At 31.5% G+C, this 140905-nt stretch overlaps 19 protein-coding genes and 1 long non-coding RNA gene across 30 annotated transcripts in view; 3 read left to right on the top strand and 17 right to left on the bottom strand.

Moving 5' to 3' along the window:
* The window catches only part of LOC113866715 (beta-glucosidase 12-like), a 5613-nt gene extending 1692 nt beyond the window's left edge, over positions 1–3921 (top strand). Inside the window, exons 3-13 of the mRNA XM_027501525.1 lie at positions 1212–1270; positions 1391–1466; positions 1602–1679; positions 1797–1884; positions 1986–2241; positions 2322–2437; positions 2595–2812; positions 2999–3030; positions 3132–3234; positions 3418–3526; positions 3735–3921. Of these exons, the coding sequence (XP_027357326.1) occupies positions 1212–1270; positions 1391–1466; positions 1602–1679; positions 1797–1884; positions 1986–2241; positions 2322–2437; positions 2595–2812; positions 2999–3030; positions 3132–3234; positions 3418–3526; positions 3735–3921 (1322 nt within the window). The remainder of the gene's footprint in view (positions 1–1211; positions 1271–1390; positions 1467–1601; positions 1680–1796; positions 1885–1985; positions 2242–2321; positions 2438–2594; positions 2813–2998; positions 3031–3131; positions 3235–3417; positions 3527–3734) is intronic.
* An 850-nt stretch (positions 3922–4771) lies between these two features.
* Positions 4772–6040, bottom strand: LOC113866714 (pentatricopeptide repeat-containing protein At2g29760, chloroplastic-like). The gene has a single exon (XM_027501524.1). The coding sequence runs from the start codon at positions 6038–6040 to the stop codon at positions 4772–4774; it is 1269 nt and encodes a 422-aa protein (XP_027357325.1).
* Positions 6041–7902: 1862 nt separating this feature from the next.
* On the bottom strand, positions 7903–8541 carry LOC113866713 (miraculin-like). The gene has a single exon (XM_027501523.1). It carries the CDS (start codon positions 8536–8538, stop codon positions 7903–7905), a length of 636 nt encoding a protein of 211 aa, XP_027357324.1. The 5' UTR covers positions 8539–8541.
* A 633-nt stretch (positions 8542–9174) lies between these two features.
* LOC113867932 (miraculin-like) lies at positions 9175–9987 on the bottom strand. The gene has a single exon (XM_027503441.1). The coding sequence runs from the start codon at positions 9964–9966 to the stop codon at positions 9331–9333; it is 636 nt and encodes a 211-aa protein (XP_027359242.1). The 5' UTR covers positions 9967–9987; the 3' UTR covers positions 9175–9330.
* Positions 9988–13083: 3096 nt separating this feature from the next.
* LOC113866712 (TMV resistance protein N-like) lies at positions 13084–20022 on the bottom strand. The gene is made up of 9 exons (XM_027501522.1): positions 19532–20022; positions 17433–18531; positions 17025–17297; positions 16033–16941; positions 15112–15955; positions 14258–14397; positions 13749–14175; positions 13407–13580; positions 13084–13289 (listed from the first exon to the last, which is right to left on the bottom strand). The coding sequence occupies exons 1-9, from the start codon at positions 20020–20022 to the stop codon at positions 13084–13086; spliced, it is 4563 nt and encodes a 1520-aa protein (XP_027357323.1).
* Positions 20023–22194: 2172 nt separating this feature from the next.
* Positions 22195–25398, bottom strand: LOC113867733. 2 transcript variants are annotated; one of them, XM_027503180.1, is made up of 3 exons: positions 25282–25398; positions 23964–24261; positions 22195–23363 (listed from the first exon to the last, which is right to left on the bottom strand). In XM_027503180.1, exons 2-3 carry the CDS (start codon positions 24253–24255, stop codon positions 22357–22359), a joined length of 1299 nt encoding a protein of 432 aa, XP_027358981.1. In that variant the 5' UTR covers positions 24256–24261; positions 25282–25398; the 3' UTR covers positions 22195–22356. The 2 variants fall into 2 exon arrangements, with proteins under 2 accessions (XP_027358981.1, XP_027358983.1); XM_027503182.1 differs by lacking the exon at positions 25282–25398 and having other exon boundaries at positions 23964–24493.
* A 9781-nt stretch (positions 25399–35179) lies between these two features.
* On the bottom strand, positions 35180–41894 carry LOC113868052 (TMV resistance protein N-like). The gene is made up of 4 exons (XM_027503606.1): positions 41386–41894; positions 39814–40921; positions 39356–39655; positions 35180–39257 (listed from the first exon to the last, which is right to left on the bottom strand). The coding sequence occupies exons 1-4, from the start codon at positions 41892–41894 to the stop codon at positions 38550–38552; spliced, it is 2625 nt and encodes an 874-aa protein (XP_027359407.1). The 3' UTR covers positions 35180–38549.
* Positions 41895–42715: 821 nt separating this feature from the next.
* On the bottom strand, positions 42716–47330 carry LOC113868051 (TMV resistance protein N-like). Of its 2 annotated transcripts, XR_003505208.1 has the most exons (6): positions 46797–47330; positions 45411–46518; positions 44921–45226; positions 44025–44819; positions 43084–43756; positions 42738–42990 (listed from the first exon to the last, which is right to left on the bottom strand). XR_003505208.1 is itself a non-coding variant. In XM_027503605.1 (5 exons), exons 1-5 carry the CDS (start codon positions 47282–47284, stop codon positions 43238–43240), a joined length of 3216 nt encoding a protein of 1071 aa, XP_027359406.1. In that variant the 5' UTR covers positions 47285–47330; the 3' UTR covers positions 42716–43237. The 2 variants fall into 2 exon arrangements, 1 of the variants encoding a protein (XP_027359406.1); XM_027503605.1 differs by having other exon boundaries at positions 42716–43756.
* Positions 47331–52957: 5627 nt separating this feature from the next.
* Positions 52958–58722, bottom strand: LOC113866936 (TMV resistance protein N-like). Its single transcript, XM_027501738.1, has 4 exons — positions 58232–58722; positions 56921–58028; positions 56463–56744; positions 52958–55542 (listed from the first exon to the last, which is right to left on the bottom strand). Exons 1-4 carry the CDS (start codon positions 58720–58722, stop codon positions 54727–54729), a joined length of 2697 nt encoding a protein of 898 aa, XP_027357539.1. The 3' UTR covers positions 52958–54726.
* Positions 58723–60910: 2188 nt separating this feature from the next.
* LOC113866711 (TMV resistance protein N-like) lies at positions 60911–65088 on the bottom strand. Its single transcript, XM_027501520.1, has 5 exons — positions 64607–65088; positions 63163–64267; positions 62693–62980; positions 62556–62609; positions 60911–61768 (listed from the first exon to the last, which is right to left on the bottom strand). The coding sequence occupies exons 1-5, from the start codon at positions 65086–65088 to the stop codon at positions 60911–60913; spliced, it is 2787 nt and encodes a 928-aa protein (XP_027357321.1).
* A 5581-nt stretch (positions 65089–70669) lies between these two features.
* On the bottom strand, positions 70670–78943 carry LOC113866710 (TMV resistance protein N-like). The gene is made up of 7 exons (XM_027501519.1): positions 78447–78943; positions 74151–75246; positions 73739–74014; positions 72856–73653; positions 72028–72772; positions 71749–71877; positions 70670–71547 (listed from the first exon to the last, which is right to left on the bottom strand). The coding sequence occupies exons 1-7, from the start codon at positions 78941–78943 to the stop codon at positions 70670–70672; spliced, it is 4419 nt and encodes a 1472-aa protein (XP_027357320.1).
* Positions 78944–82539: 3596 nt separating this feature from the next.
* Positions 82540–86331, bottom strand: LOC113868059 (TMV resistance protein N-like). The gene is made up of 5 exons (XM_027503617.1): positions 85841–86331; positions 84414–85521; positions 83929–84219; positions 83046–83840; positions 82540–82956 (listed from the first exon to the last, which is right to left on the bottom strand). The coding sequence occupies exons 1-5, from the start codon at positions 86329–86331 to the stop codon at positions 82540–82542; spliced, it is 3102 nt and encodes a 1033-aa protein (XP_027359418.1).
* A 2095-nt stretch (positions 86332–88426) lies between these two features.
* LOC113866709 (CDT1-like protein a, chloroplastic) lies at positions 88427–91591 on the bottom strand. Its single transcript, XM_027501518.1, has 5 exons — positions 91394–91591; positions 90181–91056; positions 89118–89319; positions 88934–89024; positions 88427–88490 (listed from the first exon to the last, which is right to left on the bottom strand). Exons 1-5 carry the CDS (start codon positions 91589–91591, stop codon positions 88427–88429), a joined length of 1431 nt encoding a protein of 476 aa, XP_027357319.1.
* A 165-nt stretch (positions 91592–91756) lies between these two features.
* On the bottom strand, positions 91757–92330 carry LOC113868061. Its single transcript, XR_003505210.1, has 3 exons — positions 92293–92330; positions 91981–92191; positions 91757–91854 (listed from the first exon to the last, which is right to left on the bottom strand). It is a non-coding gene; the product is annotated as an uncharacterized LOC113868061 (long non-coding RNA).
* Positions 92331–99846: 7516 nt separating this feature from the next.
* On the top strand, positions 99847–107535 carry LOC113868060. Of its 5 annotated transcripts, XR_003505209.1 has the most exons (15): positions 99847–100105; positions 100848–100899; positions 100968–101022; positions 101363–101643; positions 101732–101806; positions 101893–101951; positions 102103–102238; positions 102583–102679; positions 102787–102853; positions 104358–104456; positions 104754–104843; positions 105845–105999; positions 106238–106334; positions 106865–106966; positions 107085–107120. XR_003505209.1 is itself a non-coding variant. In XM_027503618.1 (14 exons), the coding sequence occupies exons 4-14, from the start codon at positions 101391–101393 to the stop codon at positions 107230–107232; spliced, it is 1281 nt and encodes a 426-aa protein (XP_027359419.1). In that variant the 5' UTR covers positions 99847–100105; positions 100848–100899; positions 100968–101022; positions 101363–101390; the 3' UTR covers positions 107233–107535. The 5 variants fall into 5 exon arrangements, 4 of the variants coding, with proteins under 4 accessions (XP_027359419.1, XP_027359421.1, XP_027359423.1 ...); XM_027503618.1 differs by lacking the exon at positions 106238–106334 and having other exon boundaries at positions 107085–107535; XM_027503620.1 differs by lacking the exons at positions 100968–101022; positions 106238–106334 and having other exon boundaries at positions 107085–107535.
* Positions 107536–110758: 3223 nt separating this feature from the next.
* On the top strand, positions 110759–118892 carry LOC113867085. Of its 2 annotated transcripts, none has more exons than XR_003505131.1 (4): positions 110759–113039; positions 113975–114141; positions 114410–114674; positions 118211–118892. XR_003505131.1 is itself a non-coding variant. In XM_027502071.1 (4 exons), exons 1-4 carry the CDS (start codon positions 110936–110938, stop codon positions 114615–114617), a joined length of 1434 nt encoding a protein of 477 aa, XP_027357872.1. In that variant the 5' UTR covers positions 110759–110935; the 3' UTR covers positions 114618–114674. The 2 variants fall into 2 exon arrangements, 1 of the variants encoding a protein (XP_027357872.1); XM_027502071.1 differs by lacking the exon at positions 118211–118892 and having other exon boundaries at positions 110759–111120; positions 112166–113039.
* On the bottom strand, positions 115336–119724 carry LOC113867086 (alcohol dehydrogenase-like 6). Of its 2 annotated transcripts, none has more exons than XM_027502073.1 (10): positions 119640–119724; positions 119413–119549; positions 118851–118888; positions 118205–118527; positions 117065–117147; positions 116893–116968; positions 116739–116800; positions 116392–116487; positions 116144–116305; positions 115336–115462 (listed from the first exon to the last, which is right to left on the bottom strand). In XM_027502073.1, the coding sequence occupies exons 1-10, from the start codon at positions 119677–119679 to the stop codon at positions 115346–115348; spliced, it is 1134 nt and encodes a 377-aa protein (XP_027357874.1). In that variant the 5' UTR covers positions 119680–119724; the 3' UTR covers positions 115336–115345. The 2 variants fall into 2 exon arrangements, with proteins under 2 accessions (XP_027357874.1, XP_027357875.1); XM_027502074.1 differs by having other exon boundaries at positions 115342–115462; positions 116157–116305.
* A 1128-nt stretch (positions 119725–120852) lies between these two features.
* Positions 120853–123404, bottom strand: LOC113867720 (protein N-lysine methyltransferase METTL21A). The gene is made up of 5 exons (XM_027503157.1): positions 123141–123404; positions 122470–122612; positions 121908–122092; positions 121186–121299; positions 120853–121108 (listed from the first exon to the last, which is right to left on the bottom strand). The coding sequence occupies exons 1-5, from the start codon at positions 123384–123386 to the stop codon at positions 120981–120983; spliced, it is 816 nt and encodes a 271-aa protein (XP_027358958.1). The 5' UTR covers positions 123387–123404; the 3' UTR covers positions 120853–120980.
* Positions 123405–126469: 3065 nt separating this feature from the next.
* LOC113867489 (receptor-like protein kinase 5) lies at positions 126470–130360 on the bottom strand. The gene is made up of 2 exons (XM_027502853.1): positions 127575–130360; positions 126470–127189 (listed from the first exon to the last, which is right to left on the bottom strand). Exons 1-2 carry the CDS (start codon positions 130195–130197, stop codon positions 126783–126785), a joined length of 3030 nt encoding a protein of 1009 aa, XP_027358654.1. The 5' UTR covers positions 130198–130360; the 3' UTR covers positions 126470–126782.
* A 4771-nt stretch (positions 130361–135131) lies between these two features.
* LOC113867464 lies at positions 135132–138580 on the bottom strand. 3 transcript variants are annotated; one of them, XM_027502819.1, is made up of 6 exons: positions 138423–138572; positions 138242–138312; positions 137554–137640; positions 137313–137419; positions 135842–135924; positions 135132–135745 (listed from the first exon to the last, which is right to left on the bottom strand). In XM_027502819.1, exons 3-6 carry the CDS (start codon positions 137600–137602, stop codon positions 135469–135471), a joined length of 516 nt encoding a protein of 171 aa, XP_027358620.1. In that variant the 5' UTR covers positions 137603–137640; positions 138242–138312; positions 138423–138572; the 3' UTR covers positions 135132–135468. The 3 variants fall into 3 exon arrangements, with proteins under 3 accessions (XP_027358620.1, XP_027358618.1, XP_027358619.1); XM_027502817.1 differs by having other exon boundaries at positions 135192–135745; positions 137554–137602; positions 138423–138580; XM_027502818.1 differs by having other exon boundaries at positions 135192–135745; positions 137313–137409; positions 138423–138541.
* Between the last annotated feature and the right edge of the window lie 2325 nt (positions 138581–140905).

Genomic DNA, 140905 nt, shown 5'->3' with positions numbered 1-140905 from the left:
TTATTACAGTATTATAATTAAAATCACTTTCGTTGACACTAGATAAAATCTTTTGGCAGATTGCAGGAGATCTGCTCCATGTATATATATATATATATATACACACACACACAGAGAGAGAGAGAGAGAGAGAGAGGTTTAGATTACGAATTTATATTAAGTTCATAAAACTTTGCATAATTTAAGAACTTAATATTTTATCATCAAATTTTATTTTGGGAGGAAACATAGTATAAAATGAGGAAGTGGTCGTTTTCCGCTTATTTTTCACATGGGACATATAAAAAAGGTCTATAGCATCACTCTAATGTATAGAACTTTGACAAAATGAGGGCCCCGGACAGGACTGAACCAAACCCTATTTGGGGATGCAAGTTGAAATTATTCTAACAAAGGGTTAAGAGTTAAATTTTATCTTATAGATGTAAATATTAAAATATAATATAAGTTTCTAATGTTTTACAAAGTTTAGGATGTAATGCCCCATTAACTTGTACGTATGTCCCCAACGTCCTAGTGGATAAGCAAAATAGATTTCAAACATATTAAATAATAAATTAAAAATATTAAAATCAATTAGTATTTTTATAAATTAAAATAATTTCATTTTATAAAAAGGTCTTTTCCATATTATTTAATATGAAAAGAAGCAGTGCAAACATATGTTTTCATAAGTATGGAAACAGACAAAAAATTAAATAGAAAATTAAAAAATATACTTTTTTCTTATTGAATACCCCTATAAATATAAATATGAACTTTGGCTGGGATTGTGCTTTAGTAAAATATATCCCTTCCATAATATTGACTCCAAACAATTTGAACCTCTGACTTTGTAAGTAAAGTTCGTCTAAAGTTGCTGTTCACTTTAAGTGTGAGATCAACCACTCTAATATGATGAGAAACAAAATTAATAAAGAGAAATAAAATTTTAGAGAAAAATATAATCAGTAAGTAAAATAAAAACAATGGAAATAATATTTGTCAAATGGGAAACATAAAATAGATAAAAGTAGGTCACAAAAATTATTCAGAATTTATTAAATTTGAAAAGAGGAGCTGATATCACAGCTGCATGTAATAATATTGTATGGAAATAAATGCAGTTCTGAGTTAGTTTTATTGATTAATTTAGTTAATGTTAATAATTATTCTTTATTTTGAGATGTCCCCAGTTCTGAACATCATATATTCTGCTCAAAATATGACAGATAAAATAAAGGACAGAAGTAATGGAGATGTAGCCATCGATGAATACCATCGTTATAAGGTGCAATACTAAGGATTTCAGTACATGTAATCCAATATACAACTTGATACATAATGTAATAAATTATAATAAAGATAAAGAATAATTGAGAATTTTCTAAAAGTATAATGGTTAATGCAGGAAGATGTTGAGATCATGAAGGACATGAACTTGGACGCTTATAGATTCTCCATCTCTTGGTCCAGGATACTGCCAAGTAAGAAATAGGAAACTCAGAAACATTTTAAACTTTGCACATTACCATTCATTAATCTCAGTCCAATTTAAATTAATTCTTGCTTAAATCAATGCTTATTTTTCTTTGAATGCTAAATGTCTTGACCAACTTTAGAAGGAAAGCTTAGTGGAGGTGTGAACAAGGAAGGAATCAACTATTACAACAACCTCATCAATGAGCTACTAGCGAAAGGTCATCATATGTAGTTTAATGTGTTTCTCTTCTCTTTTTTTTTCATTACTTTTTCTTCCCCATTGATTTGGGTCTAAAAGGTAAATTTGTTACTCTAATTAATATCCACTAATGCAGGTCTTCAACCCTTTGTGACCATTTTTCATTGGGACCTTCCTCAAACCTTAGAAGACGAATATGGTGGCTTTTTAAGCCTTAATATAGTGTAATTCACGTATTTCATATCGCTAATAATCAATATATTTTAGTTAAATGTCCTATTAATTTACTATCTTCGATCTATTTCTTTCCTATCACAATATCTAGGAATGATTTTCGAGACTATGCTGAACTTTGCTTCAAGGAATTTGGAGATAGGGTGAAACATTGGATTACATTGAATGAGCCATGGAGCTTAAGCAAACAAGGGTATGCTGAAGGGAATTTAGCACCTGGACGATGTTCACCTTGGCAATACCCAAATTGCACTGGTGGGAATTCAGCAACTGAACCCTATATAGTGGCTCACAATCAGTTACTTGCTCATGCAGCTGCTGTCAACATCTACAGGACTAAGTATCAGGTTTTTCTACTTGCATTTGAAAAATTCAATTCATGAAGTGTATATTGAGACCTAAACTTATCTTTAATTTGTGTACATAGGCATCTCAAATGGGATGGATAGGGATAACACTAGTTTGTCATTGGATGATACCACTCTATGATACAGAATTGGATCACCAAGCTGCACAAAGAGCCATTGATTTCATGCTTGGATGGTAACTGCTTTATGAACCAAAAATCACGTGGAGCTATATATAGTGTCATTAACATTAACCTTTGTTGATAGGAGATGGCTAATCATAAACTAGAATAGCTTATTTTGTCATCTTTTAATCACTACAATGATATTTATAAAGGAAACATGTATTTCAGGTTTTTGGATCCATTGACAATAGGAGATTATCCAAATTCCATGAGGTCTCTAGTGGGTAGCCGATTACCAAAGTTCTCTAAAAATCAAGCCAGGCTTGTAAGAGGGTCTTTTGATTTTGTTGGATTAAACTACTACACTTCCAATTATGCCACCGATGCACCTGAATTAAGTGAAGCCATGCCTTGCTATCTCACGGATTCTCTTGCTATTCTTACAGGTAGGTGCATTTTTATGAGATTTCATTAATAGAATAGACTTCAATTCATGAAAAAGAGATTATCTTATCTATGTTGCTACTCTAATCAGTATAATGTATCAATTAATTCAATTCCATTTACCTATGATCAGATTGTTATTATTAATTTATATTAGTGTTAGAGCATGATGTATTTTATGTTGACAGATAATCGTAATGGAATACCTATTGGTCCAAAGGTATGTATGTGAATGATTTAGATGCAATAGAAACTACATATCAATGCTTCGTTTCAATCAATTGTTCTGCTTGATGAAGAAAAAGAGACCTATATTTGTAGGCTGCTTCAAGTTGGTTGTATGTTTATCCAAAAGGAATTAGAGAATTGTTGCTCTATATTAAAACAAAGTACAACAACCCTTTGATCTACATCACTGAAAATGGTAATACACCAATTATATTTACATTAATTCAATCTAGCTAATTGTCAAATGTTCATCTATCTGTAAACGATTATTCCTTGGTGCAAAATTAATTTTGATTTATACCAATAATGAGAGATAAAATTTATGCTAGGGTTTATTTCCTTCTAACATATATTTTTATGTGAAATAATTTATATGTAGGAATAGATGAGTTTAATGATCCAACACTCCCGCTTGAGATAGCCCTTGCAGATACACCTAGGATTGATTACTATCATGCTCATCTCTATTATCTTCAAACTGCAATCAAGTAAGTGTGCTATCATATATAATTGTAATTTTTTTTTTCTAGCTAGGGTGTGTTTGGACTTAAACAATGCATAAATTAACAGTGAAACTTAATTGAGAGTCAGTAACTATTTTTCATAAATCATTTGTAATTTTTTTTCCAAATAAGTTCTTAATCTGTTACATATGTTCTAATGTATCCCTATTTTTGTTGGTTTTGAATATATCAGGGATGGCGTGAATGTAAAAGGATATTTTGCATGGTCATTGCTTGATAACTTCGAATGGTCTACAGGATACACTGTGAGATTTGGAATTCATTTTGTAGATTACAAGAATGGCCTCAAAAGACATCCAAAAATGTCAGCCATCTGGTTTAGGAATTTCCTACAGCACAAAATTGTTACATATATATGATGTTTCATGCTAAGATGAACTTCATTGATCATGTGAGAAGTGCCTGAATATTATCATAACGAGCATATGGCTTAAGGGTCACACTTCTTTCTAGCTTTAAGTGTGATGAAATGTGTTAGGATCCACATATATGTATGAGTGGAGTTTGTAATGCTCAGCAGTGTACTGCTTGTTTAAAGAGTGCTGAATTATAAATACTTTAAAGAAAGAAACTTGTATCCAAAATCAAAAAAATGAAGATAACCAATCTGAAAATAAATTTAGTGCAAACAACTTTCAGGGGGCTTAACTATGACATCCCTATCCAATTGCAATGTGGATACTGTGTAGTCCACACAAATAAGGTAGCGTTGAGAGTGAGGTTATGGATGGAATGTGAACGGAGGATAAATTATTAAAATTATCATTTTATTCCATACTTTTAAAAAAATTATTAAATTAGAAATATTTATTACAAATGAAACTCTTCCTCTCCCTTTTCTCCATCAACATATAGGCATTCACTACAAAGAATTATCTCCACGAAATGAGTGCCCAAAACTGACAAACCAATTAGAAGGGTATAACTAAATAAACAATAAAAAAGGCCATGCGGAGTGAGTTACACAAGGAAAATATACAAAACCTTTTTCTAACAATTAATTGTCAAAAAGAATAAATATATTTTGGCTACGAATAAACACTATTAAATTTGAATTGCCACAAGTTTGAAGTGCTTGATTGGAAATACATCGTAGAGACTTTATTGAAATCGCCACATTTCTCCATGATCAAAGGAACGAAATGGATGCAGAAATTCTACTTTCCTGGACCGCTGCTTCAAATTCGAAGGCCTCAACTATAAGTGTTCTTAAAATTGACATATTTCTGAGTGCTCCTTGATTCCTTTTAGCAAGTGGCAAAGCTCTGCACTAACATGAAGAAATGTATCTTCAGCAAGGAATTCTTGAACAACACCATTCACATTAACCCAACTAAACCCTGGCCTTTTTCTGACCCTCCTTTCCCTCATCAACTTCCTTATATCTAAAGCTTCCTTCCACATATTAGCAACGCAATACATATTCCAAAGAAGCATATAAACGCCATCATCATTTGGTTCAAGTTCAATTACCTTCTTTCCTGCTATTTGAGCCATGCTTAAATTCCCATGGACTAGGCAAGCGGTAAGTAATGATCTCCATATAGTAGCATCAGGGCTAATTGGCATCATCTGAATCACTTCTTTTGCATCTTTCAGCAATCCTGCTCTACCAAGAAGATCCACTATGCATCCATAATGCTCAATCTTAGGTTTCAAATAATGGCACTGAATCATTCTATTGAACAACGCTTTTCCTTCCACAACTAACCCAGCATGGCGACAAGCACATAAAACTGACAACAAGGTTACCTCATTTGGGATAACCCCTGATTCCAGCATGCAAGAAAACCCCTCCAAAGCAAGGTTTCCTTCCCCATGACAAGCATACCCTGATATCATTGTAGTCCATGAAAACACATCCTTGTTCAACATTTCATCAAATATCCTCACAGCCAATTCAAGCCTCCCACTTTTGGAGTACATATCCATCATAGCATTGTTCACCGCGACATCCATCTCCAGGCTCGTTTTCTTAACACGACCATGTATGCACCGACCAAAATCAAGAGCACCAACATCAGCACATGCAGATAGCACCGCCACGATCAAATCTGCACAAAGACGAACTCCCCCATCATCACCTTCCATCTGCTTAAGCAGCTCCAAAGCCTGAATTGGAGCTCCTGCCTTGACACACCCAGCAATCATAGCCGTCCAAGAAACCACATTTCTTTCAGGCATGGCATCAAACACTTGACGAGCACAATTCAAATTTTTACACATTATATACCCATTAAACAAACAAGTCCAAGAAAGCACATCCTTGAACCCCATCTTCTCAAAAACCAATGAAGCCATTCCCATCATGCCATTTCTACAATACATGTCAATCAGAGCATTAGCAACAACTGGGTTTTCATCCAAACAATTCCTCAACACCATTCCATGAACAAGCCTCCCTCTATCCAAATCCTTGCAATTCCCACAAGAGGATAAAGCTGCAACAAGAAGGAAGCTATCAGGTCTAAGACCCATATGCAAACAATGGGAAAAGGCATAGAGGGACTTCGTAGGAAGACCAAAATGGAGGTAAAGCTGAAGGAGGCATGTCCATGATACTATAGACCCTCTGTGCTTGTTCTATTTTTCCAACATTCTTGTAATTTTGAAGTAACTTGCATGACAAAGGTTGTTGGAGATTTTTGGTGTGTAATAATCCTAGTGTCACACATAGCGCATGGATTCGCTTGAGTTGGTCAAGGCTTGCACAACTGTGCAGTGTTCTTTGCAAGGATGTGTAATTCATCAAAAATAAAATTGGATCATGGTCATACACTCACAGTTGATCTTGTTAGAAAATAGAACATTTTACATAGAAAAAAAAGGTACAATAATACTACTATATAAGAATTTAAAAGAATGTGCAATTTGTTGTTTAGACATCCTTGCAAAGAACAGAGGATAATCTATATAAATAATATATATATATATATATATATATATATATATATATATATTATTTATCAGTATCCTTCCAATTTTTATGTCTCCCTTTTCCTTCGAGAAATTCCCCGTGACATGTTAAAATGATAAGACGTAAATTCTTGTGTTATTTTAATCCCAAAACAAAATATACTAAATTTATATAATAATAAAAGTTTCTATATCTCTAGGGGTAACAATATAATAATAAAAGCACAATCAATGCAACTAAAATAATCTTCTAAACTTACCAGAATCTATAAAGAATAATAATAAAGAAAATAGATACCAAAATTTTTAATATAAAAGACTCTCGATGTAAAAAAAACAAAAAAAACAGGAGTCATTCAAATAACAAAAAATAACTCTAATGTAAGAGGGTGCAAGAGAGAGTTTTAATCAAATACATAGAACAGTGATAATCATCTTCCAAACATCAAAGGAATAAAACTTATAAATTTTAACTAAGAAGATAAAAAATTTCAAAAAACAGAATAATTGTAAAAAATTAATATTAATATCCCCTGATACACACTTTCAATCAATGATCCAATGAAAAGGAGTAACTACATGTCCTAAATCTTCTTATCAAATTTCAATCCGATCCCAACGGTTAACAAATTTTCAATCGCAATCTTGGGATAATTTCTCTAAGTTTGAGCATAAATAATTTGTCCTTTTCTTTCTGAATATCAGCTTCTCTTTCTTGATAAAATGATCTCAAACTTAACCTTTTTATGACTCCTCTTCTAAGTGAACATAAAATTTGCTTCTCATTTTAATTTTTGCTCCACGTAAGAAAGCATCCCAATAACCAATATTTTTATCATAACACCTGTCTAAGCACCTACTTCTCTCTCTCTCTCTCTCTCTCTCTCTCTCTGTTGTTTTTATCTCTTTTTAAGTCGTAAAAAAAAAGCATCTCTTCTTGTAGAAATTAATGATCTCTAAATTCTTTACTCTCTCTGGCTTTGTTTACTTTTTTATTTGAAGTTCAATTCAAAGAAGGCAATGATAGAATCTGGACAAGTGTTAAAAGATAAGGAAGTTCATGGATTTAATTTGTGTTCTGCAATTGCAATCACAACTTACAGCAATTGTATGATCGGCAATACAATTGCTACTCCAGCACTACAATTTGGGGAATCTTCGAAATTTGTCACAATTTCAAGCTCAGTTTAGAATGATGTTTAAAGTTAGAAACACAGAAAGTGAGTGGGAACAAGTTAATAAGTTAAAGGAAATTAAAATTTAAAAGAGAAACAAGGATTGTTAGACAAGGTATGCCATGTTAACGAAGAAAAGACAACCATGTAATTATATCTCACATAGACACACTACACACACACACAAAACAAATATAGCAATAGCCTTATTTATCACCCATCTTACTTCACACTAGGCACAAAAAATGCCTAATAAGCACTGCTAAAACCTTGGTTGTTCTCCCTAGGATAGGTGGAAACCTTTTGAAACCTCACATAGTAAGGTTCAATGGCATCACCTATAGCCATAACCTTGGTTCCACCAGCATCTACATAGGTCCCAATTGGAGCACAAAGACCTAGAGTACCAGGCACAGTGGGGCAGTACTTGAAGCTATAAATTTCACATGATTGTTCCCCTTCAAGCCTTTCAATTTTGAACTTGCTAGTGACATCTCCAGCTACCCCAAGAGTGCTCACAAACCAAAGCCCTGATCCTACCTTGTTGATCTTCCACACTGTTGGCTGAAAGCAAGGAGTGGACAAGAGAGAAAAATTAACTGTGAGATCAGTGAGTGTTGGAATGTAGTCAAGGCCTGGTACAGTGAACGTCACTGGCAAGCCAATTATGTAAGGGTTACGTGTGACATCAAGAGGGCATGTTTTGTTCATTGTTTCGCCTAGTGCTAGGCCTCCATTGTTAGCCCAAAGTGGCCACACATAGTACCCTACTCCTGGTTCCAAAGGGTTCCCTTGCCTATCAAGCACTGGCTCTGGTTCAGATGCTAGTAGTGGTTGTATGCTGAAGGCCAAGATAAGGAAGCATAATGGAAGGAGTTTAAGCATTGCAACCTTCGCTGTTTCTTTCTACGGTTGAGGCTTAGGATGTTTGTGTCTTTGTGATGGTTCCATGTGTCATATGCATTGACTTATAGTGCTGGATAAGGTTAAGTTTGGGCACGCTAAGTTTAACCAAGATACTACGTGATTTGTATTATTTTTGTTAAAATGGTTTTGTGGGGACTGTATTAGGAACTTTTTGTGTACGTTGCACCAGCTTATTGGCTTTTACATATTATTTGATTTAGAGCAGGTATCGAATGCAGCAGTGTTGATCACTACAACAGAAAAATTCTTTATTGGTATATCCAGTAGAATTGATAACTCAACGCAGAGATAGAGAAGAAACAGAGTAATAAAAGATTCTGTTAAAAAAGTACATTATTACTCAATTTATGCGCATGCTGCACAGGGTTACTAGTTTAAGCACAAAAATTAATTGATTTGGAAAGTTCCTGAATGCAGTACGAAGTTGATAGCTACATCAAAGGTTATGTCAAATTTTTTATATCTTTACATAAATATTTTTGTGGATGTCTTTTTCTAATATTAAATAATCCCCATTACGAAGAATTGCAAAATTCTAAGAAAACATACATATATTATTGTCAGAAATAAATAGTGGGAAAAAAAATTGGCAAAGCTTAGAACAAAGATAGAGACTTTCTAGCCATGTGAAACAGGAAAAGAAAACATCTCCTGATTCTTTCTCACATGGACACACCACACCACAAAAGAGTTGCAGTTTTCTGGCTTATTATGACCCATCTAACTACATTCGAAACAAAAACTACCGAACTACATATTGCTGAAAGCTTGTTTCTTCTCCGGAGAATAGGTGGAAACTTTCTGGAACCTCACATAGTATGTTTCAATATTATCACCAATAGCCATAACTTTGGTTCCATCAGCATCCACGAAGGTTCCCACAGGAGCACACAGAACACCAGGCACACTAGGACAGAACTTGAAGCTATAAATCTCAAAAGCATGGTCCCCTTCCAGCCTCTCAATCTTGAATTTGCTTATGATTTCTTGAGGGTCACCATTGGTACTCAAGAACCAAAACCCTGATCCAACCTTACTAAGCTTCCACACTGTTGGCTGGTTGCAAATGGTACTCACACGAAAATCAATGGTAAGATCAGTGAGAGTTGGAATAACATCAAATCCTGGTGCAAAAAATGCCACTGGCGAGCCAATGAATGAAGGGTCACGAATAACATCAAGAGGGCATGTCTTGTTCCTTGTTTGGCCAAGTGTAAGGCCACCATCATCAGCCCATAGTGGCCACACATAGTACCCTACTCCTGGTCGTAGTGGCTCACCTTGCTTGTCAACCACTGGTTCTGGTTCAGCTCCTAGTAGTGGTTGTGTGTTGAAGGCCAATAGAAGGAAACATATTGGGAGGAATTGAAACATAGCAACCTTCATTGTTTGTTTCTCTAATGTGTGTGTCTTCCTAGTGTGTTACAATTTATGTTTAATGCATTGATATATAGTGCTGAATTAGGTGAAATTTGAGCATTCGGATGCTACACCAAAGTTTCTTTCTGATTATTTTAATCTTTTTTTGGAGGGTATATATGCAGCACGAGCTTACTAGTTTTAAGTTGGCATAAAAAAAATTGATTTGATTTAGATAAGTTACATGAATGATAACTAGAAAAATATGTAATTGCTGTGTCGAATGTTTGTGCTTATATTATATTTGCCATGAGTAGCACGCGGGTTAGTTTAAAATAAAAATTTTAGCATTCGTGGAAAGCATTCATAATACAATTGTGTACGAAGACTGGGACCCTCGTCTATTTACACGGCAAACGAGGATTGTGTCAATCTATGACTGAACCATCACTTACACTGAAACTCCATGTGCCAAGCTCAGATTAAAAAGAAAATAAAAATAAAAGGTGAAAGACATTGGGTCAATTTTTTTATATGAAAAAAAATCAAAACAAAGTATTTTTAAAAAAATTACAAATATTTTATTTTTTTATTTTTTTAAAAAATAATCAGTGATGGAATTTTATTTTTTGTTATTAAATCAGTGCTTACATAAAAAATGTAGTGATGATTTTTAAATTTTAAATTTTTGTGATTTTTTAAAAAATATCATATTTTAGTATATATTTTTTAAAATTTTATATTAAAAAATATTCCGAAAGACATTCAGTAAAAGATATTTATTTAGTTTTATTTTTTTTTGAATATTTATAAGAGATAAAAAATTAAATAATAATATAAATTAAAAAGTTCTAAATTAAATTAATTTATATTTTTTTAGATGTTATTCTTATTCAAAATTCTTAAAATTTGAAAAGATAAATTATTTTTAACTTATAAAAGAAATTTTATTATTGTTTATATTATATTTGTTATATTATAAAGATTTCTCTAAAAATTTTAAAATAATTCTAGCATCAGTTTAACTTTAATTTTAAATATATTTTTAAAAATATATATAAACAAAAATTAAAACGTTTATAAAAAATTATTATATAATATTGTGTAAATAACAAAACTGTTTCTTCCCATTATATTAGTATCTCTTTGTATTCTTCATCGTTGCATTTGTGCCATAATCATCTTAAAGGGAGCGATTATAGGTTTGCCCAAAGGGTAATGATATTTTACACATTATTATTATTATTATTATTATTATTATTATTATTATATAAATAAGCGGGGCTAGAGCAAAATACATTTGTACCCAGTGAATGTTCAAAATATATAAAAATAATGTTGATTTTAAATTATTAATTTTAAATTTTTTAGTATCAAATTACTTCACAAGTCTATAAATATTGTATAAATTAAAAATTAATTAATAATTTTTTAAATTATTTTATCTTAATGTTTAATATATACTTTTAAAATATTAATAAATATTGATTACAAAATTATGTCTGATTTATTTAAAATTTGATATACATATCAATATAAATATATCATCTTATTCAATTTATAAAATTTAATATTTTAAAAATATTATTCAGTATTAGCAAAAAAAAAAAATATTATTCAGTAATTTAATCTTCACTAAATATAAACATATCTCATCTTAGTCTTTTCTTGTAAGAGTAATTTAATCTTCACTCAACATGTTTGGCTGTTTTCGTTATTTACACTAACAAGTTTTTTTTTTTTTTTTTTTCCATTGCACGAGTTCTTAAAATTTATAATGAGCACAACATTCACATCAATTATTTATATGTCGTTTTTTATGGAAAAAATATATTTTAAAATATTCATAAAAAAATAAAACTAATTTTACTATTATTTTAAAACTTAAATATAAGTTGGGCCAGATTTAAATTAAAATGGATGAAAAATAATTATAAAACGATGGCATTTTTGTGAAATGTTAAAAATAAAATGTTTTTTTATTGATAAAATTTATATTTTTATTCTTCAATTTAAAAGTTAAATTTGATTTTATCTTTTTAACTTTATTTTAATTTATTCTAGTTCATAACTTTTTAAAAATGATTTAAATAAGTTTTTTTTTTAAATATTAACTTGTTAATATTTTTTTTTCACTATTTTATATTGTTCATTGTCTCCTTCAATAAATTTGTAAGTTGTTATTTTTTTTAAAATATTTAATTTTGCTTTCTTCCTCAAATTTGTTCAATACTTTATTATATTTTTCCTAAATCACTTTTAAATCAAACCTCTTGACAAATACAGATATGAGAATTACTGAGACATGAATCTTCAATAGCTCTAAAAAATGCTCTTGAAATCTTCTCTCCATTCATGAGTTCTTTGTAGTCTATGAAAGTATCAACTCCCTTTTGGCAGACAGCATGAGCATGATAGAGATGGCCTGCAAAACTCATGGGTGAGAGTCTATTGGCACTCCTCTACAAATAAATTTTATGTAAATTACTCTTTTTCATTGGTTAATTAAATTATTAACAATAATATTTAAATAAAAAAATCAAAACTTTTGTCATTTCCTCTAAAATGTGTACCACATATTTTTCAGGGCATCGTGTTCACAGAGATCAGAATGTTGCTGGGCTGATTGAATAAGTTGGAGAGTGAAGTTATGCAGATGGAAAGAAAGGAATCAAATACAAGACAATGGAGTCATGGACTCCAGTATTCATTCCAAGTGTTCTATTATAGCCTTACCTGTGGCTATTGGAATATTTTCCATAAATACTATGCCCCCTCTTTTTTTGAGGGTACATGTGTTCTTAATCATTTTTCATATAAAATGGCATTTGAGATATTTAAAGTCTACTATGGAAATTAATTAACAGTTACCAAATAAGATATCAAAATTTACAAACATCAAAGCTATCATTACAGATGTTTCAAATTATTGAACATCTAGTCGTCTAATAAATAACAATTTGTAAGTACATACACATACAATTTTTATAACTACAAAAAATTATATAATTTTTAATACTATAATCAGTATCATAAGCCATAACAATTCTTTTGAGAAACTATAATTTAACTGTCTATTTTACAGAATAATACTTCAACAACGTATCAGTATTTCCCACGATACTTCAAATGGTAGTATACTGCTCAACTCCCAAGAATATGCAAGATTTTGTCAAACTTCTCTCTAATCTTTGACCACTCATCCTCAATGTTTGCTTTGGTAGATTTTGCTGATTCTTGCTCTGCTCTCAATCGCGGCCTCCGCTTCCTCAACTCATCTCTTTGAGCTTTCAACATTCTTCCTTCCTCAAAGGTTTCTCTTTTCTTTCTAAGAGCAGTGTCCCTAGCCACTGCAGAGATGGAGATGTTACCTTTAATTTCATTAATTTTCTCTTCTAGTTCTTTCTTTCTTTCTTCCAAATAAGCCAACTGATTGCATAGGTCATTTTCTATGGATACAAATTCACTGAACTGGTTCTTGTTCGCTATTAGACCCTCTTCTAGTGTATCTAGCTTTGATAGACCTGCTGTTGAGGACTTAAGTTTCATGGTTGCATCAATATAGTCCCAACTCCACTGGCTAAAGTCTGCTGAAAGTTGAATTATTAGAGACTTTAAATTCAGTGAGACATCATCATCATCTGCGAGCAAAGTACACAGATATTCTAAGGTAGTTTTGAGGGATGTTAATGATGCTGGGTCTAAAATTTGGAAAAATTGTTTGGAGAGGAATTCTTTTAGGATTTTCAAGGATTTCTTATTTTCTTCACTCATTTTAGGATAAGACAATTTTGAATAATTTCTGGTACCTCCTAATGCTAAAGAGAATGGAGTGGTTTCAGCATGGAGGGCAGCATAAAATGCTTCCATGTTGTCATCTCTCAGGTTTAGGTCAAACTGACATGTTTTGTATTCCAATGGAATCACTTTAATTTCATCCCTCTTAGTTTCATATTCCTTCACTGAAGGTCCTTCTAGCTCCGATTCTTGATCAACTAGTACAATATTCTCTGCAGGATGGATAGTAGGGGGCACTTTCTGAGTTGGCTCTGACTTACAAGTGGATGATATGGAAGCTTCAGCCTCATGCCATGAATTCTGTTTTCTGTTTCTCAAATAGAAAGAGTTTTCAGAGAGCTCAACATAGAATTGGGGGATGCTTGTTTGAGGGAAGCTGTTTCTATGATCATGTTGATCTCCCATGTCTTGTACACGATTTGTAGCAATAATTGGTGCCTGAATAGTAGAGGGGTCAATGCTATATTATAATTTGTGTATGTATTATCATAGTATACAAAAAATGAAAAACAAATTTTACCTCTGCTGTTCTCTGTGACTCCACATATTCTGTTCTTATTTTCATATGAGATTCTGAGTCCTCCTTAAGAACAACTGTTTTGGAAGCTTCTATTACAGCTTTGGTAGGAGCTAGATCCCTACCCTGTGTTGGCCTGACTTCTGTAACCACAAAATCACTTACCTTGAGTGGTCTACTTAAAATCTATTCGTGCCTAATAATTTATTTTTATCGCTTGACTCAAGAGATATGGCTTTTTTAAGTTTCTGTATACCTCTGCTTGACAACTGACATTTAAATAAATTATTTACACAAGATAAGGATTTAAATTTCTATAGAATTTATTTTATTTAAAGTAAATAGTATGATTAGTCGAATGAGTTGTATTCTAGTAACCTACAATTCTGCATATCCTGTACCTGCTCTCAATCAATGTCAAGTTCATTGTGTTAGGTAGAGAACAATCAATATTGTCAACTTGTTATTTTGTCTTAATTGCATAATAACTTCATGATTAGTTAAATTTTTCAAGATTTTTAGACAATTTAGCATTTTCATCAAGTATTTAAATATGAACAAGAAACTATTGAAAAGCAGTGAGAACTATCTTGTTTTCACACAGATGCCTGTTTCTTCCATCTTTTCCCTTCATTTAAAATTGATACTTGTTTATATCCACATTATATGATCTCGAATTTCTAATTAATAATTTAGGTTTAAAAATGGAATTCAAACACTAATAATGTAATGATGTTAGCTGATCAGAGAAGTATGCTAAAACAGTGCGGTTTAGAAAATCTGTACAGGGCAGTTAAACAAAAAAGTTTTCAAGCCAATTTCAAATTCTAATTTAGATATATATTTTTCACTGATACCTTTGTCTTGACAGTCAATAGGAAAAGGTTGATTCTCTGTCATGTGGTTTAACTGACATTCTAATAGCATCGGATCCCAGGTTATATCATTATATAGCTGAAGATGCAACAAAGACATCTCCTTGTTTTGATGCATTTCATCAGCCCACAGAACATCTCCATTTCTTCTCTTATTCTGGTCCATCAAATCGTTATCTTCGAGCATTCCTGGGTTGATTGAAGCTGAAATTTGTTGCATCTGCTCATCTGATATTTCATGAATCCTCAAATTTTCAGCCAGTGACCAGCAATCAATTCCCGGGTTACCATCATAATTATCGGTTTCCCTAGCAAATTGAGTGTTATCGAAGTACTCGTTATCAATATAAATCACTCCAGTGTCACTACTACTAGGATTAGAACTTGTGCACAACATCAAATTTCGTTTTTTCAATTCCTCATCTTCCTTATATTCATGAACACCACTACAGTATACCATCACTTTTGCAGCTTTACTAGTATCAACGATTTCACAAGAAACTTCCACATGATTCTGTTCATGCAATAAATATGTATTTAAATCCATCACATCTTCTTGATGATACATCCATGCAAGATCTCCACATACTGAAAGAAAGTGCTGTACTCTATTGGATGCTTTCTGTCCATTAATAAAAAGCTGAACTTCACAGGTGAAAAATCCAATAATTTTATTTCCTAGTCCAAAAATGAAACACAGAGCAATTCTAGGGAACTTCTGGCCTATCCAGAATGACAACGATCCTCCTTTGCTTTGACAGCTAAATTGCAATGGTATCACTGGCCTTGGTGCTATAACTTCGTATTTTCCAGTCTTGTAGAATCTCTGTAACAGGAAAGATATAACTTAGAACACCTTCGTAGTACACAGAAAGAGAATGAATTGTACAGAAGGAGACAAACCTGACTTAATAGTAGGCTCAATGACTGTAAATTCAGCAGTGTGCAACTAGTGGCATCTATATGTTCTAAATTTGGTGGAATCCCAGAAATGTATTGAACATTTCTGCAATTGGCCATGTAAAGCTCCTGCAAGCTACAAAGTCTGTTGAAGCATTTCGGTAAGGTTACAAAATGGTTTCTTGATATGTCTAAGGATGTAAGGTTGGAAAGGAAACTAAGGATATGTAGATCTTTGTCGGATAGATTGCAGCCGCAGAGATCAAGGCTGTCCAACAAAGGGAATCCATATGAGGAATGGATGCCAGGAGAGATTAAATCTAAACATGGTTCTGGACCTGCTGTTAGTAACTCTAAATTTGATGAACTTTCATTAGACTGAGGGTGCAGAGTTGAGCAATGTTGTGTGCAGCAACAACAGATCTTCTCTGGAAATAGTTGAAGATGTGGACAGCCAGAAATATCAAGTAACTGAAGATTTGGCAACATATCAATGGCTCTAGGAAGGTCCTTAAGATTTGAGCAGCATTTTAGAACTAAAATCTCAAGGCTGCTGAAATTGACTATATAAGAAGGCAGTTCTTGTATAGCTGTCTCCTCCATCTCAATAATTCTCAGATTTTCCATTTTTCCCAACAAAGCTGGGAACTTTTCAAGTTGAGAACACCCATTAAGAGCAATGCATGCTAAAGATGGCAACTGGAGGACACATGGTAATTTTTTTAGGTCGGTGCACCTTTCAACACCTAAATAAACTAGTTTATCAAGTGATCCAAGTGATTCATGAATCTCAACTAAACCTGTACAATCTTCAAGAATCAATTGCTCTAAATTTGGGATTCCAGAAATATCAGGTATTTTTGTCAGAAATTCACAGGAACTTAAATTCAGAGAAGTCAAATTTACATGTTTCTGTGAAATAGAAATTAAGATGGTTACTTTTATGAAGTTGTCAATAACAGAAAAAAAGGAGTATCGATAGATAATCTTCATACCTTAAATGGCCTATCCAATGTTAGGTGACTATGCTTCAACTCTAGCATTACAATTTTCTCTGGGAGGAAATCAGATGGTAAACATGTAGAAGGGTATTCCTCCCAGTCAAGCATCCTTAGATTGGTTGGTAGATGTACAAGTCCTCCAAAAAATTCAGCATTACGAACTATTAGCATTCTAAGGTTTTTCATCCTTTTGAGGTCTTGAGCTTTTAGCTGCACCTCTTGCTTTTCAGGCATGTTCAGCATTATACCTTGAATCTTGTCAGTTCCCTTAACAAATTATCATGTACAGCTTAATCAGTTTAAAAGCTAAGATATATTCCACATCTTTAAAGAACATTTCCCAAGTTAACAAGCATATGTTGCCAACCAAATGAAAAAAGACAATTTTGGAAAGGATCTTACCTTCCCTTCGGTCAGTACTTGAAGCACATCCTCATAATACCATAGCCTGCTGCGTTGTCCAGGATCTAATGGTGATTCCTGCCTAACAATTTCCTTACCCATGTCTTGTATAAGATCATGCATCGACAACGTTCCTCTTTCATCGACATTTATGAGAGACTTATCTACAAGTATTGCAATACCAATAGCAGGATGCAGATCACAAGCACGTAATGCTTTTACAGCATATTCCATTATCTCTCCTTTGAAGAAACATGCAATGTATAGGAAAATTTCCTTTTCATTTTCCTCTAACCCATCAAAGCTTATTTTAAGTATATCCTGAACTTTCCTATTTGGAGTTCTCTTATATTTATCCAATGCAGACTCCCATTGATGAATACTTCTACCACACAAATCAGAACCTAATATTTTCAAAGCCAATGGAAGACCCTCTGCATAACATACGGCACGATTTGAAATGTCGAAGTACCTTGCATCAGGCTCACCTTGTTTGAAGGCATTCCAACTAAATAGTTGAAGAGCTTCAAGATGATTTAACTTCTTTACCTCATAAGCCAAATCAATTTGATGAGCAGTTAGCAAATGTTTATCCCTTGTAGTTATAATAATCCTACTTCCAAGACCAAACCAATCTAATCCTCCAGCCAATGCTTGTAGTTGTTCCACATCATCCACATTATCAAGAACAAGTAGAACTCTTTTCCTACATAGCCTCTCTTTTATTATATTGATTCCTTTGTCAACATTGCCCAACTTTATTGTTTTCTCTCCAAGTATCTCAAATAGAAGTTTCTCTTGGAGTTTAACTAAGCCAGACCTATGGCTTGCATTTTCTCTAACATTTGCTAGAAAACTGGCATGTTGAAATTGATCAGATACTGTGTTATACACAGCTTTAGCAATTGTTGTTTTACCAATTCCACCAATGCCATAAATTCCTACCATTCTAACATCATCACATCCAAGTTCTAATAGTGAATTTACATCCGATACACGAGCTTGGAGTCCCACAGGGTGTCTAGCAACATTTAGTGGGATGCGATTCAACTTTCTTGATACCTCATCCACTATTTTCTGGATAAATTTAAATTCATACCTAACAAACAATGTTGAAAAATAAGCAACAGAAATAACTATTTCTCGTGCACTAAAATATATTTTTTGTGATGTATAATAAATTTTCACAGCAGGATAAAGTTTTCCTGCATTACTCCTTTGGAGGCAATCAATTCAATTAGGACAAACTGTCTCATTACAGGATTTTTCTAATCAGGTAGAATGGAAATGAAAATCTTGCTCAAATTTTAGAGTGCTCAATTGCTCTTATGTTTTTTATGACCAGCATTTTAAAACCAATGATTTAATAATGAATGAAATGAGTTGATAAATTGATAGGTTAATTTAGATAACTTAAAGATGTGGTGATTGGAACATCGTTTGATCACCAACTACTGTAGGACTGAGTGGCAGAAAACTCATATTCTGTTAAACAAGGTTTCGAATTTAAATCTTACAAAAGAATAAAACAAGGCTGGGAGATCCTTGCCTCCTAAGTTAGCCTACCCACCCAAAGTGGCTTCCAGATGCCGAGGCTTTCAGGTATATAATTTTATCATGTCACAAATGAAAAAGTAGATACATGAGAATTAAAAGAACAAATTTACTTACACTTTTTCAGTTACTGGTGCATCCCATAAAGAGCATACATTTTAATTTTGATCTTATTGTCAAATACAAAGTTCTTTTTTTTTTCCACAATCATCAAATCATAGTGATGCATACGGTTAACCTCATTTAGTGAGGTGGCAGTACAATATTAGAAAATAGTGTAAAAAACCATATAGAAAGGAGAAGAGGTGATTGAATATTTCTGGATCTGAATTTATATAAGTGTACAAGGATCTATATTAATTACAAAATATTATCTAATAAAAAATGTAATCCTAATATTATGTTCCTAATTACCATATTCACATATCAACAATAAAAAAAGTTTTATACTGAGGCAGAATCAAAACTAAAATCACATTTCAATGCTAAAGTTTTTAACAAAAGATGGTGACCAGAAGAAACAGAACTACTTAAAATTGATATACCCATTACTGAAATGCCAGCCAGACAAGTTTGCTGCTTCAGACAAAGCTGATCTCCATTTCTGCACCTTTTCCTTGTTCTCTTTGAATCTTTCTTCAAGCTTAACAAATGCTTCTTCATAACTTCCTTTCTGGTGCCGCACATTGGCAGGACTCACATTATAGAAAACTAAGAAAACCACTTGTCCCCTATACTTCTTACACTCAAGGATCTTCACTAGTTCATCAAGGCACCAAGTTGAAGAAGCATAGTTCTTGGAGAATATGATGATGGAAATCATGGACTCTTCTATTGCTCTAAGAAGAGATGGTGAAATCTCTTCTCCAATCCTCAATCCTTCATCATCTATGAAAGTGTTGATTCCCCTTTGATCAAGAGCATTGTAAAGGTTGCCAGCAAAAGTGTCACGGGTATCTTCACCTCTAAAGCTCAAGAAAACATGGTAAAACCATCCATGGCTAAAAGAAGAATTGGAGGAGGATGAGGCAGCCATATGGTGTAACATCATAGCTCAGATCATGAGTTATCTCTTAATGATATGTAAGTAAATGCAATGTTCATTGATTCTTGTATGCAAAAAATTTAAGCAATGGATCATTTTTTTGATTCTGTTTGTTGGTTCCATTTAGTCAATTATAATGTTCTTGTTTTCCAAGAAAAGAAAAAATAAAGAATCAAAATGTGTATGATGATGTTACAAAGTCAACAGTTTTACAAGCTTTTCTTCCTACTTTTTGGACCTTGAACTACGGCTAGAATAAGAATATAATAATAGCTTCTTACATAAAATTTGACTTTAAAAATAAGAATTTTAATAGTTTTTTTGTTAAAATATTCTGATCTACATTTTGTCAAAACTTTTTTGCCTTGCTTCAATGTTCCTGATCTTCAGTTTTTATTTTTTGGTTTTAAACAGTCATAATATTTAAATTATGATTTTAGTTTTGTCAAATTATTTGTAAGTTTCTCTTTGTAGAAAAAAAAATAATACATGGATGAATGAATCTTAAAATAAATAAATTGCATGTAATTAATATATACGTTTTTTCTCATTCACCCAAGGTCTGCCCTCTTAATATATCAAAGTATCATGTAATATAATTTATAAATACAACTATTAATGAAATATTTTGTAATTTAATTGGAAGACACTGATAATGTGAAGGTTTTTTACGTTGCCAATCAATCGATTGTCATTATTGAAATTCATTAGCTTTCATAACTATTTCAAAAGTCATATCTTGAGTGTTATCGAATTGATTAATAGTCTAAAATTTTGACGCGAACATTAGTAAAATAATAATATTTTTAAGTAATTAATATTTATACCTTTAATATAATGGTTGATGCATTATGTAAGGAAGGAAATACAACAGAAGCTAAAAATTGTTTACTTAGAATTCTTTAATGGATCAAGACTATGTGGCTCAAAGAGGAGTGGTTCCAAACGTTCAAAACGATGATCATGTAAGATTAAAATATAAAAAATGAATAAAACTACTTTTACAAGTTAAAATTAATTTATATTTTTCTATTTTTAAAAAATTACTCTCATTTAATTTCTTTAAAACCTGAAAAGATAAATTATTTTTAACTGAGAAACTATTATTAAGGGTTTATGTAAGATCTAAATGATATAGTAACTCGCAGTTTACATATTAATAGTTTGTATAAATCAGGGAAATCTTACATTGTTAGAAGCTTCTTAACGAGATACGTTATAAAGGTGAACCTGCTAATGTATCATTAAAAAGAGTTTTGTTAATCTGTGTTCTTAAAAGACTAAATTTAAATATTTATAAATTAAAAAAATTTATAAAAAATATTTATTATATTAAAATTAAAAATACAGAAAATGTTTCTCTTTTTGATAAAATTTACTGTTATTAATTATTTATTCTCAACTTAATAAAATTCAATCTTTTGAATAAAAGCATCCCTCTTTCTTTTTTCTCAATAGTAAAGCCGGCCTGTTTCATGAAGGGGGCTTTGTTCACAACCTCTTATTCTACGTATTATGTTATGAACATTGAGCCTTGTGAAGCGGGCCTGGTTGATGAAGACAAACTATCCCATTAATGAATCAATTATTTATTTATTATAAATAATAATATAATTCTCTTAATTTAAAAATAAAAAATTACCCTCTTTCCCTTTTCTCTTTAAAATTTCTCTCCTAAACAATTCCTCTAGATCCTTACAAGTTCAACCATGAACCAAGTGGAAGAACTTTGTAAAGTAGCAGCATAAAAGTCAAGGGTGCATCTCCTATGCAATAGTGGATCATTCTTTTGCTCGTAGGTTGATTCCATTTTGCCAAATATGAAGAGTGAAACAATGTAAACAGTAATTTTCATTGTAGAGAGCAATTACTCGTCTAGTAATATTAACTTTATAAAATAATGTTAGCATCCTACACCCAAAAAAATGTTAACATTCTCTTACCATTTTGAATCATGAGGCAAAAACACATTAAATTATCTCCCTCCCCCACAACCCTGCAAGTATACTCAAATCAAAGCTTTAAGTGCATGTTTGGAAAAACGTTGAAAATAAAAAAATTTATTCCATACAGGTGTAACAAACTTAATTTTTCTCATTTTGAATATTATTAAATCATAATTTAGTAGGACCAGAACAAATATTGTCATATGATATGAAATAAGAGCATTTTTATTTTATTTTTTTATAGATAAGATCATGAAATTAAAATCAAAAGTAAAATGTTCATTTTTTACCAGAGGTATAACAAATGTCAGAGCTCAGTTTAGCTCATCATGGAGTTGGTATAAGGTATTGACACTAACTAAAATCGAAATTTAGTTTGTTAATTTCCACTTTCTTGTTGACAAACCTGAATGGATTTACCATCCAAGGCCTCACAATTTATCTCATTTAAGATTTTGTTGAATTTTTCACCAAGCTTTGACCATTCAACTCGAATATTTGCTTGAATTTTCTTGGCTGCTTCCCAGTCAACTCTCAGGTGAGGCACTTGTTCCCTCAAATCATCTCTTTGTGCTTTGAGAGTCTTTGCTTCTTCAAAAACTTCCCTTTTTCTCTTAGTACTTGCGATCTTAGCTGATTGAAAAACAGAAATGTTAGCTTTAATTGCATTTATTTGCTCTTCTAGCTCTTTCTTTCTTTGCTCCAAACATGATAGCTGGTTGCTTAACTCATTTTCCAAGGATGAAACTTCCTTGAACTCGTTCTTGTTAGCTTCAAGACTCTCTTCTAGTTTATCTGCTCTCGAGATGTTGGTGCTCGCAGACTCTATTTTCCTACTCGCATCGTTGTAGTCACAACTCCGGCGAGTGAATTCTCTAGAAACTTCTAATATCAACAGCCTCATTTCTGCAGAGATTCCATCATCTGCAGACAACTTGGATAGGTACTCTATGGTGGATTTGATGGTACAAGATTGTCCACTCTGCAATAGAACAGAGAAGTCTTTGGAGAGAAGGTCTTCAAGGGTTTTCAATGCTTTCTTAGTCTCTTCACAAGGAGTGGTATTGGATGATAATTCAGTAATGACTGGGGTATCCTGGGAAGGAGACATAACTGAGGTTTCGGCGTCAAGAGAAGCATAAAATGCTTTCATTTCTACATCATCCAGAGTCAATTCCCCCCCTTGATTCTTGGGAGATTCAATGCTAGACAGCAAAATAGAGGAACTGGGTTTTGGATGTAGCTCTTCTACAGGACTAGGAGCACTTTCAATAGATGCAATAGCAGTAGAAGCTCGCATATTTGGAGATGGAGAAAAAATTGTGACTTGGGATTCAGGTTCAACCTTTAACGGGCGAACCATAAGGGCTGTGTTTAATCCAGATTCTACAAAAGAAGAAAAATATAATAGTTGTATTTGAAGGCGAAAAATATAATAGTTGTATTTGAAGGCAATCCGGAGGCATTTTCTATGAACAAATGGAAAAATCATGCACAGCCACATTCCAATTGGAAGAAATGCAAAATTTAATTACGAAACACAGGACAGGAAATCAAGTTGGTCAAGCTGCCACCATAGATATATTAAAGAAATTTTGCATACCAAATATCAAAATTTAGCATTAAAGCAAATAGTAAATGTTGTCAAAATAAAACTCTTACTCTATTTTCGGTTGTTATCTACCATATATTGCATTGGTTCATCAACTACTGAGTTTTATCAGCAACTTGAGGCAGACAACGATATAACAGACCCATGTGTAGGTGATCAACTATACTTACAAGAAAAGCTAAGAACCTATAAACATTTAGATGTTATGTCCTTCCTAAATTTTAAAACATTTTCAATCAATAACTAGTCATGATATTGTTTGGCTCCATCCACCAAAGAACATTATAATGGAGCTTGATCAATTATATGGAAGCTAAATGAGTAAAGAAAAATGGGAGATAACATCAATTCAGGGGAACAAAGATAATGCTTACCTTTGACACGACTGGGACCTCTGAAATACACTGAAGCCATTGAATCCCGAGTAACAATATCCATTGGTTTTGGACGCTTGGGGCATATGATCAAATGACGCTTCAAATGAGAAGTTCCACAGTTGTCTTGCAACCGTTTTCCACAGTGCTTGCACAAAACTTTACTACCATCACTTGTTTGAATTCGCTGCATTTCTTCCCATACTTTAGAAGTCATTTTTGGGCGCTTGGAACTATTGCAATCTTCATATTCATAATCTGTCTCAATGCTCGTCATATGCTCATTTGTCATTTTTTCCTGTTCAACAAATATCAATTAAACTTAGCAAAGCATTGCATAATTTCAACTTCAAAAGGTGTTGCTCACACAGTGAAATGGGTTTACAAAGACCTGAACACTGATATCTATTATACATCAACAACAACAACCAAGCCTTTAACAATTAAATCTTTAAACAAAAACACCTGCCCAGTATTTTAGTTACAGCCAAACCAAGAGATATTGTAGTTTACACCAATTAATGAAACGGAAAAAGAGAAAAGGAAGAAAGAGAGAGAGAGATCTTAATGATTTCAATTCTTAAGGAATTCGAACCATTGGCTATCCAGCTCATATAACTCCCAAAAAATTGCATGCTACTCTTGCATCAAATGCATCATCATAGTTAAAATCTGTCTCTAATCTTCAATACAAGATAAATTTGTACATTGCAATTCGACCTTAATGGCCTGCAAACAATACAAAGATAGTTTTGCCATTTTGGTTTATCATTCATATTATTTGTATTTTATTATTATATTATTTTTAAAAATATGACAACCAATTTCTTCATCAATGGTTATAATTCCAAAGATGATCCTCCTCCATCTTTTTCTAGTTTCAGGTACCATTGAACTCCTCCAACATAAACCCAATTTCACTCCACCCCCTTCAAATTTCCCACAAATACCAAAGCTTTGCACAACCAAATTTCAGCTTAGAACCGTCCAATAGCCAAAGTCCCAATTTTTATCACAAACAATTATCATCTGTAACATTTTCCCCAATGGGTAACCTCATTTTTCAACATTCAAGTTTCACAGATCTCAACCACAAATGATAAAATTAAAAATTCACAAATTCTCTATTACATCATGTTACAATCTAAATTCAATGATAAAAGTGAAGCCCAGAACATAAAAGAGCAAGCCCTATCAATTTGACAACCACATGTTGAAATTGAAACAAAGATAAAGATTTTAGAGTGAAAAGAAATCGATGAAACCAAAATACATAGTTTCAATAAGAATTAGAAGAAGGGTGTGAGTGTGGTGTTACTTGGGTTCTGCTGTTACACGAAGCGAGGTGAAGGTGCTTGCGGCGTTAGTGGCAGTCTAGAGACCTTAGCAGCAGAAAGAGACAGAAACTGTGTCAGAGGAGACAAAGAAGACGAACAGAAACTCGGGTATGTAGGTCTCGGGCTTGAGCCCGGGCCAGGCTATGCGGTCACTGATTCAGGCCTGAACCCATGGGCCGGAAAATTTGATAAGCCCTAGATGAGAAAAACCTGTTTTTGGGACGGGTACTAAGGTCTAAGGATTTATTAAACATATTTATCTTATAAAAAGTTTAAACTTATAATTAATATAAATTTAATTTAAATATATTAATATGTAAGTTTTTTTTTTACTCAAACCGGATTTGTTAATTTGACAAGAATTATTAATTTTTGTAATAATTAATATAAAAATTACATTCAAAATTTATTTTAATTAGTTGATAGTATATATTTTTTATTAATAATGTATTAAAATTAAAATTTATTGATATTAATTTTTATTTGTATTGCTAATACCTTAATAGAAATATTATTATTTTAAAAAATATTAAATTATCACTTTTTAAAAATATTATTATCTTAATTATTATACTAATAATTTTTACAAAAAAAATCATCTTTTAAAAAATAATGAGTTAAAAAGTATTAAAAAATCATAAAAATACCATTTAATATTTATTAGCTAGCAAAAACTAATTTTATTAAGTAATTTAATTTTAATTTATTTTTTTAATTGTATTTTACTTATTAATTACTTTTGTTAAATATAATCTTTGTCTTGGAAAGATTTATTTATATATTTTTTTTGTTATTAAAACTTTTCGTCTTCAAAAATTGTTACTCAAAGTTGTCAAATTTAGTTCACCTGCCAAATTTGTTAATTTGTTTACAAGTTGCTTTTGAAGACTAACATAAAAAAATTTTGAAGGACTAAATTTAATATATTTTTCAATCAATAAATCTCATTATTATTATTATTATTATTATTATTATTATTATTATTATTATTATTATTATTGTGTGCTCATAATTTTTTTCAATTTGTATCAGTTTATAATCACACTCTTTTTAAATGTTTTTTTATTAATAAATAAATTATATATAAAGAACGGTTTTTTTCCTTAAAAGAATATATTCTGATACAATAATTCTTTCAAATATGAAACACAAGCATAATTTTTTTTCTTTAAATGTTTTCATGATTATACTCACTGAAGTATTTTCTGTCACTCCCAAAGCATTTTACATCAAATCGTGTCCAAATAGATAGACTCAGTAGAGCCAACATTAATACATGATATCTAGAAGAATTTATTAGAAAAGACTATTTACTTTAGTGATATGCTGTCTCAAAAAAGAATAATTTGGTTCACACAAAAGAAAAAGAAGAAAAAGGAAAGCAGAGCTGACTTCAAATTGTGAAATAAACTCAAATGTCTCCACTCATGACTTTCACAATCAAAACAGTAAGTACCTCATTAATTAACATTATACTATTTCTGATGCAAACTTTCTGTATCCGTGTGATAAAGTGTAAATACTCCCAAAATTTTAGAACACTCGACAGACAAATGATTTGATGTGGAATCAGCTGATTCAGCTCTAGGGTATGAAAGATCAAACATTAAAGAAATCTGTTTTTTTCGCCTTTTGGTGTGCATTTTGATCTGATTTTGTAAATTTACTTTATTCAGAAGTGAGTTTGTAATAAAACTATATATCTTTAGAAACATTTGTTAATCTGATTTTAATAAAGTACATGTTATTTCAGTAATTTTTATTAAAAAATCAATTTTTAGAAATATTAAAAGGGGTATGAGTTTCATTTTTCCTTCTACATTGCTATTTCATTGTTTTTTAGCTACTTTAACAAGTGGTAAAATCATTTTATATATAATTTCTTTTACTGCTTTCAATAAAAAAACATGCAATGTGAGAACAACAAAATTAATGTATATCTTAAAAACTTCAAAATGTGTATCGTTCGCTGACGATGGGACAACCTCTTACGATAGTCGGTAGGAACAAGATATATCATAGAAAATTAATCCAACAATAATAATAACAGCAACAACAGCAATAAAATTATTCTAACTAAGAATGCAACCAAACCGTATCTTAAAATAATTAATTTCGGTCATATGGGACGGATTTAATTTGGGGAAAAGAATGAAAAGCCCATTCAGTCAAGATAGAAAGAGCTTTCAAGCAAAGTTGAACATGAATACTAGTACTCCAAGAACACACAAATCAAGGCGAATTTTCATGAAGACTTTCACCATGTAATACATGTAATTTTAAAGTATGGAGTTCACCAAACAGTGATAATTAATGGGTTCCCATATTACATGAACCACTGCATATTTTACCAAATGTAGCAGAAATCATTTGTACAAACACACAAGTTCAGTCTACCTTGTTCCTATCAAAGAGAGCCAAAACCATGGATTTTCTTAAATTTAGACTTTGGCCTAACTCGACCTTCAAAGCTACCTGGTAAGGTGAGAATTGCTTAACCTTTACAAGTTCTATTTAAGCAGCGTGGGATCTCAGTAGATCTCAAGGCAGAATATAAAATAATCAAACATGGAAGAAAGTGGATTACATTCTGAGGCCTACACTACAAATTGGCAAGAAGTTAACATGAATAATTTGACGGTCCACTGCCCACTCTCCCATCAAACAATCCCTCATCCAGTGCTGCCCTTTGTTTTCTGGTCTTCTGCCTTTGCAATCAATAAAACCACAGTTAACAATTTGGTTGCAAATTGAGGAACTAAAACTGATTGCAGCAATTAAAGAAAAAAAGGGTGTCATGTTTTTCAATGCACCTTAAGAATTCTCTAGAATAGTGGCAACTTGAAGAAGATAAAATTATCAAGAGATCCTGCCACCAATTGTAAATGAACTCGGACGGAGTGGTCTAGATCAAAGTTGAAGTTTATGTTGGTGCCTAATAAAACGAGATTTTAGGATTGCTACGTAAAAGATGCAGCACTCAACAATGGTTTAGAGAAACACGTAAACAATTTCAAATACTCTCTCTTTGTGGAAAGCAAAGTTAATATCTAAAGCCAAGTTCTAATAGGATCCAAACCTTTAGATACAAAATGAAATTCAAATACGAAATAAAAAAAAAAAAGCAAGGACACCACTACGAATAACAGGCATATCCAGAATAATGGTGCATACATATTATTAAAATCCAGGATCACCATGCACTTACAAAATCCAGTGTCACCAAGCACCATTCAGCAGAGCCAAAATATTTAGCAAAATTGAAGAAAATCAGAGGATATACCAGTTCTGCCAACCAGACAGGAGCTTGAATACCATGAGGTAGGAGAAAATAGTTGTGAGACCAGAAATTCAAGTGCACCCAAACTAAGACTTAGTTCTTCAGTGATTTTTGGCTTATAAACCCCATTTTAAGTCGGCCTTTGTTTTTCAGCTTCACTCGCCGGTGTCGTCGAAGGTTTTGCCACCAATGCAGCTTCTTCTTCTGACTATGTCCATGTGGGGTATTGCTAGACTGTTTTATCCCATAAAGCTGAGATGGCTTTGGTTTCTTCGAATGCCGGATGTGTCTCAGGACCCCTTCCACAAGTCTATGAAACTGTCCAACCTGGTTTCTCTGAGGCAACACTCTTGTAACAGCCCCTCTCCTTGTCTTCTCAACTTTTTGTTTTGTTAGCATCCCATGGTTGTTTTTATGGTGGAAGACATTCTGCAAGTGATTCCACGTTGAATGTCTATGGCCTTCTTTAGAATGAGTGTTACCATGATTATCATCATGATGGTGATGATGGTGATGGTGGTGAAAGATTAGTCCCAACTTATTTTTCAGCCTCCTTAGGCTTCCAATTGTTTTCTTAGGATTTCTTTCACGGTGATGTCTATAAGATTTCAAACTGCCAAATCTCTGAGAAGGATTATTATCCTTATAGAGATATGAATTGCTACTCTCTTCTGAGCTGCCTTCGTATGCTGCATCCACCATCCTTCCTGATGAGGGATTTTGTGTACCATCTTGCAAGGAATAGTCCTCAGATTCACTACTACTATTGACACTGCCTTGCTGAGAACTCCAGTGAGAAGAGTCAGAATTTGAGCTTGACTCCTCCAGTTCATGATGCTGTGGTTGAACCCTTTCCTTCTTTGGTTCAAGATGACCTGTCTTATGAGTTTTTCTCCTATCCAAAAGTGACCAGTCTCTGTGTTGATGGGAATTGACCTGAATCTCACTGGATCTCTGGTCCAATAGAGTTGGTTTCATTACCATATGATGAGGTGGTGGCTTTTCTCTCCTTGCAATAATGGACTTGGATCCTGCTAACTTAAGAGCATAGGAAGATTCAAAACTCCTTTCCTTCTGATTCTGACCAGTCTTTGACCGTGCCACTGGATTTTTTCTGACCAAACTTTCCGTATTTGTTTGACTAGCTAACATGGAATGCTTCTTAGTATGATCATTTTGATTCAAAGGGACCCTCAAACCTTGAATACACTCACTAGTTTGACTCCCCAAATAGGCATCACCACTAACTAATCTATTCAATGACTTGACTCTATCTAACATAGCTATGTTTTGTGCTGAATTATGAATCCTATTCTGACTTCTCAATCCCTTTCCTCCTGATCCCATCTGGGTACCAAACTGGTTCGGTATATTAATGCTCTTTGCAGATTCCAAGCTAATGTGAAGCCTATGATTCTGATTTTCCATCTGACTATGACTCAATGATTCATTTCCAGCCAAAATGATTTCCTCAGATGCATTTTCTGAAATTGAATTTTCACCCTTACAACTTAGTTTACTTGTCTTCTGATTCATTAACCTATGTCCTTCCAAGAGAAACTTTCCACAATTCAACTGAGTTCTTGAGGCCCCATTGTTTCTTTGTATCACAGGACTGTTTGAATTTGCTTTCTGATGCGTAGTATGATGACATGCACTGTTCTTAGTGGAATCCACCAAATTTGAAAAAAGTTGGAAAGCCAAAATCCGAGACTCAATTCTTTTGATTGCATTAACCAAATCATCAGAGAAATCACCCTTCAGATCTGGACATTCAACCTGTCTGGCAGCATTAGAGTTGCTTTGAGCTTCAGGAATTCTATTCAGCAATGATATATTATTCTCTTCATTTTGCTCACCAGCTTTTGCATCAAACATTTGTAGTGATTCTTTTGCATGCTCACCTTCACCGTATAAAGCATTCATATCATCATGCTGTTGTTTGTGATGACTACTCGCTGTGTTGGGCAAAATACCATTCTCATTAGATAGATTTGTTGCTTTGATTGAATCCTGTTGCATCATACTGCTCTCCTCAGCTATACTGCATGGAGTTTTATTTTTTGTTCCTCCATCATCAGAGATGCTAAACTTCATCTCTGGCAGTTCTTTCTTTGATAATAACTTTAACTGAGGCTGCTCATCCTTTTCTGAATTCATTTCACTGCAAGTTGGGTATTTTACAGAGCTTTGAGAAATGTTAGCTGCCACTGGAGAATTTGACACCAGCACAGCCACATGTTTTTCTTGTTCAAAGGATGCCTTAGAATTACCTTCTTGTGTTTCTATGATCTGTGAAGTTTAAGTCAACATAAGAGACACAAAATTACACAACAGAAATCACATTCTCAATTGTGCTGGTCCAGTGCAGTGTGTGCTAGTAGTAGAAGCATTGCCATATAAGTGCAGTTATTCCTTTCATTAAAGTCAAAGCAGAAGAAATGATGGAAAAGAATTATAACCACATCTACAATTTTGTTATTACTATAATGTTCTAGCTAACTAGTGCCCTTAAGGTATTGGTTAAGGAAATGAAAATGAAAGTTTTTATTGGAAACTCTGTTGAGATTGCATTGGAAATCACAGGAAAAATGTATATATTATGTTTTCTAACAAAATAAATACTATTATTTTTAGTTCCTTATCTGGCACTAATTAGCCCTTGCCTAACTACTATTATTTTTTCTAAAGAAGGGTTTCAGTGTCACACTGTAACTAGATGAACCATATGCACACCTTTAAATGAGTCTCAAAAAAATTCTCAACAGCAACATCCAGCAAACTTTTCAATAATACTCGAGCTCTCTGAACCAACTGCAAGAAACAAAAGAAAAATGCTTCTGGGTTACCTCGCCAAAAAGCACTCTGAAATTGTATTAAAAAAGAACACTTTTATTATATTAAAATTATCAAAATATGATAAATACTTTTCTCAATAAAAATTTATTATTATCAGTTCCTTAAACTTAATCGTAAGAATTGAGGTTAACATTTTTTATATTCTACTGCAAGCATGACAACATGAAGTACGAGAACATATAGCAATATTAAAACACCAACATCATCTGAATTTGCAAGTTGCAAGGCAAGACTGTAATCTTCAAGAAGCCTATATAAGAGTCTTATAGCACGGAGATTATTATGCGCATCCTCAAATTCCATTGAAATGTGCTCTGGCTACTTGAATTCTCTTCAATTTGGAAACTTGCATGTGTATTTGCGCATCACAAATTGATCGCCTTAAAAGTTGAGGAAATTGGGAACCAACATGAATCAATTGCAAGATATTGAATTCATGAACAAATATGAATTAATGAATTAAAAAAAAAGAAGCAAAATTTCAAGCATTGGGATTGACAATGTGATGAAACAAGAAAACCAAGGCAGAAGAAGAAAGAGAACAAAGCGCGCGACTTGGTAATTTGTAACCGCCAAAGACAACAAAATGTTGGTTTTATGTCTACAGACTACAATTGCGACTCAATGGGTTTATTTAAAAACTGGTGATAAAACTATTTAAAATTTGTTTTATCTTTTAAAAAAGGTTTTCAAATATTTTTATTTTTAGTTTTAAAATTTTATTTAAAATATTTATTTTACTTTTTAATATCTTAAAATTGACAATAAATATTTAAAACTAGTTATTAATCATGTTGAAATTTGATTAAAAAATAAAATTATATATATATATATATAAACACACGTACATATTATTAATTTTCATATGCACTGCACGGCTGATATTAAATTAAATAATTTTTTAAATATATAATTAAAGTATATTATATGACTATTTCTAAATTTAATAAAATTTATAAATTCAAAAAGAGTAAATAACATTACTATTAATTATAAATATTCTACTTTATTAAATAAAATTATAAATTAATTATGAAGATAACATAATGTTAAATTAAAAAAATAAATACAAATAGTAGAAAAATTATAAAAAAATGATTTCTAAAAATGCTCATGTTTGAGAATATTTCTTTAAATCCTTCTATTTAAGAATATTTCTGAAACTAGCACTCGCAGATTATACATAGAGATTGATAATTAAAAATTTAAAATACTTTAATTAATAGTTTAAAAAATACTCATGACTAAAATGTTTGTAAAAAAAATTATTTAGTCAAGATTTTCTAGAAAATTCTCCTGTCTTTCTCCACTTTCAACATTTCTTCGGTTGTTTTTCAAGTTTAGGGACATATACTATACTAGCTTTTCTTTTTATCTTAAAATTATATATCTCTTTCTCTTAAAAATTTAAAATGTATTATAGTTTAATTCATTTAAAATTTTTATTAAAGATTAAATACATGTTTATTTTTTTTTATTAACATGTTTTTTTAATAAATTTTATATTTTCTTTATCAATTTTCAAAAAACTCAATGAGTTCAATGTAAATTTTATAGAAAAATAAATATTTATTATTATTATAAGAGTTTTAAAGACTTGAAAAATAAACTTATTCTTTTGGTGTAAATAACGTACAACTTTAGAATGCAAAAATGTTTAAAGAATTAAGGCATACAAATGAAAATTAGACTATGGGTAAAAAAAATAAAAATTAGAGCATACAAGTGTTTAACAATACTTTAATAAAAACTTTAAAATTGATTAATTGTTATGTATTTTAATCTTTTACGAGAGAAGGTTTTGTAATTTTAAATAAAAGAAAGAATAATGTAATATATGCATTTTTTAAGTCGCCCTACTTGAATGGCATTGTCTCCATAAATGTGGTCTAGACTCAAAAAAAAAAAAGAGAGAGAGAGAGAGAGAGAGAGAGAGTAGAATGTAATTTACTTTGTCTATTTTTATTTATTAAATGAAGTCTTTGTTTTAATGAGAGTATTTTTATGAACAATTTTTTTTAACTTGTAACAATTTATAGATAATATATTGTTATTTAAAAATACAAAATTTAATATAATTAAATATATTGATATTATTAAAAGTTACAAATATATATAAAGAAAGGTTACTATCATGTGTAATGTTCTGCATGTTAGAAAAATTATTTTACAAATTATTGTAAAGAATATTTAACAAGTGAATCAAGCATGAAAAGAATTATAAATAATAATTTCAAAATGTTAAGCATAACATTAAAATTTACTGTACTTGATCTAAAAATTCTTTCCAATAAGGAGTTATTTTCTTCCTTGTTTTGCCATGCAGTTTTTCCTACTGAGCATATTGATTTTTAGAATTATTATTTTATTTATCTTATTATCAAAATTGTTCAGTCAATTGAGTTTGAAAAACATACCTTTATTTTAAATGTATTTTAAACATTTTGTTTATTTTATTCAATTAAAATTAATTTGGAAAAACTTTTTTTACTCTCTATGATTATTGAATTCTATTTAAGGAATAACATAGTTTTCATGTGGAATTATGATATAAAATATTTATTCTAAAGTAATCAATATTTATAGTTTTCTAACAAATTATTTGCTGTAATTAATAAGAATCGTGTTTTCTGCACACACACACACATATATATATATATATATATATATATATATATATAATTTAATTATTTTCAAAAAACACTTTTCATATTAATTTAAAGAAAACATTATACCAAAAAATATTTAATTCAATCTTATATATCGTACAACTCACAGGTGCTAAACTAATATTTAAAGAAATATAAGCTAAACATGGATTAGTTGGAACTAAAATCTAATTGGAAATCAAACAGAAGATTGAACAAAAAGGAATTGAATGGTAAAAAAGATTACAACAGAATCAATGCCTGAAATTTAGCGTACTTGTCTTGGTTTGCTTCTAGCTGATTCTTCAGAAACTGTAGAGCTGCATCTATCTCTCTTATGTCAACAGCTAAGTTTCTTGCTTGATGAACCCGTGAGATGCTATCAATCTTCAACTTCTCCTTTTGTTTCTCACATTCATTGATTGCCAACTGGAAGTTCTCCCTTTCTTTCTCAAGTTTCAATAGTTGTTCTTTGTGTTGATCAATCAAAGAAGAAATTTCCTTGACCTTAGTATTGGTGGTCAAAATTGATGTGTTGATCATTTCTCGAGTATTTTTGGCTTCCTGACACTTGTGGCAAAATTTTTCTTTAGCCAAGTCAAGTTGCACTTTTCTTGTGACAGCATCATCAAACTTCTTCTGTGTGATGATGACATTGGAGAAAAAGGCCTTGAAGTCTTGAACAAAAGATTGTTGGGTAGAAGAAATACTATTTGAGTTCTTTTCTAGTTCTTCAATAATAAAAAAGACCTTCGACTGGTGTTTATAATCAGTAATAAGATCTCTCAAGTCTGAAGATGTCAACAATTCAGTGAGTTCTTTAAATAATGCTTTGATAATAGAGCTTTTCCTTTGGACCTCAGGTTGACCTGCTTGGGTGGTACATTGTTGAGTCATGGAAGAAATTGATATCTTCCCACTCAGGATGTTCTCAATGGCATTGAGTGGGTCATCTTCAATCAATTTATTAATAGCATCTGAATCAAGAGGGAAGTTGCTAGTGGAGACTTCATTTGCCAGAGAGTTGACTTGGGTTGGAATGAGTTGACTTTTGCTTGAAGCTGTTTCTTTTTTAGAATTTTCTTCCATTGGAACTTGGTTGGGTTCAGGAGGTAGGTAGGTAGATAGAGCCTTCACTTGTTGAGCATCTCTTTCATTGTAACTTGGAGTTGTCTCTAGAAGATTTTGTTGAGGAGATGTAGCCATTATATCTGCAGCAACTGCAGTCAAACCATGAGCAATATTAGCTTCCATAGGAGCAGACTGATTGGTGCTTGAAGTCTGTTCTTCAGTTGCTGCTTTTCTCTTATAGATAACTAGGCCATCCTCATCCGAAGGGACAGCTTCGACAATAATTTTTTCAATATCATGTCCCTGATAAATAGAAATGTAATAAGATATCAAATCAAAATGTTGTGTGTAAAGGGATTGATGTAAACAAAAGTTTCTACATTTTTACAATTTTGCTCTTATTGATTTTATGGTGCTGGGATGTAATGAAAAGAAATTCAGGATATGAAAATTCAGTTATCGTAACTTAGAAGAAAGTTTTGGAAGATACCTTTGATGTTGATGGTTTGGTGAGTTCATTGGATGCTGCACTTGTGGAGGTTGAAACTTTTGACTTCTTCTTAGGAGGTTCTTCTAACTTCCAGTTGTCCTCCTCTTCTTTTGGAAGGTTCATTAATACTAAAATGAAACAAGTATGAGTTCTGAACATAATGGAGATGTCAAATTTGAAATGCAAATAACAGTGAAATAACTAACGTGAGGAAGTTTCAACATTTGAGTTTTTCTTGTTTCTTTTTTAGCATGTCATAACAGTTATTTAGGTTACTATCCAGTAAATGTTACTCTTTTTTGCTTGAAGGATTTAGGTACCCATCAGCCTTGCCAAAGGACGCATTAGGTAGTGTAGGGACCTTTGGGAAATGTCTCTTGAATCCTTTGTGTTTAGGTCATGGCTTTGATGCCAACAAGTCTCCGACGAAGGAGAAGTATTATTTCTGATGAAAAGCTGCTTGATTGTTTTAAAACATTTCCTTCTTGAATGTTTTGATTTAGGTATGAAGAGTCATATTAAATTATACAATATTTCTTGAAATTAGTGAGTTCTTGATGTGCATATTTTCGACATATGTTGAGCCTATACTTGTTGATTTTCTATTTGTGCTCCTACAGTCTCAGAAAAAAAGGTCGTGAACCAAAAACAGCAATGAGCAAAAGGTGTAAAAAGAGTGAATTCTAGTGCTAATGAAATAGTAAAACCGAATTTGAAAATTTGAAGGTGTTGAACTATATTTTATATGTGATTGAGTTTGAGATGAGTCAATCAGAAGTCTTTTATACTTTCTATGATCCTTTTAGGACTAGAATTGATCAGGTGTTCCTAAACATGTTATTCAACTAGAGTTGAAGGAACTAGTAGGGGCCATCCAAATTGGTTAAAGGTTTGGTTCTGTTTCTAAGAAAAGCACAAGCTTCATTTATTGAATCATAGGGTCATGTAAGGTAACACAAATATCCACGCCCTGCTAACAAATAAGAATGGCAAGGGAAAGCAGAGGTTTTGGGATTTGAAGGAACTTTGAGCAAAAAGCTAAAGCTTCATTTCGAATTGTTGATTCATTTCCAGAGATGACTTACAACCAATAGTTTATTATCAAATGAATTTTTCTTTTTTAATACTCTATCTGAAAGTTATCAATATTTATCAAATATGTTCCTATATAACAGAATGCTATTTCTAATTAAAATTAGATTTTCACCTCATTAAACTGTGACAGCACTAGAAGGTCACCTTCTACCGAAATGAAGCTTTAATTTTGATTGAAAAATAGTACCGAAAGAATTGAACATAAGTTTTGTCAAAAAATCAGCATAAACAAACTTACCTTGGACATCATCAATGAATGTTGTAGGCGGATGCAATGAAAGCCACTCTCTTCCCTGTGGATGTTGTTCCAATAAAGCCATTTGAGCCAAATGTGTTTGCTGGGACGATACTGTCAAATTTGAATCCCAATTCTCGTTATTTTTTACTGCTGGAGGTAGAACAATTGATAGCCACCCGCTGCCCTTCCCCACATGTGGTTCTAACAAAGCCACTGAATCCCAATTTGTTTGGTGCTGCATATATTGTCTATGGGAATCTTCCATGTCCACCAATCTATGCTTTCCTTTCATCAACGCTGGATTGGTGAATCTGATATCTTCCATGCAACTTTCTTGTTCAAATACATGGTATCCAGTTTTCTTTATAAAAATTTCTGCTGGGATATGATTAGATTTCATACCAATAGAAACCAACACATGATTCCAGTTATTTTCTGAAAGTACTTCATCCAGATTGTCTACAAAATTCATGTATCTTGTACCCAAAATAACTACATGATCAGTAAATCTTGGGCAGACAAAGTTAAAGCAACTTTCATGTGATTGCTCTATACTCATTATCTCTTCATTGACGATCACGATGGGTATAAATATATCATGGTCTATATCCATTGGTTCAATTACAAAACAAAGAGCCATCACAGGAAACTTGTTACGAAACCAGAAAGATATTAATGGTGCCATGCTTTGATGCTCAAACCACTGTGGAATCCTTGCTCCAGGCAAGCAAAAGAAGGTGTTTCCAACATCATGCAGTTCCTGTTTGCCATATATAATTCATATTAGCAGAACCATTAAGTACACTATCAAAATATCAGTTATCAAATCAAATATTAAAAAGAAAAACCTGATTTCGTAACATCCTTCTAGACGAGTAAGTCAAGGACAAAGAGTCTAATGCGCAGAAACTTGACAAGTTTGGTGGAATCCCCCTAATATCTTCAAGATGATTACAAACAAGGTAGTTAAAATCGGGATTTTACTTTAAATCGTAAAGGAGAGTGAAAATCGTAAATCGTAAAATCGTAAATTGAATCGTAAGATTTTATAAAATTCATATATATGATATAAATTCATATTATTCATATAAAATATCATAAATTAAGGGAAAAAAGCTTCAAATCAGTAAAAGTATTTAAACAACGTAGCACTCACAAATCATAATTTATTCCATAAGAATGTAATGCATTTACATGAATAAAAAATAGACCAGAATAGAAAAGATGCAAGAACAACAACAATAGATTTAGTTGCAGACCAGGTTGCACGCACTAGGAGGACTGTTGAATGTTGACAACAATGTTAGGGTTTAAAGCTGCTAGAGGCAAATTAGATTCCATAAAAAGGAGATATATGAAAGAGGCGTACGATAGGGTTCAACAAAATAGACTTCGCTAGAAATTTTCAAAATCGAAGTGAAATCGTAAAATCCCACAATTTGAGGGATTTTATGATTCAAATCGGAATTTTACAAGGATTTTACTCAATTAGGATTTTATCCACGATTTAAATCGGTGAGACTTCCAAAATCGTAAAATCGTAAGATTTTAAGATTCAAATCGGGATTTTAACTACCTTGATTACAAACATCCAATTTAAGCCTTTTCAAAAAGCGACATTCTTTAATGCTTTCAGGAACAAATGTGAAAGTATGAATCCCAATCAGCTCTAACGTTTTCACATTAGTAAACCATGTTAGACATGTAGAAAAAAATTCATCTGACACATAGCAGTTAATCATTTGAAGATGATCTGCGTTTGATGACACCATTGTGCTCACTTTTTCTTCTCCCTCATGCAGGTTCGCCAATAGCCACATATTCTCCACGGTGATCACAGCTAATTCTTGCATCATGACAATGCTACTCGGTAAGCAAAATGACATTGCACAGTCACTAATATTTAATTTTTGAAGCCGAGTAAGATTTCGAAACGAAAATGGCAACCCTTTCAAGGGAACATTAGAAATTGTAAGCTCTGTTATCTTTTCCATTTTTCCTAATATTTCTGGAAAACTCTGCAGACTAAAGCAATATGAGAGTTGAAGACTTTCAAGGGAGGTCAACTTGATGGGTGGAAAACTAATGAGCTTGATGCAACTAGAAGCATTCAGGATTCTAAGTTTATCTAGGAACCCAATTGAATCATCGACTTTAATCAAATTATAACAACGTCTAAATGAAAATTCTTCTAAATTTGGGAGACCAGATACATCAGGTATATCTGTTAAACACTCAGACAAGCTAATATCCAGAACTCTGATATTCATGAATTTCTGCAAGAGAAAAAGATAAAACCAATAAATAAGAACCAAAGGAATCATTTTAAAGTGAATATATTAATATATAAATATCAGAGAAGTGTACTCATAACACTTGCCTTCTTCAATAAGCCAACCAACTCGAGTGATGTAATCCATGTATTAGGTAACTTGCATATGACTAGTTTCTTAGGTTGAAAATCATGTGGTAAATACTTTGAAGGGTATTTCACCCATTCTAGTACTCTTAAACTATTTGGAAACTGTCTAGGACCTTCGCAAAAGCTACCTCTTTTAATTATAAGTGTTTTAAGATTTTCCATCTTCTTGAAGGCTTCTCCATCCCATTTTACATTTGCTTCTTCTTCGAATAAGGGAAAATCTAGATATATGATTTCAACTTTATTAGTTCCCTGTCAACAGCAAAAGGAAAAAAATGAATCAAAATAAATTGATGTATGGAAGGAGTTCAGCCCACTCATTTAATTTACATGTTATAAATATAATAGTAGAATGAGATAATTCAAAGTTAAAGATGAAAAATCAAACCATCAATATTAGTCTTACTCACTGTATTGTCTTGTAAAACTTGAACAATATCTTTAGGGAACCATAATCTACTGCGTTTTCCAGGCTCTTCTAATGATTCTTGTCGTACAATTTCTTTACCCATGTCTTCTATCAAGCTATGTAACATGACAGCATGAGACGGACTAATTTTAATGAGAGACTTTTCAACCAACAACTCAATGTGATGTTTCATGCTATCACCATGGTGTGCATGAAGTAAATGTTCAACCTCTGCCAATGGATACCATTTGAAGCAGCAAGCAATGTCAAGAAAAACATTTTTCTCTTCTTCCTCCAAAGCATCAAAGCTCACTTTAAGTATATTTTGCATCTCTTTATAAGGAATCCTTTCATATCTATCTAATGCATATTTCCATTCTTCTACACTCTTTCCAAATAAGTTGGAGCCTATTACTTCCAAAGCAAGTGGAAGGCCAGAAGCATAAGCTATTGTTTGATTTAAGATGTCAATGTAATTTGAATTAAAATTTCCACCCTTAAAAGCAGTCCACCTAAGTAATTCAAGTGCTTCTTTGTCATTTAAATCATCTACCTCATATTTTCGCTCAACCCCATGCCTTGTTAGCAAATGTTTATCCCGAGTTGTTATGATGACTCTGCTTCCAGAACCAAACCAATTTGGCCTACCAATAATTGCTCGCAATTGTTCTGGTTTGTCAACATCATCAAGAACTAAGAGAACCTTTTTTTGCCGGAGCCTATGGATTATCATTGAAATTCCTTTACCGACATCTGCTATCTTAATATCTTTTTCTCCAACCGTTTCAGAAAGAAACATTTCTTGGAGATGTACTAATCCACCTTTAGTTGAATTTTCTCTCACATCACCGAGAAAACATAGACCTTCAAAAAGATCAGCAATGGAATTATAAAGCGCTCGAGCAAGTGTTGTTTTTCCAATTCCTCCAATTCCATAAATTCCTACCATGTGAACTCCACCATCAGATCCAAATTCCAGAAGTGATTTTACTTCTTGCACTCGAGACTCCAATCCAACAGGATAATCTGCTACATGTAAAGGAGCACGATTAATCTTGTTGGAGACCACTTTCACTATCCTCCCAATAAATACATGTTCATATTCATGCCTGCCAAACAAGGTAGGTAGTAGGAATTTGAAGTCACACTAAATTCATCAAATCCATGTATTGATATTATATGTTGAGAAACATGGTAGAGCTCACAAGAAGAATAAATTTGAGAGAGATTAATAGAAATAAATTATATATTATTGATAGAATGGTTGATTGTGGGACTCAAATTTAACAATCCTTAAAGTGGGGGGACTGAAAATGCAATTAAGCCTTGACTGTACTTAAGTTATGCACAAGTAGTGAACCAACTAACTTTAACTAGCTTGCTTACTAACTTTATCTTCTTAACTAATTTCAGCTAATATATTAACAATATATTGGTTCCAATTGTTTGACATGCAATGAACTAATTTGTTAAAGAGAAGAAAACATTTCTTTTCTTTTTTAAGATTTTAAAAAAAAATATTAGACAATAGAACATAAAAAAATACAGGAAAAATAGGGATGAAGTGGGGTACCCATGTTTGAAATGGTGGCCAGACAAACTAGCTGCTTGGTTGAGAGCCATCTTCCATTTGCGCAACCTATCCATGTTATCATTCAAATTTTCTACATCATTTGCGAACCTTGCTTCATGCTTAGCCAATGCTTCTCCATAAATACCCATTTGATGTCGCAAGTGGGAAGGATCAACGTCATAAAAAATTGGCAAAACCAACCGACCCTTTGCCTTAACACGTTCAATGATGTTGACAAGTTCATCTAAACAAAAAGAAGAAGATGCATAATCCTTAGAGAAGACAGGAATGGCAATCCTTGACTCTTGAATTGCCTTGACAAGTGATGCTGTTATTTCATCTCCTCTTTGAAGCTCCCGGTCATCAATGAAGGTGTGGATTCCCTTGTCATGAAGAGCTTTCCAAAGATGCCCAGTAAAACCGAGGCGAGTATCAGAGCCTTTGAAACTGAGGAAAACATCATAGGTGAATTTATAACTGAAGGAAGAGGATGATGATCGTTCAGCCATGAAAAGGAAGGTTAGTATGAGAGTGTATGGAATATGAATGGAGTGTTATGTCTCCAAAATGTAACAAGAATGGAAACTCTTATATAGTTATAAAACAGCAAGGAGCAACACAACGTGGATGACTGATCAATCGTCAGATTCAATTGTGAAATTTCATTCCAATTTCTTATCTTGAGTGAGATCAAATAAAACAATGTTCAACATTATTTAATGTGAACCATCTTAAATATAATACTAATTTTTAAGTTAAAAAACTGTTCTGACCGGTTATGCAAAATCCTAGTGCTTCTGTCATGAATTTGAACTAGTCTTGGCCATGTTGTTTTCTTGCTTTCTCACTGAATTCAAAATTTTAATATTTTTTTCAGTTGTATTTTGATTATCATATGGGTGATATTACTAACCTGACGGCCCACTTGAGCAATATGTTATTTATTTGGTATAATATATATTTTTTTACAGCCACTGAGATTTGAATTTGTTCCGCATGATGTCAGTTTAAACTTATGCCAAGTTCTCAAATTCATTTATAGATATTTCATTGGTTGATAACAATACTATATGCCATAGCTTTTCCTTGCAAATGATGTGGGTTTAAATAATGTTTGCAAAGTTTTCGAGTACATGTTGTGTTATGAGTGTTTCACTTGTAATCGGAGATGATAATGTTCTGCGTCATTGCTTGATAGATAAGCTATGTGCTATTGGTATATTGACCTGTGGGTGACATGAAGCCAGAGAAAGATGAAATGCAGTTGATATCTTTTTCTTTTTTTCCTATAATAGAAGAGGCAAGAAAGAAATAAGAGGTTGGCATTTGTGAACACAGACACTCTGTGATTACTTAATTATTTGAAGCCATTCTGCATTACTTTATTTATTTATGCTGTTTTTCCATTGTAATATAACTTAACGTTGACAACTCTTGACAGCAATAAAATCAACATAAATTCCTCAATGAGCTTGTACAAAATAAACCTCTACAAAATTCTCTTTGGACCGGACCTTCAAGTTGCAGCTCCCCCACCAGTAACAACAAATAAAGAATTTTATTTTGGTATTGAAGTAATAAAATAATTTAATCATTGCATTATGTCTGTCACAAAACAAAGTAAGTTAAAAATACATATTTAAAAACACAAGATTATATCATACTAGAAAAAAACTTTGTTTAAAATGGTTTATATACCTGTTACTGCAACATCTGAAAGGAACTTAATGTACCTGAGTTGTCTTTGTTGGCAAACTAATTCAGCAGTGAAGTCTCCGAATTAGAGGATCATGCCATTCACTTTGGCGTGAATGAGAATCAATGCCTGAAAGAAATGATCTATATTTGTGTTTTAAAGAGTGATCTGAGTATTAACATCATTCAAAGAGCATGGCTTTCTACTTTTCCCTAGAAGAGGTGGTGAATTCAAGTCTATAGTGCAATCTGATTTTCTCTTTCTATAAGGATCAGTGAATCGAATATCCTTTCCGCTTTTTTGTTTGAATACATGGATTCCAATTTCTCTGTGATGAATATGCATATCCTCAAATGTAACCATCCCATGGTTCCATTCATTTTCTAGAAGTGCAACAGAGTCATTTAATTCTTCCATTTTCATATTAAAAAGAATTGTATGCCCCACCAAGAAATAGTTTGTGTATATTGGGCCCCGGAAATATTTTTGGCCATTGAGAGTCACCATTATACCAGGATCTTGCTGTATCGATGAACAAATAAAACAGAGAACTATGGCAGGCAATGTGCTCCGAAACCAGAAAGATATCGACTTTCCAATGATTTTGAAGTCAAACCACTCTGGAATTGAAGTTTTTGGTAACAAAAACTCAGTGTGTCTAGCCTCATGCAATTCCTGTTATTCATAAATAAGTTCAACAACATTAAGTACAATATCAATTATCAAATCAAATATATTTAAACAAACGGTTTTTCTAACATTTGTTCAAGGACACATAAGAAATCAATAAATAGTAATTTTTTTTATTGAAAATTCTAGCAGTTAATGTTATCAATGCATTGAATTTAGTATTATCATGTGATTTTGAATAAAATAACTTACTACTCATAGGTTTTCATTGTGTTCCCTTGTCATACATTAGAAAGACGGTTAAACAAATTACCTGATTCAGTAAGAAGCATCTACTCCACGGAGTCATGGATTCACAGCATCCTGCGTACAAATATTCTACATTTGGTGGAATTCCTCTAATTTCCCGAAGACACTTGCACCTGTTTAAAACAAGCTTCCATAAAAAGCAACAGTTTTTTATGCATTCAGGGAGCACACTGAAATTACTAGCGGATAGGTCTAACTCTTTCACATTTGCAAACCACATGAGACCTAATGCCAAAAATTCATCTGACAGGTTGCAGTCTTGGAGATTAAGATGTTCTACATTTGAAGACAACATTGAGGTCACTTTTTCATCACCGTTGTCCTGATTTAGCAATAGCTGCCCCTCCAATCCCACACCAGAAATCAGAGCCAGATTTGGCATCATGCCAATGCAACTTGATAATTGAGCAACTCCATGATTATACAAATATAAAAATTTAAGCTGAGTGAGCTTTTGAAATGAAAATGGAAGTTCTTCTATGGCAGTTGCTTGCAAATGAAGATATTTTATATTTTCCATCTCTCCTAATATTTCTGGAAAATTCTCAAGACTCAAGCAACCTGAAAGGTCGAGTTTTTCAAGAGAGGCCAGTTTAAGGGGCGGAAAACTGCCAAGCTTGATGCAATTTACAGCATTCAAGATTTTAAGTTTATTCAAGAACCCAATTGAATCATCAATTGTAATTAAATTCTTACACCCACTAAATGAAAATTCTTCTAAATTTTGGAGAGAAGATACGTCATGTATATGTGTTAAATACTGACAGCAGTCAAGCTTTAGAACTCTCATATTTGAGAACTGCAAAAAATAAAAAGGAAACACAAGAAACAATAATCAAAGGAATGATATTAAAGTAAATTTATTTACATAATTAGTGGATATGAATTCATTACACTTGCCTTCTTTGCTAACCCAGCGCACTCAAGTGATGTAAAGCAACTATTTTGTAATTTGCATATGACAAGCTTCTTTGGATGAAAATCAGACGGTAAATGCTGTGAAGGATATCCCTGCCATTCTAGTACTTTCAAACTATTTGGAAGATGCTCTGGACCTTTGGAAAATTGACAATTTCTAATAATAAGTGTTCTTAGGTTTCTCATCTTCTTGAAGACCTCTCCATTCCATTCTACTATTGCTTCTGCTGCTTCTCCATTTTTATGCGAAGAGAAATCAAGATTTATGATTTCAATTTTACTAGTTCCCTTTTCATACAAAAAATGCCAATCAATCACAATATATGAATATATATTTGGGCTTCAGAATATTTAGAGAAATTAACTTATTATGAAGAGAGAGAGAAAAGTGCCATAAGAACATGAACTGTCAAAAGAAGATAACTAGAGGTTAAAGATAAAAAACCAAACCATCCCTATCAGTTTTACTCACACTATTGTTTTCTAAAACTTGGACTATATCTTCATGGAACCATAACCTACTGCGGTTCCCAGGCTCTTTTGCTGATTCTTGCCGGACAATTTCTTTACCCATGTCCTCTATCATGTCATGTAGTGTCACCTCACCAGAAAACCCAAGTTTTATGAGAGATTTTTCAACCAACACTCCAATTTGATATTTCATGGAGTTACTGTGATGAGCATGAAGTATGTCTTCTACCTCAGCCAAATGATACCCTTTAAAGCAACAAGCAATGTCAAGAAAAACACCCTGCTCATCTTGCTCCAAAGAATCAAAGCTAACTTTTAGTATCCTTTGGATCTCTTTATTAGGAATCCGTCTGTACCGATCTAATGCAGATTTCCATTCTTCTATACTTTTCCCAAACATGTTGGAACCAATTACTACCAAAGCTAATGGAAGTCCAGAAGCATAAGTTACAACATGGTTCAAGACATCCATGTAACTTGGATCTATTTTTTCTGTGTGGAAAGTTTTCCAACTAAGCAATAGAAGAGCATCCTTATGATTTAACTTCTTTAACTCATACATTTTGTTAATCCCATGCCTTGCTAACAAGTGTTTGTCCCGGGTTGTAATTATAATTCTGCTGCCAGAACCAAACCTATCAAATCCTCCAACAAGGGCCTCCAACTGTTGTGAGTGGTCAACATCGTCTAGAATCAAAAGAATCTTCTTCTTTTGAAGTCTATGTTGTATTGTTGAAATTCCTTGTCTAACACTTGCCAACTTAATTTTCTTCTCTCCAAGTATTTCATAAAGAAGGATCTTTTGGAGATGTACTAACCCACGTTTGCTTGAATTTTCTCTAACGTTTTCCAGAAAACAAAAACCTTCAAAATTATCGGCAATGAAATTATAAACTGCTAGAGCAAGGGTTGTTTTACCAATACCACCCATGCCATGGACCCCTACCACGTGAACTCTATCATCACACTCAACATTCAGAAGCGAAATTATATTTTGCACTTGTGACTCTAGTCCAACAGGGTAATCAGCAACTAATAAAGGAACACGATTAATCTTTCTTGAGACCTCTTCAACAATCTTTCCAATAAACACATGCTCATATCCATCCCTGCCCATTATGAAGTTAGTCCAAACATCATATATCCATTGTTTTTATATTTATTTGCTACATTTTAAATTCTAGTAATTTAACAAACAGTTTAATAACGCGTGTCTAAGGGCACATGATAAAAAATCAATAAGTTTTTATTAAAAATTGTATCAGTTAATGTTATCAACGCATTAAATTCAATGATACCATATGAAATTTTTATTGTGTCATAGAGCACACGTTAGAAAAACCGTTCAACAAATACAACAAGCAACAAAATATAATTGAAAACATACCATTGCTTGAAGTGCCAGCCAGACATGTCAGCAGCTTCTTGTAGAACCTTCCTCCAATTCTGCACCTTTTCCATGTTATCCTTGAACTTCTCCTCATGCTTAGCCAGTGCTTCACCATAACTCCCTCTCTGATGTCTCACATCAGAAGGATCAACGTCGTAAAAAACCGGCCAAACCAACCGACCTTTAACCTTAATGCAGTGAATTATGGTGACAAGTTCATCTAAGCAAAAGGAAGAAGAAACATAGTTTTCAGAGAAGACAATTATGGCAATCCTTGAGGTTTCAATGGACTTGGCAAGTGATGCTGTGATTTCATCTCCTCTTTGAATCTCCTCATCATCAATGAATGTGTGGATTCCCTTGTCACAAAGAGCTTTGTAGAGATTGCCAGTAAAACCGTAGCGAGTATCAGAGCCTCTAAAACTAAGGAACACATCGTAGGTGAATCCATAACAGAAAGAAGAGGGAGAGTATGGCACATCCATATGAAGAAAGGTTAGTAAGAGTACAGAATATGGATGAGAGGGTGTTGTGTCTGAAAAATCAAACAAGAATAAACAGATATATAGTACCACATCGCTTGGAGAAAGTTCCCTTCCTCTTTCGTTTGACTCCTTGGTAATTCTTGGAACAGCTTCTAAAAAATTGTCCACCAATATAAGAAATTAATAAATAATTTTTTATTAAAAATCACAACATTTAATGTTATTTATGTATTAAAATTTATAATTTTTAATACAAATTTATTACACCTAAATTTTTATTTATATTCATAAATACGCATTAACAAAATTTCTTTGATATATATTGTTCTAATATTTTTCTTAATAAAAGTTTATGTTAAAAGTACATGAGAAATCACACCGTGCCAGTTCACTAATTACACTTTTTACTAACAATTTTTTAATGTGTACTAAAAAATTCACTATAAAAAAATGAATCAATAATATATTTTATTAAAAACTATAGCACTTATGTTATAAATACAATAATATCATATAATTTTAATAAAATTTATCATATATAAATTTTTACTTCCCACACCAAATATTTAGTCCTAAATATGAGGAGGTATGTTAAGTTTCAATTAGAAATACAGTTAAAATATTAGTTATGAAATTTGGACAATTTTTTTATAAGTTAATTTTTAAAAGATAAAGTTAATTTTAGAAAATATTATTTTTATTAAAATATCACACCCACTTTTTATGGTTATTTAATTTTAAAAAAATTAAAATAAAGAGAAAGTTATTAAGTAAGGAAAAATAACTGCAAATGAGAAATAGTGAACAAAAGTCGCTCACTTGATACACATTATTCAATAGCACCTGATACAAGACACGAACAAGAGGCTTTGAGTTGAGAAAACTAGCGTTATGTATCATCCGTATGAATAAATACATAAATATAAATATTACTATAATATTATATTATAATTATAATATTAAAATGAAATATTTATTTATGAAATTTCCACGAAGATTCATGTGCATTCCCTGACAGTCAAATATTCATTAATTAAGAAAGAATCAGAAGAACATGCATTAATAGTTATAATGAATTTAAAAAAATAACAATTTTGCATGCATTCTGTATTCATTTGGCATTTGCACTGGTAAGTGTGATGATCAAGTTGAAATTCTTTTCTGAAATATACAGCTTTTGCAAAGCTGTGATATGACATCATAAACAACTTTTTTCTTTTATCATCACCATCTTTCACTAACATCACGTTTTGTGGCTGGCAATTTGTCTACTGTGCTATTCTCTTTTTGCTTTCTGAAAAGATGCATCTGGGTTTTAACTGGGAGGTCCTTAAAAACGAAAAAAGGTTCAGCAAAGAAAGTATTGCATCACATTCTCATCTACCCCCATTATGTTATTGGATTCAGATCATTAAAGTGGGAAAATATCCTTTGAGTTTGACAAAAAGTATTTTTAAGCAAGGAAAGTATTTTGAATCAAGACAGTCATATACAGTGATTTTCGTCTCTTTTCTTTTATAATTAACATTCCCAATTTATTATGAGTAATGTTATTTAACACTTGATTTAAGTATTTACATCAAACACTATATAATTGTAGCATAATTATTTTCTAATTTGTATAGAATGTCTGATATAAACACTTAAACTATTAAAATAACATTACTGATTTATTATACTATTAATATATTTTTTTTTTATGTAAAATGGCGATTAAGTAATGCATATTGGTAAAAGAATAATATTAAAATAAGAAAGAGATGGAATTACATTTCCATGCATAAGTTATGGTTGTTACATTATTTATACAGGTAGTAACTCTCTTTTGATGTAAAACATAGTAGTCAATAATCTTAATTTTAAGTTATTATGAATGCAACTATATTAAATAATGTAAAGAAAATTTGACTTTTTATAGTGGTTTTAACTAGATTATAGGGTCTAGATTAAAAATAAATAAAAATAGTAGTCATGACCAAGTGACTTTGCATTTGTCTTTCCAAACTTGAAAAAAGGCTATGAAGCATTTATATATGATAAATTTAACACGACAAAGAAGAATATCAATACGATAAAATCATTTTTAGGTGATATATACTATCTATGTATTTAAATTAGTTTTCAAATTTATTTGTTATGCCGCGACACGTTTATATTTTGACACATCATCATCGTTAACTAGTAAAAATATTGTGAATGCCAATATAACACTCTTTTAAACTACTGATATAGATATGGATTAAACCACCCTTTCCTTTCCAGGAAATTATTATTATTTTTCCTTCAATTCCTAAAATGTTTGCAAGTAGGATTTTCATGTTAAGTTTGAACTTAAAAAAAAAAATTATTAAGCCTGATAGAATAATCCATTTAAGATTCTTAAAATTTATAATAATATATTAAATAATTTTATATAAAAATTATAATATAATATTATATTAAATAAATTAAATTTTAAATTAGAAACTAATTTTTTTTTATTAGAGTTTGAGTGCCGTTATTATATACCTTCTGAGAGAGTTTCCCTTACTCTAGAGTCTTTTGCATTATTATTATTATTTAATTTGTCTTACACACATAACAGTAATTTGTATTTATATTTGTTATATGTTTAATGATTTACATATTAAAATTAAATATATAATTTGAAAATAATAAATAAAAATACATGATTTTATTACAAATATTTAAAGTGCTAAATTATTTTTTTATGATTTATTTAAATAATATTTTATAAAAATATATCTATTTAGATAGATTGGTATCATATTTATAAAAAAACTTAATTATCTATTAAAAAAGATCTCAATACAAAATAGGTCATTGATTAATAAATTAAATCAAACTTTTAAAAAAATATCAAATTAAATTTAATAAAAAGTTTACAACAAATAATAAGTTAAAGTCAAACTTTAAAATTATTAAATAGGTCAGGCATATTTATATAAAATTTAGCTTAACTTATTTTCATTCCTAATCGAAGCATTAAAAGGTCTACTGCAACATTAATTGGAAACGCAATACTTCCATATGTCAATAACTTCTAGCATAGTTCAAAAGGTTTAATTAGGTCCTTAAGTATAGGACCTTGAATTTTTAAACTATTTGGAGATCTTTAAATTTCTATGTTTTCAAGTTTGTAACTAATTAGGTCCTTGAATTTTTAAATTAGTTTTAATTGAATTCCTCTGTTAAGGTTCCATTAAGTATAGAACTTTAATTGAAAATATTTAAATAAGTCAGGAACCACGTCAAAAGTTTAAATGTCATTCAGTAAGTCCCTTTAATTAATTTAAAAAATTTAATTAGGTCCCTCTACTTAATGATACTGAAACGAAAATGTGATCAAGGACTCAAATAAAAATGATTTAAAAGTTAAGGAACCAACATAAAATCTTTCAAAGTATTGAGACTGATATAAAATTTCTCAAATAATTCAAGGACGTACCTAATAATTAACATAGTTCAAAACAACCATGAGGGGCTCCTTTTTGGGCTATATTAATGGCTACAACTCAATACAAAGCAATTAAACGTCTTTTTCAATTTGATATTAAGAAGACAGTGGTAGGTTGCCTAGCTCAAGAGAAGACCTCATACTCCACCAAAAGAGTCGGCATCAATGATTATTACATGAAATAATATGCACTATCTAACTAACACTTGGCATGCCTAAAGGTATATATCAGAGATATGTCTTATATAGCACACAACATTCACATATATTAAATATTGATTTAAATTCACACAGTAACAAGTTCCAACTATAAAATTTCTCTCAAAACAACGAGAATGAGAGTTACTGGAAGGAGAAATATGCATCTTCCAATAGTTAAAAGGAAGGTTACGGTCATTAGACATTTTGAGGCAAGTAAATAACAATTTTGATGAGTTATTGACTCGTAGAAAATTAAAATATTTTTGATTCATTTCATTAAATTAAATCTATAAATTAGTGTAATTAATTGGAATATTCAATCGAATGTGTGATTGATGTAAATTTGATGAATTATTAAAATATGGATGGTTGTCATTTGATTTTTGAAGGGATTATAAGAAAATTGGCAATTAGATTTAAAGAGTAGAAGTTGAATTGTTGTAATACAGATTTGTGGGCACATGCATATCTAATTGTGGAAACACGAGCCTGATATAGCATATAAAAGTAGAATTTTCTAAAAAGACAACATCTTTATTGCACTTTTATTATTACGTTTCAGAGCACAGAATTTTAGGTTTTCGTACAGTTCTAGGTGGAAACGTTAGCTATGGCATTTTCTTTTTTCTTTTCTATGGAATTTTGATGAAAAGTTGAGTTATATCCCTTCTTTCTCCTTAAATTGTAATGGAACATTAACTTCCTACACTTTATATTATGCTATAAACTTTTTTTGTTGAACATGATTTCCTTTTCTGCAATATATTTCAGTTTGCTCTTCTTTGTTTCCGTTATGTCTTACTAATTTTCTTAGGGTTAAGGAAGGATGAACTTATTCTTTTACCTATTGTAATGAACTAAGCATTGAATGTAACTCAAAATATAAGCTCCAATCTAACATTTTTTATTCTGAACTTAATATCTTTCCATTTTAAGTATTTAGGATTGATGAAAAGGAGTTTATAATTGGAAAATTGTGAGCTTTCTTGGACTAGAATCAAAATACTTGTTATAAATTATCTAAGAATAGAAATTTATAATGATGTGGTCATTTGGGTTTTAATCTTAATGCTGGACATTTTTTGTTTTATCTAAGGGATTAAGAAGCTAAATGCGTTTTAGAACCAATTAACCATTTGGGTTTTAATCTTAATGCTGACCATTAAGTTGTATTTTGGGTTATACACATATTTTATGCAAGGAGAAAAGGATAAGGAATTCTGAACTAAACCCACCTTTTAATTAATTTACAACTCAGTTTTATTATCTTCTTTAGTTATATATTGCAGTTTAGTTTCATTATTAATTAGTTCCTTACATTTGAAATCTCATTTCCATGGTTAATTATAGTTTTCTAACATGTACATTTTTATATTAACTAATTGGATTGTTGCGAGCCGCGCCTTGGAAGAAGCAACTTGCTACTGAGCTCTATTATTGGGAATAACAAAAACATCTCTGAATACTCAAAGTTTCATATTTGAAGCAACTTTTCAAGAAACTGCTAGAGTTTTAGCAAAAGCCGCTATCTGGGGTCGTATAGATTGGTTGAAAGGTCTGAAAGAAAACGTTGTTTTAGGGGAAATGATACCCGTTCGTACCAGATTAAAAAGAATAATGCACTGTTCAAAGCCAAAAAAGAATAATTTATTTGAGGACGAAATGAGAGATATTTTGTTCCACCACATAGAATTCTTTTTTTTTCATTTCAAAGAATTTATGCGATACATCAAAACAGTTAATTTTTCAGTTCACATTACAACTCTGTTTTTGACCCAACTAGTAATATTCATGTGGTTTGGTACTTAACATTAATCCTGTGGACAATAAATCTATTTTGTTACTTCAACGATTTGGTATACTTGCCAAAAAGTTATCACAGATTTACTAAGAATAAATTGAGCTTATCATACAAATTGGTAAACACAACCACAATAATCTTTAATTGACCGGAAAAAAAAAAAAATGCACTGCAAAGAGTGCAGTGCACTCATTATCTGCAAAAATTCCATTTAAAATGGATGCAACTAGCAGGGATGGAATTATAATAAATACATTGTGATCAACTTGGATTCTTTATGCTCTCAAATTCACACACAGCAGATTACAAAAGGGTATTAGGTTCCTTTATCTTGTTGAAGAACATGTATAGTTAACCAGACAGTGAAATTGTTCCAAAATCAGCATCATGATGGTATGCTGAACTTGACTTCTATAACCAATTTTACATGCTGTGTTCTCGGGCACAATACAGAGCTATCTTGACAAACTTCTTTCCAAACCAAAAATACATTGATGATTCTTAGACTCTGTGCTTATGCTTGAATCAATTTATGCTCCCACTATAATCCATAGAACATTTCACATTTACAAACCACTTATGACTGATATTAAAACACACGAATGTGCACTGCAAGGAATAGTGTTCTTTGTATATTCAAAATATTATTCTGACTCACAGCAATGTAATACAACTGAATGAATAATCTTCTAACACACCACCTGCTTATATACATTTTCTGTCCCCAAAATTACCCCCCTAACAGCAACTCCAAGATTAATTCCTACACTTCAGTAGTTTGTACAAAATGGATGGCTAAGATCATTACATATGTTTTGCATCTACGGCTTTGTTTGGGAGTTAGTTTTTTGGGGGAAAGGGAGAGAAGATAAAGACTTATGTGATGATAATCCTCCTTTGGGAGTTTTAGATGAGAGGGAGAGGTTTTACAAACCTTTCTGAGCCCATGTTTCTACGTTTTCCCAATTTGGGGGATTTTATTAACCTTTCTTCCTCCTCACTTCTCTTCTCTTCCCTTACCCTTCAAACCCTTTCCTTCGTTCTCTTTCCAAACTCCCAAGAAGGTCTACAGACATGGATGAAATCATTGAGGCATATGTTCCAAGAATAAACATCAAGAAACAAAACACTTGGAGCAAACACCACCCACGGGGACACTTTGGAACTTACTACATTATCTACAAGGTCCATGTGGATAAAAGAACCGAAATTCCCTACAATGCTATAGCACTTCTCAAAGAGCTTTTTATCTAATGTAGTTCATATGCCTGCCTTGTTTCCCATCCTGTGTGAATGTCTACGACATGTTGAACTCCACTACCACCATTTTGTCCAGAATATGAAGAGAAATGAATATCTCGAGCTCCATTGTCAAACTCTGGTCGGGAATGCATGATGAACAGTGGACATCCATAGAATATGGCAACCAAAATCAGCTTTTAGTTGATGGTCACCAGTTGAATTGCAAAGCAGCCTATGAAATAACAGAAAATACCAACATAATTTGTTCGGAGAACTTCTATGATATAAAAGAATATACCCATCTCACACTGCACAATTGATGAGTATGCTAATCTTGACTTCTATCGCCAATTTTACATGCCACATTCTCCTTCACAGTACAGAGCTATCTTGGAAAACTTCTTTCAGAACCAGAAAGACATTGATGATTCATTGCTTGTGCTAGGATCAATTTATACTCCTGATATAATCCATTTAACATGTCACATTTACAAACCACAAGCTGAAAGGGAATCCAAGAAGGTTTACAGACTCGGATTGGATGAAATTATTGAGGCTTATGTTCCAAGAATATAAGTAAAGTAAACAAAACTCTTTTGGAGCAAACACTTCCTAACTTGTTACATTATCTACATTGTCCATATGAATCAAAAACCAAAATCACCAACAATGATGCAGTACTTATCCAAAAGCTTGTTCCCTGCGTAGTTCATATGCCTTTCATGCTTCCCATATGAATGTCTATGGCATGTTGACCTCCACTACAATCTCTGGTCTGGAATCTGAAGAGGAATAAATATCTTGACCTTGATTACTAACCTGTGGTTGGTAATCTGAAGAGGAATGCATAATAAAGAGTGGACAACCAAAGATTATGGCAACTGAAATTAGTTTAAAGTCAATGGTTACCAGTTGAATTGTAAAGCAACCTAGAAAGAAACAAAATATACCCATCTCAAAGCCAAACTTAATCAGTTTGGACAAGCTCAGTGACATCAAAGCAAAGGCAGCATTTGCAACCAAGCTCCGTATTTCAGGTTTCCCACTCACAGCTCTGTCATAAAAATATGAGTACACAGACATGACCATCAAAACTGAAAACCCCAAATAGGCTTTGAGCTTAACATTCTTCTTTGAAAATGAGGACTGCCTTGCAAATAGTATCGTGGCACAAATAACCAAGGACAACAGCGCGTAAAGAGAGAACTTGAAAGGGTTCCATTGTCCAATTAAACGATGGAATGAAGGGCTCAGAGCAAAACATAGAAGGCCAACTATACTTGACACAAGGCCAACAAGTCTCCACATCATCTCGGCTTGAAGAGCACTCGTTGAAGTTTGCAGAACTTCAGGAACAAGCATCTGTGAAACTTCAGGAGCACTCTTTGAAGTCTGCGAAACATCAATAATGCTCTGTGAAGCCTGTAAAACTTCAGAAACCATATGTGAAACTTCAGGAACCCCCATCTGTGAAGTCTGCAAAACTTCAGGAACACCCTGTGAGATTTCAGGAACCCTCTGTGAAGTTTGCAAAACTTCAGGAGCCCTTTGTAAATTCTGCAATGTACATAATAACAACCAGGAATGTCAGTGAGGTTTGGAATTGAAAGAGAATTAAGTAAATGTGTTTTGTGTGCCAGATGATTTCATAGAATTTCACAGAAAGAGGAGAAAACAAAAAATCAACAGTAATGGACTCCTCCATAGTTTTGCTCTTCTATACCAACTTTTTGAATCTTAACACTCGCCTTTTAACTATTGAAATTCACTTTTGATGCTTACTTTGTGAGAGAATGGTTTTAAGAAAGGAGTAAACAAGGTCATGCTGCATCTCGAAAAGGCTAAGAACATTTGAAATTATGTTCCAATTCATACATCAACTCTGATTTTAGAAGGCACAAAATATCATATTACATGCTTCACCTCCATTTTGTTTAGATGATCACAATTCATCACATCTAAAACACTTTTAGCAAATGCTTATTTGGGAACTAAACCATTTTAAGGTTCATCCATTTTTAATGTATGTTTGAGGTTGAGGAAGCTTAGCAAATGAAAATGGAAACTTTTTTATGGAAGCATAAAATATACTTGAAGTAATGCTCAGTTATATTTTCTATCCTTCCAACATTTCTGAACAATTTTTATGACATGAGAAATCTGAAACAGATGTTTAAAAGGGGTTAACTTAATGGGTGGAAAATCCATAAGCTTGCTACCTCCCTCAGCATACAAGATTCTAAAGTTGTCCAGGAATCCAACAGAATTGTGAATTTCCATTAAATTCTCACAAAATAGAAATGATATTTTTTAAAATTTGGGATATTAGATACACCGTGTATCTGTTTTACATTGAACATATTAAAATTTAAAACATCTCATTTTCACAAAGTTCTGAGGAAAAAACAAAAGAAAGAAACAGAATGAAATGAATAATCATGAATATACAAGACCATGGGAAAAAAACTTATACTTGCCTCCAGTAACTTGGCCAGGTTGGGTGACATAGTGCGAGTATATGGTAATTTGCATATGACAAGCTTCCTTGGATTAAAATCAGATGGTAAATCCTCCGAAGGATATCTCCACCATTCCAGTACTCTTAAACTATCTGGAAGATGCTTGGGACCTCTAGAAAAATGACCATTTCTAATTATAAGTGTTTTGAGGTTTTTCATCTTTTCGAGGGCCATTCCATCCCATTCTACTACTTTCAACAAGGAGAAATCCCAATGTATAATTTCAATTTTACTAGTTCCCTTTTCAGCACAAAAAAGAAAAAGAATCAATTGTAATAGATGTATATATGTAACACTTCAACACACACATTTTGACAAAACATGTTATTGAGGGGAAGATGAATCGTATAATAGTCAAAACAGATAAAATAAGTTAAACATGAAAAAACCAAACCATTCATATCCATTTTACTCACTGTATTTTCTAGTAAAACGTCAAGTATATCTTCAAAGAACCATAACCTACTGCGTCTCCCAGGCTCACGCCGTGATTCCTGGCGGACAATTTCTTTACCCATGTCCTCTATCAAGGGATGTAGAGCCACCCTACCATCCGAAGTAATTCTTATTAGAGACTTTTCATCCAACATTTTGATATGATGTTTCATGTGGTAACCATAATGCGCACAAAGTACATCTTCAATTTGTGCCAATTCATATCCTTTGAAGCAACAAGCAATGTCGAGAAAAACACTCTTCTCTTCATCTTCCAAAGCATCATAGCTTACTTTAAGTGTCATTTGGATCTCGTTACGTGTAATCCTTTTATATTTATCTAATGCATATCTCCATTCATCCACACTTTTCCCAAACAAGTTTGAACCTATTACTTCCAAAGCCAATGGGTGGCCGGAAGCATAAGTTACTGCTTGGTTTAAAATGTCCTGGCAACTTGAACTGACTTTCCCGTGCTTGAAAGCATTCCAAGTAAGCAATTCAAGAGCAGATACGTTATTTAACAGTTTTACCTCATATATATTTTCAATCTCATGAGATCTTAGCAAATGTCTATCCCGAGTTGTAATGATGACTCTGCTACCATGACCAAACCAATCATATCGTCCAACTAAGGCCTCCAATTGCTCCACTTTGTCTACATCGTCTAGAATCAGAAGAGCCCTCTTATCCTGGAGCCTATGCTTTATTGCTGAGATCCCCTGATTGACACTTTTTAACCTAATATCTTTCTCTCCACATATCTCAGAAAGAAGCCTCTCTTGAAGGTGCACTAATCCATGTTTAGCTGAATTTTCTCTCACATTATCAAGATAACATGAACCTTCAAATTTGTCTGCAGTGACATTATAAACTGCTCGAGCAAGAGTTGTCTTGCCAATTCCGCCCATTCCATAGATCCCTACCATGTGCATTCCATCATTAGATCCAACATCCAGCAACAAGCATACTTCTCGCACCCGAGGTTCCAGTTCAACTGGGTAATCCGCAACATGTAAAGGAATGCGATTAATTTTGTTGGAGACCTCTTTAACTATGGTCCCAATAAACTTGTCTTCATATCCATCCCTGTCCACCAAGAGAAGTTAGTATGAAATCATAGTAAACACACCATGTCCATGTCAATAGATATCTATATTATTACAATTTAAACTGTTTGATACAACAAATTCAAGGTTATCATTGCCAAGCATTTATCTTCCCTTCAAATCTAAACATCAAATGAGTACATAAAAATAAAATAAGATAAAAAGAATGGTGAGGTAGGGTACCTAGGTTTGAAAATCCATCCAGGCAAGCTAGCTGCTTGACACAGAGCCATCCTCCATCCCTGCACTTTGTCAGAGTTCTCCTTGAACTGCTGCTCATGCTTAGCCAGTGCTTCTCCATAAGTCCCTCTCTGATATTTCACGTCAGAAGGATCAACGTCGTAAAAAACCGGCCAAACCAACCGGTAGTACTCCTTACTGCACTCAATGACCTTGACAAGTTCATCCAAGCAAAATGAGGAAAATGCATAGTTCTTAGAGAAGACGATGATGCCAATCCTGGACTCTTGAATGGCCTTCACAAGTGATGGTCTAATTCCACCCCCTACTCGAAGCTCCTCATCGACAATGAAAGTGTAGATTCCCCTGTCAAAAAGAGCTTTGTAGAGATTCCGAGTAAAACTGTGATGAGTATCAATATGGGAGCTGAGGAACACATCATAGGTGGATCGATAGGTGAAGGAAGAGGAAGACAAAGATGCAGTTCCTAACATGATAGATGACTGTTCTCAAAGGAGATCTAAGATCAATGTTCTACCTTTGGAACACTCAGTTACATATGTATATAGACAAATTGGCAACCAAAATCAACCAAATTAACCAGGTCAACCAAGTCCCAGGTATTTTTGTATTGTATGTACAAAACACTCTTCATCATGTTACAATCAAGTTGGTATTTAATATTATCATAGGTTACCCAAGCAATATTTTAATTTTGAGTAGAACACTAAATACATTGAAAAGAAACCACAATTAAGTTTTGATTTTTTTTCGTGCCTTTTACTCCACCTCTCTTTCATATGTTATTAAAGGCTTGTCACGTTTACTACAGTTTTAAATTTGTTCTGGAAATTTTTTAAGTTTGTCATTTTAATTCATGAAATTTTAGAAATATTTCATTGATCTTGACATTGTAAAAAAAAATAATGTTAGTCTTTTTTAATTTAATTTGTTATTATCATATTTTACTAAAAAAAACTAAAATAAATTATATTTTATAAAGTTAGAGACTCACAAAATAGTTTTAAAATTCATGCACTAAAATATTGCATCGCATTCAAAAGACTAGTTTAAGATTTCCTCGTTATCAAGTTTGTCAAACGCGTGTACTAACAAATATATCTTATTTTTACACGGTTCAAAGTTAGAAAGAAAAACTAATATCTTATTTTACCGCGGTTGGAAAACTCGGTTTAAGGAGTAAAACGCGATTAAAGAAAAACGTGTGGGGTAAGCTTTGAAGCAAAAGAAAAGCACCAAACAATTGCCCAGAACTTACTAAGGAGTGTTATTTAGGAACACTCTCCAATAATGGAGAATTATTCAACTAGGAGTGAGAAAAAGTAGAATTCACGTTACTTTTTTTCAGTTTTTTTTTTAATAAATTTTAACTACTAATTAGAAGTGTGTTAAAAAAGTACATTAAAGAATATGTTGTTAATACTTTTATGTTATATCATTTAATTCATTCATATATGTATAGATATAACAATTTTAAAAAAAATTATATATAATCCACAACCAACAATAATATCAGTTTTTTTTTTTTTTTTACTCTGTATGTTTCCACTCTTAGTCCTTCAATCCACCCTTTATCTACTCCTAATTATAGTATATATTCAAATCCTCAACCTTAAGCAAAGGCAATTTTATTAAGAGCTATTTTTATCCTCATTAAGTTGCATAACTTTTCCTGTATTAAATATTTAATACTATAATATATTTTTTTATTCTTTTATATTAGATTATAGATTGACTCTCTCCAAAAAAAAAGAAAAAGGCACGTGCATGTGATTTACAAGAAGGAGAAAACTAAATCTTCCAACAATTAAAAGGAAGGTGATGGTGATAGAATAAACTGAGTTTATCAATATAATTTGTAACCACAATAGCAAAATTATTTTTTTAAGTGGGAAAAGAACACATGCATTGCATAGGGTGAACTCTTTATCTCAAAATTTTTCTACTTGAAAACGGATGCAACTGGCAGGACCTAAATTAGAATAAACTAGATTAAGACCTGTGTAATGCGCAAGCTTATAAAGAAAATTATGTTCAATTTATATATAATTAAAATAAATATTTCCTTAGTATTATGTAAAATTTTCAGCAAAGATGCATATATTTAATGCTCATTTATATTTTGTAAAACATCTAAACAATTTCGATATATGATATTTATCTGTGAGTTATCTTACTTTGATAAAATTTTGACAACATTGATTACATAATTACAGCTCCACAATCATGCCTATAAATGTTATCCTACAGCTGGACTATCCTAATTAAGGAAATAATAACATTATTACATAATTATAGGTGTACAATCATGCAGGATCTACTGGCTTGAATGGCCGAATATTCCACTAAGTACTGATAATTACAATTATTCTGTCAGTCAACTCCACTGACATGAGTCTTATGTTCCAAAAATACACATCAAGTAAACAAAACTCTTGGATCAAACACCACCCACAGGGACACTTGTGAACTCTACATTATCTACAATGTCCATATGGATAAAAGAATCAAAATTCCCTACAATGCTACAGTACTTTTCAAAGTGCTAGTTCTTTGATGTAGTTCATATGGCTGCCTAGCTTCCAGTCCCATGTGAATGTCTAAGACATGTTGAACTCCACTACCACCATTTTGTCCTGAATCTGAATAGGAACGAATATCTCAACCTCCATTCTGAATCTCCGGTTGAGAATGCACGATGAAGAGTGGACAGCCATAGAACATGGCAACCAAAATCAGCTTGAAGTTGATGCTCACCAATTGAATTGCAAAGCAGCCTATGAAATAACAGAATATACCCATCTCAAAGCCAAACTTAATTCTTTTGGAAAAACTCAGTGACATCAAAGCAAATAAAGCATTTGAAACCAAGCTCAAGATTTCAGGATTCCCATTCACGGCTCTGTCATAATAATATGAGTACACAGAGATTATCATCAAAACCGCAAATCCCACGCAAGATTTGAGCTGAACATGGCTCCTTGACTGTGAACAAGGCCCTGCAAATAATATGGTCGCACAGATAACCAAGGATAATAACCCATAGAGAACGAACTTGAAAGAGTTCCACCCTTTAATTAAACGATTGAAGGAAGGGCTAAGAGCATGACAAGTTAGGCCAGTAACACTTGACCCAAGGCCAACAAGTTTCCACTTCATGTCAGCTTGAAGGGCCCTCTTCAAAGTCTTCAAAACTTCAGGAAAAACCCTCCTCAAAGTCTTCAAAACTTCAGGAAAAACCCTTGGTGAAACTTTAAGGTCCCTCTCTGAAATTGGTAAAAGCTCAGAACTTTGTGAAACTTCACGGTCACCCTTGTGAGATTTTAGAAACCCTTTCAGTCTGCAAAATTTCAAGAACCCTCTGTCAGGAACACTTGGTGAGCTTTCAGGAATCCTTGGTGAAGTCTGCAGCACTTCAGGAAAACTTTGTGAAGTGTGTAAAATTTCAGGAACACTTGGTGAGCTTTTAGGAATCCTTAGTGAAGTCTGCAAAAATTCAGCAGGAACCCTATGTGAAATCTGCAATTTATGCAATAACAACCAAGAGACCAGTGTGGTTTGGATTTAAAAGAGAATTAAGTAAATCGTATTGTGTTTGTGTGGGAGAAGCTTTCAAAGAATTTCATGGAAAGAAAGGAAAATTAAAAAACAGTAGTGGATTCTTCTTGCAGTTTTCTCTTCTAAACCATTTTCTTTAAGTCTTGGCTCTATCTTTTGAACTGTTGGATTTGGCATAACTTTGTTAACTGAGATTATGATTTTAAGAAAGGAGAAAGATAAAGTTCTACTTCACTTAATATAGGCTTAGAACATTTGAAATCCTTAATGTATGTTCCAATTCTTACATCGTCAATTTTATAAGGCACAAGACAACCATATTACATGTTCTTCACCTCCTTCCTGTTATAACAATCGCAATTCGCAGCCCATAACATATATAAAACTACAACTGCTAATGCTTACTTGGGAACTAAATCATTCTAAGGTTCATCAGTTGTCAATTTTAAAATGGAGGTTTAGTTAATGAAAATGGCCACTTTTTTATTCAAGTTTAAACTGTACTTGAAGTAATGCTTGATTATATTTCACATCCTACTATTTCTGAAAAACCTGTTAAGGTTTGAGCAATCCGAAACAGATGTTCAAGAGAGGTAACTTGATGGATGGAAAAGTCCTAAGCTTCCTACCTCCCTTAGCATCCAAGATTCTTTGTCCAGAGGAATTCAACAGAATTTATTATTTCAATTAAATTCTCACAATACAGAAATGATATTTTTCCAAAGTCAGGACATTAGATGCATAGTGCATGTGTTTTGCATTGACCATAGCCGAAATTCAGAGCTCTCAAATTCAAGAACTTCTGAAGAAAAAAAAAAGAAACAGAACCAAAAGAATAATAATAATCTTGAATACACAAGACCACGGGAAAGAACTTATACTTGCCTTAAGTAACTCAGCCAGCTCGGGTGATACAATGTGAGTATTTGGTAATTTCAAAATGGCAAGCTTCTTTGGATCAAAATCAGATGGTAAATCTTCTGAAGGATATCTCCACCATTCCAATACTTTTAAACTATTAGGAAGATGCTTGGGACCTCTAGAAAATTGACCATTTCTAATAATAAGTGTTTTGAGGTTTTTCATCTTCTTGAAGGCCTTTACATTCCATTGTACTTCTTCTTCTTCCAATAAAGGGAAACCCAAATGTATAATTTCAATTTTTGTAGATCCCTTCAGAAAAGCAAGAACCAATCACAATACATGTATATATGTAAGACATCAATGCAGATATTTAGAGAAAATAACATATTATAAAGGGAAGAGACTAGTATGATGCAGGTATATAATAGTCTTAAAGAAATAAATCAAGGTTAAAGATGAAAAACCAAGCCATTGATATCAGTTTTACTTACTGTATTTTTTTGTAGTACATCAATTATATCTTTAGAGAACCATAACCTACTGCGTTGCCCAGGTTCATGTGGTGATTCCTGGTAAACAATATTTTTACCCATGTCCTCTATTAGGGAGTGTAGTATCAGCTTACTATTCGAACTGATACTTATCAGAGATTTATCTATCAACACTCTAATCAGAAGTTTGATGTGGTCACCACGATGAGCACACAGTATATCTTCAACCTCTGTCAATTTATATCCATTGAAACAACAAGCAATGTCGAGAAAAACCTTCTTTTCTTCTTCTTCCAATGCATCAAAGCTTACTTTAAGTACATCTTGAATATCATCTAGAGGAATCCTTTTAAACCTTTGCAATGCATGTTCCCATTCTTCTTTACTTCTTCCAAGTAAGTTGGAACCTATTACTCGCAAAGCCAGAGGATGGCCAGAAGCATAATCTATAGCTTGTTTTGAAATGTCCACATAACTTGGATCAATTTTGCCATCTTTAAAAGAACACCTACTAAACAATTCAAGAGCATCTTTATTATTTAACTCCTGTACCTCGTATGTTATTTCAACCCTGTGATATGTTAACAAATGTTTGTTTCGAGTTGTAATGATAACTCTACTGCCAGAACCAAACCAATCAGAACTTCCAGCCAAGGCCTCCAATTGCTCTAGTTTGCTGATGTCATCTAGAATCAAAAGAACTCTCTTGTGTTGGAGCCTTTCCTTTATTATTGAGATTCCATCGTCGACACTGCCTAACCGAATATCTTTCTTTCCAAGTATCTCATTAAGAAGCATCTCTTGGAGAAACATAGATCCATGTCTGTCATAAATTTCTCTCACACTACCAAGAAAACATGATGCTTCAAAGCCATCTGCAATGTCATTATAAACTGCTTTAGCAAGTATCGTTTTACCTATCCCACCTATTCCATAGATCCCTACCATGCGGACTTCAGCAGATCCAATATACAGAAGCGAGCATACTTCTTCCACTCGAGAGTCTAGTCCAATAGTGTAATCCGCTACAAACAAAGAACGATTAGTAATCCTCCTGAAGACCTCTTCAACAATGCTCTTGACATATTCATATTCATATCCAACCCTGCCCAATCAAAGAAATAATTGTGAAGTCAAATTCAACACATCATGTCCATGTCTTGATACCTTTATTACTACAATTCAAACTGTTCTATATACAAATTCAAGGTCATTATAACCAAACATTTCTCTTCCCATCAAATGAGAGATAAAAATAACAGTCTGAGCTTTGTTGACCTTAGCCTTAAGGCTGAGTTTAAGCATATAAAAATAGTAAACTTTTATTTGAAAAATAAGCATTAATTACACCTTTTGTATCTCCAATATAATAAATGCTTGATTTTTTAATAAAAATTTACTACTTTTGGATTCTTACACTGGCACTAAGGGTGAGGTAACGTACCCAGGTTTCAAATACCAGCCAAACAAGCTAGCTTCTTTCAGAACCCTCCTCCACTTCTTCACTTTCTCCGGGTTATCCTTGAACTTGCGCCCATGCTCAGCCAATGCTTGACCATAAGCCCCTCTCTGATCTTGCACGACAGAAGGATCAACGTCATAAAAAACCGGCATAACCAACCGTCCTTTCTTTTTACAGCACTCAATGATGTTGACAAGTTGATTCAAGTTCCGCGAGGAAGATGCATAGTTCTTAGAAAACACAACGATGGCAACCTTGGACTTTTCAATTGCTCTGATTTCCTCTCCTATCTGAAACTCTTCGTCGTCATTGTCCATGAAGGTGTTGATTCCCCTCTCACATAGAGCCTCAAAGAGAATGCCAGTAAAACTGTGGCTAGTGTCTGAGCCTTTGAAGCTAACGAACACATCATAGGTAAACCCATTACTGAATGAAGAAGAAGATGAGGTTTCAGCACCTGCCATCATGAATGAGTTGCTGCAGTCAAATGAATAAGCAGATTCTTCTTCATCAATCGTTCTTTTGTGTTTGCTGTGGTAGAACGCAAGTTAGTCAACAAGTACAGCATAGACTACGTAGAAAACAATTAAGGTATATGCAGTTGTCATGTTTTTTTGTTTTTATTTTTATTTTTATTTTTTTAAAGGAAGTCATAACATGTTATCCATATAAAAGTTTAATTTTACTTAGAAAATAATACATTAACATAGTAATACTATTTTAACATCGTGTTTATACCAAACACATTGTAAAATTAAAAAGTAGTTATGTTATAGTTATATTAGGTGTCTAGTGTTGACACTAAAACTGGATGTTAAACTAGCATTATTATGTAAAGAATTGCATTTAAGTTTTTTTCTTGCCTCGTACTCCATCTTTCTTTTGATATTAGTAAATGATTGTTACATAACTAAACTCTTAAATTTGTTCTCCAAATTTTGTAAGTTTTTCATTTTAATTCATGAGATTTTAAACATTTTTTATTAATCTCTGATTTTATAAAAAAAAATCATTTTTAGCCTTTTTTTATAGTCATATTTTACTAAAAATATTTAAAGAAAATAATATTCTATAAAGTTAGAGACTCACAAAGAATTTTAAATTTTCAAAAATTATTTCACCCATATTGTCTCAAAAAATATTACCAGATAAAAGCATAACCGCAAGAAGTAGTCAGGTCAAAAACAAGCACAAATTACAAGAAGAAAAGTGACTAATTCAATATTTACTCATTATCAAAGCTTATGAAACACGCTACACGGTTCGAATTTCTGAAAGAAACATTAATATCTTAATTTTACGCGGTTGGAATTTGAAGTTGGAAATCAAAGATTAGAAAGGATCAAAGAAGAATGTGTAAGTTCTGAAACCAAACAAGTTCACCAAACAATTGCCCAAAACCTACTTATATGCTCTGTCATTAAATTAATTCATATATTTATACATGAAAGTGATTATTTTCTTTTCTTCAATTTATATATGCTAGTTAGTTAACAAATTAAAATAGTTTTTTCAAATAAAAGTAAATATTATTTATTAAATAAGACTATATTTAAGAAATGATTTTTTTTTAATTTAAAAAATAAGTTATGAAAAATTCAAATTTTGAATTGATTGAATTACAAAAATAAATGTTCAACTTAGAAAAAATCATGTGACAAGCCGAGGGTAGAGTATCTTTCATCAATGCAAAACTTTCAAGATGCAACAAATGAGAGAATCTTTTTAAGACAAAGTCTTGTACAATCTGAAATGCTTTCTGGGTTAATTTCACTGATAGATATGGTTTTGGAGACTGGATATTACCATACATTGTTGAATTACTTGGAGCCTTTTCTTGAAAATCCAGAACTACTCCATCTAGTTCAGGATAAAGACAAGTGAATAGAGTGATAGAAACACTCGCAATTCAAGAAAAGATTAAAAAGGAAAAAAATCAACATGTAGTTACAGGTTAGGAAAAGATAAAGAAGAATCCATTCATGACTTCTCCAAGGTGTTGAAGGTCAAAAAAAGGATATTGAATACACCAGGGTATGCTTTTATTTTTATAAACAAAGAATTCATTAAGAAGGAAGAAACAATTTCAAAAGGATAAGATATCCGGAAAAGTTAATGCATGAAAAAGGGGAAACATAAAACTAAGAACATTAAACATGTAACATAGCATGCCATTCTCTTCAAAGATCTATCAAAGACCCCCCACTTATAAGTCCTTTAGTATAACACAAAGCTAAGTGAACTAATTTACCCCAAATGAACTCCAAAGGTAACATTCAACTAGTGAAAATGTTTCCAACCATACACACCACTCAATTGCAAATTGAGCGTAATGTCAAAGCCTTTTTTAGCATCTCTATTGGCCCTAACACCTCTAAAATTAGCCTATTTTTCATTTCTATTAATTTTATGGTAGAAAAAGATAACAATACAACTTTATTAAAAAAGGTCAAATCATAAAGAAAAGTTATTGAAACAAGCAAAGAATGAGTGGATTTTAAATTTAAATATTAAATTTGAATCTGAAATTTAAATTTAATAATAAAAAATTATATATTTTTTTATAGATAAATTATATTTTTTTATGGATAAAACATATTTTTTTAAAAATTAAATTATTATTTTTTTAATTCTACATTCTATATAAAAGATTTTACACACTACACACTTGACATTGGAGACTGGATCGATCTCTTTCTCCATCTCCTTTATCACAACGTTGTACTTCTAACACAGCAAATCCAAAATACTTCTTGGGTTTGAGGTGATTTTTAATGTTCTTATCATTATTGCATTATCGTTAGGTATTAGTAATTGATTTAACAAAGTTGAATAAAATTAAATTAAAAAATATATAGGTAATAAAAAAAAAAACTCTATGTCTCACTCCTTCATTCATATAGATCAACTTTGTGATTTATCTACCTTTTAACTTTTGATGTACAATTGAATTTTGAATTTTGGGAGGCTGTTGAATGACAAGGGCATTACATGTCATTCAATCATTGGTGTAGCCGCCTTCATGTAACATGCTCATTAAATGTGCAATCATGGTTTGGAGCAGGCATTTTGTGGATTCTAGGAAGTTATGCTTGTGCCATTTGCTTTATGTTAGGGTTGTGAGGTTAATCAGTCTTTTTACCCTTAAAAATTTTTCTTTTAAATGGCAAGAACTTTTCTTCGATTTTCTTCTTTGTTATCGTCTTCGATTGCTTTTCTTTCATATTCTCTTCTTATTGTTCTTTCTTTGGTGATGTGCGTGGTGGTTTTGGGGTGTCGGGTCTTGTCCACAATCCTTTCAGCTCATTTCAAGTTCTTCTTTGGTGATGCATTATCTGTGTTCGATTCCCCACATATAACACATCACAAAATTTAATTAAAATACACAAATAGTGCAAATACTTTTTATACTATTATTCAATCGTTGATTGATAAATAGTTTACAATTATTGAATTTAATAATAATCACTTTAAAAATATGTAAGAAGATTTATAATTAGTCGACTACGTAAAATTCTTAAACTAATAGTATATTAAAATTAACATAAGGATTATATATCATGATTCATGTGTTCAACCATGTGCCAGGTATACCTTGATATAGTTATTTCACATTGTCTACTGCTAAAATATCTGAACTTGATTGTCATACTACTATTTTAAAGTGGATTGGGTGATAAAATGAATTATAACATATATTTTCAAACCATCTGCTGTTTGAATATTTGATAACTCATCTATAATATGTTGTCATTTTGTTTTAGTTCTCAATGTATAAGCAGCAGTGCATTTGTGTTGGAATTTTTTTTCTCTAGAAATTGCTTCAATACTTGGATATGTTCACATTGTTGAAGGGCCTTATAAATAGAAGACTCATTATTAAGTTTTTTGACAGAAGAATTAAAAAATGCAGAGGAAAAAGTTTAGTTTCCCATGAGAAGTTCTCTAAGTGTGTATTCTCTTATTATAAGAGAAAGTACAACAATAAGAGAGAGTACAACAATCCTCTCTTTGTATATAGAGAGAAGTTGTAGCTTTCATCCACCTAATGAAAATTTTTTCTAGTGTTGGCTATAATTTTTCCCTGATCGTTTGAGAAATTTTCACGATAAATGTTGCGTGTCAATTTCTATTTTACTCTATTCTATTTTACTTTCATAGAGTTTATATATCTTTTGAATAGTAATATAAGAGATTCTTAAATTGAATTTCTAAATATTGTTATTTTTAATTATTAAAAATATCATAATTTAATTGTTTAAACATAAATAATACATAACAAAATAAAATTTCGGTACGAAACAATTAAATGAATAAGTAATTAAAAGATAAAGAAAAAAATTTAATTTTTAACAAAAAAAACTATATGAACTTAGGGTTTGTGGTTTCACCTTAACGCTTTTTCATGTTCACTTTTAGTTTAACTCCAACCTTGATTTTTCTACGGTCGCTAACCACTAATATTAAAGCTATTAACACTAAATTGTCATGCAATATTTTTTTTTCTTGAAGTTATTACCCCAATAGTCATGTAAGACAAAAAGAAAGAAAAAACTTAAAGAGTCTATCAATTTGTTAATTTAATAATGATTAAAAAAATTAAGTTTGATCCACTTAATTCTTTGTCTTATTTTACTCAATAAATTCATTAACTATATTTAATACAGTCGCCTACAATGCAATCAATTATGTTATATCGAGAGTGGTCAATTCCTAACATGTAAATCTAAACTCATTAGGATAAAAATCAATTAAGAAAAGGAAATCACAATTGTCATTAAATATAAAGATTACAAAAAACGTGCAAAGGATTCATGATAGCTCTAGTTATGGATTTAACTACTTATAATGAAAAAACAACAAAAATAATTATAAAGTGACTCATAGTTATTTGAAAAGAAAACGCAAACTAAAGGAATCTTAAAAGAAAAAAAATAAAAGAAGTTGTTGTTCCTAAAATCAGACTCTGAAAAGATATATTACATATTTACCAATGATCTCTCCTCCTAATCGGCTCTCAATGTCATTACAAACCGGTTAGACAAAAGTATTTAAGTCAAACGGTCTCTAAGAGAAAAAAGTATATTTCAAGTGTGAGGCATCTTTATATAGAGTGTAGAATCCACAAAAGATCTTGATTTGGCCTCTTAAAAAAACATGTTTCATCTCTAATAAATATATGACTTATCAATAGATAAAGATATATTTTTTTATTACCAAATTTAAATTTCAAATTCAAAATTTGATTTTAAATTCATTCTCACAAGCCCTTGAAAATCTCTTAATTAATTGCACTAGAAGTGAAGCACGACCATACCCTCTAAAATAGTTGTACATGGTCACGAAACACTCACAAGCGGACTATTAAGCAACGTCTTGGTTCTTGTTGTGCATGACCCTGGTTTCTATCAAATTTTATTCAATTGTAACCAAAATGCTTCCCTGATTCAATGATGAATGATTTGTGAAAATCTGCAACAATTAATTAATAAATCAATATAAAATCCTCATCAAATAAAGGCTAAACATATAGAAATAAGTTATAAAAACACTCCAAAATATGGACTTATCACATTCAGAAGAAAAAAGAGAACTTTAAGCAAACTGTACAACCAGGATGTCTGTGTAATATAGGAGAATAAAAGCTTTAAGCAAAGCTTTGTGTCTGTGATTCCTGTCAATACATCAATAAATGAGGATATGGTGTTGTGATGTTTAGACTTCTCAACATCACTGGACTGTTAAGCTTTGTGATTTCTTGTGCAATGCCCTTGCTCTTGAAATTTCCAGTATAGAAGGTTAAAAGAGGACTTTAAGAAAACTGTACAAGCAGGATGTCTGTGTAATATTGGAGAATAAAAGAAGCAGCGAGATAACATATGAATGTTGTATTCCTGTTTAGATGCATCAGATTTTGCTATTACAGTCATATGAGACAACATCTACAAAGCAAAATAGGCATATAAAGTATGAATATTACCATTTTTTTAAGATCATTTCATCCTTGGTTAACATAAACCTGGAATAATGTAAAGATTCTTAGATTTAGTCTTCAAAATGCATGCTTCGAATGAATTGTTCTCCAATCTTTGACCACTCTGCTTCAATATTGGCTTGTGTTAATTTTGCCCATTCCTCATCAGCTTTCAGCCTTGGCACTTGGTTCCTCAAATCATCCGTTTCGGCTTTCATCACTCTTCCTTCATGAAACAATTCTCTCTTTCTCTTAGCAACTATGTCTCTCTGTGCTGTAGAATCTGCAATCTCAGCTTTTATGGCATTGATTTTCTCTTCAAGGTCTCTCTTCTCTTTATGCAAGATGGACAATTGATTACACAAACACTTCTCCACCATGTCCATGTCCTGGAATTCTTTAACATTAGCTTTAAGATCATCTTTCAATTTCTCAGCTTTTGATAGGTCTGCAGTTGCTGACTCAAGTTTAAGGTTTGCATTGTTATAGTCCAAATTCCATTTAGCGAAACTTAGTGAAAGTTGTTGTATTGCTGATTTAGTTCTCAGAGAAAGTCCTTCATCTGGTGTCAAACTGCGGAAGTAATTTAGGGACTCTTTCATCAATCCAGAACGTCCTGGGTGCAACAAAAGAGAGAATTTTTTTGAGACAAAGTCCCGTAGAATCTGCAACCATTTCTGGGTTTCTTCACTAGGCCTAGGCTTGACAGATACATTGTTGGGTTGCATGTCTTGGACATGTGACAGAGAAGTGGTTTCTGGTTCAAGAGAAGCATAAAATGCTTCCATGTTGTCTTCATTTATGGAAGATTCAAAAATATTTATGTAGGCTTCTGCATTTGACACAGCTTGTTGACCCTGACCATTACCATATCTTTCAGGAAAATGAGTATGGAAGATATTTTCTTGACTTTGATTAAAATTCAATGTGGCTTCTACATCTGATTCAACTTGACGTCTTGATATTTCTTTTTGTGAAGCCAATATTGATTTGTTTCCAGATTTGACTTGATCACCCAGTTGTGTTTCAGCTGCTGTTTGTTGGTGCAATAGTAGTTGACTCCTGAGAGCATGAAAAAATAAAATGGTAAGACAAAAGGTTAAAGTCCCCTGTATAACTTGCAAAAAGTATAAGTTTTTGACTTACTGGCACAGATTTTCATTCTCCATCAATTTTTCTTTCTTCACAAGCATTAGCTCTTTATTATGGATACTTGTAGCAAGAGGTTCTTCTTGTGTTTCAGTTAAAGGAACCAGAAGAATTTTGCAGGAATTGGTGTCTGCAAAACAAGATCATTTAAAATTATAAAGGTATGCATGTTATAGTAACCATTATCATTGAATTCTCAGTCTTGCCATTAATTTCATGTTGGCTCATAATGTCGCTCCCTGCTTTGTTTTTCCTAATGTTTATTTATGCACTACCATACCTTTTCCTTTGTCATTATTCACAACTTCATTGTTTCCTAGGATTTGATGACTGAGGGAAGCTGAATGTTGTTCCTCTTCCATGTCCTCATTGTCACTTTCACTGTTTAGTTCCAACTCCCCACCATAATCATGCTCATTACCACCGTTTTTCTTGCTAGATTGAAGATTTCTCATGAACTCCAATATATTCTTGGCAAAGTATTTATCTGATATTGAAGGGAAAAGAACATCTTCTCTTGCTTCATCATGGATATCCAAACTGTCATTTATGTTATCATGGGCTATATTTGAGCCTTGAAGATCAGGATTTACAAAGGAGACATGGTGAATATTCATTCTATCTTTGTATAAATGAATTCCACAACATTTAACAGTTACATTTTTGGGCTCATTCATGACTGAACACAAAATCTCCACACGATTCCAACCAGATTTTATTTTTTCATTAATGTTGTGCCACTCTTTGGCAGTGAGGTGAATTCTCATATCAAACAGCCATACATGATCAACTGGCCACTCTCTTCTTTGTTGAAATACTTGGAGTCCATTGATATCCAAACGGAATTCACATGTGTGATTAACTTTCCTTTGATATTCACCTCCTAAAAGAAAAAATAGAGCAATGGTAGGGAATTTTCTACGAACCCAGAAAGTCAAGGACCTTCCTTTACTACAGTGATCAAACCAACTTGGAATTTTTGTCCTGAACACAACAATGTCTATGTACTCAACCTCCTGAAATGCCTGTTCATCCACAAAAAAGGTTTATCAGCTAAAGAAATGTAGAAGCTCAACAAATGAATACAAAAGACAGGAGAAAAATAAACCTGACTCAAAATTACATCTGATGATTGGGGAGTCAATGATACGCAATTCCTTGCATCTATGTATTGCAGGTATTGTGGAAGCACTGAAATATTTCTAAGCAGCTTGCAGTTATCCACATGAAGAAATAACAGGTGGCAAAGATCTTCAATGCAAGCAGGGATGGTCAAAAAGTTATTATCGGATAGGTTCAAGGATTTCAGTTTTAGGAAACACTTGAGAATTAACTCAAGATCTTCATCTGATAGATCACAGTTTTTGAGAGTCAATCCACTTAACTTCGGATTCCAATTCGTCCTGTCTCCTAATGACTTCCATAGAAGTTTTGGAAGTTGTTGACATCGCTCTACATTAAGCTCTTCAATATTTTGAAACAATACTGTGTTGGTTGGTAGATCCTCAAAACTTAGGCAAGATGTCAGCCTTAACTCTTCAAGACTATTAAAGTTTTTAATTGAATTTGGAAATCTTTTTATGGCTGTCCCTCCTATATCAATATTTTTCATATTCTCCACTTTAGCCAATACATCTGGGAAACTCTGAATGCTAGAACATTTGCCAAGATTAAGGTATTCAAGAGATGATGATCTCAAACCTCGTGGAAAACTCACGAGTTTTGGGCATCCTTGTGTGCTTAATGTGACTAGTTTGTCAAGATGTCCAACAGAATCATGAATGTCCACTAAGTTTGGACAATTATTAAGAAGAAGTCTAGTTAGATTAGGGGTTGTTGAGACATCAGGTAGTGTTGTTAGGGAGTCACAATAGCTGAAGTTCATAAAAGTCAAATGCTCAAACTTCTGCATATCAAGAACAGTTGGTGCTCAGAATTTTGTAGATAAAAGTTACATCATATTAATATAGAAATAAGGATCACACACATACCTTGAATGGCTCATTCATTTTAAGATGACTCTGGGGCAAGTTGAGTACAACAAGTGCTTCTGGATGAAAATCAGCAGGTAAAGATGGTAAAGGATATTCATTCCATTCAAGAAATCTCAAATTATTTGGGAGGTATTGGGGAGATCCAGAAACTTGTGCTTTCCGAACTATGAGAATTCTGAGTCTCCTCATTTTTTCAAAGGCGTCAGTTTTTAACTGAACTTCTTGTTGTAGGTTGCTCATGTCCAACATTATTCCTTCAATTGTATCAGCTCCCTTTATTCAAGCACCAAGAAGCAACCATGTAAATGACAAATTGACAAATGCTTTAGTGAAATTTTTCATAATCTGCTCAAAGAAAATTAAGGGAGAGAAAATAACGTGCTAAAAATCAATATTGATTCACACTCACTGTTTTTCTTGTCAAGACCTCAAGAACATCCTCATGATGCCACAGTCTCCTACGTTTGCCAGGGTCATGTGGCGAATCCTTTCTAGCAATGTCTTTGCCCAGGTCTTGTATAAGATCATGCATCTTAACTGTATTGGATTCACTAATTGTTACTAAAGATTTATCAATAAGAACTCCGATTCCATATTTTGAACAAAAACGTGAGGCATCCAGTGTCTTTTCTACGTCCTCCTTCAAATTTCCTTCGAAGAAACATGCAATGTCAAGGAAAATTTCTTTTTCATTATCATCCAAATTATCATAGCTGACTTTAAGTACATCTAGAATATCTTTGCTTGGGATTGTTTCATATTTCTTCAATGCACTTGCCCATTCTTCTATTGTCTTTCCAAATAAATCAGATCCTATTACATTCAAAGCTAATGGAAGGCCTTTGGCATATTTCACTACACGGTTTGCTATCTGTGCATAACTTGCATCAGGCTCCCTTCTTTTAAAAGCATTCAAACTAAATAGTTCAAGAGCTTCTTCATCATTCAATTCTTTCACTTCATATATTTTTTCAACCCCATGAATAGCTAGCAAATGTTTATTTCTTGTTGTTATGATAATCCTGCTTCCGGAACCAAACCAATCTTGGCTTCCAGCCAGGGAACACAGTTGTTTCACATTATCCACATCATCAAGAATCAAAAGGACCTTCTTGTTGTGAAGCCTTCTTTTTATTATAGGAATTCCTTCACTCACATCACTCAACTTGATGTTTTCTCCAAGCAAATGAAAGAGAAGGGTCTCTTGTAGTTGTACTAGACCACGTTTCATTGAATTTTCTCTTACATCAGCAAGAAAGCTAGAACCTTCAAACTTATTAGCAATTAAGTTATAGACAGATCGAGCAATTGTGGTTTTACCAATCCCACCAAATCCATATATTCCAACCATACACACCTCATCATTAGATTTAATTCCTAGAAGGGATACCACTTTTGACATTCGATAATCCAATCCAACTGGATGATCAGCTATGTGCAAGGAGGTAAGATTTAATTTGCTAGAGATTTCTTCAGCAATCCTTTGAATAAATTCAAACTCATACCTGCAGAATTTGTAAGAAAACACAGGTACTTGAACTTAAGTTCATTGTATATTTGGTATGAGTGACGGAAAATCTTGAGGATATATAAAGGCTTTAATATATTTTTGGTCTCTCAAAATACACCGAGTTTCATTTTGGTCCCTTGATGAGTCATTGACTCTTAGTAATTGAAGGTTTATGGCACATTTCATTGAATTAATAATTAAGTTAATGAAAATTAACTGAAATATTTAATGGAAAGATGCTATTGCTAGAAATGTAATAAATTATTTCAATTATTAATGGTTTGCAGTTGATTTTTGAAGGATTAAGAAGAGAAATCCTAATTGGATTTAAAGAGAAGAAGTTGAATTGCTGCAAGACACATTTGTGAGCACATGCATTTTTTATTGTGGGAACAGAACCTGATAAAACATATAAAAACAGAATTTTCTGCAAATTGACAAGATTTTTTATTACATTTCAAGAACGCGCAATTTTAGGTTTTTGTAGAGTTTTACATAGGAATGTCAGCTAAGGTATTTTCTTCCTTTTTTTCTATGGAATTTTGATGAAAAGTTGAGTTACATCCCTTCTTTCTCTTAGTTTTGTAATGCAACAGTAGTTTTGTACATTTTATATTCTACTTTAAGCTCTTTCTGTTGAACATGATTTTTTTTCTGCAATATATTTCAGTTTCTTCTTCTTTATTTCTATTATGTTTTGCTAATTTCCTTAGGATTGAGTAAGGATAAACCTATTCTTTTACCCATTGCAATGAACTAAGCATTGAATGTAATTCAAAATATAAACTTTAATCTAACACTTTTGATTATGAACTTAATGTCTCTCTATTTTACGTAATCGAGATTGATGAAAAAAGTTTATGATTGAGAAGTTGTGAACTTTCTTGAACTGGGATCAAAATGTTTGTTATAAATTATCTAGGAATAGAAGTTTATAATGATGTGGTCATTTGAGTTTTAATCTTAACGCTGAACGTTTTTGGGTTTATCTAAGAAATTAGGAAGCTAAATTTATTTTAGAACCAACTAACCAAGGAATTGAGATTAGATATTTTAGAAGACCTAGTCATTAAACTGAGCTGTATTTTTTGTTGTATACGTATTTTATGCAAGGGAAAAAAGGATAAGGAATTCTAAACTCAACCTACTTCTTAGTTAATTTACAACTCAGTTTCATTATCTTATTCAATTACATTCTGCAAGTTAGTTTTATTTATAATTAATCCCTTCCATCTGAATTTTCAATTCCGTATTTAAATTTTTTAGCACTTATGCTTTTACATTCTGCACTTTATTTAATTTTTCTGTTTATAATTGTACTCTGTTTTTTACTCAACTAGTAATATTTTTGTCGTTTGGTACTTGACATTAATCCCTACAAATGATAAATCTATTTTGTTATTTCAATGATTTGGTGCACTTGCCAAAAAGTTATCATCCCTATAAAAAAAATTATTTATTTTTTGTCCCTAAATTTTCAAAAATTGTTAGTTTTGGTCCTCTCACTTATGTGGCTTTATCAACAAGCAACATGTAGCATAAAATTGATATGTGGTAACATCTAAATTAGCCATGTCGTCATTTAATAGTGCCTAGGAACAAAAGTTTTTTTTTACTGTTGAAACTAATACCAAAAAAAAATTATAAGGACCAAAATCAAAAATTTGTTTTTTTTTTTTTCTAAACCACAAGTATCCTTCACCTAAGGCAATCCAGTTCAAGTTAGGTACCAAAATTTGATGTATTTTGAAAGACCAAAAACATATTTAACCCTAAACAAATTTTTACAAGTTCTCTTTGCTTATCTCCTTTCTGGTCCCTCCCATTAAAAACTAACACCTCAACAAAATCATACTTAGTTGTTATTGTTATCGTACAGAAGCCAGTATTATCTTTCAAGAAGCATAATAGAAACAAAAAGGGACAGGTGATTTGCTTTTTCAGTTATAATGTCCAGCGTGATGAGGTTCCTTGCATTCAATCATGCTCTATCCTTAAATGGAGTAGTCTCCCCAAAGCAATGGAAGAACTAAATGGAAACAGAAATATAATTCTATGTTGCCCAAAATTTCATATTAAATGAGATTGTACAAAAATAAGAAACTAGAAAATATTAAGAAAAATTATTAAGGATAATTGCATAACGCACCAGAGGAGTGCTAGAAAAATTGCCAAGAGGTAAGAATACAGAACATATATACAATTTTTATTGTAAGTTTCTTCTTCAACACTGTATCTGTCTCTTGCCATTAGTAGTTAATATTTGTTTTTGGACTTAGAAGCAAAGGTAAAACATGATTGAATTTGTTTGGACTTAATTTACCAATGATTTCTTCTGACCTGCAATTGACCTCAGTTATACATTTATGTGTGTGTATTATTGGTTACTAATGAAATAATTAAGAAAAAATCATTAAAAAAGTTAACCTATAGTTAGTCCCAATATATAGATTAATGAACTATCTTACAAACCTCGAGTAGGCCGGATTATCTCCCATGAAGAATAGTAGATCAAAGATAATGAAATGTTCCCCTAAATTTTCTATCTGTCACCCTATGATTAAGAAAAAAAACATTTTCAACGGATTTTTGCATCGATAACACATAATTCGGGCACCCTAAGTAATTTGTTATGTTCATATCTTGCCTACTGATTATAAGGACAACTTTTTCTCAGTAATTATCTGATTATCAATTTCCAGCTTATGTATGTTTGTAATCCTTATCCTTATACCTTCTCCGATCCCTTTTATGAAAAATAAATAACTAATTCATCAAGATAAAATAAAAAAGTTATATGTTATAAATTTATATTGTATTTCAAAAATACTTGTAGTGTTAAATAGTCAAAATAGTGAGATATATATTAAATAAATGAATATATGAAATGAAAATATGTATTGTTAAGACAAATGTCACAATAAATAAAGGTATAAAAGTAATTTAATAATTAATGCATCTAAAAATGGTTTTCTACTACTTATAATTAGAACAAAAAATGGTAGTTATTTCTGATAAAAAGAATCAAAGAGAGTAAAGCCCAAGAAGTGTCAAATTTTAAATTGCATGAAGATAATGAAATCAGGGCAAGTAATTAGATGATAATTTTGTCATAATTTATCCAAAAATAATATGAATCTATAATATGAAGACTAAAATTGAAAGAAAAGCTTATAACGCAAGAGATGTTTATACCCATATTTGAAATGCCATCCTGACAAATTAGCTGCTTCTTTCAGTGCAGTTCTCCATTTACACACCCTTTCTTTGTCAATATTGAGATTTTCTTCATGCTTAGTCATTGAACTTCTAAAACTTCTCCTTTGATGCCTTACATCTGAAGGATCAACATAGTAGAAAACTGGCCTCACCAACTGTCCCTTCTCTTTCATACGCTCCATGATCCTCACTAATTCATCAAGACACCAACTTGAGGATGCATAATTTTGTGAGAAAACAATTATTGCAATCCTAGACTCATCAATTGCTTTGAGAAGAGAAGGTGAAATCCCTTCTCCTTTCTTAAGTTTTGAGTCATCTTTGAAAGTGTTGATTCCCTTTTGGTGCAAAGCATTACAAAGATTTCCTGTGAAACTATATCGAGTATCTTCCCCGTGGAAGCTTACAAACACATCATAAGTCCAACCATGGTTGAAGGAGTTAGAAGATGAAGGCTCTTGAAGTGGACTCATTAGATGCTATAATTTGGCAAATTCTAACAAGCACTGTGTCACATGAATTTTTCAAACTTTAAAAGGGTGTGAAAACTTTCGAGATAAACAACATAAATTGCCATAAGAAGTAGGAAGCTAGCAAGCTAGAATCTTGATTAACCAATTTTGCCGAGTATAACTTTGATTGTTTTTGAGCTGTTGAAAATAAAAGTCAACCAAACAGAAAGGTCGATAATATTGATGTTCATGATAGCCTGTCATCTGACCAAGATTTTTAATTCATTTTATAAAACATAAATCATATAGATTATTATATTATATGAACACAATAAGAAAGCATAAAGTACAAACCATTTTGACCTGTCATATATTATGATTATTCTATTCAAAATTTAGAACTTAAAAACAAACTGACAAACAAAATTAAAAAAATCAGAGAATCTAATTATAATGAACTGCAGAGAAACCATTTACAAAGCAAGAATCTAATTAACATTTTGCTAGCAGGAGGTGGACCAAAAGTTAAAGAAACAAAAGAAAATAAATAAACAAAGGTTGATTGTGGTGAGAAACAAATAATGTAGCGTGCAAAATACTATTGGCATATGTAAGATTAATGGAAAAGAAGTTCTTTGAACTGAAAATTAACTATGACACCACAAGATTAGAAGTACCAACATAGAGTGAGATTGAATTGGGAACCACTTGTAAGAGTTCAAAGCACTACAAGCTTTATTTTTAAGCAAAACACACAAAGGAAACAAGGGGGAGGGTAATAATCAAGTTGAAATTCCTTTTTGAAATAGCTTTTGCAAAGCTGTAATTAACATGACACCATAAACAAAATCTTTGACGTACCATCATTTCACTAATATCTTGTTTTGTGGCTTGCAATTTTTCTTCCCTACAATTCTTTTTTTTGCTTTCTTAAAGATGCAATTGGGTAATAACTCGGAGTAGCCTGAAAAACAAAAAAAGACTTGCCCAGTACTCCATCTTTCTTTTAATATTACTAAATGATTGTTACACAGTAAACTCTTAAACTTGTTCTCCAAATTTTATAAGTTTGTCATTTTAATTCATGAGATTTTATATTTTACATCAATCTTTATTTTATATAAAAAAAAAATCTCCTTAGCTTTTTTAATTTTACTAAAAAATATAAAGAAAAAATATTTTATAAAGTTACTCACAAGAGAATTTTAAAATTACAAAAATTAAAACATTTCACCCACATAATCTCAATGACTATTTATAAAAAAAAATATTAAAAATGGATAAAAGCATGATTACAAGAGGTAGTCAGCCCAAAAACATGCACAGTTAAATTACAAGAAAAGTGACTAATTTAATATTTAGTCATTATCAAAGTTTATGAAACACGTATGCTAATTCACACGGTTCAAATTTCGAAAGAAACACTAACATCTTATTTTTTACGCGGTTGGAATCCAAAGTTGGACATAAAAGATTAGAACAGGATTAAAGAAGAACGCATGGGGTAAGTTCTGAAACAAAATAAGTGCACCAAACAATTGCTCAAAACCTTTTTTTATGTTGTGACATTAAATTTATTCATATATGTTGTACATGAACGTAATTCTATTATCTTTTCTACAATTTATTTGTACTAGTTACCCAATTAAAATATTTATTAAAAATAAAAAAAATTAAGTGTATATTGAGAGACTTTTTAAATTTATAAATTTTAAAAACATTAATAAGATTAAATTAAAGTAATGGAATTTTTAAATTTTAAAAATAATTTATGAAAAAATAAATATTTAAATTAAGATTAAATAAAAATAAATAAATGTTCCAGTAACAAACTGAGGTTAGATTATCTTTCATCAATGCAAAACTTTCAGGATGCAACAAAAGAGAGAATCTTTTTAAGATTGTACAATCTGAAATGCTTTCCGGGTTAATTTCACTCATATACATGGTTTTGGGTTGGGTGTCTTGCAAATGTGACAGATTCTACATTTGACACTGAGTGTTGATCAATATCTCCTATTTCCCGAAAATGAGTATGGCAAATATCAGATTGTTTTTTTGTTAAATTGAACCGTGCACGGCTTCTGCATTCGATTCATCTTGGTTAATTAATTGATAGAATGGTTCTTGAACCCTGAGAACATGAAAAATGCAATGGAAAGATAGAATGTCAACAAGGGACATGGCTAAGTTCCAAACAAGTAAAAATTTTGGCCATACTGGCACAAGATTTCTATTTTCTTCTAATTTTACTTTCTTTAGAAGCATTAGCTCTTTGTAATGGTCATAGGTGATAATTGAATAAAGGAAAGAAAATTGATGTTTTTTCTAATCTTTTCTTCAGTTCTTGCTGCTGAAAAAGAAGATATATTCTCCTAAAGTTTCTCCTGTGGCAACTAGTTGTCACATTTTCAGGTCTGCAAACCTTGAAGCATGCGAAGATCTTCTTGAAGCCTTTTCTTGGAAATCCAGAACTACTCCATCTAGTTCAGAATGAAGACAAGTGATAAGAGTGATAAAAACACTCGATTCAAGAAAAGATTAAAAAAGAAGAAAAAATAACATTTAGTTACGGGTTTGGAAAAGATAAAGAAGAATTCATTCATGACTTCTCCAGGGTGGAGGGTCAAAAGAAAGGATATTGAATACACCAGGGTATGCTTCTATTTTTATAAACAAAGAATTCATTAAGAGAAAAGAAGAAACAATTACACGAGGATACCTAAGACACACTACTTAAAACTAAAAGTCCTTTGGTATACACCATAAAAAAGCTAAGTGAACCAAATGATCCCACCTTACACTCCAGTCAACTGCAAATTGAGCATAATGCCAAAGCCTTTTAGAATCTCTATTGACACCAAAACCTCTAAAATTAATACACACGAACTTCTGGACCTCCTTGGAGAAAACCCAACGAAAGGAAGCTCCTGAATAATGCAAAAGCAAATGAGAAATCACTTTCAGAACTCAGATCTGCACATGTCACAATAATCAGGAGACAGCAATTAGAGGTCTTCGAATTTGAAACTAGACAAAAATTCAAGATATGTAGTAACAGTTCTCACCAAAATGGCACATTGCCCAAGGACTTAACAAATTTGATAAAAAGAACAAAGTAAAATCAATAAAGGATTAAAGGTAAGGACCAAAACTTGTAGCTTACAAAATAGGCAGACAAGCAGCAGCCTTCCTGTGTGAACCTCACCTTTCATGTTTGCCATGAACAAAACGAAAGAATTTGATTTTGGTCCTGAAGTAATTAAAAATTAGTCACTTTATGTTTATCAAAAAATGAAGTAATTTCCAAATATATAAATAAATACATACAAGATTGTATCATACAAGGAGATACCCTTGTCTAAAATAATTTATATACTTCTTACCACAACATCTCACAGGAACATAATGTACATGAGTTATCTTTGTAGGCAAATTAAATCTGTCGTGGAGTCTCAGAATTAGAAGATCGGCCTCATTTGCTTTGATACACAAAAGAATCAACGTGTAAGAGAAATGACTCAGTTCTGGCATTTAAAAGAGTAAGCTCAGTATTAGCATTATACCCTGGGGGAGGTAGCAAGTTCCAAGTCTATAGCCAAATCTAGTTTTCAATTTCAAAAAGGAATGGTGAATCTAATATCCCCCTTGCTCCTTTCCTGTTTGAATACATGAATCCCGATAGTGGATGCACCCTCACATGTAATTGTTGCAAGGTTCCATTCATTTTCTGAAAGTGATTTGACCGGATCATCATTGAATTTTTTCATTTGCATATCAAAAAGATAGGTATGATCCAGTTCCATAATGTCAACAACTGAATGCTCAATAGTAAAGAAAAATTCATTGCCACTGATGATCACATCCATATCATATTCACCCCATGTCAAGGAAGAAACAATGCAGATAGCTATGCCAGGAAATTTGTTACGAAACCAAAAAGATATTGATGGTTCCATGCTTTGATGCTCAAACCACTCTGGAATCCTTGCTCCTGGAAAACAAAATTCAGTGTTTCCAGCTTCATGCAATTCCTATTATTCATAAATGATTTCAAAGTTTATCAATATTAAGATAGAGTATCAACAATTCAATCAAATACATAATAAAAAGGAATTAAAACCTGATTTAGTAACATGCTTCTAGATGAGGAAGTCAAGGATATGCAGTTTATTGCATTGAAATAATTTAAGTTTGGCGGAATCCCTTGGATTTCTTCGAGACAATAGCAATCATTCAACATAAGCTTCCGTAAAAAGTGACATTCTTTGATGCATTCAGGAAGAATTGTGAAATTACTGCACGATATGACTAATTCTTTAACATTAGCAAACCATGTGAGACCTATTGCCAAAGATTCATTTGACAGGTTGGTGTATTGGAGATAAAGATGTGTCACATTTGAAGACATCATCAAGCTCACTTTTTCTTTACCCTCTTCCGGTTTTAGCAATAGTTCTCCTTTAAAAATGAAAATAGAAATCACAGCTAGTTCTGGCATCGTGACAATGCTACCTGGTAACTTAACATCTTCGATAGCATCCATTGTTAGTCTCTGAAGCCGAGTTAGATTTCGAAATGAAAATGGAAATTCTTTTATGGAAACCTGAAACAACATAAGCTCTGTTATGTTTTCCATCTTTCCTAATATTTCTGGAAATCTTTCTAGACTTGAACAATATGAAAGTTCAAGTTTTTCTAGAGACGCCAACTTGAGGGGTGGAAAAATCCTAAGCTTCATGCAACCTTCAGCTCTCAAGACTTTAAGTCTGTTTAGTAAGCCAACTGAATCATGAATTGTAACTAAATTATAACAACCATAAAATGAAAGTTCTTCTAAATTTGGGAGACCAGATAAGTCATTTATCTGAGTTAAACACTGACATGAGTCAAAGTTTAAAACCCTTATATTCACGAACTTCTGCAAAAAAATGAAAACAAAGAAATCAGAACAAAGTGAAGAGTCTTAAAAGTGAATTTTTTAATATATAAGATCTTACACTTGCCTTATTCACAAAGCTAGCCCACTTGAATGATGTAAAGTGATCATAGGGAAACTTGCATGTGGCAAGTTCCTTTGGATAAAAATCAAATGGTAAATCTTGTGAAGGATATCTCCACCACTCCAGTAATCTTAAACTATTTGGAAGATGTTTGGGACCCTTGGAAAAACAGCCTATTTTAATAATAAGTGTTTTGAGGTTTTTCATCTTCTTGAAGGCTTCTCCATCCCAATCTACTACTACTTCTTCAAAAAAGGGGAAATTCAGATGTATGATTTCAATGTTACTAGTTCCCTTTTAAAACAAAAAGAAACAAAAGCACAAATCAGCCAAAAAACAATGAATATATGTTAGGAGTTCAACGCAAACATCTATACAAATTTACACATATAAAGTGTAAAACAACAATTGTGATGTGAGTATATGACAGTCAAAAGAGATAAATCATGATTAAAGATGAAAAACTAAATCATCCGTATTAGTCTTACCGTATTTTCTTCCAAAACATGAACTATATCCTTTGGAAACCATAACCTACTGCGTTTCCCAGGCTCCATTGGTGATTCTTGTCGGACAATTTCTTTACCCATGTCCTCTATCAAATCATGTAATGTCACCTTATCATTTGAACTAAGGTTTATGAGAGATTTTTCAAGCAACACTCCAATTTGATATTTCATGCAGCTACCATGATGAGCATAGAGTATATCTTCAATCTCAGCCAATCGATATCCTTTGAAGCAACAAGCAATATCAAGAAAAACACACTGTTCATCTTCCTTCAAAGCATCAAAGCTTACTTTGAGTATCTTTTGGATCTGTTTATCAGGAATCCTTTTATACCCATCTAATGCAGATTGCCATTCTTCTATACTTTTTCCAAACAAATTGGAACCTATTACTACCAATGCCAATGGAAGTCCAGCAGCATAAGCTACTGCACGGTTCAAGACATCCATGTAATCTGGATCAACTTTTTCTGTTTTAAAAGCCTTCCAACAAAGCAATTGAAGAGCATCTCTCTTACTTAACTCCTTTAATTGATATGTTCTGGTAACACCATGTCTTGCTAACAAGTGTTTGTCCCGAGTTGTAATAATAACCCTGCTTCCAGAACCAAACCAATCAAATCCTCCAACCATGGCCTCCAATTGTTGTAGATTGTCAACATCATCTAGAATCAAAAGAACCTTCTTCCCTTGGAGCCTATGTCGTATTATTGAAATTCCTTGTCTAACACTTGCCAACTCAATTTCATTCTCTCCAAGTAATTCTGAAAGAAGGATCTTTTGGAGATGTACTAACCCGTGTTTGTTTGATTTTTCTCTAACACTTGGAAGAAAACATAAGCCTCGAAAACAGTCAGCAATGAAATTATAAACTGCTACAGCAAGTGTAGTTTTACCTATTCCTCCAATTCCATGGATACCAACCACATGGACTCTATCATCTAAACCAACTTCCAGAAGCGAAATTACATTTTTCACGTGGGAGTCCAATCCAACTGGGTAATCAGCAATCGGAAAAGCAACATGTTTAATCATTCTTGAGACATCTTTAACTATCTTCTCGATAAACTCATGTTCATATCCATCCCTGCCCATCAAGAGAGTTTGTGTCAAGCCATATTAATCCATCGTATCCATAATTTCCATCCTTGTTTATTACATTTCAGATCATAATAATTTCACAGATAAACTCCAATGTGATTTCTAATACACCCCAACATAAGCTCCAATAAAAAAGTTCTATTCATTTGATTCCATAACAAGTGTCCTTAGACATATGCTAGCTAAGGAATCAAAAAGAGAGTTTTTTTAATCAAAAAGTGTAACAATGCACTCTCCTGTTACTTCTAAGACACATCCAAAACATGATTTTCAATAAGAAAAACAAAATAGAATTAAGAACATACCCGTGTTTGAAATGCCAGCCAGACAAGTTAGCCACTTGGCGAAGAGCCATTCGCCAATTCTGCACCTTTTCCATGTTGTTCTTGAACTTCAGTTCCTGCCTAGCCAATGCTTCACCATAAGTCCCTCTCTGATGCCGCACGTGGGAAGGATCCACATGGTAAAAAACGGGCAAAACCAACCTACCCTTTGCTTGAAAGCTATGAATGATGTTGACAAGTTCATCTAAGCAAAAAGAAGAAGCAGCATAGTTATTGGAGAAGACAGGAATGGCAATCCTTGACTCTTCAATGGCCTTGACAAGTGCTGGTGTGATTTCTTCCCCTCTCTGAAGCTCCTCATCATCAATAAAGGTTCGGATTCCTCTGTCATGAAGAGCTTTGTAGAGATTGCCAATGAAACCGTAGCGAGTATCAGAGCCTCTGAAACTGAGGAACACATCATAGGTGAATTCATAACTAATTGAAGCGTTGAGGAATGGTGGCACAGCCATCAAATGAAAGCTTAGTAGAGTGAATGTTGTGTATAGAAATTAAACAAAAACAGAAGAGAAACAGATATAACGTACAAAATAAATGAGGAAATTCTTTTTCTCTTTTACTTGTAATTCTTACGAATGTTGTTTAACATTTTTTTATTAAGAGCAGAAGTCAAAAGCAGCAAGCTAAAAAGTACTAGCTAGCTTTAGGCACCGAGATTATTAAATTAAAATAGTTTTTAAAATAAATAATTTAAATTATATTGTGTTATTATTTTTATATTTTATAAATTTTAAAAATTAATTAAAACTAAAATTATATTATATTAAATAAAACTAAGTTAAAAAGATAGAATTTTTAAAATAAAAATAAATAAATTCAGAATTTTAGTCAAGATTGAATTAAAAACGTTTAATACCGGAAAAGACATGAGAAATAGAACTCATTCTTAAAGGTGTTCTCTCCTTTGAGTTATTTCTAAAACATACTCTTGTTTAAGAATTAAGACCTGCATTTTATTTTTATATATAAAATTAGATATACGTTTGCAAATATTAAAGGAATGAGTAAACATCTTTCAGTACTCAAAATTGTATGGGTTGAATATTTTACTCTTTAAAATTTAAAACACCTTTATTAGTACCTAACTTTGTAAAAAATCATGCATTTTATTCCTTTGTCATTGATTTTGTTTTTATCAGTTAGAAACTAGCAAAACATTTTTCAAATCTCATAAGTGTCCGATGCATAAATCTGGATAACTACCTTCGGAATTTACTCTTAAAAGAATATTCAGTACTATAAAAAGAATGCTTCGTGTGGAGTTTGTTTTGTGGCATTACAAAAACAAATAATCTAATGTCCCATAGTATTGATGCAGACACCACAGAGCGAGGGAGGGAACTTGTAGATTCTTTAGCAAGGTCTGATAAGAGGTTCCGTTGCAAATTTTCATGGTACTAGTTAAAAGATTAAAAGTAGTAACTTTTTAAGGGAAAGTATTAGCAACGCTGTCAGATTTTAATATACCTCATTGTAATTTTTACTAAAATATTTTTGAAGTTTATTTTATTTATATTTTTTTAGTATAAATTACGTGTAATTTTTTTATTTGACTATACTATTTTCAGCCTAATTGATTGTCTCGATAACTATTGGTGATTTTGCAATTGTTTATGATGAGCATCATTCTGCCCTCAAAAGAAAATGAAGTACACTAGTGAAGGACTAGAAGATCGATTTGGACAAAAAAGAAAAGGATCGATAAATGATTGTTCAGTCTTTCTAGTCAGAAGACTGAACTATAATAATATTCATTTTTCTACCTATGCATATAAATGCTCGGGAAAAAAAACAAGAGAAAACAATATGGAGCTTAGCATCAACATAAAAAGCTTTAAGAACAAGAAATGAACCTGATAGTGGAACTCACGTTACTCATTTTATTGTCAAACAATAAAATAAAAAGGCAACTTGGAGCAACCAAGATTTCCTTGAAGATTCATGAGCATTCTCTGACATTGCAGGACAAAAAGTAGTGGGAACCAACCCACATATGCAATGAACGCGACAAAGGGTTTTTCCTCGAACAAGCCCTTACTTTTCAGTCACACACTCACATAGGAAAGAAAGATAAGAAACAGCCAATTTTTATGGATTTGTGAAATTTAACAATTAAAGTTATTCTGTACTTTTAACTTTTATTTATCAATGCTCCTTTTCATTATAATTAATTGTTTGTTTCATAATTGTAAACCCGGTGAAGGTGATATCTCGGGGCAGCTATGAAATCGAGATTAATCACTTAAACAAGCTTGTGCATAAGAAATTTATCCAATAATAGAAGGAAAAATTAAAGCATAATAAATAAAGATTGAGCATTAACCTAGTAAAAGTGCTACATATAATATGAAGAACACCAGCTTTACACATATGTGGTGACCCCTCTCCCATTTCACCAGAACCGGTTACTGTGACTGGCTCACAAACAATTATGAAGGAAAAAAAAAATTCAACCTCTAATTACCATATCAAACACAGCAAAAGTCAACAAAAAATTACAACACCATATTTTTTGCATCATCAGTTAATAAAAGTCCTTCTCTCAACTTAGACAGTCACATTGCTGAAAAGCCTTGATCGAACTGAGTCCAAATCTGAAACTTCTTTTATGCTGCAAAAGTTCAGGTTTTATAAACTAAATGAATTTCAAAACAAAAATAAAAAATAAACAATTTCATGTAGACAGTGGATTTTAGCTCACAATAACACAGATTAAGAAATAGCATACCAATGCCATTCATTAAGAAAGAAGAATCAGAAGAACATGCATTAATAGATATAAATATAATGAATTGAAAAGCAAAATAATTAATGTTGCATGCATTATATATTCATTTGAACAAGTATTAACTACGTATCAGCTAGTCAACTAATATTCCTGCCTACATACATGTCACCCCCCACTACCAACACGCACACTCAAAATTTTATAAAACAAAACAACTCTAACCTAATGACCTATAAATTCTATCACAGACATGTTCATACCCATAGAAGAGATTCACTCTCTAAATGCACAGAGATCTAATTAACAGTAAATAGGAAGAAACCCACCAGTACATAACATCTCCAGTAGGAACCAACTTCTTGCAGATCCAGTCTGGCACCAACTTTTCCAGAGATTCAATCTGTTCTTCAACTTCTCCTATAGGCATGACAATATCAGTTAGCTACTTAATCTATTAATAACAATAAAAAAGAAACCATGTACCTTGTAAACAACAGAATTAGAACATACTAATCTCAACAAAATCAAAACTGTTCATGAGTATCTTTTGCAGGAGCTCCTCTTTCGTGAGTGGAGCTCTTTTGACAGATTGAAATATAGAGTGAATCACATTAACCAGATTCAGCAATGATGAGGATTTTTTATGCAGTGTATCAAAACCAGCTTGATTTTGGTTGGTTTTTTCAAAAGAGTTACCAAGGCTCTCTTCTGCCTGCATCAAAAAACCAAGTTACAAGAAAGAAATCACTTTCAGAAGAAAAATATTATCTTTTCAATAAAAGTTTGCAGGGTAAATAATTGAAAATTCACTCATGACTTTTCAAAGGAATCTTTAAGACATTAAGGCCACTGAACATGATCAAAAGATGCTGTAACAAGAACATCAAAGATCTTACTGTAAATTAGTAGTGTAGACTCTCAAAGCTAGTAAGTGCGGGGGTCAAACTCAAAAGAAGGGATACTATATATACACAAGGTTATAAATAATAATAACCAATAAGTATTACTATTTACAATTCTTAAAACTAAGCAAAAATTCAGAATGTATGGTAACAATAGTCTTAAATGCACATCACAAGCGTTTACTTGTGAATCATGAATATGTAACATATTTGAGAGGTACCAGAAAAGTGAAGGAGGAGAATAGGAAAAAAAAAATGCAAACTGAATAAAGAGTGTTTGGTAAATCCATTGTTGTAAATCTAGAAAGAGAAAGGAGCAATCATATTAGTACACCACTACACCCTGTGGACATCCTATTTAATATATTAACTAGAATTATAAAATCATAAACTCGTTATGAACAAAAACTAATGTTCCATGACTATCCTGATGTTTTCACTTTTAATCTTTCAAACATATCTCACTCCTTATTATCTATTCATAGCCATCGCCTTTATCCCACTTTTTTAATATATCGCCATATATGCCCTCATAAATAGTTAGAATTTAACATGAACTATTATAATATTAGAAAATAAATTGCTTCATTCAAAATGGAATATTTAGTGTTAAAAGTATGACATGACAAATCAGTCAAAATTTAAAACAGGTGTGAGAGAATATGGCATACCTCCTGATGTACAGAAACAGAACCAAAAGAATTGCAATCCTCACACCATCCTCTCCTAGATTCAGGGAAGCGATCAAATTCAGGCGGAGCTTCACTAGATTCTAACTTGTCTACTCTAATGTCCAAGCCATCATCACCTTCCATGAGGGAAAAGTCAAGCACTCTTTTTGCTGGCTTATGACATGCTGTTGACTTTTGGCTAGGCATGTTCTGAAGCTTAACATCAGATGTGGGCAATAATCTATCAGGTGCTGACTGGACAGGTGTCTCTGTCATTAAACTATCAGCAGAGCAAGAGACATTTTTCATATCTGGACTTTCAGAATTATTGCAACTAACAGAATGTGGAGGGCAGATCACATTTACTGGTGTATTAATAACATTATTAACATGAGTTTTCACTTCTGGTGATTCGTTCTGGTGCCCTTTTTCTGTTTTCAGATTATCTGCAAGATCAGATAAAGGTGCATATTCTTTCTGCCATGTGTTTTCGCTTTCTTGGTTATCCAGGCAATCAGATGCATGAGCTGGTGGCGTAGTTTTTGTGGATGACAAGCACTGGACTTTTTCTGTCTGTTCAGCAACACTCTTCCAAGAAAAATGTCTTTTAAAAGATTGATACAATTGAAATTTCTTCTCCAGCAACGTTTCAATTTGAGTGGAAGTTGACACACGTGCTGTTGAAGAATTTGCATGTGAAGATTCAAATGTAAATTCTTTAACATGTGAATCTTCACAAATCAAGCTACAAGCTTTTTGACTAAAGGGTTCTGGCAGTATGGCCTCCGGAATATCAGTAACCTTATCAACAACAAAGCCAAAAAAAATTGACGGCATGAGTTCTTTTGAATCATTCACGCTTCCAAATTTCTCAAGCTAACTCAACCATAAAAGCAAATAACTGTGCCTGACCCAAGGGAAGGCAGTTATTAAAAGTAAATCCTAACCACAAAATAACACGATACCACACATGATGGTAGAGGTATCAGATCATTCAGATGTATACCTCAGACACAATCAAACAAGTTCCAGAACAAGCTCCGATTGGAGTAGAACAAAGGAATTTGACCGCTTAAAATAATCCGCATGACAGCTACAGATTTAGATTACAGAATATAGAATAATCCCGTACCACTGTTAAGATGGTGTAAATTGCAGCTTCAAATACCGCAATTACAATTAACAAGGATAACAACTCAATTAAATACGTTACCTCAGGATGCATATTAAAGAAATCAATCAGCCTAGAATTAAAATATTGCCGAAGAGCCAGATCAGCAGATTCGCCAGAACGATCTTCCACAACCTCAAATATCAACGTGATCTTCATATCAGGAGTCATACACAAACTCTTCTTATCATGAACAAGCACCTTATCTATGCATACACCTTCGGGAAGTATATACTTCATCTGCGCAAGATGGGCATAGGAGAATTTCCTGGAAATAAAACACAGTAACACACTACAGTCATTTCCTTAACCCATCAATCAAAAGCTTCAAATGGATGGCAACAATTAATTAATTTGGGGCATTTAAAGAATAAAACAATTACCTCTTCGAAAGAACTTCAACCTGGCGGCAAATATTTCGAAAAGTTGGAGTCTTTTTTCGCAGATGCAGCAATCTGAGTGAACAACTCATATGACTAAACAAATCTGCAAGTGTCCAGTATCTGAAAAAACAAAATTAAAAAAAAAACATAAATTACACTTTTCTGCAAAATTCAAAAAATAAAAACTGAAAAGCAAAATTTGCCAAAAAAATTTTTTAAAAAAATGAATTTAATTATGGCGCGTACTTTTGTGGAAGCTGGGTTTGTCCCTCTTTCGATTTGATGAGTAAGGGTTCAGTGTTCTTCTGTGGAGTGGGGCATGCAATTGGATTATCAACTGCTTCCAGAATCTTCTCACACTTCAAACCCAGAGCATTTTTTGAAGATTCCTCACACGCTTTTTTATCTTGATCCATTCTTCAACAACAACAACAAAACGACGACGAAGTAGCGAAAACTGTAGAACATTGAAAAGCAGTGCATGAATTCAAACTGCAACGCGAAGATTTCAGCGTCGTTGCATTGGAACGAAACGGTGATTCGAGAAAGAACGTTTACCTGATGGAAACCCTAGCTGAGTTCACTGTGTTGCCACTTGCGAGGGAAAATGTGTGGATTCAAATATTTTTCTCCTTCGTCGTTTACTAAAGTTATAAAATATGTTACACAATTATATTTTAATTTGAATTCATTTGTGTTCTAAAGATAAGATTGATTAATTTGGTATATCTAGAAAATAATTATATGTTTCATTATTAAAATAAGATTAATTGTTTATATATGAAATTTATTTAAAATTAAAATGTTGATTATTGATTACATAAGAAAAATATGAATTTAAATGGAAAAAAGTGCATTTATAAACAAAACGTGACATGAAATTAATTTAGGCACATTCTGTTTGAAATTTTAACATGATTTAATATTTTAGTATGTTATTGATTTTTTTGTATTTGATCGGTGTAGGATAGAGTAATTCTCATGTAGACATACACTTAAGACACAAGTTTTATGCATAATGGATTGGAAATTAACAATTATCTAAAATACAAATTAATCAAATATTGTATAAATCTTAAAGAGAAAATTTGTAGGATTCTAATTTTCTTTTTATTTTACAAAACATGTCTTTACACAACCATGAAGCCATGGAAGACAAAACTAGAAACCACAAAATCTTTTTTCTTAGTTTAAAATGTTCGGAACATTTTCAAACACTTTAAGAGCTTTTTTAATAATTTTTTATGTATTTATTTACTTGTCTATTTAAAAAAACTTATAATTGACTTTTATAAATTGTTTTTAACTTATTTCAATAAGCTTATTAATATAACTTGTTAAAATAAGTTAATTTTTATCTTTTTTTACAAAAAAAAATTTTATGTGTTATAAATTTATGATTGATAATATGTAAAGCTTACGGCTAAAGTACGTGTGTCCAAGAATTCAAGGGTTATTTTTATTTTTTGTTTTTACATCTTAAAAAAAATAACCCTTGAATTCATATTTCTTTTTATATTTTTTTCCAAGGTTCAAAGATTTAAAAAAATGTCAAACAGCACTTACAGGTAAAAGTGTTAAAAAAGAATATTATAACAGAACACAAAAATAAATAAATAAAAAGACCAATTACATATACTTCAACAAAATAAATTAGACTATCCTAAAATATTGAACACAACAAAGTAAAATTAAGACTAAATCCTAAAATCACTTTTTTTTTTCTAACAAATAACTGAGTCACCAGAGAAAAAATGCTTTTTTTTTTTTTCTCTTAACATGAAGGCAAATCAACAAGATCATAAGTTGAATAATCATTTTCAGCAAGTGGATTTATTGTGATAGATTGGTCATAACAGAGCTTTGGTAATGAAAAATGCAATTTTAGAAGTGATTTGTAAAGAATTTTTAAAATGCATTACATCACTTTCAGAAATTAAATTTTAAAATTGATTTAAAAAATTCTTCTAAAATGTATTAAATACCTTTTCAAACACGATAATAAAAAATTTTCGTAAATTTAAAAAAAAAGAAAGAAAAGAATGAAGCAAAAGATAATCTCCCTAGTAATGGGTATTGGGTAGAGTCAGCCAATCTACTGGGTTGGATCCATACAAAATCCAAACAAGATCAAAGAGCCAAGGTCCACACACATATATGAAGACTCATGAAAGATAAATATCAGCTGTTAAACTTATATGATCATATCATATAAATTACATTTGTAAAAGTTTAGATTAATTCAAATTTATTTGAGTCCTTATTTATAAACATTAATTTTAATGTTATGTATCTTTTAAAATGTATGAAAACAAATTATTAAATACATTTCTTTAATTATTTAAAATTAACAAAAATTAACACTGTTAAGACAGGTTGTCACACCATTACAATAGCATATTTCCAGTTTAATAGTTTTCTCTTTACATAATTTTTATAAATTACTTCATCAAATTGAGTTACCTACAGTTGACATATAATGCCAAATAATTTATGGAATGTTATAAAATATTTTGTTAGAATATTATATAAAAACTTTACTCCATCATAAATATTAAGAGATTCAATTAATAAATATTAAACAATTAAAAGTAAAAATTTCGCACAGGAAGTAATCCTGATATAATTTACTGTATTTTAAATATATTTTAACACAAATATTTATTAATTAATATTTTAATTAATAGTTTTAAATTGCTATTAAATTTAAGAATAATTTAAATTCTGATTCTGTTAATCAATGCTCTAAATGTATTGATAAAAATAATAATAAATAATATTTTTATAAACAAATTATGTCAATTGTATTAAAAATTGTTAAATTAAATAAATATTTTTAAAAGTTAATAATATATTAATATTTGTGAATATTTTATTAAATTATTAAACTATATATATAAAGATACATAATAAAAATTTATATATAATATTTAATAAAATATTATAAAATATAATATGAATATTAAATTTTTTAATAATAATTAATATTATATCCAATTTTATTTATAGAAAAGTCTAATTCATCGTTACAATAAATAGTAATTATATCTTACAAATTTATATTTTAGTCTAAAAAGACTTATAATATTTATTAATATCTTATGTATTAAATAATAAATATACCTGTTTATGTAAAAAAATAATTAATTTAATAATATAAATCTCACAATAAATAAGAATTTTAATGAAAATTAGTTAAAAATATGTTTAAAAATAAGATTGTATTTATATAATTTAATGAAAAATATTAATAATTATTTAATGATATTTATCAATTTTTTATTATATAATATTAGATTGATATTTAAAAATCGTAAATTATGTATTTGTTGCTGGGTTCCTGCAATCGTTCATAATTCCAATGCAAGAGGAGTGTTCATAGTGGACCCCACAAATGATTACCATTACGTGTCTCTTTTCTAAACCACTCAACGTCATTTCTCTGACCCCACTCACACTTTATCCACGTATCTCATATTCATTGGCCCCACTTCTCAACGTTCTCATTGTCTTTGAGCCAAAGCGACGTAAGCGTCGCTGAAAACGGCAACGTTACGTGCTTCTCCCACGTGTCCGCAACGCTCGTCGTTCGAAACTCCTGTCGTCTATCGCGTTTCGACGGCGGCACGTGTGAGTCACGAGAAACGTTGACGTCACTATTTAAAAATTATACACGTGCGTGCACGTGGGAAACCCAACAGTCTTAATCGGCGTAGATGAATTATGATTGGACCAACATACCGAGCCGGAACAAAAGGCTAATTACTTGCAATAATTGGACCATTTTTTCGTTGTGTGATAGAATAAAAAATTTTATAATGAAAAAATTATAAGATACTATAGAATTAATATATTAATAATATTGAATATTTTAATTTTTAATAAAAAATTATTAATTTTTTTATTATACATCTTTAAATACACATTAAAAAATTGATAATTATATTATAAGTTATCTAATTTATTTGAAAGGATAAATAAAATTTTCTTCTAATGCAGTAACTGCGTGTAAATGAATTTCATTAAATTCTCTAAAATATAATTATTTATCCCATTAAATAATTTAAACAAATTCTTATATTATATGTTATTTTCTTTTAATTAAGGGTTGCTTTTGTTGTTTATTATTTTTACGCTATTGTATCAACTTCAATGAACGTTCGAAATTAAATAGTTTTTCTTTGCACCAATAAACATTTAAGAAAACGAAAAGATAAATAATGTTTCAAATTAAAGCAATGATTTGGGAATTGGGACCAATTTCATGGATCTTCGTTGCTAGCACGTCCTCATATATTTGCAACATATGAGATCTCAAAAAGATATTATGTGAAACGAATAAAATCTGAATGGGAATATACGATCTTCACTATGTATATTTATATATTTAGAAACCATTTTGTTCGAGACTTTTGTTTCATTATTCTAGTTAATCATGAGGATTAATGATTTTAGTCTGTGAGTTATGCATGCATGGCTATTATTAACCAATTATAATTGCAAGTTGCAACCCATTTAAACACTTTACGACCAAACTTGGGACACATTTACGTGCAGTTTGTGTTTGATGAAGTGTTCTTCAATCAATGATCAAGTTTTCTGGTTTTGATAAGTCCTTCACACCTGCCAGCAAAAATTTATATTGCAATACTCTGTCTGGAAATTGTTCAAGTGTGTTTTGGGAGACAACTCCCCTTTATTACTTTAGGGTCTATTATCATAGAATATATATATATATATATATATATATATATATATATATATAAGAAATTATATTAGTAAGTCTAAAAAATTTTTATTTAATTTATATATAATAATCGGTAAAATAATAAATTATAATATGTTAGAAATAAATTAAATAAAAAGTTTAGTTGAATTATAAAAGCTTTTAGACTTTTATCGATTGTAAAAAAATGATTTTTTATACTAATATAAATTTAAAAATTTTTATATTTAATCTAGATTTTTTATTTAATTTATATTTAATAGGTTATAATTTATATATATATAACCCGTTAATTAAGACATTATATTTCTTAAAAATGTATTTTTTATTATTATTGGTTTGACTTGAATATAAACAATTGAATTAATGAACCGTAAACTAATATTTTTATTGATTTAATATTAAAATGATCCACATTTAAGTAAAATTGACTGAATTTAATGTGACAAGTCTAATGACAGCCAACATAAAGACAATTCTCCAAAGCTTCGTGTCCGTCAGTTTACATGAGTTTCTTCTTTCATGTCGTTTTCATTGAAAGTAAGTGCAAATCAAACAAAATTAATATAAATTCATAACACTTTTATATGTGTATTATATCTATCACTCATTCACTCTCTGTTCTCATTGTTCATTGATGTATCATTTTATTTTATCTCAGTTTAGTAAGCTTTTAAAGTTATTTATTATGTTAATTATTTTGTTTACAAAAACTCTCAATAAAGACAAAGTAATTATTAAATAGAGAGTAAAACAATATATACTAATAATTTTAAGATAGTCTTAAGAAAAATTAATCTGAATATATAATTGACAAATTTAATGTCATTAATGTTAATGAAATTAATTGTATTTTTTAAATTCTTATAGAGTAATTTAAAAGATTTTTTATATGAGTCATATTTATATTCAATAACAATATACAATCATGCACTTAGGTTGTATATATAATAATGTACTTAAAGCATAAAGGGTAAATAATACATAGCATGACATTTAAGTTGTATACACACGCACACGTAGACACACACGCGTATAACATTTGAGATTATGTTGTCTAATGTGTTATTAATCGCATGCACACACGTGTTCTCTCTGTTAATTACTTTCTCTAATTTTGTTCATATTCTATTTGTCTTCTGTGCATGAAAATCTTGTTTCCCCTATACGTGGAGCTTGAAAATTCAAGTTGGATGCGAATGATTAATTTTATAAAAGCTTTAAATTTGAGATATTCATTAATATTATATATATTTTTAGAATAAAGTATAAAGTAACAAAATGTAACTACTTTTTATCAGTCTTAATAAATTAAATACTTGCTTTTTATAAATAAAAATAAAAATAATATTTTGTTATTTTTTTTACAGACAAAACATATATTATTAGAGAGAGTTTAAAAAAAACTTAAAATTCATATAAATAGAAAAAAAAAAACTAATACTTACTTAGTAAGATAAAAAGTAAAAACATACTTATAAATAATTAAGATGAATTCAATTATGTGGGTTCAAATACAAATCAGCTAACAAAATAAATTCTTCCTTACTATTTCTAGAATTTTAGAATAATAAAATTTAGGACTTCCATCTCATCCAAAATACTATTAAAAAATACGATTATATTTTTATGTAACCACAAATCACATTATACTTACTCAAATAATTAATAAACATATTTATTCTCTTTTATTACAACTAACACCAACTCAATAAAGTAAGTGAGTAATACTTTGTTATAGTTACTTAATTACTTTGTTAATTTATGCATATTCTTTTATTTTGAAAATGGATATAATTAAGCACTACTTAGACATACTAATTAAATTTAGTTTAAGTATATTGCAGTATCAAACATTTTTATATTATTATTTATTATAAATTATCATATAAATAAAATTAATTAAATTTTATAATAATTAATATAAAAATTATATCCATTTAATTAACTAGTAAAGTAAAATTATATCTATTCAATAATTTTAATGACAATAAATAATCTCATATGGTTTCTTTACGTAGAAAAATGGAAAGTAGAAAAATGGAACCCTAATAATGACTTACGTACATATCAGCTATGTTTTATATGCATGAACTGATATGTAAAATAGACACAAAATAATTTAATAATTTCATCGTCATTATGAATAAAAGTTTCAAATTCAAATTTTTTTTAAAACATAATTTTTTTTTATTTCAAAGTTTAAACTATGATAAATAATCTCATATGATTTCCTTACATTATTTTGTTAATTTCCATCTGTCTAACCTAATGATAACGATAACATTTCACCTTTTCAAATCTATCTTATCCTTCATTACACGCCATTGAAATTTATGCAGACAAAGCATTGATATCATAATTCATAGACCCTCTACTTGCCAGGTAACTAATGTGATTTTATTTGAATAATATCATATTCTCTTATAACATTTTATTATTAAGTATTCTATTAAAAGAAAATAATTTCATTTAATATTTTAAAAACATAAAAATATTTATCTTTTCGTTTAATAAATAAAAAGTAATGTATGAAGAACTGAAGATATAAAATTATTCAATTTATATATTTTTGGGAAAAAAAAACCTCAGACAGCAACTCGATTGTTTGTGTTTAAATATTTTAAAAAACTTCACAATTATTTTTAAAAATGTGTTTAATAAAATAAATATTGAATAAAAATAAAAACTGAAAATAATTAAAACTAAAGAATAGTTTTAAATTTCTAAAAATGTAAAATTCATTAAATAATAATAAAATTAAACCTCTAAGAAAAAATAGTAAAAATATTTGCAGTGTCAAAAGTCAAAATTCGTTTACAATGCAGGGATAACTTAATTGACATAGTGCCCTTTCATTTTCTAACTATAGTTCGTGTGTCTCTGTCTAGAGTGTAGGTTAGGACCAGTGTTTAATGTGCAAGTATACATATAACATAACAAAGAATGAGATTAAATACATAATTTAATCTAATGTTAATTAATAAATTATTAAAATTTTAAAAAATGTAATCTTTTTTCTTAAATATTTGATAAATTCTTCAAATCATTATTAGATCAATATAAAATTTTTAAATAAATTAATATAGATAAATAAATAATTTTATTGTTTATATTTACATATACTTTAAAAAATATTATATTTTAAATAAATTTATAAATAAAATAATAATATTTATATTTTTTTATGATTAATCAATTTAATTTAAATTTAAATAGTTAAATTAATAAATTTTAATGCTGATACAAAATCAATTTTATTTTATAATACAGTGTCATATTTAGATGATTAAATTTAATTCTGAACTTACTCTTAAAAATAAATGAATGTCTTTTCATACATATATAGATTGTCCAATAATTAAAATGAAAACATGTTCTATTTTTGTTTCCACTTTCCAAGGAAGGCTTTGTATACTGTATCTATCTCTGTTGGATGTTGCTCTCTCTGAAGCAAAAGCTTTTGAGTCCCATTCTTTCTAAATTTTGGTTCTGCGATCTTCAGTACAGGGTGGCTCTGCTGCTGGGATCTTTCAAAATCTCTTCTTTCTTTGATTTTGAATTGAATTGAATTGCTTGATGAACCCTTGTGCGTTCAATTGATTCCCTCAGCTTCCTGAATTTCCTACCACTGTGTTGTTCATGGTAAAAGACCCATTAGCATCTGATTCTATTTTAACCCTTGAGTTGGAAGTGATAAGATTTAAGGCTGAGAAGAGTGAGGAAAATAAATGATTGCAACTTTGGAAATTGTTCTAAAAAAATGGTTTTTTTTTTTTTTTTTTGGATTGGTACCATTTTAGATTATTCCAGTTTGAATCAGCTCAACCAGTTCAAGTTTGGAATTGGGGTGAATTTGGAAAATGGTTTTTGGGTTTGTAAAATTGTAATCCAAATTCTGTAAAATTCAGGATTTGTGTGGTTTTTGGATCAAACTAATGGACCATTATATCATTTGTTTCAAAAATTTTGATCTTTTAATTCTCATTTATCCATTTCTGGTTTTATGGGATTTCTTATTTATAAAATTTCTGAAGATGAGGAACAAATGAAATGATGTATGAATGGGAATGTTCCTTTGTGATTCTGCAATTGTTGCTTGTTTAGTTGTTTTCGATTTCTTTGGAGACCCTTTACTCACAAGAGTTTCAGCAGTTTTCTCCTTGAAATATAGAATATAAAAACTTTTACTTGACGCTACTTTACCTTTAAGTGTTGAAACCGTGTAAGCATGGTGTAATCTTTTGAAGCCTTTTCTCTTGTTGTCACAATTAAACGTTGACACGGACAACACTTGTCATGTCTCATGCTGTTCTTGTGATGCTGTCACTTTTTTTCTCTATTTCTTTCTCAAACTCAAGTCTCTACCTGTGAATTTTTTGTGCAGAGAATACCATAACTTTTGACTTGACCAGTCAACAGCAAGGGCAAAGGACAAGGTTCGTTGTTAGATAAATCTTGGGTGCTTATATTTAATTAAGATTATGAAGCTTTTTGACTTATTTAGGAAGTGTATAAAGAAGAGGGAACCACTAATGTTGCTGAAAACAGCCCATAGAAAGGTACAAGAATAATGCTACTGAATAAAATATTTGGCAATTTTAAAATAATGTGGAGAGTCCCATTACATGTTAGATGTAATGCTGCTCGTGAGTAACCTACTACCACTTTTTTGTTGGTTGGCAACTTGCCATTTAATTAGTCATGTTGATGGCTTTTTTAGTGTTAATCTCTCAGCTTCCTCGCAAGCGTTCTCTAAAATCCTAGAACTTTAATTTGTCATTGGAATATATCGTACTTTATTATTAAATTTGTGCTACTTGATGTCATGGACAATAGAAACTCACTATATTCACTGAAATAGAGATTTTTGGGGTGATTCACTGTATTGTTTTGTACCAGCATTTGTAGACATAGCAAGCCTGCAAACATGGGCTGTGTGGTGTCAACTCCTAAGGACTCTAATGGAAATAGAAGGAGGCCAGGGAGTATCGGTGAAGTTTCGGTATATGTTCCTGGTCTGAGAATTCCTAAACCTGTTGATTTTGTTCAATCACTTGGTGATTATTTATCCAAGAATATAGTGGAACGCCTATCTGCTCATAGAACACGTATAGTTGTAATGGCTTGCCAAGAAGGTCCAACAATTACAAGAACAAAAAGAAAAAGTGTTACCCAGCATGGTTAGTTTTAGCAACAATAGAAGTATTTTATTATAAAGAAGTTACTCTAATTTAGTGAAGCATCAACGTCATTTGATATTTTCTGCAGGAGGTTCAACGCTGGCTGATCTTCTGCAGGCTCTTGAAGATTACTTGCCAGTTCTTCTGGGATTAGTTAAAGATGGTAAATCTTGTGTTAGTACATTTGAATGTGATGTATGCTCTGTGCAAGACTGGTATTGATTACGGTTGCCTGTTTCTATGGTGCAGGAAGCCATTTACAATACAAAGTACAATTTGCTTGGGTGAATCAAGAGGACTACAAAGAGGTACTCCAAATTTTCTTTTTAAACTCCATACATCACATGTTTCTGAATTTGATGTGAAAACTGAAATTAACTTTCTATACTGAAGAATGCTGATTGATTTGTTCTCACTACTTCATGCTTTATTGTGTGCTGTTATTGGCACTCTTTACAGGAAACAACCATGTCTAATGCTTGGTATGAGGTGTTGTCAGTTTTGCATTTGATGGCAACACTATTACTATCACAGGCTAATTTATTACTGCTTCCAAGACCATCCACTGATGGTCATCAGCTGAAAGTATCAGAAGGTAAGTAATACTACCAAAAAAATTTTGTGTGTCAACAATATTTTTGTCTTGTCCTTGGATTTCGTATTGCTCAATAGTTAATATATCAAACTGCAAAAGTACATTTTGGAATAGATTAGTTTAGACCTCAAATTGGAGACACTCCTGCCATCAATGCTTTACTTTTTTTAAATAATCTTGTTTCTTCTGGGTGTGTGTGCAGTGGATGATTTTGTTTTTCATCTACTAGTATGGTATCCAATAACTGGCAGACATATGCTTTGTTTCTTTGTTTTTTCATTTTTTCCTTAATCCAAATTATATTATCCTTATGTGAAATTTGAGCTTTTGGTATGTGCTAACAGAAAGCAGACGAGCCTCTGTTGATATCTTCTTAAAGGCTGCTGGATATCTGGATTGTGCTGTCAGACATGTTCTTCCTCAGTTACCTGTGGAACTCAGGTCTGTACAAATCCAATGTACGCAATAAATTGGCTGTCACACTTTTTATGTAATCTAAATGGCCATCTTCATTCTTTTAATGTTTGTTTCTTTGGTTCTGGTTTTAGGAGAAATTTACCTGTTGACCTAGCAGAAGGAGTTCTTCGAGCACTCTGTCTACAAGCATTGGGACAGGTATTAATGTTTCTTTTGTAAGGACCCACTAAATGATGTGCCATTTGTCTTGTTCACTAATGGCTAAAACTAATCTGTTTCATTCACATGGAAAATTTATTGTCCACTTATCTTCTCACAAAGTTATGTCGAGTTGAGTATTCAAACACTTGACTTATATTTGTCAAGGTATATTTATGCATCCATTGTAATTTTATGTTCATTTCTTTCATATTAAAGTCCATAGGACTGGTTTACCTGGCAATAATGCTTATGATTCTTCAGTAAATGTTTTTTATGGCGATAATAACTTTGTTCTCTCAGTGCTGACAAATATACTGACAATTTGTCCTTCCAACCCCATAATTGTAATTTTTTTAAGGCTTTTCTAGGGGAGTTTAGTTCTATCTTCAGCATGGACTAGATAGGATAGGAAACAATTTCAAAGAAACCCTGGCATGATGCTCAACTAAGTTTAGGCCTAAAGCTTGACCCAATTATGTAAATAATTTATGCTTCCTCACTACGATTAGAATAAAAATCAAAGAGGTTAGAGCTGCAGACTTTGTAATGAATAAATTAATATATCCAATATAAAAAGAAAATATCCAGACATGCTTAGAATTAGACAGATTCACTGATCATCAGGGGCCATTAAACTAAAAATCCCCTCATCTTCTCATAGATACTTTATCTCCCTGAAAATTGAGGACAATTTTCATTTTGATCTTCTAACATTAAAACACGGCCATTTTTAGCTTTTTTGGTCAATCAAATTCTGCATAGGTTTCTTCTTTAAGAAAATGCAGAAATTGTTTGAATAAGTTGTTGTAAATACAATTCTGTTATTCCAACCGCTAAAAATTGATACCATATACCATTATTTCTTTCTCTTAGAATCTTTTCGCATCTGAAACATACATCCAAATATAGAAGGGGACACCTTTAGGTGTCTATTACTAGTGGTACAAGCAACATTTTCCTTATAAATTTATCCTTTTTTTTCTTAGAGGGCTGGATAGTAAGCAAACTTTGTTATTGCATGTGGAATAACTAAATCTGAGGACAATGTATTTGACTTTTATGTCTCTTATTACTTGACTTTGTCCTTATAATAAAAGAAAGTAATGAATTGATAAGGGTGAAAGGTAGAATGGAACAAAATGGATAGACTATATTTTAACTCAAACTCTTGTTCATTCTTTTGGTGTTTACAATATATTTCAAACACTTGTTTTCAATCCATCATATATAAATTCTTACAAATTTTGTTCAAGAAATGTAATAATAGTTAAGATTTTTGGGGCTACTGGTGTGCTGTCTCACTCTAAGAATTTGTGAGATTCAAAAACAATTGTATTTGTATCATGGATCTTGGGGGGAGAAAAGTTCCTTGGATAATGGTATCGATATTGAATGGAATCTTGGAGAAGGAAAATATTCAATATATAGATGTAAATACCTTTACTCTCTTTCATATCTATTTTGGATGTATATTAGTTTATTTCTTCCCTATTTCCTTTAGGGCGTAGACATACAACTTGGAATGGCAATTGATAGCGCCAAAGCCACTCTTGCAGTGAAGCGCAGGCTTGCATGTGAGATGGTGAAGTGTTGGCAACAGGTATGATAACTTGTTTTGTATGGGATCTATTCTTCATTGTTTTACTGTTTTTATTGGAGGGATTGGTTCTCTTATTTATTTTTGTTTGTATCCTATATTTCTTAAGGAACTCTTAACTTATTTCTCTTGGATCTGTACTGTATTCCTAACATTTTTTTTCTCCTATGGCATATCTTTGTCTCTATTCTATATGCACTAACTATTTATGTGTGCTTATGCACTTATGTGTGCATTAGTGAGTTAACATGGTGCATCTGATCAGTATACATTGCTATGATTACTCTGTTTATTTTACAGGCTCAAGACAACATTATGAGTCTTCCTTTAGCAAATGGTTGGGGTGAAAAACATTGTCTTTTTGTGAAATGGAAATATGTTGAAGCAAAGGTATGTGCTTTTTCCCCTTGTTAGATGCTTATTTATATTTAATTATCATGTCTTACTCTGTAGTAACGAGTGTAGATCAATTTTCTGGTTTATATATTACCTTAAGCAAATAAATGGAGATGAAAGTATAAATCGGTTCAAATAATTGATCTTTTTTCTACACCTTCAAGATGAAATATGTAGTTTGTGTGAAAAATTAGGAAGTTGAAGGGATTGAATCTTTGTGTTTCTTATGAGACCAATTTGAGTTGGAGTAAAGGTATATTTGATTGATTGTTTATAACTGATGCTTTTTGGTAATGGCTAAAGTCTGATGAAATATTTGCCGAGCTGTTACTAATTTTGTGATAGATGATGAGGACGATTAAATCTCTAACTATCAACAAAATCCAAACGCCTTTGATATTCTTGGACCATAATATTTTGTCATGTAGTTGCATCTTACAGTTTAGGTACTCTGATAAATGTATTTTAAGTCCTTGAGAATTGTTTCATTATATTTTTCAGATTAATTGTATGAATACGAATTATTCATGAATCTGCAGTCTGGAAGAACTATTAAGTGTTGAGTTTTGTTTTGTTTTGTACTTGTCTGCTAAGTACTTCTTAAATTTCACCTTAAAAAAGTATTTTCTGGGCATAATGCATTTTCAAATTTATATTTTAGTCTATTAATATTTGAGAGCTCATTTTGAGATAAGAAAAATGCTTCCTTGTAAGAAAATGTGATTGATTAGCTAACGGATTTCAGCTTGGTTAATGTTCTTTGTTTCTGGTTCTAGAATATTTTGATGAAGTCTTTCTTAGTAGTGAGAAACAGTTTGATTGGATATACGAGACAAGTTGTCTGCATAGTAGCTGAGGTGTGATAGTAAATACTAAAGTAGTCTGATATTTGTTTTATTTTGTATGCTCTCAATCATATTGGATTCCATGAGCACCATACGTACATGAAGCATTGTGCAGAAGCAAGTGATATTTTTGTTGTAATGATTTTCTAGGCTGCAGCGTATTATTATCATGGTTTGATTCTTGATGAGGGAAATACAGAGAAATCTCATGGGATGGCTGTAGCTGCTTTGCAAGCAGCGGATGAGTATTTCACAGAAAGCAAGAAGTTGTGTGAGGCATTCAATGCAGCGCCTCCATTGTCAAGGTCATCCTTTTTCTTCCCTTTTACACATTGTTATTTTCTTATCCACTTATCTGCCCTTAAAAGCAGTTTGTTTTTTCCTTTTTTGACACAAAAAAAGAACTCGCCGAACCAACAGTAAGAAATAAGTCATGTGTTTTCTAAATAATGTGATACCATCATTAATGGTGATCATCTCTTGTAGCTGGGACTGGTAGTGAGTACTTACTACGTATGTTCCAATTTCTATTTAACTCTGCAGATGTGGCCATGTCTGCTTATTTGCATGAAAGTGCATGACACTGGCTCCAGAATTATAAGTACCTTAGAATGCGCATAATGCCTATGTGATTGTTGATGTAAAAATACTATAATTGCATTTGTCATAATGATTTATGATGAGTTTTCATTATAAAATACCATCTCATCTTGAAGTTCAGATAATTGTGGTTTAAGTTTCTAGTTTTGCAAGGCTATTCCTAGAAAAGTGGAGTCTAGCTGGTAAAAGCAGTTGTTCACTTCCTCTTTCTTCCTTTTCCTCCTTCATTTTAAGAGAGAGATTGAGTGATAAATGAAAAGGTGAGCTAGTGCACAAGACTATCCCTTTAAGAGGGGTTTGGAAAAGGTAGATGTATGTAGCCCTACTCCTGTGACCTTAAGTCATAAGGCAACAACATTATTGTTGTGCCAGTTCTCAGATGAGTCAATATTCAATACTTTCAACTTTCCACGACCTTTTAATAATTTTTTTGAAGAGCATTTGTCAAACATGATTTATGTGCTGAATCTAGTTGTTTGAGAATTATGATGACCAATGACCATGGTTTTGACATACTTTGATGATCATGTGCTGTGTTATGGTCCCTCTAACTGGAAGTCATGGTTGCAGAAATCCACCACTTTGGGGGACCATGAAATATCTCTCTGAAAAAATTCCGAAGGATACTTCAAGCAAGGTGCGAATTAACCGTGATTTGTACTCTTATGAGAGGTAAACTTTCCAGGGTGCATGATAACTTGTTGCCTTACTGAAGTTGCAAAATATTTCTTAGTTAATGTAAAAGAAATACTATGATTAGTAAAAACATATGTTGTTCTTACTGTTACAGGATCATGGAGACAGCACCAACATTGCCTGATTTTTCCTTGGCCTTGAAACCAGATGAATATCAACTTCCTCCAGTGGACTCCTCTTGGAGTACAGAAAACATCAAAGGGGGACAAACTGATCCTAACAATCTCAAGAGTGACATATGATCAAATTCAATGAATGTGCAGACCTCAAAAAAACATTGGTCTACCTGAAAGATGTCAGTCAATGGGTGTTTTTCCAATTCTTGTCAATAGACAAAATCTAGTTTAATTGAATATTTTTCCACCTTTTGCATTTATTATTTTTTTACTTCCTATATTAATTTCCTCCTCCCCCAACAGTATTTGAAAGATGCCCTTCAAATAGAGGTTCAATGTAAATTGTCCTCTTGCCAAAACCCGAATAATAACATTGCTATTTCATGTCCTTGTAATGGCAATCACATCCAATTTTTAAACCCAGTTTGTGTAAGGATGGTGTGTAAAATTGACTAGTGCATTGGCTACATTTCTTTAATATCATTGTTTTTAAGTGCAAGAGAAATTGCATTTTTTGCTAGCTCTAGGGGCACGGTAGATAGATGTTTCCATTACTTCACTCCTAAACAACGGATTTACGTTAGATGTCCAGCCTGTTTGTGTAGGAAGCCAACCTCTGTTGTGGCACAATAAAAAATCGTTTGCTACTCCCTGAAGAAGCAAAGGAATGTGTGTAAGCGGAATTAAGATAGTAGTGCTAACAGGCCTAGATGTGGCTACATATCGTTGATGTCACTTAATAAACAAATGAAATGAATTCACTATTAGTGCTAAGGGAATTATGACAAATTAAATTAATTTAGAGGATTAATCTAAATTCAAACACAAAATCTGTAAGGTTCCACTGATAGAAATTGGAAAATACAATCTGAGATTTCTAAATAATCCTATTCCTTGTATATCTTCTGTTGATTCTTTTATAAAGGTAACTTTTAGGTCTAGAACACACATTCCTGAATAAGTACCACCAAAATAAACGCTCCAATAAATTGCGAAGCAACGACCTCAAGGAAAATGTGAGTAATTTTAACACCTAACTGACCTAAGACAGCTCGGAAGATGCAAACAAAATATGATTGTTTCCACTCTTCCCTTTCATTAAAAAGATCACGAGATATATACAGCAAAAAAGTAAAAAATAAAAATCCAATTCTACTTTATCATTAGGGGTGAATAGTGTCACCTATAAAAGATAAAACATTCCAAATAATCATGTCAATTTCAGTTTTTCTTATTATTTGAAACACTACCAATGAACAATGATTACAATAATAACAACCAAGTCTTATTCCATTAGGTAAGGTCAGTTATATAAATTACATGATGCCATTGAAATTAGTTAAAAATTAAATTTTTAGAAATTTAGTTAATCAAGAATTTTCTTTTAATAATAGATTACACGATGCCATTAAACTTAGTTAAAAATTAAAATTTTATAAATTTAATTAATCAAGAATTTTATTTTCCAATTCTTTTAAGTCTCTCTCTACCCTTTTTTAGCGGACTAAAATTCATGCAATTCATTCTTCTCACTAATACTTCTAAAGTTCTTTTCTTCACTTTTCACTGTAGGTGTTTCTTTAATATTCTCTCATATATTATTATTTCTTATCCTGTTTTTTTTTATACAACTAATTATCTATCTTAACATTCTCACTTTTATTACTTCCACTTTTATCTCATGTTGTTCCTTTAAGACTTAACATTCACTAACATATAAGATAGTTGGTCGTATTGCTGTACAATAATTTTTTTTCCATCTTAATAGATCTTTTATGATCACAAATAACTTATAATATCTTTTTTCACTTTAATCACTCAACTTATATTTTACGAATAACATTTTTATTAATTTCTTTATTATTTTGTATAAGTGATTTCAAGTACTCGAATCTAGAAACTTGTAGTATAATATTATCTCTAATTTTAACTTCTAAAGTATAATTCTCATATTAGTTTTTACTAAATTTACAGTGCATATATATTGTTTTATTTTTATTCAAGTGAAATTCTTTAGATTCTAAAGTTGTCTCCATAACTCAAGTTTAACATTAATGTCTTATTTTATATTTTTAACTAACATTATATCACTAGCAAAAAACATGCATTCAGTGATATTCTTTTGTACGTCATTTGGCTGAATTCCTTGGTCTTCAATTTTCTTGAATAATGCAATTGCCTTGCCTAGACGATGGTTTTTGAATAAACCATCCAACATTATATTAGCAGGTTGACCTTTCTCATGCATCTTATGAACAAGCTACCAAACATTGAATAACCTTCTTGATTTGCAAAATCCATCTATAAGAGAAGTATAAATAACTGTATTAGGAATCATATTTTGATGATGCATTTCCTTAAATAGATTCATGGCTTCATCTTCCCTTTTAATCTTACACAATCCATTAATCATGATGCTGTAGGTATGAACATTAGGAATCACTCCACATCTTGCCTTGCCATAGTGTTGAACACATATTTTGCGCTGCTTATTTTATTAACTAAGCAATAACCATCCATTAAAGTACCATAAGTAACAACATCAGTTTTCATGCCTTCTTTCATCATCATGGCCACCTAGCTTCTTTTACCTTTCCTTCCTTAGATAAGGCATCAACCAATACATTAAAGATATAAACATTCGGGTTGATGTTTTCTAATTCATTGTATTAAATAAATCAGTAGCTTCAGTTATGGATTCATCTTTGCAAAGGCTATTGATGATTATGCTAAATTACCAGGCTTGATCAATTTCCCTTCAGTCTCTCCCAGCATCTGCATGCTAGCTATCTCTTGTTTCTCCTATTTTACATAATCCATTTATCAAGGTACCATAACTAACATGATCCAGCTGAAATCCTTGTGCTACCACGATGTCGTGAAAATGCTATGCTTTTAACCTCACCATTAAGACAAAGAAATTTCAACAGTGTTGTGAAATGGTATTGAACTGATAACCCATCTTAAGAATCCTTCCAAGTACAGAAAAAGCGAAATTCATTCGACGCAAGTGGCAGAAACAATTGATCAAAATGTTCAAATTCACACCATCTGGTGCAATTCACCTGAATTCCAAACGTCTAAAGCGGGAAATTACCGGTAATGCTTCATCTTCACAAGGGAAGCCAAAATCTTGCCAAATTCGAAGATGGGTGGGGTTGGACGCACATGGAGCAAGCGATTGAACAAAGAAACTGCGTCATCGGGATTTGGAGTGGATTGGAACTGAGATTGAGAACGAGAAGAAGGTGTCGAGACTGAGTGGAAGGTTTTGAAAGAAACCCTATCCCTACCCCTAATCCGAACCTTGACGCGTTGGGAATGAAATGGTCGTTTGTTGACATTACGAATCTATAATAAAACATAAAGTGATATTAAATTTTTTTTTTATAATTATAATATTATTAACAAAACAATTGACTCAACATAAGATGAATTAATCTGTGAATGAAAGGGAATTAAATATATTTTAACAAAAAATATTTGTTTTAAAAAAATACAAACAAAATTGAATTCTTATAAGACATAAACTTATGTATTTAAGGAAAAAATTATTATGTATGTAGTTTAATTTCATACGTATCAATAAATAAAACTTTTACGGATTTAATTAACAGATAATCATATATTTTTGTCATGGATAAAAGAGAAAAGACTAAGAATAAGAGTCACGAGGAAACGTGAAATTGGTACTAGGGTTTTGAAAGGGGTCCATGATCGAATCACGAGGAAGCTCCAAGAAGAAACAAAAAATGGGAAATTGGAGGAAATAGGTGTACAATTAAAGAATAAAGTTGATTCCTTTGGAGCAAAACAAAGTGATAACATAATGGAGGAGGAACAGAGAGTTACGAAAGTGGAAGTGGCGAAGCAGAGATGCAAGTGCGTTATTGAGGCCATTGACAAATTACCCTCTTCCACCAACATCACTGCCTCGTGCAGAAGAACACTCCTCAAATTGGCACGTGCCGAGCTTGCTTTCCTTTCTCGCGCCTCTTCTTCTTTCCCCCTCAGGTCACTCGTGTTCAATTTTATACCGTGTATATATATATATTAGTCATTGATTTTATAAAAATAACTCATTTAGTTTTTTTTTTGTCCTTATAATGTGTAAAGTTTTTACAAAGTTAGGGACTAAAATTGAGAAACTAAAATAGGTATTTACTCATTTTAAAATTATGTTTTGATTGATGGATATTCATGTTACCACTCTTTTTTTGTCAAATATGGCAAAGAGTGATCAAAATTTTAGAATGTCGTGCTGCATTATTTTGAATGCTAGTCTCACCCTGTAATGTATGAAGAAGCATTGAAAAATGCTACCAGCACACTGCTCCTTCGGTCTCATATCGTAGTACTCTTCGGCTATTTTAGTTTATTTAAAAATATTTGTCACTTTAGAAAACCAAAAAACTTTTAGTTAATTTTTTTTCTAATAATACTTACATTTATTGATACTTTACCTAAGTACTTAAATAGATTCCCAACTGAATTCTAACTCTTTTTGTAAGGATCTTTTAGTCAATTAAAGCATTTTATCATTGTAATTCATGTACAAGAACAACCAAGCCTTATCTCAATGGGATCATAGTAATTTCTGTAATTAATAAAAAAATTTAAAAAGTGAGCATTACTTTAAAGACAAATAATATGAGATGGAGGGAGTACTTTTTATTGAGTGAATTTTATGTGGACCCTAGGAAAAAAAAAAGTTTGACTCGTGCTTTTTTGTAGAATTAACATGCAATTCACCTAATAATAAAGAGTACAATGGAAATAGTCAGCAATTGCATAGAAAAAAGTGTTGCTAGCATTTCTCATGAAACATTTATCAGTACCTATTACATTATGACTTTACTCTTATGCAGTGACATTTATTTTGTTTAATTGTACTTATTTTTTTAATGTGAATGGAAAAGAGCTAAGATGTACACCTTATTGTGTTTGTATCATATTTTCATCTTTAATACCTGACTCTTGGGTAGATGTAAACTGTTGATGTTTTCTGCATTACTTATCAATTTATGAGTATTTGTATTTGTGTGATGAAACATAACAGTGTCAACATCGGACACCTTGAAACAGTTGTACATATTCTCCAGCAGCCTTTCATAACTGGAGTTTCTCGAGTTTGCAAGTCAATTCCACTCTCCAGAGTCTCCCCTTCAGTTAGCAGTGAGGAGAGACACAGTTCTTCTCCCAAATGCATCTATGCGGATGTGGTGTGTACTCTCTACAGGAAGCCTGTCTGGATTATAGTATCTGACAGAAATCCAAAGTATATCATGTGGAATAGATGCCATAGAAGTAAGGGTTTAGAAGTTCGAATTCAAGAAGTACTTGCTGCTGCCCGATCTAACATAACCTTAAGACCTTCCTCAGTTATTCTTTTCTTTGCCAAAGGTCTTACTAACAATGTTTACAACAAAGTTCGAGATAATTTTGGAGCATATGAAATGGAGTTCGATTTTTCAATTTTCAGTTCTGACTTGTTGGAAGAAACAGAAGGTGACTGGATAAATATTATTGCAAGATCATATAAAAATGCATGTGTCCTTGAAATTAACAATGATGATGGCAAGGATGTTGTTCCAAATTCTAGATTCAATGTTGAAAGTTCAACTTTGGACTCTTCTCAACTTGAGCTTTCTGTAGATGAAGCTGAAAATCAACCACAGCCTATAGAAGAGAATGTCAGAACAAACTTGGGTGATACATTTTGTTCTATTGTTATGGGAATGAAATTAATATCTTTGGAGAATAAAGATTCTGAATCCACTATGCCTGGGGATGATCTGGTAAATTTGGATACAACAGCTTTGATAGCTCTTGTATCAGGAATTAGTAATGGTGGAACAGAGAAACTTTTGGCCACTCCAGAATGTGAAATGAAGCAGCGATTTAAGGGAAACTTTGACTTTGTGATTGGTCAAGTGAGTTATCTTATCTAGATTTTTGCCACTTGCGTTTCTGACCTTTTGCATGCTCACCCCTATTTGGCGGTGAAATATTTGAAGAACAGCTATTATTTTTTTTTTTATGAATATGATGCACTATCATTTAACTTAAAACATCAAGCTTTCAAGTTTCAACATTTGAAGGACCCTGTGGTTAAGTTCAGAAATGATGATAGGGAAATTTTGATTCTTTGTTAAGCATTGAGAATTCAAGAATTCCTTTTTTTCCCAATGTATTAATGAAGTTTTGTTTATTTAAGAAAGAGTTTCAATTAGCTTCATTAGCCACATTTTTAATGATCAATATTATTTCCACAGAGGGTAGCTTGAGTGGTTAAGTGCTTTATGGTTGAGAGCCCGTTGCAATGTCAGGGGTTGAATCCATTCGAAAGCCCTTATGACGAGGGGCAACTTTGGTATCCTTGGCAAGTATTAGTCGCTCACACTCTAAGGGTGTGGGGAAACAGGAAACCTAAGACCAGAAAAGTATCCCTTCCTTGAAATGCTGCTACATCTTGGTTAATTCCTTTCTTTATTTTACTAAATCCTAAATTAATATCCTTTCCTTCATTTTTTCCCCAAAGTTCATTAAATTGGTAAACTTTTGTTCGCAAATTTACCTAACATCTTCATCTCTAATGAAAGACGTCAATGACATATGGTATTCAGTAGATTACCAGTTACTATACTGATCACTTGTTCTTCCTCTGAGTTTGATTGTTTATAGATTACCAGTTACTATACTGATCACTTGTTCTTCCTATGAATTTGATTGTTTAACCAAAAGTTATATGGTGATATAGCTGATGTTGCAGAATTAAATATGTGCATTTTATTTAGTTTTAATAAAGTATTCTGACTTTATCAGTATCAACTAAAATTACTAAAGCTTTACTCAATTTTTGTGCTAGATAATGTCTGAAATTCAAAACCCAATTCATATGGAATTTAGTAGAATCCTACATGGAAAGAATGGCATAATTTGTGAGAGTGTTCTTATGGAATTTAAGGAGTTGGTATCAATGTGTGGAGGGCCCAATGAGAAACTCAGAGCTGACAAGTTAACAAATTGCATCAGGTGGGTTTATTGAGCATCTGTTTATCTGCGAAAAATAAATTGCAAAGGAAGATTGTTTTGATAGTATTAATTTTTTATCTGTGGTAAATAATCAGTGAAATCAATTGGAGGATGTTTTACTTAACTTCGGAAATTGCATTTAATTAGCTTTTTTTCAACTTTATTTACGTGGACATCAAGTATCTTTTCATTTTTCTTTTTATCCTGTTGTTAATGCTAAAATAATATTTGAAATATATTGCACTGACAAGCTGGAGGATCATCACAGTGTTGTTCCTGATACCCCTTCAGAACGCATAATGGGCCTCCCAACAACTAGGAAACTGGCATTGAAAAACAAGATTGTCTTTGGCACTGGTGACCATTGGCATGCCCCGACTTTAACTGCAAATATGGCATTTGTCAGAGCAGTTTCACAGACAGGGGTGTCCCTTTCCACTATTGAACATAGGCCAAGGGCCTTAACTGGTGATTAGTTACATTCATTCATGAAAACAAGGCTTGAGGCATTCATTCTTGCAACGCAAAATCAGGTACTAGAAACTATTTTTGATGAAATGCATTAGCCATGCCTAATCATAAATAATCTATTGCATAAAGAGAGAAGCAAATCTTAGCTTGGAGACTGTGTTACCAGGATCTTTTTACTAGTTGATTTTTCTCTTTCTGATTATTTTTTATTAAATTATTATAGTCCCAATGTAAGATGGCTATATACAAAAATTGTTAATGGAAATATTATTATCATTCATAGATGGTGTCATCATTGGGACGCTTCACCTGGGCGTCGAGATATTTTGTTTTATTACTTAAGATAGTTATTATTTGAAGTTTTGTAGTGTTCGGTTGTAAAATTTGAACTTTTCCATGAGGTTTTGACAATCAAAATATTCTTTTGGTGTTCAACATGGTCCAGTGCTACCCAGCTACAATGCATCTTGCATTCCACCCTACATCACTAGTTAATATGCTACAATTTATTTAATGTCACAAAATTTGAATGCGTCAATAGGTTGACTCACTTCGTCAATCTTTCTATTCATGAAAATTGCATGACTTGAATTTGAAAGTGCTAACATGTTCCATGTTGGCTAAGAATAGAAATAGAATACTCCTTATAAGGATTTGAATAGTCCTCCTCTAAATAGCTTTTGGGAGTTAGGCCTAACTTTATTAATATGGTATCAGAGTTAGGCCACGGGAATTACTTTGGCATGTGGATAACGCAACGCAGACACTTCCCTTCTTTCATGAGATTGAAAGCTTTGTTAATGTCATCAAATGGTAAATTGTGTGTTATGTAGTCATCTATTTGGATTTCCTGCATAGCAATCATAATATTAGTACATATATAAACGGCACATCCCGTATATGCTAACGTTATAAGCTAAGAATTTTTTTCTTGTAATGATGGTAATATGAAATTGTCCTTCATTTCATCGTAAATAAACAATATAGTGAGCAGATGGAAGTAAAAAGGATGCAGCAGCTAATCAACATACAAACACCAAGACACCATAGAGAAAAACACAAAATCAGATAGAGAGAGAATTTTCTAAGGGTAGTGCTGTAATAACACATATATATGCAAAAATTCATTTTTACTTGAACCAATAGATTTAACTTTGAATTTGTCCGGGGTCAGTACAAAACATTTTCGGGACACATCAAAATAAAATCTAATGGTTCTTCACATTTGTCGTTTTTTTCATTAAGAATTGCTCATGTAACACTGTTCAATTTTTATCTTCTCTTTAGAGTAGTTCTTCACTGGTCAACAATTGTAATTATTTATGTAACAAGATGACTATATTAAATTGTTCTAGAGAACCATTTATGCAAAAAGTTACAGCCTAAAATACCCGGCTTACCAAGAATTGGTTAAATTATGTATCCAAAAAATAAAGGCCAATGATATTTTGATCATAATTCACCTTAAAGAAAAAAAAAAAAATAGTCATTCTCAGATAAAAGGTAACATTCTGGGTACTTTTGTTGTTACCTTGTTCACATACTTCTCCACTAATGAAGGAAGATCAGATTTAGGTTTCCATCCTCCAAATAGAGATCCTTTCAATGTTCTTCCCATTAGCAACAGTGCATAATGTGCTGACATTTCAGGCTTCACCTTTGGCACGCCAAGTGTTACAGTCAAACCCCATCCCTATAAGAAACAAGGAACTATAGAATGAAATTCAAGATACACCGAAGCTTTTAAATATTAAACGAGTTTTAGATATAGAGTATTACATCACAGCATGATTGCAATGCAGTGGTTATCATATCAGTGTCACCTACACATTCAAAAGAAAAATCTGCCCCACCATCAGTAATGCGCTTAATAACCTGAAATTTTTCAAAATATAAATGGTCATGTCAATAAATAATTTTCCTAGTAGATGTACATATAGTCTTGTGCTGAAGCAAAATCATATCTAACCAAAATAAGATTAACAATAAATACATTTGTATGTATGAATCAGACGTAAGCAATGCTTTGATCTAGCAGCTTTTTTTGAAATTATCTATTACAATTATATATCATCTTCACCATAAGATAAACTATGAAAGGTTATCTCAGAAAATGAACTCCCCACCTCAGCAATAGGTTCTTTATAGGAATTCGGGTCAACAACTTCTGTAAACCCAAAAGCTTTGGCTGTGGTAACAACCAACAAGACAACAATAAGTAAGTCAAAGGGATTTATTAAATATAAATTCAGACTAATTTTTGGGAATTGATTATGGTACCATTTTCACACTTCTGTGGATTGTTGTCCACACCAATTATTCGAGATGCACCTCTTTGTTTGGCACCTTGTGCAACCTAATTGAAACGAAAGGTAATTAAAATTTAGAAAATATTAGCACTCATCTGTTGAGAAGCTAAGATAGATAGAGTTGTTAAAGGCCTTGTACTTACAGATAGGCCTACAGTTCCAAGACCAAAAATCACCACAGTTGATCCTTTTGACACATCAGCAACATTCCATGCTGCACCCAAACCTAATGTTGTAACAAAGTCAGAGTCAGATAAATAACAAATAGCCAATAATTTACCAATGGCATTAGAAAGACTCTTACTGGAAACTATAGCCATGATATTATTGTTGAGTAGCAAAAGCTAAAAGTAAATTACATGTGAGGTATAAGAGGAGGAAAATAAGTCCATCATTACAGCCTACCAATTCATCCAACGCCACTTGGAACTAACAATTGCTTCAATGACATTAAATCTTCATGACATATAGTTTTAAACATTTACACTATTTGCTTTCCCCTTACAAATCATTTCTGGGCCTGGTTTAGTTATAATCCAGAAATCCGGTACTGTGTTTTGGATCATTATAGAATGAGTTATAACAAGAACTAATGTCAAGTTTATCTGGAAGTCAAGCATTAACAAATTATCTAACAACTCGGTAAAAACCAAGTTTTAAAAAAAAATTATTGGGTTCAAAATCACTCATTAAAATTTAATATGATCATTCAGAACTTTTGTAATCCACCAGCTACATGATATTAAAGCAAACAACACAACAAAAAATGACGATGACATTTTGCAGGGTAAACCTATGCATGTGGCAAGCATCTATGAGCCAGATGGTGGAATACTAATATGCCCTTAATTTAAACCAAAGGCAAAACAACATAAAAGGAAATCATTAGCTTTTTGACTAATTTAAGAGAAAATCAGACTAATTCACTAGGTGACCTTCAATTCTGAGGATCACCTGTGATGATTTTACAATTAAATATATTCATTGCACATTATTATCATCGAATATACACCGTTTTTGTTTATTTTTCGAGGTCCTACTATTCCTTTAACATACAAGGTGCTGCACACATAGAAGCTGTGCTTCCTCTAACCTTCCATGGAGAATAATAAGGGGGGGAAAAAAATCAGGCAGCCTAATGGCTATCAACCTACTACTACCTCGGTTTAATAATTAAAATCATAAGCAACATGGTTTTTAAGATTTTAAAGCTGATTGCTGTAATTCCCTTGATCTATCCCTTTCATTCCTTATAACTAATAATAAACACTTGGAATATTTACCTGCAGCAACCCCACAGCTCAGAAGGCATATTTTCTCAAGAGGTGCACGTGGGCTGATTTTCACTGCACATCCCGAATGGACTACTGTATATTCACTGAAACTTGAAACCGCACAATAATGATAAACAGGCTTCCCTTTTACTGAGAAGCGTGTCTTCTGATCACTATGCATTAAACCCTTCCTTTCCAATCCCAAAACCTGACAAATATTAGTTTTTCCTGATGTGCACAGCCTGCATGCCATGCACTCTCCAATGAATACTGTTAGTACATGATCTCCCTCTTTGAATTCAGTCACTCCTTGTCCCACACTCTCAACAATCCTGCAAAACTATGCTAAATATTCAGTATCTATTGTGGAAATTACACCTTTTGCAAGGATTTAGTTGAAGTGCTGCCAATGATGCAAAAATGTATCACATCCCATTCCGAGCACAATTCTGTCTAACATCAGAAGCATTCTCTGCCCCATAATTGATCATTATCACCCTAACTGAAATTGGCTTTTCAGAATTTGATCTATTTGCCATGCTAGCCAAATGGGTAACTCTTAAAATGCAAAATGTTTTTAAGATATTCAAAGAAAAGCAACTTGAGGATCAGACTCGATGTTTAATCCAAAAATACAACATTAAGTGAAGATTACCCTGATGCTTCATGGCCAAATATGCGAGGAAATATGGCCTGCCGAAAAAAAAAAACCTCTGTGAAACGTTCAACTCCATATAATTATAAAATTTTAACAGAAAATACAAAAATTATGACAAAAAAGAAATATTCATCAGCAAACTAATATACCAGCCTTGATTAGCTTTTATAACGAACAGGAAGCATACTCTTGACTCTTTGAGGAATGCCATATTCAACTCAAGATTTTTTATTTTATTTTTATCAAAACTATAAATCATGCCATACATCAGCCGTTGATTGACTACATTGCCAACATATATACATTGGCAGCAACAAAAAATAAGTGTCATAAATTACATCCTACTAAGAATGGTTGCTGGACACCTAATACCCAACATTAACATATGATTCCATTAAATTTCATGTTCCAAAACATCGACAAAAAGTAACATGAAACAAAACCCACATAAATGATAAAAACGCTGCCACGTGTCAAAAGAAACAAAATAATAGGCATAACATGATGATGCAAAAGAAAAGGAGGGAGGAAAAGGGAATATGAATGAGAGAAAAGTTACATGAGATTTCCAAGCAGAGAGATCACTGCGACAGAGAGAGGTGGATACAACTTTAATCCTAATCTCCGATGGTTGTGGAGGACTCACTTGCACTTCCTCCATTACCAATGCTTCTCCAGCACCCCATGCCACTGCAGCTGTTCCACATTCAACACAGCATTCAATCATTGTAAACAAACAATGAACACACATTTCAAAAGGGTGGCTGTGTTTGTGGCTTAATTTACCTTTGCAGGTTATGACTTGAGGAGGGGTTGAAGATGACATGGTTCTTGCTGAGTGAAGAAAGAAGAAGAAATAAAAAGGGAAAAAACACAGCGAATTGTTGACCGATGGTGATGGTGGTAGATAGAGTCTATTAAGACACCGTGTTGGTGGTAGTTGACAAGGATTACGAAGCAATTTTCTTTTTTGCCTTGACAAGTTTAAAATTCTTAAAAAATTGAGATGTATAAATTGTAAAAATGAAAAGTTAACCATAATAAAGATTTTTAAATTCTTTTTAAAAATAAATTATTTGATATAAAAATTATTTAATTAAATTTTACAGTATTTTAAAAAATATCTTTTTACTATTCAAATGTAAGAATTTTAAATTACTCTTTACAAACAGTAACGTTGGTGATGTTTTTTGGGTCTCTGTTTTTTCTTTTGTAATGGTTGGCTCCTTCTATTTCCAACTATACTGATTATTAAATTATTGGTTAAAATTTTTAAAATGAAAAATTATTAAAAAGTATTATTAATACATTCTCACCATAATTTTTACTGCACTCCCAACTTAACTTTTAATTTAAAAAAAATCATTATTATTAATTCCTTAAACAAGACCTTTTCTTCTTTTTTTTTTTCTTTCATTTTTATTTTTTATACGCACATATTTAAAAATATATTCCAATATCAAAGTAACATTTATCAAATTTCTTTTAATTTGATTGTGTTATAATACGCATGAATCATCGTTTATTTATAAGTTTTATATTAAATCTATGTTTACCCCATGATGGCACTACCTAAGGTGTAGTTGATGTATTTTATTTTAATATTTTTAATTACTTAAAATGAACAATAATACAATCATAATGACGGCACTACTTAAAGAGTAATATATTTTTGTTTTAATATTTAAATTATTTAAAGTGAATACATATATAATCATAATAAATTATTTTCATTAAATACTTTCGACATTCATTTTCTTAAGAGCTGCTCGAAGATTTGTTAACATTTTTATTTTCTGTTGTTGTTATCAAAGGCATCAATAGACTATACTAACCCAAAATTAGGACACTTGCCACAACTAAAGTTCAAGGGAAACCCAAGTATAGGAGACTTGTCAAAATCTTCAGCATATCATCATCACATGAAAATGTCACAAACTTTGTTTGGTATTCATCAAACCAAACAATGAATAGAAAATAACAAAATACTTGGGGGGCCAGAAACACATAAGAACAAGGGGAAAGAATGGTGGTCAAAATGTTAAATTGTTGATGCACAACACGGACATTATGTTACCAGGCCAGCTTTACACAAAACAACTAAACAGTAAACATCATTCTTAACAATCATTTCTTCACTAGAACATAAAGAACTACGCGATTGCTGCGATAATCAGGATGCCAGAGTATTTGATCCACACGGCCAATAGTGAAATTATTCATTGCTGCTTCTAAGAAGTACTCAAGAATGGCATCTGAAATCAGAAAATGCTATTAGGAACTATGTTATGGATTGTGGTCCAAAAGGAAGAAAAAGGAATGAACTCTTTACCATTTCTGAGTTCCCCAGCCAAAAATATTGTTGTATTAGGCCCAGAGAGCTGCATAAGTGTCTCTAGTAGATCCACAACTGCCCTCTCACTGTACACTACATCAGATCCTAAAACTGGAAACAGGAAATCAAGTATTGAATCAAGAAGCCATTCATATAATTATCAAAAGCTGAAATGCATCTTATGGAACTCTTTCTCATTCAATTCTCATTAACCTAGAAACACAAAATGGACAACTTTTGTATACATAACATTAACAAAAACCTCTGTAATGTAATGCTAGGCCTGGGGGTGTATAATACTCCTATTATGAATCCAAATGAAATTTTTTCAATGGGACCAGAGGTATAAGTTGGAATACCGTTCTGTAATAATACTAATCTCACAGAAAAGGTTATATTTACAACAATCATACAGACAAAGAATATTTGGTTAAAGATAAAAGATAGTTATTCTACCACTCAAAAAAAGGAAGGGTGGTTAAGTAACACTATGAGACAGAAAATTCAAATATCGAATAAAGGATACAAATCAGAGGAGAAAAGTTAACCACAGATCAATGATTGGAATGATGACAACAATCACAGCAATCCAAATGACATCTGCAACACATCTTGCAATACAACTACAAAAGTGTTCTAGTGCCTGTAGTTGAATCTTGTTTATTCCTTGTTACATAATAGTTGTCAGAAAGGGTTGACACTTGAGAGAGAATTATTACCATAATTGGGTATGGGGTCAACGAGTTCTTGGTCAGGATCATCTCCCCATGTCAGTTCAGTTGCTGTTACAGAACCACGTAGAGAAATGTGTTTCATATTGGTTTCAATGTTCTTCCTCAGTAGCCTCAGCCTATCAGGCAGATCAGTAAGAATAACTTCACCACCCAAAAGAGCTGCAATGCAACTAGAGAAGAAAGAATAAGAATAGTGCAATATAGAATGACGAGCTAAAAAACAATTCTTCACCATTTGCAAGACAACTTAGGATACGTTAGGATAGCGACTTAAGAATTTATTTAATAAGTTTTATTATATAAGGGATTTATACCATAAATTTGAGCATGAAACTTATTGACATAAGTTGAAAAGAGCTTATCAGAGTCATAAGCTCTTTCAAACGCACCCTTAGTCATAAAATACAATGTAAAAGGTCAAAGCTCACTTTCCTAGTTCGTTAATTCTACGCGGAAAAGGCCAAAAGCTAATCAAAAGCTTACAGACAAACTACAGCAACTTGCCACAAACTGATCAACAACAAGACTAGATAGTAACTGTAATTACCCGACCAATCCACAACCAGATCCCAATTCAACAATCTTCTTGCCCTGAAGAACAAGCATCCCTGAGTCAACAGAATGTTCAAGAAACTTCCCCAATACAACTCCACTGTCCCACATCACAGCTCCAGTTACTCCAGGTGTTCCCTTAAATCAAAAGTCCAAAATGCCATAACTGTGAACTGAATTCAACAACAGGCAATTCATGGTATGATAGCAAGCAATCCCACCATTAAAGCTTAAAACCAACAATTTAGTAGATTAAAACAAGACACAGTTTGAAGCAGAAGCTGTTTCAGTACTAATGTGCATCACCCACACGAACAATACCATTACAACTAAATTATCAAAACAGAAGTACAAAAATCACATGTTCCTATCCCTTAACCATCACAATATCATCCACAACTAGCAAGAGTAGAAAAACACACACACACACACACACACACACACAAGCCATCAAGGGCTATTGCAAGCATCTAATTGAAGCAAAAATATTCACTGGAATGATATTTTACGAAATGGGTAATCACTTTTTAGGCAAACAAAGAACACGTTCATCAAATTAGAAGGCACATCGTCATAAAAATCAAAGCTTTTACCAAAAATCTTTAACTACAGCGACCAAAAGTTCAAAAGCGTTACAAGGAAGAAGAGGGTAAGATAGAAAGGTACCAAGGAAGAAGGGGATTGAAGAATGGAGAGAGAGTGACCACAAGAATCGAGTGAGAGTTGCAAGGAAGAGTGAGAGACAAAGGCATTAGGTTTGGAAAGGGTGGGTTGCAGAATACCCCAAAGTAGCATGGTCTCCTCCGCAGCAGATTCTTCCCCAGCAACCACCAACCTCACTTCACCACCGTAAGAACCCAACTTTGCCATTGATGCCACTGCATCTGCGTCTTCCTCTTCTTTGCTCGCCATTCTCAGTTTCAGACTCAATTGGGCTTCATCATTTCAACTAATGTTTTTATGGCCCTTTTCTTTTGGGTCATACAAAACTAATCTTAGCTAGAATCGGCCCGCTTAAGACATAAAAATATATGACTACTTTAGGTTTGGACCAAACTGCAGATTCCTTTTAAGAAAAATACTTTTAAATGTTCTAATTATTTTTATATTTATATATTTTAAAATTTTTAAGTATTATTTATTTATTTTATTAATTAAAAGGACTGATCTGCGAACCAAAGTGACTAAAATGTGAGCCAATAATGTTGTTAGTTTGTTTATTTTGTGAGTCAAGTCAACATGATTTGTTTAACAACCGTTTTATAAGAGTTACACACTTCTAGTCTTCGTAACATTTAATAATTAATATGTTAGAAAAAATTATTTAATAGTTTTATCAAAATGTTTTTCATTAGTAAAAAAGTGTATAATCAAATCATTTGTTAGTAATGTATAAAAAGTATAAAAATTTTGTATGCTTGAAAGTTAATAAGTGAATAGTAATTATTAACTTCATCAAAATCTTCATTAGCGTAGAAATTACTTATTTATATTAGTTAAAAAATGATTTTTATTTCCAAAGATTTCTATATAATAATAAAAATACAAATTAAAAATGAAAACAGAAAATAATTTTAAATCAAAGGGTCCTAGATTTTATTTATCACACACAGCTAAGGATTTAGTAGGAGGAAATCATTGCCCCAAAAAGTTAGTGGCATACCAATAATTTTGAAATCCTCTTATAATATTCCCTGTCAACTAATTAAGAGACAGATTGAGAATGGCGAGTTGAAGAGGACATGCATTTGCATGCCCATCTAATTCATTTTATGACAAAGTCAATTGCATGTTATCTGTCATACCAAATCATACATTTCTTCAAATTTGAAGCACTTCATGACATATTAATTGTAACATTTTTATTTTTTTTGGTCAATAGAGTAACGAGTTGGTAGGCCATCTTCCAAAATGAAAAGCATTTTAAAAGAATATTAATAGTGTATTCACCAATTACTTTTTTTTTTATAATGAGTCTAATTATTTTTTAAAAGCTAAATAATTTTAAAAAATAATTTATTTAACTGATAGGGTGGAACGGTGGCGTAAAAAATTATATTTTTAATTATTTAAAAAAAAAATCAATAACGTAAATATTAAAAAATTATTAAAAAAAATTCTCTTGTAAATTTTGGTGAAGTTTCCAATAGTCATTTTAGATTTGCTTATGCAGGCACCAAACTTTGAACAAAATCCGCAAGTAACAGTATACATGTCACATCATCGAGATGTGCAATGATAATGATCTTAATATCACACTTAAAAAAATCTCTCAAATTACCTCAAATTCAATCGAACAAAATACGAGAATAAAAGTGTAGAAGTTAACTAAAATAAATTTCTTAAGGTATCGTGAAATGTTTTGATTTACTTAATTTGTATTATAAAAAATCTAGAAAAATTTTACAATATTTTAAGAAAAACACCTAAATGTAATTTTTTTTTCTTAAAAAGAAAAAGTATCTGATGTTAAGTCTGAAAAAATAGTTTTAATTGCATTTTTACTTTCCATACTTTTAATGCACGTGTGATTTTAATTCTTTTAAATTTAATTGTTAATATTTTTTATATTTTAAATACTCAAATTAAGTCATCGACAACTTTTATTATATTTTATATTATATTTTTATTTAAATATTTTGTATATTTTTTAACTTATTTGTATAAATTAATAAAATATCATATTTGCATTATATTTTTATTTTATATTTTTATTAATTATAAGATAAAATTTTAGAATAAAAATATTTGACAAACTAGAAGATTAAATGTATTCAATTAAATCTAAAAAGACCAAAATCACACATATATTAAAGAGAGATTAAAAATACAATTAAAAAATTATCAGTCTCTAATATATTGTTAAATTTTCCTTATATTTGAATTGAGGAAATTACATTGAATGCGAAATTGTGATTTTTCAAGTGTAATTTTTATCAAAGGGAGGCGTAATTTTAAATCTAACTGTTGAAATAAATTATTTAATCGTTTTAAAAATTATATTAGCATAATTTTGATGGATGGAAATTTTTATATTGAAAATATCATAGTAGAAGATTTATATTGAATGGACTGCACTAAAAAAAAAGGGAGATAGAAGTTTTTTCATTGAGTTCACCAAAAAGAACTCAAACTTGGAGAAGTATGGAAAGGATGATAAGATTATTTATTTATTTTGTAAAATAATTTTATACAATATAGAAAATTTTAAAAACTTTTATTAAAAAAATAATTTTTTATGATTATTATAAATAAATTATTTAATATATTTTATTTATTTATTTTTATTCTCATTTTTTACTCATCTAAACAAGTGATTATAACTTTCTCCCTCTTAATTTCTATTTTTCTCCATCAAAATAGCACCTTTTTTTCTCTTCTCTTTTTTCTTTTATTCAAACACGAAAGAGAGAAGTTCACATTTTAAAAAAGGTGTTCACATTTAGCATATGGTCATGGTCATCCCAAAAATTATGTCTTACAAAAGATACGTGTGGGGAAAGAAAATAATAAATAAATAGAAAGAAAACTCAGAGATAAAAAGCCTTTGAATGAAAAGCCTTTTTCAATTTTAATCACCCACCTGAGTAGGTATGGGCACATGACATGGCTTGTTTATGACTTTTCAGTACTTTCCAACTTTGCCCCACTTGCATATAATAAAAAATAATAATTTTTATTAAAAATTATAATATTTAAAGTGGTTAATATATTAAAGTTTATACTATTTTATAATTTTCAATAAATATTTAATATTCATACATTTTTATTATGTGTTATTAAGGGCATGTTAAAACTATTTATTTATTAAAGACATGTATCATGTATGTTGACCCTGACAGAAGATGGAATATCTCAGAAGTCTTATGGAAATCGAAGCATAAACATCACATAGTTCCAACCTACCAAAACTGAATTCAGCTGTCACCAACCATTGACCATTGAAGTAAACTTGAATTTGGATTCTTTAAAATAAGCGGTGCACTAAAGAAAAGGTTTTAGAAGTCATAACGTTTGATTGAAAAAAAGAAATTGATAGGGTGAAAATAGGTGCACACAACACACACAAACATATACCAAACCTTAATTGATATTTCAATTATAACTTCCCATTTTGGTTTCTATAATCTACATCCATTCTGTATAAAGATCCTCCAACACCCAACTAAATCACTTTTTCATTTTCAACACAAAAAGCTATTGCCTCAAAATTTCTGGATTCATTGGCCCATTCTAAAATCCTATGTGCTGGAATGTTCACTAACGTATAACATTCTAGGGAATCAAATTTGTTATTCATTTCTATTGTCATATATCAACATCCAACATAGTGTCACTTTTTGAATTCTTAAGAAGGGGCATAGCATCATAACAGTGGCCATAATTCTTCTCTCCATAAGCAAATGATTCTCCTAAGCTGAGCAATATTTGTAGGGCCTCCTTCATGGAAGGTCTACTGGCAGGCAATGTTGCAGTACACATGACCCCTAGTCTGAAAACACTGCACATTTCATCTGAGTAACTAGCTTCCATTACATCCTTATCTAGCAATTCTTCCACATTGCTTCCTACTAGAATGTGACGCCATGCCCACTCTGAAAGGGATGAGTGTTGGTCTCCATAATTAGCTTCTTTACCAGTTGCTAATTCCAATAGGACAACTCCAAAACTAAACACATCAATCTTTTCACTAACTCTTGTTGTTTGAACATATTCTGCAATTCAAATAAGAAAAATTACATTGAGAATTAGCTTGTTTGCCTTTGGAAAAAATAGAAGTAAAGTTCCCTTTTAGTCTTGAGATTGTAAGCGTGGTCATTTTAATTTATTTTACAAGAAGATCTTCATTTTAATTCCTGACTTTGCAAAATAAAAACCACTTCATTCTCTATTGTTGTTTTGCACCAAAAATAATTAAAATGAGTAACCTTTCGTAACCTCAAAGATGAAAGCAAGAATTTTGTAAACTCAAGAACTAAAATGACTGATGCTTACAATCTCAGGGATTAATATGAAGCTTTACTCGAAAAGGACACAACATTTAATTAAGAAAAAGCAATATATTTGTTAGTGTAGAATCAAAAGGATGGTCATGTTCACCTGGAGCAATATAGCCAAATGAGCCAATCACAGCTGACATGGTGTTAACTTCTCCAGGCTTGGTTAACATCTTTGCCAATCCAAAGTCGGCAACTTTTGCATTGAATTGAGTATCCAAAAGGATGTTGCTTGTTTTCACATCTCTATGAACAACAGGTGGTGAACAATCATGGTGCATGTAGCTCAAACCTTGAGCAATTCCAATAGCTATTTTCAACCTCTTTGGCCAATCAAGGACCACATGGTTCATTGAACCTGGCACAGATGATGACTTACTCTTCTTTTGTAGCCACTTATCTAAGCTATGATTTTCCAAGTACTCATAGACCAAGAGCATAGAATCCTCATTAGAGATACAACACATCAACTTCACAATGTTGTTATGACGGATACTGCTCAATATCCTAACTTCTGCACGGAATGAATTCTCAAGTTTATGGTCTAACTTCTTGTTATTCCAAATTTTTTTCACAGCAACATAGCCTAAACCATCAACATCAATGCGGTATACTGTACCATAACCTCCACTTCCAATTATATTTTGTTCGGTCATTGATGAGACAATGCTCGATTCTGTGAAATTCAGCCTTTGAAAGGAAATGAACTTCCATGAATTATCCAATCCTTGCTTTCTTTTTCTATGAAATCTAATAATCAAGAGTGATGCCAAAAGGGCCAAGAACAACGCTATTACCACCAAACTTATTATCAAACCTATAGACCAAGATGATCCCTTACTTGTTCTTTGAAGGCTAGAATTGCATAAGGTAAGGTCCAATGCTGGGGTATCAGCACAAAGACCAGAATTGCCCAAAAAGCTACTAGCATACACAGGATTTTCAAATTCCATTGGAATCCTCCCTGTCAAATGATTATAGGATAGATTAAGATTGGTGAGTCTAGGAAGTAGAGAAGGAATTTGGCCAGAAAATTCATTTTCTGCCAAGTCAAGTTGACTAAGGACAGGTAATTGACCAATTGCATCAGGGATTTGTCCAGAGAGTTGGTTTTGCCTCAAATTTAGAGTTACTAGGGATTTCCATGATACTATATCTGATGGAAGTGGCCCAGTGAGTTGGTTCTGATCAAGCAACAAGGTTGTCAACTTGGGAAGAGCTGTTAGCTCTTGTGGAATACTTCCATTGAAGTAGTTCTTACTGGCCTCAAACACTACCAAATTAGTCCATGAAGATACTCCACTTGGAATTTTACCAGAAAACTGATTGTAACTTATCTCAAACCTTGAAACATTCCATGACAACCTTTCAGGAAGCACACCAGTGAACTTATTATGGCTCACCATGAAATTTGACAAATTGAAAGAAGTCCAAAGACCGCTAGGAATATTACCAGAAAACTCATTATTGTGCATTTTCAGATCCAATAAACTACTGCAATTTCCCAATGATTCTGGCAATTCACCATTCAGATTATTTTCATAAATAGACAAATTAAGTAGCACACCATAATAGCATAAATTCTCTGGCAACTTTCCAGAAAAACTATTATTGGCAATCAAAAAAGTTTCAAGCTTTGAATAACGGCCAAAATCAGGAGGAAGAGTACCGGATAAATTGTTGTAAAACACACGAAAATCTTTAAGATTTGGAAGACGGCCTAAGCTTTCTGGTATCACACCTGACAAGCTATTCAGAGACAAACCCAACCATGACAACTGCTGGAGCTTTCCAAGATCATCTGGTATTTTCCCTTCAAGATTGTTCCTAGTAAGATCAAGGTTGATCAAGTTCAATGCTTCAACCACACTTGGTATCTCCCCAGAAAAACTATTATTATAAAGATAAAGTGTGGTCAAATTCTTCAACAACAGCAAACCACTAGGAATTCCTCCAGTTACACCATTTTGTGACAAATCAAGCTTCTCCAAAGCCACCATATCTCCAATAGTTTCAGGAATTTCTCCAACCAAGTTGGTGCTAAACAGATAAAAAACCTTCATTTTGGTGAACTTTGTCAAGTTCCATGGCAATTTCCACTCAGGGAAATTGTAGTTAGATGACATATCCAAGTACTCAAGATTGGACAAGTTCTCAATCTCAGAAGGAACAGAACCATTGAACAGGCAATATTCAAGATGAAGTTCTATTAGCTGATTCAACTTTCCAATACTAGCAGGAATGTCACCAGTGAAGTTGGTGGAACCAAGGCTAAGATATTGCAAATTAGCACTCAAATGGTCAATGTCATGAGGAATCATGCCATTAAAATTGTTCCTTGATAGGTCTAAGTACTCTAGCTTGGAACAATTGTAAAGGGGTTTCGGGAAGTCACCAGGGATGGAGTTGTAGCTGAAGTCAACATGTGTGAGATTTGTGAGGTCACAGATGAAGGATGGTATAGTTTGGGTGATGTTGGAGTTGGAAAGAGTAATGGCAGTGACAGAGCCAGTGATGCATTTGATCTCTGGCCAAGAACAGTGAGCGGAACTTGAATTCCAGTGGCTAAGGAAAGGTGGGTTTTGCAAGTATTGCTTTATATTCAGCAATACTAAATGTTCTTGATCATATAGTTGAGATTGTGAGTTTGCATAGATAAGGAGGAAGAACAAAATCAGAAAATTGTAACACGGAAATTTCATGCATGATGTGGCTGGTATTGACATCTAAGTGTGTGTGTGAAACCTGGTTTCCTGGTTTCAGTGTGTGTATGTAAAAGGGTTGTTAATATGCAAAGGTTTGAGGATGATGATCTTGGTTTGCACCGAAATAATGAATGTGCACACGAAAAGTAGAAAATGTTGGCTTTCTTTGAAACTTTCCAAACTTAACTGCCACCTATTAGTTACACATTTAAACGATGATTTAGACAAGGTGTGAAACACAAATCAATAATGAAAAATTTCGGTCAACTCAACTGATCCACTAATTAGTATTATTCCCTTCATTTTCTTTTTTATAATTTAGTAATTTTACTTTGTTTATTTTTATTTTATAAAATAAATTAATAATTATCAACATTTTTTAATACTATCCGATACCCAATCACCACCATATTTTTATTGGCTATTCCAAAGTTTGGGCTTAGGTACGATTTAGACTATTCACCTCTCTAGTCAAAACTCTTGAATTAATAATTAATATTTACTAGATAAAAAATATGAATAAAAAGTAAACTTATTAATATAATAAATAAAAAGTAAACTTATTTGTATACAATTTATCTCTTCATTGCCCTTATGAGATTAGCTTGAAGTTTCCAATATCTTTGATGAAAATTAAAGTATTGCTTCCCTTCCCACATGCACAAAACTTTGAACCAAATCCACGAGTGACAATCTATCACATCATCAAAGAATGCGGAATTATTATTATTATCTGAAGTTTCTTCCGCCGTTTGGATTGCGGCACGAAAAATTTAGCTTCTAGAATGTGACGAATTTTTTGCCTAATAAACAGAATAGGAATGCTATTAAGATGTTTTTAACATATTTTATTTATTAATCTCAAATTTCTTTAAAATTATGAAAATATAAAAAATATTAAATTTGAAATAAAAAATGAAAATTGTATTTTTTTTTATAAATTTTAACTATTAACAAAAACGTATATTAAATAATATATTTTTAGCATTATTTGTGCACAAAAAGATGAGAGGGTAAGAAAAATTATTTTTTAAAATAAATTACATCAATACTTTTTATAATAATAAAAAAAAATTAAGATGGGATATGAAAAGAAAAAAAGAAGTGTTCAAAGGGCAAGCATATACATAAAGAAGTAATAAAAGATTCTAAAATAAGTTTTTAAAATATTGTCTAATAAAGATTGATTTTTAATTACTAAGAATTTCTTAATTCAATTATTTGAGCCTAAAAGATATGAAATTAAGTAAGAACTAAAATTTAATTATAAAATTAATTATGAATAAAAGTAAATAACACAATAAACATCTTGGTTAAATTTAAGGCGTATGAGTTTTCTCATTTAATCCTTTATGTTATTTTTTTGTTTAACTCTAAATTTAATTTTCTTGTGATTATCAATCATTCATACAAATACTATTAATACCTAATTATCATGCAATACTAATATTCTTTTCTCTAAATTAATATCTTCAATGATTATGTAAGACATCAATTAAAGAAAACATAAAATACTTATAAATTTGTTAATTTAATAACGATTGGAAAAGAAAAATTGGTTTCTCCCACCTAATCCTTTATTTTGTTTTATCCTATAGATCCATTAACTAATTAAGATATGATCATCTAACGATATAATTAATTAGGATTATAATTGTGTGCAATAGGATAAAAGCTAATCACAAACAAAAACTAAATATAGATTCAAACTTCAAAATCTCATAAATTCATGAACAATAGTTCTCATAGTCTTAGCTATAGACTTAGTCACTCATGCTAAAAAGAAGAACTAAAATAATTGTAAATAAAGCTATAGAGAAAAGCAAATTAGAATGAGATAAGTTCCCAGTCTTTAAATATGATCACTCAAAGCTCCAAATCCTACCAAGAGTATGTCAAAGATCACATGCAAGAGAGACAAGATAAGAGATGTATCAAAGAGCAAAAGTTAAGATGTTCAACTTCGTGCCTAAAGTTTCTCTTTAATAGGGTTTTCAAACCCTAAAAGTTCTTAATTAATTGGCTCGAAGCACTCATGTGTTTGCTGATTACTATGAAATTCTAATTTTCCATTAGTTTGGGCTCAAAATTCACTTGTGACCTCAATACTAAACTGTATAATTAATATAGAAATCAATGTAAAATTTAAATAATATAAATATTAAACATAAATATATGAACTGTAAAAGAAAGTCTAATTACAAACTTATCAAGAAGTGTTGTAAAAATTTTAACACACTATTTAGATAAAAAAGAAAAAAGAATTGTAAAGACTTGAACAATAAAAAAAAATATGAGAAATGAAAAAGAAAAAAAAAACACATGAAAGGGATGGAGAAAGAGGAATAGAGGGACACTGACTGAAAGTGAAATACACATTTAAAAATTAGTTCTAACTGTATGTTTTTCTAAAAAATTATATTTAAAGACAAAAACTAAAATTGAACCACTCAAAATAAACTTTTAGAAACTCACTAAAAAAATTCAAACTTAAATAATAAATAAATTATAGAGATTAAATTAATTTTCAAAATATTATAAGAATAAAAAATTATTTTAATTTATATATTTTTGTAATAAAAAATTATATTAGTTTCTGATTATCTTCATGTAAGACAAGAAAAGATAACTAACATTGTGAAAAATTTTTGGTAGAATTACATATACTTGTGGAAGAGCAACTAAGTAACACCAAAATGTTCTCATTCCTCAAACTAATTAACCTCAAATATATCAACATAAACATTTAATACATGAAAATTTGACTAATAGAAACTAAATGTTGATATAGTTGTATCTCAGATTAATGAAGCTGCTGCATGTTGATGTAGTTGTATCTCAGATTAATGAGGCTGCTGCATGTGGGGGCTTAATTAGAGATGTTAAGGGCTATTTTATCGCAGGGTTCTACAAAAATTTGAACCCCTACTCCCATTAGAAGCTGAATTATAGAGTATTTTGCTAGGACTTAAGCCTATCATTCAATAAAAAATTCACATTATTTGGATAGAAAGTGATGCAAAAGAAGCTTTGTCCCTCATCCTGAATATTTAAGACCAAGTCTACCCCTGCTTTAATCTTATTTCAAAAATTAGGAATTTTGTAAAACATATTCAGTTTGTAAAGTTTACCTATGTTTATAAAAAGCTAACCATTTATTAAAGTTAGGTCTAGATGATTCTTTATCTTTTTTTTTGTATTGACTCAATTTTCTTTTCTCCTTTCTTTTGTTTGCCTCGAGTCTGTAAGCATTTGAACTCCTAAGTTAGGTATTTGATTTTCTAATTTTTTGAGCTTTTTGTCTCTTTTTTAGTAAAAAAAATAAAAATAAAAATTGACTAATCAGTGAGTGTATTATCTTATGATGTCGAATACACCAATGATAAACCAAACAACATTAATTGCACCGTTTTAGACCAAAATTTTGACTAACAATTCACAACACTACTCCTAGAAAGAGAATTTTCTGCAGCTAATTTTGACAATTTCATAGGTAAAAACAAGTATGCTATGTAAGGCCTTCCTTGGTTTTCTCATCGGTTTTGTTTGCTTGCCTATAAATGGTTCCACGTTATTTCCCTCTTTTAACACTTGGTTTCGATGGGTTTCAAGTTTTTTTTTTTTTTTTTTTTTTAGTTTTTACAAGTTTCACGATATGAAAAATGCTATCAAGATACTTTTCTAACATATGATTTTAATTAAAAAAAAAACCATTATTTTATAACAAAATTTAGATGTAATTTTTTAAAATATTTTTTTTGTTAATTTTCAACTAAAATAAAAAGTTTATCAAAATAATTTGTAATAATATTAAATAGAGACATTTTATCAAGGTAAAAATTTAATTATGATTAGAAACCAACACCAAAATGTACACCTATTTTTTTTAATCTTCTCTTAACATTTTTCCTAATATGTATTCTTGCACATAACAAAAATTTATATATGACTTTTTTTGTTAAAAATTAAAAATTTCAATACATTGATGTCATTAAATACTATAAATTCTAATAAAAATTACTCTTTATTGCTTTTTTATTATATATTTCTTTGTACAGGTTAAAAAATTGTTCTTTTAAATGCACTCTTTATTATTGACTGAAATTAATTAAAAATTATGTAAGTTATACTTCTAATTTATTGAATCTCAATTCTATTTTTATAGTTTTTAATAAAAAGAATGTGATAAAAAAAATGTTTTCCGAACATTCCCAGGTATTACACTAGTATGAATAAAAAATCCAAGTCAAGTACCTACCCAGAAAACCATGGAACTAAAATATCATATACAGGGACTTTCAGATGCTTGAATGGCGATGTTGGAAAGATGCAAGATCTCTTGCATAAAGTTTCTACATACTTAAATGAACGAGACACAACAATTTTAGTAAACACAAGATAAATGCAATCAAGGTTGAATCATAGTGGTTTTGTTTCTATTTTCACTACCCCCGTTAGAATGAGTTGAAGATCGTACTTGTGGGTCAAATGAGCACACTTAATGATCATAAAATTACTCCATCCATTTGTTTTTATCTGTCAACTTCTAAAAGAAAATTGTTTCTAGTAATCTTATTGTTTATTTATAAAATAATAATTAATTTATTAACACTGATAAAAATATATTATATATCATTCATTTATACTGCAATTAAAACAATTAAATTCATAATTTATATATTAATAAATAAATATATTCAGAATGATTCTTTGCCAATATAAATCTTATAATAAATGAAAATATAAAAAATTCAGTAATTAAAGCACCTAAAAAATAGCCTTTAATTCTGATAATTAAGACAAAACAAATACTGATAATTATTTCTTAAAAAAATGACAGGAAAGAATATTAATCAGTCTATTTAAAAGTTCAGGACAATATTTAATGTACCAAACTATTGGAGGAACAAGTCTTGTAACATGCTCTGGGCTCAGAAATCATGTTAAGCGAGCTAAATAACAAACATCAAAATTAGTTCAATAAAAGCAATTCCTCAAGGATCACCATCATACTTCAAAATTATGGCAAGAAGAAAACAAAAACTGGTACGTTAAGATTGAATGATCGCATACAAAATTGCATCTTAGACCTAGATGTATAGTAATGGGCTAATACTTCATTTTCTTCTTTTCAATCCTTCGGACTAAGGCTTCATACACACAACTTTTTATGCCACCCTGACTACAGTTAAATTCTTTCTCTAGAGAAACCAAGCATTGCATTTTTCTACTAAAACTACAAAAGACAAACACTTTATGAGAAGTGATCTTCCATCAAATTTCTATTATCAATCATTCATCATCATCAGAACTAGCATATGCCAACCCCAGTAATCCCCCACCAGGGTTTTCAACCTTAGCCTTAGCTTCTGCTTCTAGTGACCCCAATTGAGGATGTTCCTCAGCCTTCTTCGGTCCTGATAAAGATTGCTCCTTCTCTTTTAAAGGATCGTTATCGGTCTTATGGTTTGTGACCGGAGCATTACTAGAAGCTGGGGATGACTGATTGCCATCAGATCTTAGGCGCTTCGGTTTAATCTCAACAACTTTTTTCAGTAAATCTTGCTGCCTATGTCACAGAATAATATAAAGACTATGAATAATACTGAAACCAGGAAAGGACAAGAAACTACAAAGGAGGGATGAGAAGGATTGGAAGACCTACCTGATCCCACTTTTTGGCTTTGGCTCAACACGAAATGCCAATGGAACTGATGCAGGTGAAGAATCTGCTAAACTTGCAGCTCTGTAATCATTGGTGAAGGAAAACAAAAAGAATACACACAACTTGAGCACAAGCAATTTAATCAAAAAGGTTTACCAGTACCATTTTAATATAGCTTTTACAAACCATGTAGAAAAGCAAATGAATATGTTAAAACTGCTTATGTTTCATTCAAACAACCATATTAAAAATATAACACTTGTTGAAATTCAAGGAATCAAAATTCCATACTAAAAACAGCATTACAATCGTTATAGCTTGAAATTCAAATTGCACAACCTACAGCCTGTCAACTTTATGTAACTAAGTAACATCAACACTATATTCAGCTAACAGGCACAGATTTTCTGACAGAGGCAGCAATGTAATCTTCAAAATTACAGAAATTATGCAAAACTGAGACAATGTTCCAATTTAATTAATAATGAGAGTTGAATTGTTAACTGAGACATGGTCAGATTGACTAGTTTGACATGGTTGACTGCAAACCAGCTAGGGTTGATTGTGAACCAGCCCACTGGCCAGTCTAATCAAGGCTCCAGAACATTTGAAAATTGCCCTTGAAAACACTATACTGGCTGTGAACTGATCCAACCATGTGAACCAGTCAGGATTTGGCACTGACAAGTTATTTTTATCAGATAGGCATTGATAAGTTGAACCAGTGCAAGCTTAATGAGGGTATAGCTAAAAACAAGCACCCAAGGATTCAAGCCCTGTCTGTGGCAATTAATGCATCTACCACCATACCACTAAGCCAGGAATCAGCCGTTAGAAGTACAAGTAAATCATTATTATATTTATTGTATTTTGTCAATGCATTAAAATAATTATGAAGATTCCTCAGAAAAGGAATCAAACTTGGGCCTCTCATACAGGAACATGAAACAACATACTGATAAACACGGCTATATTTTGATATTCTAATATATTTTAAGAATAATTTTACTCATAGAAGTCTGTTTATTATAGCATATATTTAAATATTTATATAGAGCAACATTTTTTTATTGTAATATTACAATAATTGACTTACTATGTGTAATAAATTACTTGGATCATTATTTAGTTTTTCAATATATTTTCTCATCTTTTGAGTGTATACTTAGTGTATATATGTTCTACTTTTTATGCATTGTATGAGTGTTGAAAATCTGGTTCAACCTACCCCAAGACCTTAAACATCTCCCCTTACTGGTTCACAGACAGATCCAGTTTTGAATACATTGGTTCACAGGTTTTAAGCAGCATTAAAAGGATATGATGACTTTGTCAAACATTCAGAACAATACATATAAATTGCAATTTATTAAGCAAGATACTTGTAGTCTAAGGACAAAAATCAGTTTTGACTCGAGATGAAGAAGAAAACAAGGGATTATTATAATTTGAAATGATTTCAAAAGGATATCTTAAATGCAGCAAATGCCCGTTTTTCAGTGCGACGGAGGAGGCGCTCAGCATCCTCCTCGGCTTCCATTTGCTCCTTGAGATAAAGTAGATCATCACTGTCCAAGGCTGCAGGTTTAAACTTTACAAAGGGAACAAAGAAACTAAAGATAATACAAGAGCAGCAAGCAAAAACAGGTGGTATGGAAACACAAGTAACGCAGACACACAAAATGAAAAAAGTAAATGAAGAAGTGTTGTACCGCCGCGCCCATGAAGATAACCCCCACGCTCCCCAGCAACCTCTTGCATCTGCTTGATCAGCCACCCAATACAGGAAGCCAAGATCCCTGCCGGGGCATGTTATCAGAAAAATCCCTCAACTTGCACAAACAATTATTTGAAAGTTGAAAACAACTTAACCAAAAGAAATAACCAATACAGAATAAAAAAAAGTTCCAATATGCTACATTTCTTAATCATTTTAAAAATTATTATCTTAAAATAATTTATTTAAAATAAAAAGTTTCATCCTACCCTTCCCATCCCTCCAAAACCCCTTTCCTAAACAATCCCTTGGTTTCAAAAATTATGTTGAGTCCTCGTACCCATACCACACCAATGCTAGCAACCATATCCATGCAACACAGCTACAACGCTTAATCTAAAGCCGCTACCTCATCATCGTTCAAACAACAATTTAGAACAATAGAAAATCAACGAATAGTCTCATAAATAATCACAAGAACTCTATTTTGGATATATTTCCAATGCATGAAAACTAATTCCAAAACACCAAAAAAACATTAAAAAAAATCATTATAAGGGTTCCTTAATTCTTATACGAAGTATCAAATGTTAGATTAGTTTCAAAAGCATAATCGAGTGCACTAGCAAATGGGTACCCAAATTATACATAGAATTGAACGGAGGGTGAATCAATGCGCTAACCTTTGCAACCATGCGTTGGAAAGTAATGTCTTCATCGTCAATTTTGTCTTTCCCTTTACCCCATTTTTTATCTGCGGAATTAACACATATCCAGTAATTAAAAGTCACGAAAAATAAAAACTTTAACAACTACGAACAAAGAAAATTTTGGAAAACAAAATAAAATTTGAAAATCGATTGCCTTTGGGGTCGGTAAGGTTGGTGTATTCTCGAACTTCTCTTCCTGCCATCTTTAACACTTTCTCTTTCTCTTCGATCGGTGAGAGTGGAACTAATCAGAGGATTGAGAGTGAAATTTCGATTTTGAAATTTTGATTCCTTTGCTCTGAATAGAGAAGATAAACGACGCTTCTAGAACATAAATTTGTCTTGTTTTTGTTTTATCTCAAGAAAACTAGTAACCTTTTTCTTTTTCTGTTTAAATTTTAAAATTTAAAGCATATATATATATATATGCTTTAAATTTTAAATTTTTTTAATTTTTCATTTATCGATTTAATTTAATTTCATTTAATATAACAAAATGGTATTATTATAATAATTTATTTTAATTTATAAACTAATATTTTAAAAAAGTTATGTAATGTTTTTAAATTTTTATGTAAAATTTTAATTTAATGATAGTTGTGTACTTATTATTTAAGTGAAATATCCAAATATACAACATGTAAAAAAGCCGCTTGATATAGCTTTTTTTTTTTTTTTATTGAAAAATGGTTTTAAAATAATTTAATTGTAATTGTGTTTGTGTGTTAATTTTAAGTGAGTTAAGAATAATTTATTTTATCTAGTTGATAGAGTTAAAATGCTTTTATGGTGTAAATTACAAGTGTTTATAAATCGATTCAATTGAATATAAATTATAAAAATTGAATTAAAAATAAATAAATCAAAGTTTAACTTGTTTGTTCTTGGATATACATTAAAAAAACCATTCATCTAATCACATCCAAGTCTTGTTAATTCAAAAATTCATACGAAAAGAAAGTTTCCAAACCATTTTTTTATCATATGGACAAAAGAAAGTAATTGTTATCACATCTTCCAAGTCATATTCTTATGTCTAGTTCCTTGTTGAATTTCTTGTATACCTATGTTTATAGGGCAAAAGTTATTCTAAATAGTGTTATATAATATGCTTAGTACTGCATTTGTTACACTATGTCAATAGATTTGCGAAAATTTAACACAACTTATAGTGTGTTTAATTTCTAAGTTTAGATATAATAGTTAACAAACGTTCATTTTAACACATTATAGAGTAACTTCTGGATATTATTAGATGTGCACATAAAACCAGTGAACAACAATTCAAACATGCCCTTAAAATTACACACACTATTAATTTTGGAAAATGAAGACATGAGAAACAACCACACTACAAAGAGAGATAAAAAAAAAGGTAACAGAAAATATTTAGTAATATTTTAATTTCTCTGTAAAATTATCTGCTTCTATCATTTTAATTCTAAAAATTATAAAAATATTATTTCAGTCTTTAAATTATCACGATGATCATTTTGGTTCCTCAAATAATCAAATGATAATTACTCTTAATTATAATATATTGTCCATTAAATTTATTATATTATTAATTAATTAAAATATGTAGTAGAGATGAATTTTAAATTTATTGTCATAAAAATTAATGATTATTACTAATATGGCAATTTATGATTAAGGTTCAATTTGAATTAAATTTCTTTTGTAAATTCAAATTAACTTATATATATATATATATATATATATATATATATATTTTAAAAGTTACTCTTATTTTTTTTAATTGGAAAAGATAAGCTATTTTTAACTTGTAAAAGAAGTTTTATTATTTTTTATATTATTTGTTTCTCTTATAAAAATTTATCTATAAGCTCACTCAAATTGAGCTGAAATGATAATATAAAAGTTGTTACTATAAGTATATTATAATCAAATTACATTTTTAATCTCTAAAATCTCAACAATTAATATTAAAATGATTAGTTTTTGACAATTTCGGTTTTCAAAATAATATTTTCACGATTTCAGAAATTAAGTTAATCAATACTCGTAATTTTAGTGATTAATTTAATGTTATATTTTTTTAAAAATATAATAGAAAGAATTATCTAACACAAAAGGTAATAAACATTGGGCTATGGAGAAAAAATGAAGAAAAAAGAAACACCTCAACACTTAACAACTGTGTACTATACAACCTTTTATGAGTAATGTACAATGTACATATCACAGTACAAAAAATATAAGATACATATTTATACATGACAAGTGACATCATAATTTAAACTCTGAAACACAATATTGTTGGGAGAACTGAGAGTACTCAGCAAAAAAATGTAGCCAGAGAAAACAACTATTGAAAAATGGTGGAGAACTAGGAGGAGGATTTTGAGATGAACATGGTGACCTTTTTTTAATGTCTTCTGGTTAGGCGGATTTCAAAACCATTCACTAATCGAGCAGAGGGAAAAAAGGATATCCTATCTTCCTTGATTTGAACCCATCTGTTGAAAACATTCAGCAAATAATCAGCTATGGTTAAATTCTCTTATTTATACTGTGGCTTAAATTTATGGCATGATAGAGAAATACCACTTAATGTATTTTTTTAACACACTTTTTTAATACATGAAATTCATGTAAAGTCTAAAGACCCTGTCA

This window comes from Abrus precatorius, unplaced genomic scaffold (assembly GCF_003935025.1).
Source record: "Abrus precatorius isolate BTA unplaced genomic scaffold, Abrus_2018 Scaffold5, whole genome shotgun sequence".
NCBI classification, from domain to species: Eukaryota; Viridiplantae; Streptophyta; class Magnoliopsida; order Fabales; family Fabaceae; genus Abrus; species Abrus precatorius.
The sequence above is the reverse complement of the archived record's forward strand: the minus strand, read 5'-3'. Positions and strand labels throughout refer to the sequence as shown.

Excerpts from the sequence above, each read along its gene's own strand:
- LOC113866714 (XM_027501524.1), bottom strand. The coding sequence starts at position 6,040 with ATGGGTCTTAGACCTGATAGCTTCCTTCTTGTTGCAGCTTTATCCTCT.
- LOC113866713 (XM_027501523.1), bottom strand. The coding sequence starts at position 8,538 with ATGCTTAAACTCCTTCCATTATGCTTCCTTATCTTGGCCTTCAGCATA.
- LOC113867932 (XM_027503441.1), bottom strand. The coding sequence starts at position 9,966 with ATGAAGGTTGCTATGTTTCAATTCCTCCCAATATGTTTCCTTCTATTG.
- LOC113866712 (XM_027501522.1), bottom strand. The coding sequence starts at position 20,022 with ATGGCTGCCTCATCCTCCTCCAATTCTTCTTTTAGCCATGGATGGTTT. Across the intron at positions 14,176-14,257 it reads AGTCACAGAGAACAGCAGAG|GCACCAATTATTGCTACAAA; the intron begins GTAAAATTTGTT and ends TCTACTATTCAG. Across the intron at positions 13,581-13,748 it reads ATTCTCTTTAGCATTAGGAG|ATGATGATGATGTCTCACTG; the intron begins GTACCAGAAATT and ends CTTTGCTCGCAG.
- LOC113867733 (XM_027503180.1), bottom strand. The coding sequence starts at position 24,255 with ATGACAAATGAGCATATGACGAGCATTGAGACAGATTATGAATATGAA. Across the intron at positions 23,364-23,963 it reads AGGTCCCAGTCGTGTCAAAG|AATCTGGATTAAACACAGCC; the intron begins GTAAGCATTATC and ends CTTCTTTTGTAG.
- LOC113868052 (XM_027503606.1), bottom strand. The coding sequence starts at position 41,894 with ATGGCTGAACGATCATCATCCTCTTCCTTCAGTTATAAATTCACCTAT. Across the intron at positions 39,656-39,813 it reads AAGTTTTACAAGACAATACA|GGAACTAATAAAGTTGAAAT; the intron begins GTGAGTAAGACT and ends TGCTGTTGACAG. Across the intron at positions 39,258-39,355 it reads GCTTATTGAAGAAGGCAAGT|AAATTCATGAATATCAGAGT; the intron begins GTTATGAGTACA and ends TTTCTCTTGCAG.
- LOC113868051 (XM_027503605.1), bottom strand. The coding sequence starts at position 47,284 with ATGGATGTGCCATACTCTCCCTCTTCTTTCTGTTATGGATTCACCTAC. Across the intron at positions 46,519-46,796 it reads GGCTGGCACTTCAAGCAATG|GGATGGATATGAGCATGTGT; the intron begins GTATGTTTTCAA and ends CATAATGGGCAG. Across the intron at positions 45,227-45,410 it reads AAGTTTTAGAAAACAATAGT|GGAACTAGTAAAATTGAAAT; the intron begins GTGAGTAAAACT and ends TTGTATGAAAAG.
- LOC113866936 (XM_027501738.1), bottom strand. The coding sequence starts at position 58,722 with ATGTTAGGAACTGCATCTTTGTCTTCCTCTTCCTTCACCTATCGATCC. Across the intron at positions 58,029-58,231 it reads GGATGGATTTTCAAACCTAG|GGATGGATATGAAGACAAGT; the intron begins GTACCCTACCTC and ends CTTGGTGGACAG. Across the intron at positions 56,745-56,920 it reads ACGTTTTACTAGAAAATACA|GGAACTAGTAAAATTGAAAT; the intron begins GTGAGTAAAATG and ends TGTGCTGAAAAG.
- LOC113866711 (XM_027501520.1), bottom strand. The coding sequence starts at position 65,088 with ATGGCAGGTGCTGAAACCTCATCTTCTTCTTCATTCAGTAATGGGTTT. Across the intron at positions 62,610-62,692 it reads AGCTGGCTGAGTTACTTAAG|AAGTTCTTGAATTTGAGAGC; the intron begins GCAAGTATAAGT and ends TTTTTTCTTCAG. Across the intron at positions 61,769-62,555 it reads ATGGTCAATGCAAAACACAT|ATTTCACATAGGGTTCCTGC; the intron begins GCACTATGCATC and ends CATAAATTGCAG.
- LOC113866710 (XM_027501519.1), bottom strand. The coding sequence starts at position 78,943 with ATGAGTCCACTTCAAGAGCCTTCATCTTCTAACTCCTTCAACCATGGT. Across the intron at positions 73,654-73,738 it reads AAATGAATGAGCCATTCAAG|AAGTTTGAGCATTTGACTTT; the intron begins GTATGTGTGTGA and ends CTTGATATGCAG. Across the intron at positions 72,773-72,855 it reads CAGATGTAATTTTGAGTCAG|GCATTTCAGGAGGTTGAGTA; the intron begins GTTTATTTTTCT and ends GTGGATGAACAG.
- LOC113868059 (XM_027503617.1), bottom strand. The coding sequence starts at position 86,331 with ATGGCTGTGCCACCATTCCTCAACGCTTCAATTAGTTATGAATTCACC. Across the intron at positions 83,841-83,928 it reads GGGCTAGCTTTGTGAATAAG|TTCGTGAATATAAGGGTTTT; the intron begins GCAAGTGTAAGA and ends TTTTTGCAGAAG. Across the intron at positions 82,957-83,045 it reads GAAGCATGTTACTAAATCAG|GAATTGCATGAAGCTGGAAA; the intron begins GTTTTAATTCCT and ends TATGAATAATAG.
- LOC113866709 (XM_027501518.1), bottom strand. The coding sequence starts at position 91,591 with ATGAAGTATATACTTCCCGAAGGTGTATGCATAGATAAGGTGCTTGTT. Across the intron at positions 91,057-91,393 it reads TCTTTAATATGCATCCTGAG|CTTGAGAAATTTGGAAGCGT; the intron begins GTAACGTATTTA and ends TGGTTGAGTTAG. Across the intron at positions 89,025-89,117 it reads TTTTGATTTTGTTGAGATTA|GAGAAGTTGAAGAACAGATT; the intron begins GTATGTTCTAAT and ends TCATGCCTATAG.
- LOC113868060 (XM_027503620.1), top strand. The coding sequence starts at position 101,391 with ATGGGCTGTGTGGTGTCAACTCCTAAGGACTCTAATGGAAATAGAAGG. Across the intron at positions 101,644-101,731 it reads AAAAAGTGTTACCCAGCATG|GAGGTTCAACGCTGGCTGAT; the intron begins GTTAGTTTTAGC and ends TATTTTCTGCAG. Across the intron at positions 102,680-102,786 it reads CAGTTACCTGTGGAACTCAG|GAGAAATTTACCTGTTGACC; the intron begins GTCTGTACAAAT and ends TTCTGGTTTTAG.
- LOC113867085 (XM_027502071.1), top strand. The coding sequence starts at position 110,936 with ATGGAGGAGGAACAGAGAGTTACGAAAGTGGAAGTGGCGAAGCAGAGA. Across the intron at positions 111,121-112,165 it reads TCTTCTTCTTTCCCCCTCAG|TGTCAACATCGGACACCTTG; the intron begins GTCACTCGTGTT and ends GAAACATAACAG. Across the intron at positions 114,142-114,409 it reads AAGTTAACAAATTGCATCAG|TGTTGTTCCTGATACCCCTT; the intron begins GTGGGTTTATTG and ends GGATCATCACAG.
- LOC113867086 (XM_027502073.1), bottom strand. The coding sequence starts at position 119,679 with ATGTCATCTTCAACCCCTCCTCAAGTCATAACCTGCAAAG. Across the intron at positions 117,148-118,204 it reads GAGCTGTGGGGTTGCTGCAG|GTTTGGGTGCAGCATGGAAT; the intron begins GTAAATATTCCA and ends TTACAACATTAG. Across the intron at positions 116,306-116,391 it reads CATTGCAATCATGCTGTGAT|GGATGGGGTTTGACTGTAAC; the intron begins GTAATACTCTAT and ends TGTTTCTTATAG.
- LOC113867720 (XM_027503157.1), bottom strand. The coding sequence starts at position 123,386 with ATGGCGAGCAAAGAAGAGGAAGACGCAGATGCAGTGGCATCAATGGCA. Across the intron at positions 122,613-123,140 it reads TTCAATCCCCTTCTTCCTTG|GGAACACCTGGAGTAACTGG; the intron begins GTACCTTTCTAT and ends TTTTGATTTAAG. Across the intron at positions 121,300-121,907 it reads TGACCCCATACCCAATTATG|TTTTAGGATCTGATGTAGTG; the intron begins GTAATAATTCTC and ends TCCTGTTTCCAG.
- LOC113867489 (XM_027502853.1), bottom strand. The coding sequence starts at position 130,197 with ATGTCAATACCAGCCACATCATGCATGAAATTTCCGTGTTACAATTTT. Across the intron at positions 127,190-127,574 it reads ATTTGGCTATATTGCTCCAG|AATATGTTCAAACAACAAGA; the intron begins GTGAACATGACC and ends TTTGAATTGCAG.
- LOC113867464 (XM_027502817.1), bottom strand. The coding sequence starts at position 138,471 with ATGGCAGGAAGAGAAGTTCGAGAATACACCAACCTTACCGACCCCAAA. Across the intron at positions 137,420-137,553 it reads TTATCTTCATGGGCGCGGCG|CCTTGGACAGTGATGATCTA; the intron begins GTACAACACTTC and ends TTAAACCTGCAG. Across the intron at positions 135,925-137,312 it reads GGGCATTTGCTGCATTTAAG|AGAGCTGCAAGTTTAGCAGA; the intron begins ATATCCTTTTGA and ends ACCAATGATTAC.